Source organism: Pipistrellus kuhlii, unplaced genomic scaffold (assembly GCF_014108245.1).
Source record: "Pipistrellus kuhlii isolate mPipKuh1 unplaced genomic scaffold, mPipKuh1.p scaffold_m20_p_5, whole genome shotgun sequence".
Lineage (NCBI taxonomy): Eukaryota > Metazoa > Chordata > Mammalia > Chiroptera > Vespertilionidae > Pipistrellus > Pipistrellus kuhlii.
Genome location: NW_023425551.1, coordinates 24,668,729 through 24,792,409, shown reverse-complemented (window position 1 = coordinate 24,792,409; position 123,681 = coordinate 24,668,729). Strand labels below are relative to the sequence as shown.

General features: G+C 38.9%; 1 protein-coding gene across 1 annotated transcript; it reads left to right on the top strand.

The window, feature by feature from the left end:
- The first annotated feature begins 3,153 nt into the window (after window positions 1-3,153).
- On the top strand, window positions 3,154-56,931 carry EPM2A (EPM2A glucan phosphatase, laforin). The gene is made up of 4 exons (XM_036414953.2): window positions 3,154-3,526; window positions 19,978-20,152; window positions 47,588-47,829; window positions 54,478-56,931. Exons 1-4 carry the CDS (start codon window positions 3,232-3,234, stop codon window positions 54,753-54,755), a joined length of 990 nt encoding a protein of 329 aa, XP_036270846.1. The 5' UTR covers window positions 3,154-3,231; the 3' UTR covers window positions 54,756-56,931.
- The last annotated feature ends 66,750 nt before the right edge of the window (window positions 56,932-123,681 follow it).

The window sequence follows — 123,681 nt, the reverse complement described above, 5'->3', positions numbered from 1 at the left end:
CCGTATTTTGGACTTGCTCTCCTTTCTGGTTGTATTTTATTTAAAGTACAATGTAGCCATCATGTTTGTACTATATTTAAATCATGTCATAAAAAACGTTGTTACATACTTTGTTTAGGTGCTTAAAAGGGCTACTTCCAACTGTTAGTTACTCAACTGCTTTGTAAGGAGAGAGGACTAATGCCTGTTGAACAAATATATTGTTTTCTATTTTTGTTACTATCTTATATATAGAATGGTGTGAAATAATTTTAAAAAAATGGAACTAGAAGATAAAATGGAAAAATCTCAATTATGTGCCCCCAGGGACACAAAACATAAGGACTCGGAAACTGATTTCCTATGAAATCCTGACTTACAGAAAGCTAATAATATTGGACTTCTCTTAAATGACAGGGAATTGGTCAGTGGTTACCTCATATTAACCTTGGGAAATTTTGCTTATGGTTTCCCAGACATGAAAAGAGATGACCCAGGTCAGGTTGATCTTGTAAAATAAGATGGAGTGTTGTTTGTATGACTGGACTGTATTTGTCTGCTTAGGAAATTTTCAAAGCTGGTCCTTGTTTTTTTATTTTTTATTTTAACAGGTTCAGTCTTACTGAACTCTCCCTTTTCCATTCCCTGCTCAAAAATACAGCAAACCCAAACCCTCAACAGACTTTCCTATAGGTTTTCTTTAATAAACTTCTTTATTTTGCAATTTCTTAATAAACTCGTATTTTTTGACAATTTCAAGCTTGCCTCAGTTTACCTCTTTACGCTGACAATGGACAGTTCTCACTTTGAAAGAGCCCGTGGTAAAATGCCATCTGGAAAGTACACAAGAGACTGCAGTCTTTCTTCAACAAGGAAGTCCTACACTGTCAGCTCCTGGTGTTCCTGCATGGCCAAATGACTCCTAGTTTCCTAAAATTAGTCTAAGAATATTCTGTATTCTGTAAGAGCAATGAATAAACAGACTCACATGCCACTGTGATTTAACGTCTGCTTTGCAAATGAATCAGCCATGTTTGGCCAGCCTTGCTGTCATCACATTTTTCTTTGTGTTTATACTTAAGCTTAGCAACCAACCAAACATTGAGTGGAATACCAATATTGAAGAGTAAAACGTATTATGAATTTACTAATTGTTCTACAGAGAGACTGAGTTTGTATGGTTTACTTTTTTGTACTTTCTCTTGTACTTATGATATTCTGAATGCATGACATTCTGGCTTTCTATTGTTATTCACATGTTTCCAAATACTGGTAAACAATATGTCCTTAGTTCACAGAAAAGACTGTTATTTAAGTGTTTGTGAAAATACAATAGTAAGGACACAAGGACAATTTTATTAAAGGATCAAAAAGTAACAAATATGCCCAGCTCACTGGTTGAGCATTGACCTATGAACAGGAGATCACGGTTCAATTCCGTCATACATGTGTCTGGGTTGCAGGCTCCATCCCCAGTGTGGGGTGTGCAGGAGGCAGCTGGTCAATGATTCTCTCTCAACACTGATGTTTCTCTCTCTCTCTCTCTCTGAAATCAATAAAACTATATTTTAAAAAGTATCAAATATGTTAACAGGACATTTGGTTTACCTTATGGCAATGACAAAAATAAAGCCCAGCCTCACAAATAGTTTTCTTTTTAACCAAATAGCTAAAACCTCTATTTCTTAACATAAAAAGGTTTTAAGTTGAAAAAAAATAGTGCTGATGTTTACTGAAAGGAAGCTTTCAACAAAAGGTTTTATTTTTATGCCATTTAAAAATTATGAATGTCATATATTTATAATCACAGAATGAGTTTTTGTTTTGTTTCCCTTTGGGAAGGTAAAACAAACCCATTTTGCACATATTAAACTAATATAATTAAAAAAATAAAGTGATCGTGTTTTATTCCAGGCATTGAATTGGATTAGGCAAGGGAAAATACTGTTTATGCATCAGCTCTGGGTCTAAATGACACCTCTTCTACCAATGACTGAACCTTTGGGATTGGCAGGGTCTTTCAAGATTATTTTAGACCTGCATTTTGTGGTGGACAGTTAGACGGACATGAGCTAGGACGGTGGGCTAGGTACAACAGAGCACAGGGTGTAAAGCCCCAGGTGTCCAGCAAGGGGCAGTCTATTGTAGGGTGGGACCTCACCCTAGGGTGACTTTTTCCTCCACTAGCATATCGCTGGTCCTGCAGTGTGGACCCCCGGACCTTTCCTCACTAGAGACAACATCTATGGCTCAGTTGTATTTCAGCTCCAGGTCTAGAAAAGTAGCAAAATCAGACCGGAGACCCCCACGCTTGCCCTCAGAGCCAGCTGTATTGAATAATGACCCCTACCCCAGAGTGGGCCAATCAATCAGGGGAGACCACAACCCCGAATAGTCACACTGTGGGGAACTGCTGACTATTCTGTTGGAATCTTCCCCTGGGATCTCCCTAAACTCTGCATCCTTACACCCTTAGGACAGAGGACCAGTGCCCCCCAGTGTGCTCTCCCTCCCAGGAGCACCCCAGCCTTTCTCTGCGCCTCCCAAGGCAGGTTACCATTAGCTTCCTCCACTCCGCAGCTCCAAGCACCCTCCCTTTACTTCTATAACTTCTTTCCTAAGCCCATTTCTTCTGGGAATCACTTCTTCTACCTCTGTGACTTAACAAATAAACGTTCTCTTACAGTTTGGGTCTCGGGTCTGAATTCTTCCCCAGCCGGAACCCAAGTACAGGGGTTGCTGAATCCAGGATTGGTCTGACCCCTCCTAAAGAGCCCCAGGGCCAGGGTGGGGGTGAGTGGCCAGAGTAAGGTCCCCAGTGGCCCAGGATCTGTCCCCCCTCCCCCCCATTCCAGGATCAGGGAGGCTGCTTTCCATGTGCCAACCCCTTTTCCTTTAGGAACCCAGTAAAAATCATTCCCAGGGTTTTGGAAAGATGACTGCAAAACCGCAGGGCGTAAGAGAGGCTTTCCTCCCTTTCCGAACCCCCTCTCCGTTCCCCTTTCTGCCTGTCTCTGCGCGCCCAGCCCGCTTCTCCGGGACCGGGGCAGGGGGGGGGGGGGGGGGAGTGTGGCTCCCTGGGCCTCAGATCGGCCCCCGGGGCCGCGTGATGCCGCCCGAAAAGGCCAGCCTGGCGGTGCTCCCCGGGCCGGGCCTCCCGGGTGCAGCCCCGCGCGCCGCCCAATCGCCGGCCGCTCTGCCTCCGGGGACGCCGGGCCCGGGCCCCGGAGCCCCGCCGCCGCCGCCGCCGCCATGCGGTTCCGGTTCGGGGTGGTGGTGCCGCCCGCGGGCCCGGGCGCCGGGCCGGAGCTGCTGGTGGCGGGGTCGCGGGCTGAGCTGGGGCGCTGGGAGCCGCGCGGGGCGCTGCGCCTGCGGCCGGCGGGGGGCGCGGGGGCGCCGCGGGAGCCGGGCCTGTGGCTCGGGGAGGTGGAGCTGGCGCCCGAGGAGGAGGAGGCGGCGGCGCCGGCCGGGGGGGCGCCGGGCCGCGTGGACCGGTTCTGGTTCAAGTTCCTGAGGAGGGAGCCCGGCGGAGAGCTCTGCTGGGAAGGTACGGGAGCGGGCACCCCGGCGGCCCCCGAGCCCCCGGGGCCGCCCCTCTGGGAGCCCTGCCCGACGCTTGACTTTGGAAGCCGCCCTTCTTGCTGTGTTCTTGTCAGCGCCCCCTCTCTGGGTCTTTAAAAAAAAAAAAAAAATTGTTGACAGTCTTACAGATGCATCCCATTTTCTCTCTTTTTGCGCCCCCCCCCCCCCAAGTCCCCCTCCCCGCCTACCCAGGTCTTCCCCATTCGGCTCTTGTGTCTTTGAGCCTCTGATCTCTTCCCTGCACACCCGGTACCCAGGTCATTTCCAGGTCATTGCCCAGGTCACCCAGCATCACCGGGGCCCGCCTCACCCTCCGGGTCCCCCCTGCGCCCAGTCCCTGGACTGCCAGGGAGCCCCGCTGCTCAAGGGTCCACGCCTTAACTGAGCCTCAATTGTGCTCTCATTTTCTTGCCTTAGTTCACTAAGAATGACCCAACCTGTGACGCCAGCCATTGCACCATCCTGGACTGCAACGTGCCAATTACCATATGATTTTTCCCCCTCCTTGGGTTTGAGTTTTTCCTCTTCTTGGATTATTTTGATTCCATATACATGGCAGTTGAGGCATGTTCTGATTTCTTGAAATATAAAAACAATAATGCTGGTAGTAAAAAAAAAAATAATAAATTCACAGGGTAAAAAAAACTGCTCTTCACATCTTAAACCCACCCACTCATATGTATGTGTGGGTGTATATATTCCTTTTAGGGTTATTCGATATAGATGTGTTTCATTTTTTAAAATATTCTGCATGTACCAATGTGCATTTAAGGTTGTTGTCTCTCCCCACCCCCCACCCCCCCTGATATAAACAGTAATAGCCTAGTAACTAGGCCCTAGTTGAAAATCTGTGTATAGAGTTACCTCTGAGCATTTGGCAAGTGTTTCTGTAGGGGAGATTCTGAGAAATGAAGTGTAGCCCTAGTTTACATTTCAACGAGGACTGCCAAATCCTACCCTGAAAAGGTTTCACCAATGTAGACCTCTGCCAGTGATGTGAATTCACACGGCCCTTTCTTTAAATGAAATGGGTGAGGTGGAGGATTGGAGTGTGTAATACTCAATAGCTGTCTAAAGCCAATGAAATGATGGTCTTTTTAGAAGTTTATTTGACAAAGTTAGGCCATTTAGACCATAATGATGTGGAAACAGACTCAGCAAAGATGAGTATTCTGTAACATGCAATATGTTATCTTGTGTCTCTTTTTGTACCCTACGGGGTTACATGGTCTGGTGGCCCTTACTGTCTTATTGTATTTTCATGTCAGAGGTGAAAGTCTCCCTTTTCAGTTTTTTGCTTTTTTTTTTTTTACAGTACTATTATTATTATAGTACTAATTTTTTTATAATAAAATAAGATCTAATATTTTTAATAAAAATTAAAATGGTAAAAACAAGTCATCTCAGTCCCCCCTCCTTTTCTATTTTTCCTTTTCTATCTTTAACTTTTCTGATATTTCTCCCAAATTTTTGAATAATTTGTTTATACTGCTATTTCTTTGTTTTTAAATTGATTTTTTTAGAAAGAGGGAGAGAGAAAGGGAGAAAGAAAGATCATGTGAGAGTGAAACATTGATTGGCTGCCTCCTGCATGCCCCCTAGAGGGGGTCGTCCACAACTGGGGCATGTGCCCTGACTGGGAATTGGACTGGCAATCTTTCAGTGTGCGGGAGGATGCCCAATCAACTCAGACACAACGACCCGGGAATTCTGCTATTTCTTGATGTAGCAACTTTAACTGTTATGTTTTTAGATTTTTTTTCTGAGTTACCATATAAGATACACACACACACACACACACACACACACACGCGCACACACACACATATATATATTTATTGATTGATTTCAGCGAGGAAGGAAGAGGGAAGAGAGAGATAGAAACATCAATGATGAGAGAGAATCATCGATCGGCTTGCCTCCTGCACACCCCCCACTGGGGATCGAGCCTGCAACCCAGGCATGTGCCCTTGGCTAGAATCAAACCTGGGACCCTTCAGTCCACAGGCCAACATTCTATCCACTGAGCCAAACTGACTAGAGCAAGTTATATATATATTTTAATTAAAATTAGACAATATTTAATGACAGTTGATGTATACCCATATAATCAACCACGATACTTGCTATGAAATATGAGGAATTTAGTTAAGTTCATTATCTCTTTTCCCTGCTGATTTTTATATTATTTTAAATTATATATAAAATCTTATACAAACATATAATATATAACATGTATTTTTAAAGTTTTATGTAATTTAAATTCTGTTTTATAAGTGTCAGTATGGCGTCCTGCTCTGGATTGATAGATTGATTCTAAGCACTGTAAGTGAGAGCATTATGAGGAGGTGTAGGCAGTGTTTAGGTAGGAGCAGGTATTCTGGAACCAGAAGGCTGGGGTTCACTAACTAGTGGGTAACCTTGGGCAAGTCACTTAGGACTAAATTGGCTAATAAATGTCAAGGACTTAGAGTAGTATATATGTTAAGTAAGTATTGTTGTTCTTACTATTATGATTAAGAAATATTGCAGAACCAAGTAGTTCAAATAGACTCATAGTAAAGGAAATATAATTTTGCGACATAGAAGCTGTGCCACAAGAGAAAAAAAAATCTCTCTTTAATATTATAAATCATGCTCAAATTTTACCTAAAATGACACCAGAATTTGTTTTAATTCATATTTGGATGGTAATGTTCTTCAACTTGTTTTAACAATTCTAGTTAATTTTTTTATAATCAGGGGAAGCACACAGATCCTCAAAATTTTCTACCTTGACCGCACTATTTAATCAATGCAAATTGCTTACTTTTTGAGAACATTTTTTTCTAAAAAGATTGGGTAATTCCTCTTCGAAATTTTCACTAATATGTAGCTTTCTGAGCACAGTTATCTGGGACTTTTTTTTTTTTTAATTGAATTACTGCATTATTTGCATTGTTTTGGATTTCATATCTTCCTCTTTCTTGTATGTATGGGTCATTTTGTTGGATTGTGTTTTCAAATAATTTTCAAGAAACAGTAAATGGAAGATAAAATATCTGAGTTCTCAAATACCAGAAAATGTGTTTGTTTTGCTCTCACACTTGATTTATCATTTGGTAGATTTTCTAGTCTAAAAATAATTTTCTGTTTGATGGCTTTGCCTTTATACTTCCTAGTACCCATTATAGTTGATAATTTAAATATCAAAATAAGCCCATTTCCGTGTAGGCAATCTGCATTTTTTTCTTCTTCTTTTGAAGCTTTTAAATTTTTTCTTACATTATTTTTTTCTTTTACTATAGGCCTGTGTTACCAGGATGTATCTGAGGGTGGTTTGTGTGTGTGTGTGTGTGTGTGTGTGTGTGTGTGTGTGTGTGTGTCTTGTTAGCTCATTTATTTTCTACTAGAGGCCCGGTGCACAAAATTCGAGCATGGGGGCAGGTTGTCCCTCAGCTCAGCCTGCACTCTCCAATTTGGGATCCCTCTCACAATCCGGGACTGCTGGCTGCTAACCACTCACTTGCCTGATTGATGCCTAACTGTTCCCCTGCTGGCATGATCGTCACCAACTGCCCTCCCCTGTGAAGCTAAGGGGTTTGGGGGATTCTGGCTGGATGAAGTGGGGCTAAGGGGATTGGGCACCACCATCTTGTGGCTGTGGGCATCGCCATTTTGTGGGGGCATGGCAGTCAATTAGCATATTCCCTCTTTATTGGCTATGGATGCCACCATCTTATGAGGGTATGATGGTCAATTAGCATATTCCCTCTTTATTAGATAAAATTGCTGAGTAATATTACATGGTATGGATGCACCACAGTTTGTTTATCCATTTATCTATCAAAGGACTTGGCTACAGTCATCCAATTATTCCAGTAACATTTATTGAAAATACAATTCTTTCTTTTTTGAATTGCCTTTATAAAAAATGAGTTGACTATGTTTACCTTGCATGGGTCTATTTCTAGGCTTTCTACTGATCACTGTGTCTATTTTTCACCAATAGCATACTGTGTTGATTAGCGTAGCAAGATACTAATCTTGAAATAATGGAAAATGACTTGTTCTCCAGCTTTGTTCTTCTTCATTATTACATTGACTCTTCTTGGTTCTTTGCCTTTTCATAAACATTTTAAAATCAGTTTATGGCTATCTATAAAATAGCTTACTATGATTTTGATTGGGATTGCATTGACTCTATAGATCAAGTGTACAAGAATTGACATCTTATAAATATTGAATCTTTTATTCACTGAACATGGATAATATTTCTTTTTAATTAGGTATTTCATTAGGGTTTTGTACTTTTCCACATGCAGATCCTGTATATGTTTTGTTAGATTTATATATATGTTTTTTAAAAGGTATTTTTTTAATATTTTAGAGAGAGTGGAAAGGAGAGGGAGAGATAGAAACATCGATGAGAAACATCAATCGGCCACTTCCTGCACGCCCCCTACTGGAGATCTAGCTGGAAACCCAGGCATGTGCATTGACCAGTAATCAAAATGGTGACCACCTGGTGCATGGGATGATGCTCAACCCACTGAGAAATACTGGCTAGATTATACATAAGGGTTTGTTTTTTTTTTTATGCTATTTTACATAGTATATATTTTTTAATTTTAGTTTTAAATTTCAATTGTCTATTGCTGGTATACAGGAAATAATTAACTTTTACCCCTATTTATAGTATAGTACCCCCCCCCTCCCCCCAAGCAGTTGTTTGTGGATTTGCCAGAGAGTTAATGGGATCTGAAATGTAAATTTTGCTACTTTTAGATTATTTGTTCATGTCCCCTAGAAGCAGAAGGAGGTTTTAATTTTAGGAAAATTAAAAATATTGTTGCATGATTATACGGTGGGGAGAGAGAAAAGTTACAAAACTCTTTTTTTCCAAAAGGTGGTGGAGCAAGTACAGTCTTAAAAATGTGCCTTGGAGCTTCTATGGAGACAAAATAATAAGGTGGATAAGGCAAACAAGTGTAACATATTCTATGGTGTTGAGGGAAATATAAACACATATGGTAGAAATTTTATGTTTCATTAAATATGTTTCTTTGTGTAATGATAATGCTCATGAGTGTTTGAGATTTGAGAACGAATGAGAAAAAGATTTATAAGCTGGATCTGTAGAAAGCCAGAGAATGGATAACTTAATGAGATAAGGGAAGTCTGAGGAGATTTCAGCTTTCTGCTCAGACAAGTTTGACTAGCCAGAGTTTCTGTTACAGTAAGCTCATTAAGTGTTCTTTTATCCCAACACCATCAAGAAATTGAAACTTCTGTTACCTGGAAAATTTTCTCAGTTTTCTGCTCTGATGGTGGGACCCTGGGACATGCCCAGCTAGCACAGGTCTGCGGAGCAGCCAGTATACACCAGAGTGAAAAGTTTAATATTTCCAATTCCATGAACTTCATGTTTTTAAATGTTAAATCATAATGTCACATTAGCATAGAGCTTTATTCTGAATTTTAGTTAATTAAATCCTAGGGAATCAGAGGAATGGCTACTATAAAATCAGTTTGTTTGTTTTTTCAGTTTAGTTGCAGAAGGATCTCAGCTGTTTCCAAGAGCAAAGAGAATTTTTATTGTCATTTGATCTCTTATTGCCATCATTTCTGCATGTTTTATTTGTAGATCTTATGAACTGTTTGTACCTTTGGAAAAATGTTAATGGAACATATACAGTCATATCTTTTGTCAAAAATAAATTAAGACCTTATTTTTGAAATTTTAGTTTAATTTTTCCTATCACCATTTATACCCTCTATGTCCTCCTCCACCCTCACCTCCACTCTCCCTCCACCCCCCCCTCCCAGTTCTCGCCAATCACCATAGTGTTGTCCGTGTCCATGAATTCTCTCTTTTTCTCATTTTTGTCTTCAGCAGAGCTAGAATCAAAGCCATTGCCCAGAGTTTCTGCTCCAAATGAAAGTCCAGTCCAGCATCTGGCTGGGTTAGTTGTGTTCCCAGCTGATTTAAAGACACCATAGCTTAGTCACTCACGTGTATGGAAAGATAGACTGCCTGGTCATGAGCCCCTGGGCAGATTTTGATAGAACTATTTCATAGTTCTGGGACGGCCAGTGAATAAGAATATTGTAATTTCCCCAGTTGCTTTTCATTTGGGAGACTACTGTAAGAAATTCTGGAGTGGAAATATTGCAGTTTTCCCTACCTTTCCTCTGCCCCCAATCACTCCTTTTTATTTTCATCCTGTTGCTTCTGCGGCAGTTTGGTTTCTTGTCATATCAGTGGACTTCTACATCATCTGACTTTTTTGCGTCCCATGCCTATTCATTCCTTCTTCCACATTCCAACTAGAGTTGGGGTGTGGCATACTATTAAGGTTTATCCATACCCACATCTTCTCTCTAGGGGAGGATTATTCTTTGTTGAAGAAATATATCTTTGTCATGTGGCTAGTTTTTGTCAATAAAATGTGGTGGTAAATAATGTATCTCCTTTCCTGTTGCTTTGCCTCACTCCTTTCTCTCTGCCAATAGATTGTTATTGATATTCAAATAGTGATTGCTTTGTCTGATGGTTGCACTATGAAGATGATGACAATGTCAAAAAGAGCCCTTTGCCAATCTGCAGTAAACTAGCATGGGCGGTAGTAAACCTTTGTTCTTCTGTGCCATGGATAATTTGGGGTTGCTTATTATTACAGCATGTTCCAGGACTTAAAACAATGCCTGGCATTTGGTAGGTATTCATTAAATACTTCATAAATGAAAGAAGTTGGACAATGCACTTTCCAGGTGTCTCAAACTGCAATAATCATACTCTTCATATTCCCATCCTCAATGTGGTCCTGGGCTAGTGAATTTATAGCAGGGGATGATGTACCATTGTCTTAAAACAACAATTTTTTAAAAAGACTTTGGAGGGAAAGAAAACATTTTATAATTAAAATAGACATGCATATAATATGGAACAGAACACAAATCTTACACAAATTTTTCTTTTTATTTTAAAAAATATATTTAATGATTTTTTTTTTTAATAGAGAGAGAGGAAGGGAGAGGGATAGAGAGTTAGAAACATTGATCAGTGGCCTCCTGCACACCTCCTACTGGGGATGTGCCCACAACCAAGGTACATGCCCTTCATCGCAATTGAACCTGGGACCTTTCAGTTTGCAGGTCAACGCTCTATCCACTGAGCCAAACTGGTTAGGGCTTACACAAAATTTTAAAAGGAAAATATACATCTTAAACATTTTCATGACAATAGGTTACTAGTATTGCTTCAAGCCACACTCCCAAGACCCCTTGAGAAGTCTTGATAATCTGAGCCTGGTTTTTCCTCTTTGAAATGCAATGTCTGGATAAGAGCAGAGATGTCAAAGGCTTTAGGAGGGCTGCCTGGTGTGAACAGCAAAGAAGTGGGAGCCAGCAGCCCTGGGCTCCAGCACTTGCTTTGCTGCGAAACATAGAACCCTGTCATTTAAATTATGGGAATGTCGAACTCAGGAGAAGATGTACTCACACTTCTGCTGTCTGTCCCACTAAATTGTTTTTTTTAAGGAATTATATTTTTGAAAATACTTTGAAAGTAATTAAGCTCTATTATTTCAATAGAAAATTCTTGCAATCTTCAAATTTGAAAATTTTATTTATATTGTTATTCCACTGGGTGGCAGTATTTCATTATACTCTACTATAACTTTACAGTTTGTATATAATCCCATGGAAAAAAGTTAATAAACATCACATTCTCTCCTAATCTTACCTTTCCCTTTTCCTATCCCATGCTTTCTCTAGCTCCAAAAACAAATTTGAGAAAGTGTTATCATTAATTTAAAAAGAGTTAATGACTTTTTTTTTTTTTTAAATGACTCAGGGACAGTCTACCTAAGTCTAAGCATTTTTTCAGATTTCTGCTTCACTTGGGAAGAAGTGTTGGATAGCTTAATTTTGCTCAGATGTGAGCACATTACTTTGATGTAGATAATTAAAATGAGTTAAAAATCATCTACAAAAACCTTGCCTTAGAGTTTTTTAGTGAATGCTTGCTAACTTCTGTTGATATTGACGTTTCAATATAAGTGATAGCCTAGTCCATAGTTGGCAAACTGCGGTTTGCAAGCCACATGCAGCTCTTTGGCCCCTTGAGTGGGGCTTGTCCACAAAATACCAGGGCCTGGGCAAGTCTATTTTGAAGAAGTGGCGTTAGAAGTTTAGAAGACCACTGATGCAATTTTAAGCTGCCATGGTCACTACATTCTATACAAGAAGGGGAGGCAGCTGCTTTGAAAAACATGGCTGTTGAAAGGTTGTTTATAAAACTTCATGCATAGAGAAATCTTTATTTTTAAATGGCTGATACTTGATAGAAAATTTTAATTGTTTTGTGCCAAATAAATCTTTGCTGTTTTCAGGGAGGAAAAAAGAAAAAGTTGTATAAAAAATAGATGTCTAAATTTTAATTGGTATGTTAGGGAAAATTTCATATCTTTCTCTTATGATCTTAACTGTGAATCACATTTCCTCTCTTCTAATGTATGGATTGATGATAAAGGTGTATGCACTACGTATATGAGCATTAAATATTTTTTTGGGCGAGTAAGGATGATCTATAGCTTTCCATGGATTCTCAAAAGGGACTAACTAGTGTGACTTGTAAAAAATACAACAACAAAACACCCTAGTATTTCATCATTATTAAATATTTTGAACTAGCTTTAAAATTTGCTTTCAATATTTAACCCAATCAAATATCAACCCTCATTTGTACAAGAGGAAACATCCTACCTAATAAAAGAGTAATATGCAAATTAAACATCACTCCGCTATACCCACAAGCCATGCCCACCAGCCACACCCACCAGCTAATCAGAGCAAGTATGCAAATAAACCCAACCAAGATGGCTATAGCCACAGAGAGCAGGAGGGAGGCTTGGGTTTCCCAGGCAACGGAAGAAGCAAAGCTTTCTGCACATCCTGGCTGGCCTAAGCCTCCACTCAACTCTACAAAGTTTCAATTATAGAAGGTAAACAAATCCAAACAGAAATGGCTGCTGGTTACGGAGCTAGCAGGAGGCTTGGCTCTGCTCCAGGCTACAAAGTTTCAATTGTAGAAGGTAAATAAATTCCAGATACCAGGGCCTCTGCTTGGGTCACCAGGGGGCATGGCCAGCCTGCAAACCACCACAGGCCCCTCCCTCAGGCCGTCCCATGTCCCAAGGGAACCACACCCTGATCCGGGACACCCTTCAGGGCAAACCAGCTGATCCCCACCCATGCACCAGGCTTCTATCCTATCTAATAAAAGAGTAATATGCAGATTGACCATCACACCAACATACAAGATGGCTGCCCCCATGTGGTCAAAGATCCTGCCCCTATGTGAACACAAGATGGCCATCACAAGATGGCCAGCTGGGGAAAGCAGTTGGGTGGCACCAGGCCTGCAAGGGAGGGCAGTTGAGAGCCAGCAGTCCTGGATTGTGAGAGGGATGTCTGACTGTGGTTTAGGCCCGATCCCACTGGGATCGGGTCTAAAGAGCAGTCGGACATCCCAATTGGACATCCCCTGATTGGAGAGGGTGCAGGCTGGGCTGAGGGACACTCCCCAACCCTGTGCACAGATTTTGTGCACCAGGCTTCTAGTGGAGGAATAATGTTATCTTAGTTTCATAAAGGAATTTAGAAAAATCTCTCAATTTCTTTTTGTACAAATTAAAAAGCAGCTGGTCAGCTAATTGATTGATGAGTTAGGTGTGTTCATTGCAAGTTGAACAACTGAACCTAAAGTGCTCTGATTAATAAATCGAAAGACCATGAGGGTGAATGCAAATATCAAGTTGATGGTCTATGTGCTTTCCTGATAGATCTTTTTATTAGTGTTTAGGAGGCTTGCATATCAAATTTGCTGGTAAGAGAAAACTGGTAGAGATAGTTGTTATTTTGTTTCTAAGAAGGAATATGCAAAATATTAAGTCCTCCAAAGATAAGAATAAACTGACAAGAAGAAATTAATAAGTTATCTTGTATTTGCATGAACAAATTATATTATAAAAATAGAGAACTAGAAAAATTATCTTGAGAATAATTCAGAGGGAAAATATTTTGGAGTTCCAATTAGTTTTGGTTTTAGGGAGAAGTTGCAGAGTTTGGGCAGAGATTGGTCAGAATTTGTAGACCAGGTGAATTATTGGAAAAACCAGTGGACTTGTCTTTGGAGCCCATGAACCCATGTGAAGTAACTGTTAGTGTGGTCTTGTCTTGAAACATATAGGTCTGAACAAAGCTATTGTTGAAAACAATTTGACCTCTTTTAGTGGTTTACTTGTTTTGCAAGTCAGCGTGCAGATTTGCAAGCACATTAGAAGGACTGGAAAACATCTAAGAAAATAGTAGCTAGGAGTTGTTAAGTTGTTATTGAAGACCAACCATGTTTAATCCTTTAAATGGATTATCTAAGCGAATTCACTCAGAGCTCTATGAGATAGATAGCAGTATTATGATCCCTTTATCACACATGAGAAAACAGAGACACAGGTTGCTTAAGTGACTCTCACAACTGTTTACAAGCAGTAAATAGTATAGATTAGGATGGAGTTTGAGTCTGAATGTTGAACCCATGCATGTAACCCCTGTAATATAGTGCCTTCCAGGAGAAGAGAATTATGGAACCAATTGAGAAGAGTTTCAACAGGGAGTGGTCACTATCGCTAAATGCTGAAAGCAGGTAAAGGAAGATGGAAAACGAACCTGATGGGACGAGTTCATTTAAAGTTTATTTATTTTTTTTCTCTCCCAGTGGAGTGTTGAAGGCAGATGCCAAATCGCAGTGCAGAATGAAGAGTGAAGTGAGGTTGTTCAGTGAGGACAGAGCCAGTCAGAGGAAAGATAAGGTTATAAGACATGACTGTGGGGCAAGACTGCAGGAAAACTGGAAGAGGAGGGATTTGCAGAGGTTTAAAACTAGAAATAGAAGAAATGCTGTGTTACAGCAAAGACAGTATAGCCAAACATAATCAAGTGCTAGACAAATAACGCCCCTCTCTGGCATTTTTTAATTTTAAAAATATATTAAAATCCTTTTAGTTTTACTGTTGATTTAAACAAGATAATTTACAATGAAAAATTTAGTACATGGGGTACTTTTGAATTAAATCAGGTAGAGACATGTAGTATCTAAAGAAATGTGGTTTATCTTCCAAAATGATTTGCTGGAGAAAGATGATGTGTTCAGATGTATATAGCACAGTTGCCATCAGTGACCTAATTAGCATTTGTTTCTCCCCACTTTCCAGGCTAACAATCCTGATTTGTTTTGGTAGAGGTGAGATGAATCATTTTTGCTCTAACTGGTGTGGTCATCTTACTCCTTGGCTGGCCATTGGACTAAAGATGGCTATGTCACGTAGTTCTGGCTAATGAGCAGTAAGAAGTATTTTGGGTGAGGCTCCCAGGAAAGTTTTCACTTCTCTCGTGAAAAGGAACAGAGACCCTTCACCTTTCTCCATGGGTAGGACTCGTCACCCCCTGAATGTGAGGTGACAGGCGTGACAACAAAGTCAATGTGTGAGGAATGGCAAAGCTGACATTTAGAAAGCACTTGGTATCTCACCAGGTACCAGTGTGCTACCTGGCTTTGCCCCTCTTGTTATATGAGAGTCCTGTTGTTGTTAAGTTGCTGCTAGATTTTCTGTTGCTCACAGCCAGACATAATCCTAAGAGAAGCAAAATCCTTCTTCAGCTCTTTCTTATACATGGCTATGGTAAGTTTTAAGATAATCTCCTTAATTCACCCTATTTTGTTTTTTTACAGGTTATATTGTCTTATTGAAAGGGTTTAAAATTATCTGTCACATCAATTTCTAAACAAAATGTAGTCTTTAAAAATTATATTTGACCACTCTATTCTCTCAATCAGTTGGACATTTCATTTCTTTTCAATAACTAGAGCAGTGCCTACATGCCTATCAGCTGAGTCTCTATTATGTCCATAACATATTTTTGTCATGGAAGAAACCATAGCATAAAGCCATCAGAGATGGATTTCACATCACAACTAGACCAGTTCAAAGGAATATTTCCTTAAACCATTTAGTCCACATTCTAAAAAATCTTAATGGAAGATAGATTTTCATGCCAAAACGTTTACTTACTAGGAAACTGCAAAAATGCCTGTCTGCTGGGCTAGTCAGGGTAGGATGAAGGAAGTTAAGTGTATAATAATCCTCAGTGGCCTTCAGGGTTCCTGGGATGAATAAGATTATTCTGATTTCTTTGCATCTAAATGCTGAACACACAAGATATAGCAACTAGGGAAGGTAGCACCTTCTGCCTCAGCGTTATTTGACTTGAAGTTCACAAAGACGGGTGACATGGGAGTTTTTGTCTTAAGATTCAAAGTATGTCAATGAAGTAGTAAAATCTGGTTAGAGGAATTTATACAGTGAGTCTCATACCAATATAAATACTTCCTCTGTTTTTATAGTGTGACTTGGATTTGTGTTCGGACAATGAAACACAATCAAATTTTTAGTCAATTCTGGGAGTGCTGTGGAGAGAAAAAAAATGACCTGTTAATTTAACAATAATAAAAGTCTAGACACTACTATGAAATTGTTTAAGCGAGAGTAGGATCAACATTAAAATTATTAGAGCAGTTAAATAAAATTTATTGAACACATGAGTATAAACATCTCTCATGGGACACAGCAAGTAAATGTATCCAGCAAATATGTCCAATTATGCAGAGATGGAATATTTTAATATGCTGATCTTCTTGTTAATCTCCTGAATCATGGCATAATTAGCTACCAGAGGATTTGATCATTTCAAATCAGGTGGTCAGATCTTTGGCCTCACTCTCCATTATCACACTGAATGAATTATTAATAATTCAGTCTAGTGCTTTGAGTCGAGCCTATTAAGAACAATTTAAGTTTCAGATTTTCTCTAAAAATGATAAAAGAAGGAGAGCTCTTTTATTCTATTCAATTTTAAATGGAAGCATAATTGCCTGGTAATGCCATTGTTTAGAATGCTTTTAAAGAGAATCTTCAATCTTTGAGATGCTTCCCATGAATCACTAATTAATATAAATCCTCTTCATTAAAAAAAAATCTGACTGCTTAAATCATGGTTAAAGAAGTGGTAATTCTGTTCTCTGCTTTTCCAATTTATGAAATCCATTTATTTTACAGTACTTGAATTAGAATTTGATAAGTTATATGGCTCTCCTATGAGTCCATATTATGTGGTTACGCTACCCAGTGAAATAAACTTTATTTCTTCTTATTATCTATTTCCTGCATTGGATCACATTCATACATTCTATGCCTTTGTTAATGTACCTATCACATACCCTGTTGTCAGTCTCAGCTTGTGACCCAGCCCATTATCTATCACAAACCCTTTCTCAGTAATTCTAACTCATACAGCAACAAGCATCTCCATTTTCAGTCTTCTACATTTGTGTCCACACCACAAATCTATCAGCTCTCTTTCTTAGTGAGGCGATTGCTCCCGTAAATATATCTCAATATACTATTGTACATTTAAAACACCGCTGAGATGAAGCCTATTTGCGATCTTTGAATGATCTGTTAATGTAAAAGTATTTTATCATATAATTTTAAAGTTATGTCATCATTTAGTTTATTGTTGTTTCATTTACTGATTGATTTGTGTAACCTTTGTCTAAACACCAATGGTCCATTCATTGTTGGAATCAGGTTTTACATTTTATTTATCTATCTCAGTTTGCTACAGAACTGGATATAATATTTGGTTATTAACTGGATTAAATTCTAGAATATTTCACATACATGAGGGTATTAACCTGCTTGAGCTGCTATAATGAAATACCATAGACTTGGGAGGAGGGGCGCTTAAATGACAGAAATGTACTTTCTCACAGTTCCTGACCAGAAAGTCCCAGATCAGAGGGCCAGCAGATTTGGTTTCTGGTGAGGACTCTGTTCCTGGCCTTTCTGATGGCTTCACACTCCTGTGTTGTCATGTGGCCTTTCTTCTATAGCTGCATGGAGAGAGATCTCTGAGGTGTCTTCCCATTCTTATAAGGACACTGCTACCTATGGGCCCCCTATTGTGATCTCATTTAACCTTAATTATCTAAGGCCCTATCTCCAAATAGAGTTTTAGAATGCTTTCCTTCTCAATCAATATTGTGTTTCTTTGTGACTCACACTACATCCTTGTTTCCATTGCCATTGTGTTCAGATGCATCATACATTCATTTTCCTAGTTTGGACCTCTAGTCTAAGTGTCAAATCATGGACTCCAACTCTCTACTTCACATTCTCTTTGGGATACCTAAACAGCACTACAAGCCTAGGGTGCCAAGCCAGACCAGTAAGCTTCCCTTCCAACCTCTCCTAGGTGTTGAGTTAAACATATATTGGTTCCCTTCCTCCTTCACCTTCCGTGTCTAATGAATCACCAAGCTGTGTGGTGTTTTCCTCCTGAATCTGCCCATTCTTTTCCCTTTCTACCTCCAGGCTTTCCTCCTCTCCTACCGTGGATTTTCTGCTTCTAGTCCTAGAGTGCTTGAATCAATTTTTTACTCTGAAACCAGAGAGAGTTTTACAAAGTACAAACTTTGTCATGTCACCTGCTTGCTTAAGATATTTTGTTTAATTGCTTTTATGGTAAATACCTAAATCCTTAACATGACTTAGTGCACAGTGCCTGTCATGTAGTTGGCACTCAAATATTTGTGGAAGAATGTGTAAATGAACTTGTGTAGGCTCCAGTATTTGCTATTAAAATAGTATTGCCACATACACATATATCTGTATATATCTTCCTTTTGTTCATATTTTCTTTTAGATATATTTCTAGAAGTGAGATTGCTGGTATAGTTTGGTTTTCATCTATTAAATATCCAGGTTGATAGGGCAGTTGGTATAGTACCTTGCAGCTATCAAGAGCAAAAGAGGCATCTTATCCAGGAAGATCAGTGATGATTTATTAAGGAAGCCATCCTTACCTTCTATCTGATGGAAGGGAATTATATCCTTAAAGAGTAGCCCAATCTCTTAACAATTTTTTTTTGAGATTTTTATGCCAAAAAGCTTTAGATTAAATATTTTATAAGACAGAGCAAGGTACAAATGAGTCAAAATGTTATAGACATAACACATGTGACTTACTCCTATTTTTATTTTGCTTATGTTTTTAATTAATGACAAATTATAGAAATTAGGTAATTTAAGGAAAGGAATGACTTCCAATGGGGTGGTTACATAAAGTGCTAAGAAAAATGTTGTATGATTTATAATTTTCATTGAAGTGATCTGTTTACTAGTGTCCTTGATACTGGGTAGATGGTGTTTCCGGAACATAGTCTTCCTTCTCTGCCTCTTTTGCTCCACTCCCTGGGAGGAGGATGGTGTGTGTGGTGCTTGTGAGGTAGGCAGAAAACAGCATGAAGCTGTCAGGTACTGGGAAGGTGAGACTAGAGGCATCAGGTTACTAATAGCTCTGCATTTACTAGTTCTGTGACCTTGGACAAGCCAGTTAATCTCTGTAAAACTTACTTTCCCCATCTGAAAATGATACCAACTTGGTACGTGCTAGCTAGGTTGGATGTGATAATTTGTTTAATTATTTATTAATGCATTTATTTATTTATTTAAAAATTCTTTATTGTTTAAAGTATTACATATGTCTCTTTTTTCCCCATTGACTTCTTCCCAGCCATTCTCACCCCCCCACCCCCCAGTACATGCCCTTACCCCTTTACTATCTGTGTCCCTGGGTTATGCTTATATGCATGCATACAAGTCCTTTGGTTGTTCTCTCTCACACACACACACACACACACACACACACACACACACACACACACCACCTTCCATCTGAGGTCTGTTCGATGCTTCTGTGTCTCTGAATCTATTTTTGTTCATCAGTTTATGTTGTTCATTATATTCCACAAATAAGTGAGATCATATGATATTTATCTTTCTCTGACTGACCTAGAGTGCATTATCCTAAGCAAAATGATGTATTTATTTTTAGAATTTTTTTTGAGCTGATACTAAAACACTAAATCAGTTATTCTGAGCATGAATTTGTATACCAGAACATTAAAAGCATGTACTACAGAGATGTTAATAGCTTTAAGAACTCTTTTCAGCAGCTTATCAGGCTGCAGAATCATTCATTCCAAGAGGCTCTAATGCAACGAGTGTACCAAGAAATTCTAAAAGAGTTAGTATGCTCAAAGGGAACACAGAACTCTATGGCATTCATCACCAGCTTCTTACAAATTTCTCCTCTTTTCCCTCTTGCTCTAGCGTATGTTTTAATACTGAAATGTGTAGATTATGTAGTAGCTTTATATTTGTTATTACTTATTATTAATTTTATGTCAGCTGCTTTGTGACTGTTTAAGCAGAACTTGGCTGGAATTGTTCTATCTGTTCTTTCTTGTTCCAGGCAATGGGCCACACCACGACCGTTGCTGTACTTATGATGAAAACAACGTGGTGGATGGTGTTTATCATGTTCCAATAGGACACTGGATTGAGGCCACCGGGCACACCAATGAGATGAAGCACACAACAGACTTCTATTTTAATATTGCAGGCCACCAAGCCATGCATTATTCAAGGTAAAAATAGTGCCATGTTTATAAGCATAGAACTAGGGCAAGAGGTAGCATTAGGACAATGGAAGTATTTACAGCATTTGAAACGGCAGCATCTCCCTTCAGAGGGGTACATAGGCCTGCAATTCCTTGAGGGGATGGATTACAGTGAATCACTGTGTGATCTTAAATTTTTCATTAAGTTCATACCCTAGTGCCAACATATTTTGACCAGACAGTAGTTCAGCAGTCTTTGTACTTAGTGGATTAAAAATAAAAACTGGATAAAAATACCCTTGATCAGTATTTATATCTTTTACGCTACCAACCAATAGGGAAACAAAAATGGGAATCTTCTTAAAAATCTTATTTAAATAAACATGGATGAAAATTTAGACATAAAACTAGATTGCATATAATCATTTGATCTATTATTGATTAATATATCCGCTTTTATATTTTTATTATACCTGCAATATATGTCCTATTAAAATTTCAAACACAAGAGGATACTAAATCACAAGTAAGGCTTACAACATTTTTCTTTATTCCCACTTGTCATAAATAGCTATATTTACCCAGTTATGATTAGTTTTGCTGGAGGTTTAAATCCAAGTCTTAAAATAATGTGCATATACTTTATTTGTTAATGTATCAATTTAAAAATTGCTATCCAACTGGCATGGCTCAATTCTGGTGGTGTCCTACGAACTAGGAGGTCATGCTCGGTTATTGGTCAGGGCATATGCCTATGTTGTGGGCTCAATCCTCAGTGTGGGGCATGCAGGAGGCAGCCCATAAATGATTCTCTTTCATCATTGTTTCGATCTCACCTTCTCTCCTCCTCTCTGAAATCAATAAAAATATATTTAAAAATTGCTACTGATTCCCTTTGTGACTTTTGACAAATGTAAATCTTATATACTTGTTTTCTCTTCCCATTCCCAATCCTATCAGACTCATTTAAAAAAAAATTTGTTATTTAAGTTCTTACAAATTCTGTTTCTTGAGCCATAAATTTATGATAGTGCCTCTGGATTTTCTACTGTGTAATATCAGAAATGTATTGCCCCTCTATTTCCCGCCACAGCTACTTTCACCTGTTCAGTTCTTTTTTTTATTACTTTTACATTTTCAAGGTTTTACATTTCATTTAGATAGAATTTACATTTCATTTGGATAATAGAAGTAAGTATGCAATACTTTGATGATTTCAAATTTCAAACCAATATCCAGCATATAAAATACTACATATATATTATTTACAGTAGAACATGGAGTGCTTGTACCATAGACAAAAAGATGCATTCTCATGTTCTTAAAAATTGTATTGCTTTGAGTGAGAGAGAGAATCAATACTAAAAGAGCTATAAGGGATAGGAGGGAGAGGAACATCCTAGTGTTAGGAAATTGATAATCTTGGACACACCTTTCTTGCAAATTTATGCTAGATCTTGGTCTTGCAGATGGATAGAAGGCAAAGTATGAGGAAGTCAGTAGTAAAGCATGACTCATAGCTTTATGGCCTGAGTAACTGGATTAATGGTGTTGCTGTTTCCTGAGATGGGGAACAGTAGGTGAACAATCTAAAATAGGGCTTGAGAGAAAAATTCTATTTTAGGTATATTACCTTTGAAATGTATGTTAGATTGCAGAAAGGAAATCCATTTGATGTGTGAAGCTTTGGGGAGAGGTTAGAAATGGAGAGATAAAAATAAATGACGCTCAAAGTGATGAGACTAGACGAGATCATTTAGCATTTGGGTGTGGAATACAAGAGAAGTAGTGAAAATAGGCCTTTGGGTCTGCACAATTTAGAGATCAAGGAGAAGAGGAGGATCCAGAGAAGATAATGAGAAGGAGCACCTGTGGAAATGTTCAGATTTAATGAGGATGTGTTTATGGTGTGTTTTTCATTTATCCTGAACCACTTTTGCTGAACCCTTTTATCTGAAAAGTCATGTCTTAGGCTCTAGGACAGTGGTCCGCGAGGTCCGAAAGGTTGGCGACTATTGCTCTAGAGATTTTCTTCTATTTAATTATTTTTTCCTTTTATTGTCTTTATTCTGTCAATAAAGACACTCCTGAGGGGATGTTGGATTTTATGGGTTTACATCCCATTATAGAATTTTAAAAAATGATTTTCACTTTCTGGTTTTATTGCTTTACATTTTGGGGTCACTTTTACCCCCCCCACCCCTCAAATTTGTACAAGGAAATATAAAGTTTTGGCTCTTTTTTTCTTTCCCTCCTCCCCTGAACCATGTACATCCCTTGTATTATTCAATCCTCCCAATTTAGTTATGGCACAATTTTGAGAAGATCAGTATTTCACATGTTTATTGGTATTCCTGTGTAAATACTATTTAACACCCTAAACTGTTCACAGATGCCTAAATCTTTTTTTTTTAAATTTATTTTTATTTTTTTAATTTATTTTTTTTAACTCCCATTATTCAGATATTGGAACCCTGGCCTGAGTGTTTTTTTTTTTTTTTTTTTTTTTTTTTTTTAATCCTCACCTGAGGATATTTTTCCATTGATTTTTAGGGAGAGTGGAAGAGAGAGCGAAAGACAGAGAGAAACATCGATGTGAGAGAAACACATCAATTGGTTGCCTCCTGCACAAGCCCTGACCAGGACCTGGGCCGGAGAGGAGCCTGCAATCGAGATTCATGACCTTGACCAGAATCGAACCCGGGACCCTTTGGTTCACAGACAGACACTGTATCCACTGAGCCAAACTGGCTAGGGCTGGCCTGGCCTGGGTGTTTTATATTTTGCATATCTTTGTCTATTTTTTTCTAACAGATTTCTCAACTTTATCATCCAATTCTGCTATTTAGGTGTTTTTTTTGATTTGTTTTTTTCTTTTCTTCCAATAGCATTCTTTATATTCTAAGTGCTCTTTTAATTCTCTTGAGTGTCCCCCCGTCCAGAGACTTGTTTACCCTTCCCCAGAATATAAACCTCTAGTTTTTGTCAGGAATGGAAAGGGAACATTTCCTGGTGGAAGTGAGTGGGAAAATGACTCTGAGAGCTGGCTGCCTCTTAAAAAAACTTTCAACCAGTTCTATTACTTTCACCTTAATCTAAATATTTTTTTTAAAAAAAATATATTTTATTGATTTTTTGCAGAGAGGAAGGGAGAGAGATGGAGAGTTAGAAACATCGATGAGAGAGAGTCATTGATCAACTGCCTCTTGCACACCCCGTACTAGGGATATGCCCGCAACCAAGGTACATGCCCTTGACCAGAATTGAACCCGGGACCCTTCAGTCCCCAAACCGATGCTCTATCCATTGAGCCAAACCAGTTTCGGCTACTTTCACCTTAATCTAGAAGTACCTGATGATACCAGTTTCTGAGCTTGCTGAGAATTCTGTAGTGTAATTCCAGTCCATTGCCAGCTTTCTTTGCTACTGGCCTTAGGATTTGGTTTTTTTTTCTGCTAAATTATTCAGCAATCAACTAATTGCTTTACAGTTTCCACAATTTTAATGTTGTCATCTTTTTTCATGTTCTGTCTTGTGGTTTTATGTGTATAATTTGTTTTTTAAAAAAATCACTCTATTCTCGCTTTAAAGGAATTTAGAGAAGTCAACAGAAGTGTGAAATCAATTTGTCTAAAATAAAAGTGAAATAAAGTATTTAAAGTGCCTAACATAAAACTTGGTCATAGTAGCTCAGTAAATTTAAGTCCATTCTTTATTTCTCATATTTAGCGTCTGTTCTGTTCCTCTGTTACAGGTAGGATTCTACCATGCTAGCATGAGATTTTAAAAATCAAAGTGCACCTCCATATTCAGGCTGGGGAGGGAAAGTTTGTACTTAGTACCAAACTATCTTCCTCTTCAATAGATTTTTCTTTATGTAAAAGAATGAATGTCTGCTTTAAAGACAAAGATAATGAATTAAATGAGACATTAGTGGAAAGGAACTGTAATTTTTGTATCTTGAAAAGACATTACCTATTACGCTCATTTCAAGAGACAAATTAGACTTTATAAACATCACACTTTATACTGTTTACAAATGTGAAAGCTGGAAAATGTCTTATAAAAACATGCTTAAACTTTGCAGCCTCTTTGTCTTATAAAGAAAAGGTATACAGTAGTTTTCAACACTCAAACTCATTTTAAATACCTGAGCAATAATTTTGCACATTTTTAAAATACTGTTTTATTTAGCACTGAAATGAATTAAATTAATCATTTTGGAGAGTGAATGAGGACCTTGGGTACCAGTCCAGCTCTCTCACTTACTGCTGGGTAACCTTGGGACAAGGTTATATCGATAGTTCTAGATTTCACTTTCCTGATTTGCTGGTTGAACTAAATGATTTCTAAAAGGCAGTTCTGGAAATAATCAAGATTAAAATTAATTTGAAAACCGAAGGCTTATGTGATATTTTGCCACTATATTATATATAGGCCTAACAGCAACTGTACTTCATATCAGTGTCTCCTGTTTCAGTTCTAGGGAACAAATGCCTGCTATCTAGTGATGTTTCTAGATGGAACTTACCCTCCTTTTTTTTTGTAGCCCTGAACATACTTTCAGTTCAATTTTACAGAGGCTGTGTTTGGAAATACATATATTATAGCCAAATATACAAATAATCTTTAATGAGTATGTGTGTGTTTCTCATATAATGAGCAATTTTTATATTGCTCACATTTATAAGCAAGTTTTTATAAGAAGTCTCTTTTGGAGTAAATAGAGAATAGCCATAAAATTTTGTGTGCTACTCACCGCATTGCATTTCCTACTAATGTAGATCATAGTGAGGACATTATTGAGCAAAGGAAGAATCTATCGAATACTTTAAAATGGTAATTACATCTGATTGAATGACTGAAGTTTTACTAAACATTAAAACCAAGATTATAATTGTTCATACTCATGTAGGAAAGGAAAACAACACAGTCCTTTTTTGAGTTCTGATTGACAATTTTTATTGAGTATTAACTGAGATTCCTTGAAGTTTCCTTACCTATATAAATAATGCTGTTCATATTTTATAAGATCAAGGTAATTGGTGAATATCCTCTTTTTCTTATGATTAAAATATGTTATATGAAACATTTAAGTATATTAAAATAGAGTCTATATTTCATTTTCTATGAAATTATACTGAGATGATTTATTTTTAACATCATATAAAAATGTTGGTGATAGGTATTAGAATCCTAACAGTAATATGGACTAATTAAAACATCCTTTAATTCTTATTTCTTAGGAGTCATTTAAAACATCTCTCCTAAAGTGCATGGGGAACACAGTTTTAGCTGACAGTGCTGTTGTGGAATCAGTACAGATAAAAAGGGAATAGCTGGCTTCTGAGCTGTCTTGTATATTAACAACAGTAAGAATACAGAGGAGGCTAAGGTCTGTGCAAGATATATAGATTGGGTAACTAATGGGACATAAATATACTGACTCATGAATTTTAATTTTTACAAGACTCTTCCAATTCCAATATTACAGTGGCCATGGCAACCAAAGAAGAGTTATTCTCACACATTAAATGAATACAGAAGACAGACTGAATATTTTTGACAAGCTGAGATAGGCTTTTTCTGCAGTTTTCAGTGTCACTTCTGCAAGAGCATAAGGAAGTCTAAGTAACACGCTAAAATGGAGTCTTAGTAGGTTACAAATTATAGGCCATATTTTTCTAGTCACTATGGCGGAAGGTCCGCTTCAGGAAGATCAGGGGGTCTATTTAGTACAATAGAGTCAGTGGATACATTAGGGAATGCTTCGGTCTGTTTTCAGAGGGTTGGTATATTTATGTCACTTTGTCAGTCATTGATTGAGACCATGTAAATTGGCTTAAAAGAACTCATTTCCTAGAACATAGTCTCATCTTTGGCTGAACTAACTGGAAAGATTATGAAACCCATGGGGGATGGATCAATTAGGAAACAGTAATTAAAATACATATATTTATCACTATACATGAGAATCAAATTTGCTGTTGACTATTTCTATATCATAAAGGCCTTATTTTGACTTTTCACAGAATTGCTTTGGAAAAGCAAGATATTTATTTTCATGCTTTGATGAGTTGTAAAATGCCTTTCCTATTTTTCTTTTTCTAAGTCCTTTTAATTTTTCTCTCTGAATGTCATGTAGACTTTTGTTCCTAAGTGAATCAGTAGATGTGAAAATATTAGCTTAATTGATTAGTATGTGTAAACATTACTCTGAAAAATATTGGTTAAATCAACACAGAGAAACATATACACAGAACACACACACACACACACATATATATATATATATACACACACACAAACATATATATGGATAACATCTACACATACAGTCCCTTCATTTTATAATAAAGGAATTGTATTTCACTCACAGGCCACATAATGTGTTTGACAGAGTGCTAGGGTAAGTCTCTAGGATCTGGGCTAAGGAAAGTAGTAAGTTGATTTTAGATGTTGTACAATGATTATATTGTGTAAGTAGAACCATAATATTGCTTTATAACCTTCAGCCACTTCTGACTATGAGAGAAGAGGAATCTTACATGCACAGAATTCCCTCATATTTTTAGAGAAGCAAAATGGGAAGCAAAACTACCAAGATACTGTCATCCCCAATTCTCCGCATGCCTCTATTTTTCCTCATAAGATAGGCCTCCATTTTCTTATACCACAGACTTTTATCATCAACTTCTGATCAAAACACACATCTGGACACCAATAAATGACAAAAAGAATCCTACTTATTTTTACCAATCAAAGTTTCAAGTTTGTATAGTTTATATAAGTCTAGAGAAGTTCAGTTAATTATAAGAAGAACCAGAAACCTTTTTCCCCCTCTCCTAGCGCTTTCATGCCATTTTTCAAAAAGTGATATTTATTCAGGCTTTTGCCTAGTAGTTTAACGTGCTTTGTTATCCCTCCCATCTCATAATCTTGAACGATAGTATTGACTGCTTGTCTCAGTTCCCCTTTCCCTAGATTGCAGATCCTGTCCAAACATCGCTTTCTTTCAAAAGACTCCCCTGTTTGGCTGTTTTGCTTTTCTGAGATAATTATTATTAATCTTAATTGAGCTGGTGACATTTCCATGGCTACGCCCTCCTCTCAGACTTGCTTATTGCATTTGTCATTATGAACAGGCGTGTTGGTGTTAGAGAAAGGCGTTTTATGAAAGGAACTTTCAATGCAAACCACATTATGTTTCTTCTTCTTCTTTTTTTTTTTTTTTTCTACTGCTGCTCCAGCTTAGCTGTGTCAGGTGTGACTCCTCATTGTGGAAACTTAATGTATAAAGTCCTAAAGCTCAAAGAGACATATTTGCATTAAGTTGGAAGTCACCAAGTAATTTATTTAAATGGTGACTTCCCCAAACATTTGAGGGTTGATTTCAACCTTTTTATTTTTGTTTTTTGGTCTAGTTTTAGGAGGGAAGAGAAACCAAAAGCTGAAATTAATGATCAATCAAGATTGAAAAATATCTCAAAATGAAAAGTTGATGAGAACATGTTCAATTTGCTACACAAATAGTAGGTATATATAAATTAACAGAAACCATTTTATTGTTCACAGTGAAATATGTCTGTATCTATAAAGCTACTTATATGTTTATAGTTGTTGCTTAGTCAGAACCTAGAAAAGGTAGAAAGGAAGGAAAAAGGAGGAAAGACAGAAGAAAGTGGGAAGGATGAAGGAATATAGACTTCTTTTATGGACTTGGCTAGTTTTTGTTTAGCTGTTCTGTGATAGCAGGATTTAACATGGATTTTTAAAAAAATCCTTTTTCCTTTTGAGCCTGCTCTGTCCCTAGAAATTTTCTTCTGAACAATCTTTTGTTTCTGATGTTAGCAGAGATGTGCAATAGGACCTATTGTGTATCTCATTGCTTGTAGGTGATATTTTTATTACATTAGATCTTTTTGAAGGAAACAAAACCCAGGGATGCAGTGAAAGTGAAAGAACCATTCTGAGACCTCAACAATGCATTGGTCAATGGTCCTTAGCCAGAATAATGGCTATTGACAGTTGATGGGGTTTCTAAAGTTATCCTTTAATCCAGGGTATTTAAACTAGATATTGTTACTTTAGTCAAGGTGGAGTTAAAAAGATAATAAAAATGGTATCAGAGATACTGGAAATATGTGTAATTAACTGAATATAGAAATGGGTTTGAACATTAGCACATAAAGCTTCAAAATACCTTTTTCATAAGATCATTTAATATTATTCTCTACTTGAAAAAACAAATTAAGAAACAGAATTTGGAAGTACTGTTAAATTTCTCAACTGAAATAATAATGAACTTATTATTAAAATGTTCTTCACTTTTGAAAGGATTTAGACAAGAAGTGGAAATTTCCAGGATAGAGCTGAGGGGCAGGATCTCTCTTCTGCCTGAGGAATCTTATATAATAAAAGCCTAATATGCTAAGTGTCTGGTTGTCTGGTCATCCATTCAACCAATCAAAGTGTAATATGCTAATGATATGCTCAACTGCTTGCTATGATGTGCACTGACCACCAGGGGGCAGACGCTTGCTGCTGGGGTTTGTCCAATTGGGACTGAGTAAGATGGGCCAGACATGCCCTGGAACCCTCCCTCAGTTCCTCCCTGGCTGGCCAACCTCCTGCATACCTCCCGGCCTGTCCTGTGCCCTCTTGCAATCTGGGTCTTCTCAGATGTTGGTGAGCCCGATCCTGCAGACCAGGCCAAGATACCCCACTAGTGCACAAATTCCTGCACCGGTCCTCTAGTATAATAATAAGATTTGTCCTGACTGCTACCACTATGACAAGGAAAAATTAGAAATAAGAAAAAACAAAAAACAAAAAACAAAAAACAAAAAAACCACCCAAAACTGTGAACAGTAATTAATCAGCTAATTTACATTTCAAAGATGAGTAATGAGAAGTTTAAATCTGGAAATTCATGAACTACAGATGATGCAATGGCATGTATAAAACTTTACCTACAAATGCACCTTTATCAGGTTTTGCTCTTATTCTTTGCCACCTCTCCTTTTTTCCTACTTTTTTCCTATACTTCTAGACTATTTCTCTTGGTGGCCCCCACTCCACTTTGTTTTACTGTTTTCCACTATGCCTCTGTTTCCCTGGCTATCGCTTAAGCTCCCTCTGGCTTTTCCTGTCATCTTTCCCTATCTTAGTGTCCTTCCCCCTTTCTTTATTTTCTGCTTGATACTTTATTAACTGGCTACAATATGAGATTGAAATATAACATATTTTGTACTTTCTCTTCTTAATGTGATAATCAGGTGAATTTGGTCTGTGATAATTCCATTCATTTGATTCATTCCTTCATTAAACTTTTTTATCCTCACCAAGGATATGATTTTATTGATTTATTTTTAGAGAGAGAGGAGAGAGAGAGAGAGAGAGGTAGAGAGAGATTAACGTGAGAGAGAAACATTGATTTGTTGCCTCCCAAATATGCCCCAATGGGGGATCAAACCCACAACCTTTTTTTTTTTTTTTTTTTTTTTTTTGGTGTACAGAAGATGCTCCAATCAACTGAGCCACCTCGCCAGAGCAGATTGTTTTTAATGTCAGTAACTCAGTAGCCAGTTATCAAACTGCCGGTGGCCTGGTAATGGACTCATGCACATTGAAAGGAAATTAATTAGAAGGTGGCCAGAAGGGCAGGACTGGACGAGACACCCTGGAGCCAACCTCCATCGGTCCCTCCCGGACGGCCACACCTGGTAGTTCTACAATATACAGGTAGTTCTGAGATGAGGACAGTAGAGGACTGAAGTTCAGGAAAACCTCCCTGACTTCCTGAAGCCTCCAGGCTGGAGATCCAGGGAAGAGTCAATATCACAGTTCAAGTCTGAAGGCTCTCTACTGGCTAAATTTTCTCTTCTTCCTGGAGTTCAGTCTTTTTGTTTTTTTTAGGCCTTCAACTAATTGGATGAGGCCCATCCACATTAAGGGGTAATATCCTTTACCCAAAGACTTCTGATTTAATATGAACTTCATCTAAAAAATACCTTCACAGAAACATCTAGAAAAATGATTGACTAAATACCTGGGTACTGTGGCCAGCCAAGCTGACACATAAGGCTAACACTCAGATTATCACTCACTGCCTATAGGGGATCTTCTCTTACCTTCACTGTTTAATTTACATATTGCTAATAAAAATGCTTTGCTAATAATTCTCTCTTTCTGGAGAATGCTGACTAATATAATATCAATAATAGTTGAGTCCTATGGCTTCAGTGGAAAACAATCAGCTGGAGGATAGTTGTGCCTCTTACTATCTTTTCCTGCAGTTAACCTGCCTAGATGAGGAGCTCCTGGAGATCCGGAAGATAACATCAAAGGTCTGCTTTGGATAAAGACTTTCAGGGGGAGCATCCTTTAATTCTGATGTTTGAAACTGTCAGAAATTAATATTCAAAACCATAAGCATATCATATGGATTTCTGCTTTCACTGGTTATTAGGAAGGCTTTCAGAGAGAACAGGCAGCACTGTGGAAAGCACATCAGTTGAAATGTCTAGACTTCATTCTTCAAGAGTTGAAGGCCATTGTGCAGTTTCCCCCTTGTCTACATGCTCTGTTTCTGCTTGTAGGGTAAGCAAGAGAACAGAAGTTCATTGCCCCACACAAACAGGCAAAACAAATCTGTGTGATACAAGTCCAGGCAGTGGTTCTCCTTGTAATGACCAGAAAGGGGGAGAAGTTCTGGTTCTGGTTTTGGGTGCTGGCTCTATAGATATGTTCACTTTGTGAAACGTTTACTGAGCAGTATATTTCTATGTGTTTTTTTAAAGTGTGTCATGCTTCAGTAGAAAGGTTTTAAACGTTTCTGTCTTTCAAATACTTTCAAAAATTGATAGGGCTCAAAATTATAATGTGCCACAAAGATAACCCAAATAACTTGTTACGCCATTTCCATTCAATAGAGTCCACAAGAAAATTAGTAAAGGCAAAACAAAAAGAGATGGCAAAGTAGACAAAGGAAAACAAATTTCTTTGCAGTCCATTAACTGACTTTCAGTCGATCCCTAAAATTGCATTTCAGATCTCTGGTACTGTACTTATTTTCCTTGTGATATTCATCTCGAGAAAGCAATGAGCCCAAATAGTTGTATTTGTGAAAATGCTTTTTGAGGTTTGTTAAAACAGGATGGAAAAGCCAAAGTCATAGCAGTATAAAGAAACAAATAAAGCCTCTTACAAGAATGTTTGAAGCTTCCTAAAGTCAGAAAATGGAATTATTTAGTGTTTCAATAAAGCTATAGGACCATCCTCCTTTTGTAAGTGTCATACCAGCCAGCTACTTTTAATATCAGTGAGAAGCAGATGGATAGAATTTTCATGCACACAGTGTGTGGGAAACAATAAAATATACACAACATTTTCTACAGTTCTCTTTTAATCTATTTAATAACATAACAGAATCCCAAATTAAGAGATTAAAAAAATGCATCTGAGAAGCTGAGTGTGTTAAGCATCAGCATAGTTAAGGGCTCACTGCAATCCTCCCTCTTCCCCTTTGGTTATTTTATATTCATGGCCATTCTTCTTCCCTTGTGTGAAAATAAAAATATATGGTTTAATTCTTAATTCTGTTGTCTGGATGGAAAAGGAAATCCTTTAATATATCCCCCAATATTTCAGGTTGTGGAAACGCTGTGCATTGCTCAGCAGCAGCAGAGGAAGGCTGCCTTTACATTGATAGAAACAGGTGTTCTCTTTTAGTTGTCAAGTCAGCTCCCTTCTGAGAATCTCAGATAAGTGGTCCAAATTACATCTAAGAGGAAAATTCGCCAAAGCATAATTACTTTTCATCAGGGTGCCACAAATAATGAAAAGAAAAGAACATTGGATGTATGTTGTAATCTACTTAATCACCATCATTTTAAAAAGCTGATGGAGAATTCCTTACTTCAGGACAAATTGTATCGCTTTGGTGGTAAATTAGGCATATTTTCTAAACACTAAATTATATTTTCTTCTACTTCACACTTGGCTAAGAAAAGCTGACTACACTGGTCTTTGTAGCAATGGAATATAAGAGATAAGGTTTGCAGCTGCCATTTGGAACTGCATTTTTGTCTATTCTTCAACAGCTTCCTGTGTTTCTATTCATATTGAATGAATCCTCTCCTTTTTTTTTCTTGGTAAGATGCATTCAATCAGTGTTACTATCTGTGCAGAATGCAGGCATATTCCTCACATCATCTTGCCTGTCCATCCTCCTTCTCCTCCTCCTTACCCAAGAGCTAAACTTTAGACAGCATTAGATTATTAGTAAGGTAGAAATAGTAAGGCTTCGCTCAGTGATAAACAATGATCTTGCACAGTGCATAAGAAATCTTATCAGGCTGAAACCGGTTTGGCTCAGTGGATATAGCGTTGGCCTGCAGACTGAAAGGTCCCGGTCTCGATTCCGGTCAAGGGCTTGTATCTTGGTTGCGGGCACATCCCCAGTGGGGGTTGTGCAGGAGGCAGCTGATCGATGTCTCTCTCATCGATGTTTCTAGCTCCTATCCCTCTCCCTTCCTCTCTGTAAAAAATCAATTGTATGTGTGTATATATATATATATATATATATATATATATATATATATATATGAAATCTTATCAGAATTTCATGTCCCATTCCTCTGTATTTAAGAGAAGTTCTAGAACTGGAAAATTTCAATAAAGGCACAATGGAAAAATCCAAGATGGGTAAAACTAAGTTTGACTACAAGCTCAGCCATTTGATTAGATATGGGAAGTTGCTTAAACTCTGCCTTGGTTAATTCATCTATAAAATTACCCATCCTGTAAGAATCAAATAGCATAACTAAACAATTTTTCTAGTTTGTATTTGATTAATGATAGTAATTATAAAGGCAACCTAATATTTTGTTGGGGGGGGGGTGTAGATAGATCTATAAGGAGGAGATTGGAAATAGGGCCCATCCTACATAAGGAGGGAGGGTCAAGGCCTTTAGGTCACTTTCTGTTTTCCCAGGTTCTTTCTGTTTCTTCCCCATCAGCAGTTCTTCCTCTGTGATCCTCCCTGTTCATTCTTTCCAGTCCACATCACTGAGACACTTCCACCACCATAGCCACGCTCTTCGCATCCCATGCAGATGACTGTTTCCTTTCTTCCTCCAGCCAACAGGCTCAATGGAATAGAAATGCCCACTCAAAATACAATTTGTCTTCATGATCAAGTTACCATAGGGAGGAGCTATAGGCTTCCCAGTACCTTACACATCGAAAGCAGGGATTGGCAGACTGGTTCTATAAAGGTCAGACAGTATTCACTGTGTGGCCAGATTATTATCTCTGAATACAGTGAATGCACTGTATAGCCTATATAATAAAAGGCTAAATATGCAAATTTTCCCCTTGACCAGGAGTTCGACCAGCAGGCAGGCTCGCCAACTGCCCATGTCCCCTCCCCTGGCCAGGCTGGCTGGACCCCACCCATGCACAAATTCATGCACCGGGCCTTTATACACTGAGTGGCCAGATTATTATGTGTTCAGAGATCATAATAATCTGGCCACTCAGTGTATATTTCAGGCTTTGTGGGCCACTTGCTTTCTGTTGCAGCCCTTCACCCCTTTTGTTATAATGTGAAGGTAGATATTGACCATATGTAAGCAAATGAGGGTGGCAGTGTTTCATGAACACTTTATTTACAAAAAGGGGTGGTGAGCTGCACTTGGCTTATGGGACATAGTTTTCTGAGTCTCTCAGATGTTGAGATGAATTGCATCATACTAGAGTTTAAAGGGACATAGCAATCATGTAGTCCAGTTTTCCCCAGCATGTGCTCTCCTGCAACCAAGAGTTAACTGGTCAAATATATTTTTGAAATGCTATGTGTTGTGTTTCCTTGTTAGAGGTTCACCAACATATTAGCATACTTAAGGCCCTGACTTTTTTTTGAGGGTGTACTATTAGTAATAGAAATAATAACTAATGCTTTAATAGTTTTTACCATGTGCTTGAAAATGTTCTAAATGCTTTTACATATATTATTTTACTTACTCTCACCACTCTATGTGGTAGATAGTATTGTTAATGCCATTTTATATTCAGGTTATTTAATCTGCCCAACATAAGGTGATTAGTAGATCTAGGATTCAAATTTAGGCAGCCCAGCTCCAGGGTCCATGCCCTCAGCCACCATCTACCTTGTTGTAATATCTAGACACATCTGTGAAACAGTGTGAGCTGAGAAAGTGCTTCTTTAATCAAGTTCCCACAGTTTACATATTAGAAGTGAACTCTAGAGAGATTCCAATGACTTTGTAAAGGTTGCAAGCTTAATTAGTAACTGAGATAAGTCTACAAATCAGTTAAATCACTACTTGGTACTTGAAGAAATGTTTCATTCCATCCTTTATAAAGACAGAAAATACTTTAAAAATGAGTAATCACTTCTAATTTCCCCCTTTAATTCAGAGTTTATAACCAGTTTTATTTAATGGGAGTAAATATACAGTTAGATTTTTAAAAGGTAGAATTATTTTCACCTTATTATGAGGTAGTATTATTAGGCAATCCCCTGTCAAGGGAAAGATGACAAATCTTTATCTTCAACTCTGATCTCTCATTTTACATCAGTGATCCTGGGGCCTTAATCTACCTTAAATCAGTTCAGATGCTTGAAAAAAATGATATTGGGCCCCATCCAACTGTCTCAGAATTCTGTTTCATTAGGATCTTGAGTGAATATTCCTAAAGATACCTCTAAGCGATTCTGGTATGTAGCAAAGATTGTGAATCACAGCTCCAGAATCACATTTATTATTGTCTGCTAAATTTGTCCACTTGCAGTAACAGCTAACATTTAAAATATGACATGTCATGAAATGAAACATGGCTATGGTCCATGGGTTATAATTAATGAAAATGTGACCACATTCCAAGCATGACTGGAACTTTATTATTGCAGATGAATTGTACTGGCGGCTATAAATTCTATCAGTTTTATGTGAGTGGAACCTTTGGATTGACATGCATAGCTGTAGAACTGTAGACCAAAGTTCAGGGTGTCTGATAAGTTGCTGCAAGTCTATGTGGCTCCCACAGAACTGGACTCTACCTTTTATGTGACTGGTTATGCCTGGGACCAATCCTCCAAAATACTGGTATTTTGGAGAATTAGATTTTGGCACCATTCTCCACCTACTTGTAAATATTATAATAATTTATAGTAAATTAATTTATAAAAGAAATCATGTGTAGTAGAAGAATTCAGGCTAGAAATAGACCATTTATGAGAATAAATGTGATAGAAATTACTGGGGACTTGAGACAGTCTAATTGCTACTATTGACACCAAATTTATTTTTAAGTTTTCTGGCAGTTAAGGCAAAAAAGAAAACATGCTGAATTACACGATTTATATTATGGCTGAAAACAGCTTTCACATTTGTCTGCAGAGAAAATTGGTATTTTGAGCTAATTTCAACCAGTAATTTAACACATACATCCTTGAGATAACACAGTTGAAAATATCTTCACCACAGTTTTGCAAAAGCTATAGTCCATAGTTGTTCATTCATTCACTCACTCACTCACTCACTCACTCATTTATCTAATTACCTATTTGCCTTTAAGGGCTAACTATATGCTGGATACGATGTTAAATTCTGGGAATATGGCGATCAATAAGACATTCTTCTGCTTGAGTTCACAGCAATGACAAAGAAATGCTCAGGAATACCAACATCTCAGAGTGAGAGAGTCCAGAGTGAATAAATCATTTGTACATATTATTGGGACACAAAGGAGAAGTCTTGGGGGAAAAGGAAAGATTGAGTAGTCTTGACTAGATGGATGAGCAGTGAGAATGCATTCCAAGAGGAAGAACTGCAGGGTGAGAGGTAGGGAAGGGAAAATGCATGGCGCATCAGAAGACTTGCAAATCCCTCCCCTAAATTTTTAAGGTGGAGTTCATATGAGGATTCTGGATTAATGATATATGTAGGGATCAAATTCACAAGGGTCAGATAAAAAATTTGAAGCTTCATAAGAAAGTGATGGGGAATCAGCTCTGTATTTTAGGTAGTGGAGTCACGTGATCAGTTTTGTGTTTTAGAAGGATCACTAAACTGGTGGAAGGGAGACAAGTCACTTAACGAGGTTATTGGTGTAATTCCCTTCTTAAATGTTGAGAGTCTGAGGGGAAACAATGATAATAAGAGAAAGTGGACAGACTTGACAGCTATTTAGGAGACTGACAGTATTAATGACTGCAGGGAAGGAGAAGAGGAAAGAACTAAGGAAAGTCTCCTGGCTTAGGTGGCTGGGTGGCTTGTAGTATATGCAGTTTATGGAGATCAAGAACCATGGAAAAGAACTAGGTGTTTGGGTGAGGAGCAAAGGGTGGAGATGGTGAAGAGGCATTTAACTGACATTTACAGGACATTGAGTGTTGAATTTCAGTAGAGCATTGAGGTCTGAGCTGGAGGCAGTAGATTTGTAACTAATCAGCATGTAGATGGCAGTTACTGATGGCAATGTATATTAGTGAGATAAGAGCATATAAATTGAAGAGAGACCACAGTTTGGAACTCTAAGAAACACTCACACTAAAAAGGCTTGCAGAGGATATGAGCTTATGAAGGAAACAGAAGCATAGTAAGTGTAAACTAGAAGTATCTAGGGTAATAGAAGTGATCCATAAGCTAATGCCTAGTAATAAGATTTGGGACAGAGATAGAAAGTGCACATCAAACTGTCTCTATAAAAGATAAATTGTGTCAGATGGCACTTGGTAGATGCTGAGTCTTTGGCTGCTGGACTGAATTCTCTTACCAGGAGCCTACATATATTATTTGATGGATAAATGATGTAGATACATGACATGTTTCAAAAGTTTGACATTCAAAAATTTCTCCACACACTTAATCCCAGTGGTGAATGCAGAATAACTTTCCTGAAAAATTTTGAAAATATCTAAACACGTGCATAGTGAAAGGTTGAGATGACAATGTCCTGGGCTATCATACATAAAAGAGGAATTTTAGCTTAAACAATTTAAGATGAATTTGTACCAATTAAACACTTCAGTGAATAGAAGCTCAGTGGAATGGACGATCTTAAATAAAACTGTATTGTGAAGGTCTTGCAAGAATGAATTAAGTACATATTAGAGCACTGTATAACTGAATGCAATTTCATGATGATTAGGGTTATTTGATATTTACCTATTTAAAAATGACAGTGATAGTTTGCATATGATTGGTACTTAATTCTTTTTGTGAGTTGTATTGGAATACATGTCCGCCTATTTATTTAAGACTTTTCTAGTTAGAAAGAGATAAGTAGATCAAGTTTTACTGAACCTGTATTGTTTTCCCATATCTATGGGTCCACAGGATCTGTGGTAACTTAAGAAAACAGGCCTTTTTGATTTGCACATGCATCGTAGGGCTTATTGACTATCCTGGCTTCTCTCTGGACATCATAAAATACACTCTAAATGGCCTGACTCCTGGCTGAATGAAACAAGCAAAATTTCCCAGGGATTGTGTAGGTCCCAATATCACAATATTTTCTTCAGTTATGCATCTCTCTTTGTTCCCTACTCACATCTCAAAGGGGAGAGGAGATGTTTATTTTTTGTCTTTCTGGAACCTTATCAAATTTCTGACACTCCTGAATGCAGCATACTAACTGCATCAGAGATCTCAACCATTTAAATTCCTTAGTGTCCCATCAATTTCAAGTCTTGTGTGTATTTTCCCCAGTTTTAGATCCCTATGTAAAATCTCGAACTGCATATTTTAAAATATAACACTAAAGGGAATTTCAAGTTCCTACTGAGAGGCCAATGAGCACTGTAAACAAGGAGAAAAGAGGAATGCTTTAGAACTAAGGAAGGTCATTCTGTGAACACAGCCGTTTGGCTTCCTGCAGATGGGAAATAAAGAAAGAGGGATAAGGGGATTTTAAAGTTTTCTGTCATCAGTAGAATATTTAAAAATAGCAAGCATCCCTGCATGGCTGACATGAGGCCTCTAATAATAGTATCAACAATACAGATCAAATGTTTATTTTTTGTTTGCTCTAACAGGAGGTCTTATTTAGTTACTTCTCAGTGCATCTGAGCATTATGAATTGCATTGAACTATCTTGTATAATCCTATCTAATAAAAGAGTAATATGCAAACTGACCGTCACTCCAACACACAAGATGGCTGCCCCTATGTGGACACAAGATGGCTGACACAAGGTGGCCAGCAGGGGAGTGCAGTTGGGAGGGACCAAGCCTGAAAGGGAGGGCAGCTGGGGGCAAACAGGCTGGCAGGGGAACAGTTAGGCATCCATCAGGCTGGCAGGGGAGTAGTTAGGGGGTGATCAGGATGGCAGGCAGAAGTGGTTAGAGGCAATCAGGAAGGCAGGCAGACAAGCAATTGGGAGCCAGCAGTCCTGGATTGTGAGAGGGATGTCCAACTGCTCATATAGGCCTGATCCTACCCAGGATCGAGCCAAAACAGGCAGTCAGACACCCCTAGAGGCATCCCATATTGGAAAGGGTGCAGACTGGGCTCAGGAACACCCTCCACCCCCATGTACGAATTTTGTGCACCAGTCTTCTAGTAATATAATAATAGTATTTTGATTAAATAGCATTATTAAAGTATTCCTTGCTACTCAAAGTGTGTTCCAAGGGCCAGTAGCCTTGGTGTAGGAGGAACTTGTGAAATTACAGAATCTCAGCTCCAACCTGGATTGACTGAATGACTATACACATCTTAAGATGATCCCCAGATAACTTGTTTGTGCATTAATATTTGAGAAGCACTGGCTTAGATGAGTATAACCATAGGATTATCTAAAATGATGTTTTGGTCAATAAAATTATAATGAAAACAGCTATTGTGGCTCAGAGTATTTAATAGAAACCCCTTTCACACCAGGAATTCCTTGTATTTCAATAAATGAAATGATTGGCAATGATGAAGAATTAAAGTTAAAAAAGAAGAAAATCACGATTTTTTTTTTCATTTTTCAACCGTCTTTCCCCCCTAAATTTGTTTTTATTTTAGAGCTGAAATAAAGTCTCATATGTGAAAACAATACATTAAAAATGTTTAGTAAACCGATTAACTAAATAAACTAATTCCATTGTCTATAGTGGATATTTTATTAATATGAATTAAATCTAATTGATGGGCAACATATCCTGTGTACAAATTCTAGGGTTTTCTAGAAAAACCCTACCTTATTAACATTTACATTATAGAAATAAAGATTTGAGTGCAAAACTGAAAGGAAGTTTGAATAGTTTAATATCAAGACTTAAAGGAAAAAAAAAAGACTTTAAGCATATGGCTGCCATTGGCATGATGGTTAGTAAATAAAATGTAGTTAATCTGAAACTTGTCAAAATATATAGCAAAGAAACCTAGATATTTAAGCTTCATTGAGGGTAGACCTGTTTAACAAATTGTAGATTATGATGCCATATTAGTAAACTTGTGGTCATTTTTTTTATTTTTACATTCCCTCAAACCTTTCATCCAATTCATGTGCAAGTTCTGTTACCCCACTTTTATCTGTGCCAGTAACTGTATTCCAAACTATCGCTATCCCTCTTCCCCTTAACAGCCAGTCATCTTTTAAAAACTCTAAAATAAGCCCATGTTACTACTCTGCTTAAAAATCCTTCATTAGTTTTTAATTGTTTTTATATTATTATACAAATTTCCTAGCACATCAGTAAGTCCTAGCATGGTTTTCTCAATCTGTCTCATGCCACACTCCTTTCTTGTTCACCTCACTTCATGCCTCTATGTGTCTCTTAGTTCCTAAAGTCTAACTCCCCTTAATCTCCCCCATTTTCCTGTCAGGGTTCAGCTTTAATGTTACCTTTATAGAACTTTCTGATTGTTTTATCGGAAGTCTAGCTCCCTTGTGGTTCTTTATTTTAACTTCCCATTTATATCCTTGAGAGCACATTGCAATTTAATTTCATAAATTTTATAGATTTTATGTCTTTCCTTGCTTATTGCCGGTCACCCTCAAAGAATGTCGGTTCAACTGTGGGCATACCGTGACTGTCTCCCTCACCATTGCTTGTTGGGTGCCTGGCATATCACTACATGTTTGTTTAATAGACAAAGTGACTTTAAAACAAATAAAAGTGCATATGTTTAACTTTCATCACTTCCTTGATCTTCTTTGGTTCCTAATTCATTATGCAAGTGATTAATTTTAAACAAATCCTTTTAAGTTTATTATTAGAAAAAAATATTAAACATGAGACTGTACTCTTTCAAGGATGCTTAGCATTGGAAACAAAGTTAGTATGCCAGGATGATATTATATTAGAGTGTTTTGTTGACAGTTGTGTCAAGAAAACCAGTTGGTGCTGCTTTCCTAGCAATTTGTCTCCATCTTTGTGTTACCTTGTGATTGATTTTAAGAAAGTGATGTGTGCTAATTGCCTTATTTACCACTTGAATCTGTCAGTATGGCATAGAAACCATATTTCAGGGCAATAAATGCACAAAATGAGAAGACCAAACTCTATGAGACTAAGAAGTTATGAGTCTGAGAGACTGTGCTCTTACACATTTCAGATAAATCTTCATTGAGGGTCATTCTCTGAAAGCCAAGCAAAGGGACCCAAGATTCTACTCTATTCATCAAAACCAGACACCTTTAGAACTGAGACATCAGATCAGGAAGGAAGCCAGGTGGTCCAGCCAGGCTGGAGGTGCTCAGGTGAGAGTGGGTAGTATTGTAAGAGAACAATTTTGGCATCACACTCAAACATTAGTCATATTCATAGCATTCCAGACATCAGGATGAAAGGTGAAAACTATCTGCTAAAATGTTTTACTTTAAGTATACGTGATGTGGGGTTACCTGAAGAGTCTGGATGATTGAATGTACATATTTTAAGTCTGAATGTTTAGACCTGATATTCATCTCCTGGGGTTGCCATAATAAAGTGCCACAGCTAGGTTGCCTAAATGACAGAAATTTATTGTCTCAAAGTCTGGAGGCTAAAAGTCTATGATCATGTATCTGTAGGGTTGATTTGTCTTGAGGGCTGTAAGGGAAGGACTGTTCCAGGCCTCTTGCTTTGTCTTCCTTTATCTTCTCATTGTCTTCCCTCTTTACATGTCTGTGTCCAACTTTTCCTTCCGATAAAGGCAGCAGTCATATTCAATCAGAGCCTACCCTGAATACCTCATATTAATCTGATTACCTCTGTAGAGACAGATCTCTGAATAAGATCACGTTCTGAGGTGTCACAGTTAGAACTGCCACACAGAAAATTTGGGAAAACACAATTCAACCCATTGAAGACCTTTATAAATAATTTAATTATATGGTATTTTATAATATAGAAAATAAAAGAAGATATGTCAAAAATATTTGCTTCATGTGGCTATAAACTACATAGTATGTCTAAAAAAATTAAAGAAAGTGACTGCATTTTAAAGAGAACAATTTGGTCAGCACAATCCAACATTAGTCATATTTGTAGAATTATAGACCACGGGCTCTATATAAATACAATAGTCTATGATTCTTAAGAAAACCACAATAAAACTCTTTCTTTAAAATGAAGAAGTTAATTAGTATCATTCTCTAAATTGGAATTTGTTTTTGAGCAGTTGTCCAGCCTTCCCTGGAGTCTATGGACAAGCACACTTTTGGGTTAGAAGTTTGGCATTAATTACCTAGAACAACACCAGAGGACACATTTTCTGCAGAAGGAGCTCTATGTGCTAATGAAGCTCAGAGTTCACTGGGAATTGCTTTTAATGTTTCTCTTGCTTTCTCACTAATGAGATCTAAATTGTAGGAATGATAGATGTTTTTTCCCTGACCCATTATTTATTATAAAAGCTGATCACATTTTAATTTCACATCAAATTGCCATAAAATATTAAATAAGGTAAATGTAACACAATTATCCAACTTAGGATATGTGCTAATTATATATTTATATACTCTTAACCAGGTTTTGTGAAGAACCTCTGCAAAGTCCATTTTTTCTATCTCTGAAATGATGCTGCATTTGTATGGCTAAGAAGAGGGCATGATAAGACATTAACAAAAACCTATGTTCATATATCGATCTCATCATTCTTGTGGTTTTCCTAATTTTTTCCCAGATAGACAAAAATAATGCTAATGTTCACCTTCAGGAAAAGGTTATTCTGTCACTTCTCTGGCCTTTAGTGATGAAGCCTGTGATGTGGAGTCCATATAATGGTCTCATTTCCTGATATCTCTTGTTTTTTTCATGCCCCTCCTGCCAATACATCATATTTTGTTTGTTTTTCCCAAAGCGCATGGATGCACATTCTGCCTGATGTGCTCATTATTGCCAGTGAGGCCTCCTTTGACTGACAGCTGAGATGTAGCAAGCTGGCTTGGATTCATATGCTTCAGTAGCCTGACAGGTGGAGCAAATGCTGTAGTACTGTGATCTGACTACCTGGAACCACAAATCCAGGTTTACTCAAATGAATGAAAGTGGTTTTGATTTGCAGTTGAAGATGGTTCCAGAAATGTCAGCCATGCATTTCTTTCCTCTGGTCTTTAGCTACATTGTAATATTTCTAGAACGAATTTTATTTAAGTCCAATCTTGTTGGATCAGAGCGGCATTAGTCAAAGCCTAGGTTAAATAATTTTTTTCCTTCAAAAATACATTCTTAACGGATATAACTATATTAAATATTTGTCATGACTCAGCAGTTGATTTCACTTTTTTAGAAGAAATGACGCATTAAACACATGGGCATACTTTCTCAAAACTGTTCTTTCCTAACAGTTCCCTTTCCTCACTCTCTGTCTAAGAATCAGTTGCAGCCTTGAAACTGTTTTGGCAGAAAGATAAGGACTTAAATTTAGATATACATGTGCTAGAATTGAGCAAATCCACATCCTCTCATTTCCATATTTTGTACTTCTACAGAAAAGGTATTGAGAACTGAATGTAAGCTTCTCTTACATATATATTTTTTTTGGATCTGCTGAGCTGGTAATGTACATCCCCTGGCTAATTTCTAAGGGAAAATAATCCACAGTTTTAGACCTCACTCCAGAGCCATTTTATGAGTACTTTTGGGGTAGAGCCTCGTAATAGCAGTTTTTATAAAAGCACCAGGTTTGGGAGCCTCTGGCCTGAGCTGACTGAGTGTCAGTACCCATTTGGTACCATGGACTTTGACTTTTCCAAATAATCTATAGTGAAGTTGCCAGAAAGCTCTGATAAAAAACTCAATATTAATAGTAAGTTACTCATAAACTAATCCTCTGGAAGTTTTACATGGTAATTGACAATTTAAGCTATATATTTTGTTCCATTTTTTATATCTTTGAAGTTTGGTATGCCTTGCATTCAAACTACATTTACAGAAAAATTTTATTCCCTAAATTCCATACTGCAACAAGTTTCTTTTCACCTTTTAAAAAATTTCCGATTTTTAAAATTGTTTAAAGTATCATGGACTCCAAAAGAAAATGAAAACTAAGATGGAATGCCTAAAACTTGACTTTTGATGGCATCAAATTATTCTCTTTTGAGTGGATAAGTAAGAGTTTAATTATTATTTAGAAAGCAAATCGTGCAGCTTATTACTTTCAATTTTTCTTTTTTTTAAAATATATTTTATTGATTTTTCACAGAGAGGAAGACAGAGGGATAGAGAGTTAGAAACATCAATGAGAGAGAATCATCCATCAGCTGCCTCTTGCACACCCCCTACTGGGGATGCGCCCGCAACCAAGGTACATGCCCTTGACCGGAATTGAACCCGGGACCTTTCAGTCCCCAGGCCGACGCTCTATCCATTTGAGCCAAACTGGTCCTGGCTCAGTTTTTCATATACTAGAAATATATCACCCACTGTTAGAGCCAACAAACTGCACTTTAGCTGTCTGATTAAGCAGCATCCATTGATTTGTGTTTTAACAAGCCCGGTATTTTGTCTAAATGTCTCATATAATGGTTTAGTATTATAAATTTACTTTATATATCTTTCTCTATCCTTCAATACAGTGCTTGTTTTTAGAATTTATCTTTAATTATCTATCTCCTAAGTCCAGAACATCTTGCTTAAAACATCAGGAATTGTTTTATATTCATTTTTAAAATAAGACTGATTTCTGGCATTTCTAGGGGAAGAATTAATTATGTTATAAAAAAGTTGGAAATAATCTGATACAAAACTAGTGTTTATATGTGTGTGAGAATGTGTGTGTGTGTAGTTCAAGGGCTTATTTCCATTATAAAATGGATGTGGGAAATATATCTATTAAGGTAACAAGTTTAGGTCTGTTTACCTTTGACTTATTCTGAATTTCCCAAGGTTCCCAGTTAGTTTAAACATACTTGCAGAGCATGGCTGAATGAAATGATAGAATAATACCTTTCTAAGCAACACACATGATTCTATGCACTGACTCTGGTTTGGGATTCTGATTTCTTATTTTTATAGGCTCAAATGTCCCGATTTACCCATTGTATATCTCTATGAATTATTTTTTGGTCTTTATGCAAATCTTGCATGCTAGCCATTTAATTCTGGCATTTATTTACTAGCTAAATACTAAGTACTATCCTCTCTAATGACAAAATATTCAAGTGAACTCTGGGTAATGTTTGGAATTCAGCTTGCCTGTCATGAATCTATATTTTAATATTTTACCAGTGCACTTCAAGATTTTCCCAACAAAAATCCATTGTGTTCAAAAGGCTATAATTCTTGGTTTTATAACTGAAATGTCCACTTCCCTCTCTTTCAGCTTAGGGTACTTCAGTATTCTCAATTAAACCCAAAAGAGTAAGTATGGCAGCCTAGCACTACTAGCTACTAGGCATCCAGCAGGTTATTGGAGAAGGAATTTTTAAAGGATAATGGAAGGGAGTATGGAACATTTAGATAGAAGTATTGGGTCGGCAAGTAAGTAATTGCGGGTTTCACACATATATGGCTTCAGTTGAATTTTTAGGTTTGCAGACGTAGTACAAATGTAAAACACATTTTGTTATTTGATAGTTGGCTATTCAGCTGTTAATCAGTAAAAAAGTTTTTTGATCTGTTTTTTAGTTTTCGTTTGGTTTTCGTTGAAAAATGGAAAATCAAAAGGAACATTTTCGTCATATTTTGCTTTTTTATTTCCGCAAAGGGAAAAACGCATCGCAAGCTCATAAAAAGTTATGTGCTGTTTATGGTGACGAAGCCTTAAAAGAATGGCAGTGTCAAAATTGGTTTGCCAAATTTCGTTCTGGTGATTTTTCACTCAAAGATGAAAAACGCTCTGGTCGTCCAGTTGAAGTTGATGACGCCCTAATCAAAGCAATAATCAATTTGGACTGTCACAGTACAACACGTGAGATTGCAGAGAAGCTTCATGTATCACATACATGCATTGAAAATCACTTAAAACAACTTGGCTATGTTCAAAAACTCGATACATGGGTTCCTCACGAACTGACAGAATCACAGTTAACGCAACGCATTAGCAGCTGCGATTTGCTAAAGAAACGTAATGAAAATGATCCATTTTTAAAACGACTGATAACTGGCGATGAAAAATGGGTTGTTTACAACAATATCAAGCGGAAAAGATCGTGGAGAAGGTCAGGTGAACCAACACAAACAACATCAAAAGCTGATATTCATCAAAAGAAGGTTTTGTTATCAGTTTGGTGGGATTACAAAGGAATTGTCTACTTTGAACTCTTACCACCCAACCGAATGATCAATTCTGATGTCTACATTGAACAACTAATGAAATTAAACAATGCAGTTGAAGAAAAGCGGCTTGAATTGACAAATCGAAAAGGTGTTATATTCCATCATGACAATGCAAGGCCACACACATCTTTGGTCACTCGGCAAAAATTAATGGAGCTTGGTTGGGATGTTTTGCCACATCCACCATATAGTCCTGACCTTGCACTATCTGATTACTTTTTGTTTCGATCTTTACAAAACTCCTTGAATGGTAAAAATTTCAATAATGATGATGATGTCAAATCGTACCTGATTCAGTTTTTTGCTAATAAAAACCAGAAGTTTTTTGAACGTGGGATTATGATGCTGCCTGAAAGATGGCAAAAGGTCATTGATCAAAATGGGCAATGCATTACAGAATAAAGTTATTTAGTTCCATGAAAAAATTGTCTTTGATTTTCTTTAAAAAATCCGCAATTACATAGCTGCCGACCCAATAGGTTTCTATTCTCACTCATCAGCCAGAGGGAAGGGGCAGTGACCCAGGGGTTATGAAGTTTCCATTCCTGCAAAGACTAATTATTGAGAGAGCAATGTCCTGGTCAAGCACAGCTCTGGGGCATGCTAAAAATGCTAAAAGGGCACCTGTTGATGCACTTTTTCTCAGCCTACTGGGTCCAATGGGATATCTGAGAATCCTGCAGTGAGAATTTAAAGTGAAAAAGCCTTTGGGTCCTATTCCTCAATTCATAGTACCATTAAGTCTTTCCTGGGTTTTTCACTTTTTCTCTTTTTAAAATTGTATTCCCTTTATTTTCCCACACAATCCATAAGGAAATTCCTAATAACCCATTAGACTTAGAACCTAAGCAACAATAAAAAAAATTGGCTTATTATTTCCTGGAGGGTAAGTAGGATGCAAGCTTTAAAAATACAATGCTGGATCTTATATGATATTTAATTGAGGATGGAATGAAAATATCCACAATTTGAGATTAATCATTGTTTTATTACCTTAACATCTACAATAACAATAACAGCCAAAAGGCAAAAAACAAGCTGGATTTCATAAAAAAACAAAAAACAAAAAACCATAGGATGAATATTCTATTCTCTGCAGCATTTAAATGAGGGATACACAAGCAGTGAAAAATTATATTCAAATAGCCATTGAAATACAAAAGAAATTTCCAAAACAAGTAAATTATAATAGCTAGATAAAGTCCACTTACATTTATTGTGCATTCATTAGTGTTGTTAACATCTCCCTTTATTATTATCATTATGTAGTATACTTAAGAGAAAAAACAAACAAGTAAAAAAAGAGGAAAAGATATAATTATTTCTACCCAATGATACATCTAGAAGATTCCTTCTTTTTCTCTCAGAAAATAGAGTGAAGATTTTTTTGATTTGTCCTCAAAAAGCCACCAACAATAAAACTGGAAGAGTGACAAATTAGCTCTAAACACTCACAACACATTCTGGATGGAGTATAAATGGTTAATCATGACTCCCTTTAAAAACACATTTTTATCTGTCTCTTGGATGTTATTTAAGATACTAATGGGTTATATAGTCTTATTCTATCTACATGATTGGAATACATAGAAAAAGTGAAAATAAGAAGAGGGAATGAGATATATTCTTTACCTGTATCCTGAGGTGAATAAACTGCACTTTAATACTAATGTTTTATGCAGCTTTTCAAATCTCAAACCATAATAGTAATAGTTGACTCTGTATGTTCTCATTAGAATTCTACCAAATATCTGGCTGGGTAGCTGCCCTCGCCAAGTGGAACACGTAACCATCAAACTGAAGCATGAATTGGGGATTACAGCAGTAATGAATTTCCAGACTGAATGGGATATTGTACAGAACTCCTCAGGCTGTAATCGCTACCCAGAACCCATGACTCCAGACACTATGATTAAGCTATACAAGGAAGAAGGCTTGGTCTACATCTGGATGCCGACTCCAGATATGAGCACTGAAGGTAAGCAGCGGAATCATGTTGGCTCCTTGTGAAATGTGTTTCAGAGAAGCCCTTGCCTGTCTATTTGTCTGTCTATCTATCTATCTATCTATCTATCTATCTATCATCTATCCATCTGCCAACCTACTTTTCTGTCTATAATAGATTTATCTAAATATGAATAATAGAAATGGAGTAAAGAAAAGGGTTTAGGTTTAACATTTAATATGTATATTTTGATAACTTGGTTGGTACTCTGTTTTGCATGGGTCTTTGATTTGTTTATTCATTAAACATGTATTTATTGCATATCTACTGTGTGTATGGCACTGGTGACCGATAATACAGCAGCAAAGGGAGGCGGGACAACTCCTGCCCTCATAGGGCTTATAATCCTATAAAATGACCACAAATAGAAATTAAAACTGATATTTTTGTTGTTGTTGTTAGGAAGATACATGGATCTAGCTATGAGAGTATGCACAGACAATCAGACTCAGGAAGGGGAGTCAGGAAAGTGATCTGGGGAAGCAGTGTTTGAACTAAGGTCTGAAGAGAGGGCTGGGGTCAGCGGTGAGGCTCCCAGGCAGGGAGAGAAGCTGTCCGAGAATCCCTGTTGCAAAAGAGCATGGAGGGTTGTAGGAACTGAAAATAGGCTTGTGGACTGCAGATCAGAGGGTGAGGGAAATGAGTCTTGCGGGATTTGAGCATAATAAGGACTTCAGACTTTACCCTAAAGTGGTGAGAAGCAGTGAAAGAACTGGCTGGGAGTTGCCCAAGTAATCATTTTCTTTTCCTTTAGAAGTACACTTTGATTGCTAAGTAGAGAATGGATTGGGTGGGCCCAGAGTGAATCCAGGACAGCAGTTAGGCGGTAACTGCAACATTAAAGTGAGAGAGAATGAGAAAGATAACGAAGTTCAGGGAGGGGTTGTGATCATGAGGCTGCATTTATTGCGCAAGTACTGGCTGAGCCTGTCTTTGTGAAGAGACAATTATGATGTGACATGGGTGCTGCTTGGGAAATAGACATGGTTTTGATGTAATGGTAAGGAACAATAAGACATGTTCAAGACTAACTACAGTACAGAAGGAATGCGATGAGAGGTATGAGTGATGTGCTCTAGGAGAGTTATGGTGTGAAGAACAGGCAGGCAGGTGACAAGAGTGTCTTGTCATTTCAGATGGAAGAAAGCATAGGCCAAGGCACAGAGGTATGGGGTTTTAGAAGAATGGTTTATATTTCAGCCTGGTGGGAGAAGAGGGTTCTTGTAGAAAAGGAATGGAGCTATTTGAAGCCAAAACCAAGTTGCACTAGTAACATGAAGTAGACGTCAGCAGGGGGCAGCAGAGGGCTGTGAAAATGGCACAGGCTGAGGGAGCCTGGGGAAAGAAGATCCTGATGCCCAGGGAAGAAACGTTTCTATTATAAGTTCTCTTCCCCCCAAAGTCCATATGTATCAAACACTCTTCTAAGCAATTGAATGCATGAATTCATTTAATTCTCATACCAGAATCAGGACAATTAGTTATCTCTATTTTGCAGAAGAGAAGACTGAGGTACAAAAAACTTAAGTAACCTGGCCAAGGTAAAGAACAGAGACACAGCCTGGATTTCAGAGCTGTCTGACCCACAACATTGCTCCAGACACCATACATGCCCATACGAACCCTTCACACACATTCTGCAGACCGCCACACTTTCAATCTGTCATTTACATCGTTAGGTGGAATTAGGCAGAGGCATGGGTTGCCAGGGAAGCAGCTAAATCTCCCCAGAGTCAATCATCAAGATGTGGGTGGGGACAGAAGACCTCGAGAATCGGGTTTCCTGGCACGGGGCCACATTGGCTCTTTATGAATCTCAGGTGGTCCTGCTGGCTGAGCTGGATCCCTTTGTGGGCCTGTGTGAGAACTGAGCTATCTCTGGAAATGAGGTATAAGTTTGTTCCTTAAGGAGGGGATTTTTTGGTTACTGCTCTTGGCAACGCTGATCCAAAGATGCTTAAGTTAGCCACACAAGCTTTGTCTTTTTAAAAAACAAACAAACAAACAAACAAACCAACAAAAAAACCATTCTAATTTGTATAGAAGAGTGCTGGTTGAATCTAGATCATATTTGTCCTGTTCAGATTTTTTCTCTAGTTGCAAAACAGAAGAAATTGTTAGAGTGTCAATAGCTTCCAGAGAGCGTTTGGATTTTCGCTTCTTTAATTCTGGTTTTATAGCATTTTTATCCCATTGGGATATTATGTGTGATGAGGCTCAGAGAAGTTGAAATAAGTTTCAACTTAAGTCCCAAGTCCTTGAGTTTGTACAATGGATGGTATAGATAATAAGAACCTTATCTATATTACTTTGCAAAGGTGGAAAATAAGGTATACTAGAAGATATACACGCAGCCCAGTGGCTCTTTATGAATCCAACCCATGTTCTGATTACCTGAAGTCCCTGCTGACGGATCGGGGATTTGCATGCTCTTCCCGAAGATCCACTGTAGTTGTATTTAAACCTTTTGGGGGTCTCCCTTTGTGAAGAGAGAATTGTGATGTGACACAGGTGCTGGTGGGAAACAGAGATAGATAAGATCATTCCCCTGTGACTGGGGGTCCCCCTTCCCCACTGACTACACACAAAATGACAGCAAATGAAAGCTCCCCCTTGAAAAAGGCTAAACCCCAAACTACATAGAGTTTGTTTGTTTGTTTTGTTTTATTTTTGGTTCACATAACCCAGGGAGTCACCAAAGTTTAATGATCATTTTGGAGTCCCCAAGGAATTTTTGACCAAAAATTCCAGGTATGTGGCTCAAAGTATTAGCACAGTGTATGTATATATATGTGTGTGTGTATATATATATATATATATATATATATATATATATATATATATATATATATATATGTTAATTCTGCTGAATATTTCTAGAACTTTAGAAAAAAATCCATCTGAAAACGTTTTGAGCTACATAATGCTGTCAGCAAATGCCTGAGAAAGAAGACAGTTTGTTAGGACCGACCTGTTCCAATCAATTGTGCCATCGATCCTTATCTTGTACATTTTGTCATATACAAATGGATTGGTTAGGTTTTCTCTTTCTTTTAAAAAAAATAATTTGATTTGTGTTTTTCACCTAAGAAACAGAAAGCTCCCAAACCTAGTGTCCACCCAGAAAAAACAAGTGTGCTCTTAAGATTCAGTTTTCCTTCAGAGGAAGTGCTTTGCTTGTGTTCTGCCTTCTGTCAGGGCAGTGCTTGGATAACAAATGGTCTGCCTGGCCTCCCACACGAGTTAGTGTGCTGCTGAGTCCTCATCTACTCATTGTCACAGTCTGAGTTCTGGCCTCTGACTCAACTCACTGAATTCAGCTCTGCCATGAGGCAACGACCCTGACCTTGGAGCCACAGGCCCTGTCTCGAGCCTCATCACCGTGCATGGCTGTGTGATATGGGGCTGACTAGTTCCTGCATTTGGAAAATAGGGATGATAATTTCTACTTTACAGGATTATAACCATAGAATAAGATGATGGATATGAACGTGCTATGAAAAATCACTAAGTTGCGGTGTATTCGTCCCAAGTACTTAAATTTGTACCAAAGGATGTTATAGACAGTATGATTCTTTTCTATATTGCATTGCTAAGGTGGAAAAGAAGATATAATAAGATAATAATATGCCAAAACCTATTTGGCTCAGTGGATAGAGTGTCAGCCTGCAGACTAAGGGGTCCTGGGTCTGATTCCAGTTGGGGCATGTAGCTTGGTTGCGGGCACATCCCCAGTGGGGGGTGTGCAGGAGGCAGCTGGTCAATGTTTCTCTCTCATCGATGTTTCTGGCTCTCCATCCCTCCCCCTTCCTCTCTCTGTAAAAAACAAAATCAATAAAATATATTAAATTAAGATAATAATAATAATAATAATAATAACAACAACAACAATAATAATATGTCCAGCCATCGTGTGTGTACATGTGTTGGAAAGGCTGAAAGTTTGTGCCAGGAATGATTGTTGCAGGGCCAGCTTAGGTAAACCTTGGATATCATTAGGCCCTAATGCCTCAGGCTTCCCCAACATTACCTGTCCCCCTTCTCACCACCTTTGCTTGTCATTACATGATTTCAGGAAGCGTTTGGTCATTTCAGAGTTAGATAGCCTGGAAGAGGTGGGGATTGAAGTTAGATTAGCGTGTCAGATCAAGTTAGTGTTATTGGGTTTTGTTTTATTTTGCTTTAATTCATGTATGATACTTACCTAAGGCCTTTTGAGCATCCACTGAGAGCTAAGGCGTACTGTGAGTTCACCAAGAATGTTTCAACTTAGTTGCCAACATTTAAAATTTTGACTATTTTACATTTTAAAAATCTGCATTTCTGTCTTGCCTTTAGGTATAATTATTTTGGAGAATAAGAACTTTTTTTTTTTTTTTTTTTTTTTTTTTTTTTTTTTTTTTTTTTTACCCAATTAAATTCTACATGGAGCCAAAATACACAAAACATAAAAATCAGGGCTCTGGTTGACATTGGGTTTGTTATGGAAGCTTTTATTCCTTGGTGGGTTATGTATTAGCTAAGACTCCTTAGAATGGTATTCAAGAAGAGCAATGTGGGTGGGTGCGTTGGGCACAGCTGGCCCCTCTAGAGGTGGTGGCAGAGGTACTCAATCAACCTCAGGCCAGATGTGACTGTCACACAGGGGTGTAGGCAGAGCATGACCAGGCGGGTGGGGTGCAGGGACTGACTGGGAGTTTGATAGATTGACAGCATGGGGGCAGCAGAAGCTGCTTAGATGGCAGTTCTTTCTACCTTTCTCCTGCTATGTGCTGTTCTAAGCACTGAGAAGGCAGTAGCTCCTTTACAACCACCTCTTAGCAACAATGAGCTTGGGACTATTATTATCCTGTTATATCTGAAAAAACTGAAGCACAAAGGTTTTTCAAAAGATTATTTCATCATGGCCATTCAAACCCAGCCAGCCAGATGCCAGAGCCTCTGGTCTTAAGCCACTGTCCTTCCCTCATCTGCCTCTGGGAGAGTGCCATAAACAACTGTCTGCATGGCAGGCCCACCCAGGTCTAACCTCAGAGCAGAGCAGAGCAGAGCAGAGCAGAGCAGAGAGCAGTACATCAATCAAAACTATGGCTCAGTTTGGACTCTGAGAAATCTTGAGACATGTAGGAGCTGACGTGCCTCCAATTTAAATGCCCTCAGGGACCAGGTAGGCAGCACAAAGAGCAACACACTCCCCCTTGCCCACCCCCCACCCCAGAACAGCAGAGTATACCCTGCCTAAGGGAATTCCAGTTAAAACATCTCCAAACTGCTCTTTAGATCCCCATAGTAAGAGGGATTAGCAGAGCATCAGCAGCAAAATTAGAATATTGTCCTGGTTTCACATAGATTTTTTGTTCCTGTCTCCGAGCTGGAAGCTAAGGTAGGCCCGCTGGATAGAGTGGTATCTGACAGGGCCTTCGGGCCATGACCAGGTCTTTGGAAATGTCTGTTCTTCTCAGGTGCTGATGCCTGATCATAGTGTGTTGTGTTGGACTTTCAAGCCTTGCATTATAAGGGTATAGCTAAGGAGGGAAGTCTGAGTGGCTGTCCTGTGAGAATTCTGGGCCCAGTGAAATCTGCAGGAAAATCATTTGAGGGAGGGGCTTTCCCACCTCTCCGGTCCTCCAGTGGGCTGGCAGTGTGAGACTGTAGCTCTCAGAGGACACCACACGTTGTGTCTCTGTGGTTGAGGACAGAGAGTAACTGGAGAGATCAAACCATAGGCATGAAGTTGTATTTCTATGGTCTCTGTATTTCCTATTTCATCCATTTTTGAAGTAATTTCCACTGATCTTCTTCCACCTGTCCCCCAAATCCATGAAATATCTTTGAGAATCTGTAAGCAGAAGAAACTGCAGCATCCAGGAGTGTGATGATTTTAGGGGGATCTCTTAGAACTGGCCTCGGCAGAGCATACATATCCTCTCTCTGGGCAAAGAAGACATCTAAATCATCTTGTAATAATAAAAAAAAAGTAGTCATGAAGCTGCAATAACTATAATCATAATTGCCCACGAAAGGAAAAACGGAATTAGTTTTAACGCACACTGCAGCACGAGGGAATAAATTGACAATTTATCCAATATCCCAGGTGTATCAATTAATAAGTTAGTCATCTCATTGGACAAATGGAAACTAGCACATGTTGAATGAGTAAGGTTGACTTCTTTAATCTGGATGGACTAATTCTGTTTTACATTTACTTGGAGGATCCCTTTGGATGAAAGGAAATTGAGGTGACAGGACTGTCAGGTCCTCTTTGAAATCGTCCTCTGCTGGATCTATGCTCACGGAAGATGTAAAAACCGCCCTTCTGACCACAGGCAATGGAGAACCTCTCTTTAGGGGAAATGGGTGCGAGTGCAGAAATCTCTCAAAGGAGCAGCCAAATCAAGTGACAGAGCTGCTCATTGCCTCCGCAGGGCTCCTCCACTCCATCATTAGCAGGATGTGATGGTGCCTTACTTTTCCCTCCAAAGCAAAGGAATGCAGCAGGCTGTGCTATCCCTGCCTATCGGGGCAGTGCCCTGTGACGTCACGGGGTGCTGGAGGAGTTACTGATGGCGCTGTTGGAGTTTTATTAATTCACATGTCTGTGCTGTGCTTTCTCCACCCCAGGCCGGGTACAGATGCTGCCCCAGGCGGTCTGTCTCCTGCACGCGCTGCTGGAGAATGGACACACGGTGTACGTTCACTGCAACGCGGGGGTCGGCCGGTCCACGGCGGCCGTGTGCGGCTGGCTCCACTACGTGATGGGCTGGAAGCTGAGGAAGGTGCAGTACTTCCTCGTGGCCAAAAGGCCAGCGGTCTACATCGATGAAGACGCGTTGGCCCGGGCACAAGACGATTTTTTCCAGAAATTTGGGAAGGTGCGTTCTTCCATATGCAGTGAGTAGGTGGCCCATCCACCTCCCCTCTCTCCCGATTTCCTTTGGAAGCTGGAGCGGCAGTGGTACAATGACCTAGGAACAAAGATTCCAGCTGAAGAGACAGGTCGCTGGCTTTTCCCCCAATCCGCCTGCTTTAGTCTGGGGCTGACTTTCTGTTACGCTTTGCTTGAGCTGTATCGCCTTTGAAATATTTTACAAAGGAAGCTGTGACTGACACATGAGAAAAGCTACAAGCGGCTGGGCTGTGCAGTGTTATTCCAGCTGTCAGATAGAAAGGGAATGCGTGCAGTTCCTGCTGCTGGCAACCAGACCAGCCCTTTGCGTGATGGACACTGCATCTGTTGTATTATGAAGTCATGACAACACTGGCTGCCTTGTAACATGGAATTCAGAAGAAAGCTAGGATGTTATGTAGATTTCATCACTTTCATCCTGAGATTATAAAACAAGAGCTGGCGAATTGCCAAAGAAGGACACGAGGGTAGAAGCCTGGACTGTGACAAAGTAAGAGCTCAATGTGACAAAAACTGATGGCTTTCTAGATCTTATTTTGCATCCTGCTTCAAAGTCGGTTCTGTTCCAGGGCATCACCTTCCTTATCTACCCACAACCCTGGGTAATACTCAAAGTAGAGTTATATTTTCTCTACTTGATCGAGACTCAATGAACATAGATAGCTTGCCCAGGGTTTCCTGGCTATTCACAGATGAGCTTGAGTTTATTTGACCCAGTGCTTTTTCAACACAACTTGTTTTACCAGCAAACTGTAGTGAATTCAGCTTCTCTATCTCAAGATAAGGTTGATTTTCTGCAGCAGTTTCTACCGTGAGAAATGAAATAGCATTCTGATCAGTTGCCAAAGAATTTAGGAGAGTACTTATATTTTGAACAACCTATTTTAAAGCATGGTGGACTGTCTGAAAGCAGCCTGAACTGCAGAAGAGGAGCTATACAGAGTAGGGCAAACGAAGTGCATGAAATAGTTTATTCTTGTATTATTATCAATTAATTGTTGTATTATTTTCCATAGGAACAATTGTAAGCCTACTTTTGCCCCACCCTGTATTACCAGAAAAGCCCAAAGAGCCCAAATCCACATGTCATTATGCCCCAGGTTGGGAACGATCCTGGTCCACATTCAGTTGAATACAGTATTCAGTACTGCACCTCCAGAATTTGCCACTCACCACCTTACCCTACATTCTGTAGGAAACACAAAGATGGACAACTCTTTGCCTTCCAAAGCTCACAGCCTGGGAGCAGCCCTGTGTGCAGTCAGCTATGATGCAGGATTGAACTGTGAGTGCCATGCTAGAACAGGGAGAGGGGATGTAACTTTTATTGGGTGCCTCAAGTGCTAGCTGTTTAGCCATCTTATCACTCTTCATCTTCCGAGTACCCTATGAGAGAGGCTTTGTTATCTCCATTATGGAAACCAGGAGGCTAAGGCCCTGAGAGGCTAAATCAACTGTGTATAAGATACATGGTAATTAAATAGAAGAAATAAGATGCAAAACTAGATTTGTCTGACTCAAAGCCTAGACTTCTCTTATTAAACTATGATGCTTATTTACTTTTCTGCTTCTCTTTCCTTTCACAAATATTTATTGACAGACATGAGAGTCTGATTTAGGAAGTATGGGGTATAAGAAGGATATAAGGTGAGCCCCAGTGGAGTTCAGAGGAGAGAAAGATGTCTTATGACTATTAAACTCAGGGGAGATGGCATTTGATTTGGGCAGAGAAGGCTAGACAAGACACATTTCTCCCTCAATTTTATAGTTAGATTTATAAACCAAGATTGAATAATCTGAAGTCCAGCTCCCTTGTTAAAATGAACTAGAGATAGCTATTGTATTAAAGTAACCCCTTTATACAATTAATGTGTTGTATGAAATTTAACCTTAGAAATGAAATATTTCTAACTAATTATGTGTGTGTGTATGTGTGTGTGTGTGTGTGTGTGTGTGTGTGTGTGTGTGTAATATCTACGAAATCAAGTGTTGTAATTTCCACTACAGAAAAACCTTTTTGGGTGGATTCTTTTGCTCTGATAGGCAAAATTATTTTAGGGCTATTAAATAATATTTTGGAATAACCTCTCTCTTGTTTCCAATGAATAGATGTCTAATGTATTTCAAAATCACCTGGAAATTTTGCTAAATAAAAGCATTAAAAATGACCTTTGTGTGCGGGATTTTTTTTTTTGGTAAAAATGTTATTAATTTTGTCTGCAATTCTGAAGAACAGACTATGTTTTCTTATTTGTAATCTGGTTTATTCCTTTATTTTTCAAGGGAACAAACTAAGATCCCGAGACATCACATGGCTCTTGTACAGCAAGGAGTTTCAATTAAGGGTCAGAGGAAAGGGATAAGCTGGGAAGCTCAGTCAGGAGATTTATTTTGGTGTTGAGGAGTCATTGGAGAATTCTTGGGTATAAGAGAAGGCAGTGTAGTTAGTGGAAAGAATTGGTGGGAGGATTAATGAAATCAGAGCAAGCAGAAGAAAAATGGCTAAAATGGAAAAAAAAAAGCAAAGACAAATGAAATTTTCAAAAGAAGAAGAAACAGACATTTTCTTTTATAGAGATACTATAAGAAGGAAGGTGTGACTCTAGACACAGAGGGGGAGAGAGAGTCAAGGTTATGTTCCCAGAACAGAAGGTTGTGCTAAATACTCACTGCAGTAGAAAAGGACAGCTCGATGTAATGAGCTGACTGAATAGGGAGGTGTGCTGTGCATTGATTTATTACCTGCTAGGAAAAAAGAAAGAAAGCTGAGAGGAGATGGAACTAAGAAGAAAGAGGAAAGGACTGATGAAGCTACCTCTCATTAAAACAATCATAATGGCAAGATAAGAAGGCAAAGAGGTGGAACAGCCATAACAATACTTTGTTCTTTCCTTTCCTAACCCATTTCTCCCAAAGTCTTCTCCAATTCAGGTAATGGACACGTACTTCCATACTTCCAGTTGTTCAGTTTCCAAATCTCAGCTTCCAAATGTTTGTTCTTAACTCCTTCCTTTCAGAATTCACATTTACTCCAACAGGAAAATCTATTATCTCTCCTGCCAAAATATGTGGAGTCTATGTCTTACCTGCTCCATAGAACAACCCTGTTAGAGCTTGGTTAAATAATCTCCAGAATGAACTTCAGAAATAGCCTCCTAACTGGTCTCCTTGTTTCTGTCCTTCCCTCTCCCTGTCCCTACCAGGATCATATCTCCTGTTACACACTGGCCAGGAAGAGCCTATAAAAATGCATGGATCATGCCATTCCTGTGCTCCATGTCTCCAGTGACCCGCTACGTCACTCAGGGTGACAGCCAAAGCCCTTCAAGGATCTGCATTTGCTGAAACCAGTTTGGCTCAGTGGATAGAGTGTCGGCCTGTGGACTGAAAGGTCCCAGGTTTGATTCCGGTCAAGGGCATGTACCTTGGGTGTGGGCACATCCCCAGTAGGGGGTGTGCAGGAGGCAGCTGATCGATGTTTCTAACTGTATCCCTCTCTCTTCCCCTCTGTAAAAAATCAATTATATATCTATATATCTATATATCTATATATCTATATATCTATATATAAAGGATCTGCACAACCTGGTCCTCTCTTAGGTCTCTGACTCATCTCCTGCCCTCTGCCTCACTCTGCTCAGCCACACTGGTCTTCCTGCTCATTGAGCACTGTAGGCAGGCTCCTGCTTCAGGGCGCTGGCACTTGCTGTTCTCTCTGCCTGGATGGCTCTTTTCCAGGTGTGCACATGGCTCACCCCCATACCTCACCCATGGATGCCATTCTAGACCGCCTACCAAGAATTGCCATTCCCAGCCTCAGCCCTTCCTTTTTCCATTTTTGGCTTATTTCCTTTCATGGAACTTATTACTGGCCAATATATTGCATCATTTTCTTATTTGTTTTATTGTCTGCATTCTTTCACTATATAGTAAACTTCATAAAGGTAAACGTCTGCATCTGTTTTGTCTGGTGATGTACCTAGAGTGCCTGTCGTGGAGTCTGGCATATGTAGTTCAGTGAGGAAGGTCAAGAATAGCTGGTAACTATTGACAGCAAACACGTTCCATGGGCTGTTCTCTAAGGGCTTTGCTATATCAGCTGATTTAATCTTCCCAACAGTACTAGGAGATAGATTTATTATTATCCCTATTTTACAAATAAGAATACTAGAGGCATAGAAGAACTGTGAACTCATTTTGAGGCAAGCAAGTTTCACTCCTGGTTTGATAGAATAAGCTCTTAATGATTCATCCTGTATATACTCTGGGCATCCTGCATGCATTAGTTTGCTAGGGCAGCTGTAAGAAAATACCACAGTCTAGCTGGCTTAAACAACAGAAATTTATTTTTCACAGTTTTGGAAGCAAGGTCACAGTTTCAGCAGGATTGATTCCTTCTGAGGGAGAATCTGCCCAGGCCTTTCACCTACTTTCCAGTAGTTGGCTGGCAATCTTTGGCATTCCTTGGTTTGTAGATTCTTCCTATGATTTTTTTTTTGTGCGTGTCCAAATTTCCCTTCCATATATTTTGTTGAGCGTATCAACAGCTGCAGGCCTCACAAAGTCATAAATAAAATTCACAACTAAAAGATTAGGCAAACCTACTGACCTGTTACATTTCAGATCTTTGAATAGTGGAATTTTCTGTTCCAGAGAAAAATGAAGACCTTCTAGTCAGTGTTGTTATTACATTAGCAGTATTCCCTTTTGAACTTAACACCAACTTTTTTTTTTTTAAATATATTTTATTGATTTTGTACAGAGAGGAAGGGAGAGAGATAGAGAGTTAGAAACATCGATGAGAGAGAGTCATTGATTAGTTGCCTCTTGCACACCCCCTACTGGGGATATGCCCGCAACCAAGGTACATGCCCTTGACCGGAATCGAACCCGGGTCCCTTCAGTCCCCAAGCCAATGCTCTATCCATTGAGCTAAACCGGTCCCGGCCCAACTTTTAATTTTTCCCTATTTATAGTATATTGTTTTCTCCAAATATAATACACATTTAACTCAGTACTTTAAATGAATCATATTTCTGTACAAAAATTTTTTGAGTATTTTTAACATATTAAGCTGATTATTTTAATAAATTAAGCTTATGATTAGAAAATGGAGGTGACACTTTGAAAGATACTGGATCATTACATATGTAAACCAATTATTAATAGATAGAAGAGCCTTGCATATATCACTGGCAAGCAGTAATTGGAGTCCTTTAAAGAAAATTTTTTATTTTTTGCATTTAAATAGTTCTGGATATGCATGATGAAAAACAATTGATATAAGACAATTCTATTTTGCAGGGTGTTTTTAAAGTGTCTTTTAGCAAATTTCTAGTTTAAATGGAAGCATTAGTCAATATTATTCCTCTAGGAATTACTTTCACAAAAATCTTTGCTATTACTACAGAATATATTTTATCCCTTAGTAGTCTCTTTTCTTTTGAATTAAAGAGAACTGTTTGACCTATGATACTTCGTTTTTTATTTTTATTTTTTATTAGAGGCCTGATGCATGAAATTTGTGTAAGAGTAAGCCTTTCTTCCCCGGCTCTCGGCACCAGCTTCCCTGTGGAACCTGGGACCCGGGCTTCGTCCAAAAGTTCATCTGGTGTAATTAGCATATTATGCTTTTTTATTATAGATTAGTGCCCAGTGCATGAAATTCATGCACAGGGTGAGGTGAGGTGGGAGGCAGGGTATCTCTCAGCCTGGCCTGCACCCTTTCCAGTCTGGGATCCCTCAGGGAATACTCGGCAGTCAGACATCCCTCTCACAATCCAGACTGCTGGCTCCTAACTGCTTGCCTGCTGTCTGATTGTCCCTAACTGCTCCCCTGCTGGCTTGATTGCCCTTAACCACCTCTGCCTCAGCTCCACATTCAGGACCCAGGATTCCCTCCTCCAGCCGACCTAAGGCACCCGGGATCCAGGCTTCCCTTCCTCTGGTCAGCCATAGGTGCCTAGGCTGGCTGCAGCTGCAGGGACGGTGGGCAGATGGCTTCTCCTGGGCTGCAGCTGCAAGTGCTGGCACCTGTGACCACGGGGTGGGCAACTTATCCATCTCATGGGCCACAGCCAGCCACAGGTACTGGTGCAAAGGACTGTGCAGTGGACAGTAGCTTCTCCCCAGGCTAGAGCCAGCCACAGGTGCTGGCACCTGGACAGCAGGCAGGCAGCTTCTCTGTCTTCCTGGGATGCAGTGTGGGTGACTTCTCCCACTGGCTACAGCCTGGGATCTTTGTCTCCCAGGCTGAAGTCAGCCTCAGGCTGAGGCCCAGTTTCTCTGTCTCCCCAGGATGTGGGGCAGGTGGAGGTGAGGCTTCTACTGCTGGCCACGGCCTGGGATCACGGGGCAGGCGACTTCTTTGTCTCCTGGGCTGCAGCCAGCCTCAGGCACTGGCGCCCGACTTCTCAGAACCCCACAGGTTCAGAGCGCTGTGGGGTGGGGCTGCCGCCATGTTTTCAGGTTAATTTGCATACTCTGATTGGCTAGTAGTGTAGCAGGGTGACAGTAATTTGCATATTCTCTTTTATTTTTGTAGATATCTAGAGGATAAAGGAAATAGAGGGTAAAGGAAATTTATATTTTAGCCAGGAGTCTTCCCACAGCTCATAACTGAAATGTTACCAATAAAATAATTTGCAAAAACATAAAATAAAGAGAGGCCGGGTTTAGTAATAGTTCAAGTGAAAACAATCTAGGGTATTTAAACGAGCCAGCCACGTGCTGTTGCTGCTAAAAAGAATAACAAAATGATGGGGTGATTTATTACACACACAGGTCTTGAGCCTACAAAGTATACCAGTAATGTAAAACTTTTGCTCTGAACAATCATCTATTGAAGAATTATATTTATTTCTCTAAATATGTTTGAAGTAGGATATTGACCTTTGTAGATTAGACAGTTTCCCAAAGTGAATATCTATTTTACCCAAAAGTACTAGCGTAAATGGAGAAAAACAAAACCCAGAAAGCTTTTTGTACTAGTAATTTCAAAAAATATATATTTTGATTTTTTACAGAAAGGAAGGGAAAGTGATAGTTAAAAACATCGATGAGAGAGAAACATCGATCAGCTGCCTCCTTCACCCCCCCCATTGGGGATGTACCCACAACCAAGGTACCTGCCCTTGACTGGAATTGAACCTGTGACGCTTCAGTCTGCAGACCGATGCTCTATCCACTGAGCCAAACCGGTTAGGGCAGCAATTTCATCTTTTCAATAATTGTGCAAATGTTTACTATCTTCCAGGTATCATATGGGACTTTCTCTCATTTAGTACTCATAATGGTTTTGTTGAGTGGATGTAATTAGATACATGCTCTTGACCGGAATTGAACCTGGAACCTTCCAGTCCACAGGCTGATGCTCTATCCACTGAGCCAAACCAGTTTCAGCATCACTCTATTTGAAGGACTGACATGAATAAGACGATTACCTTATACATGGTTAGAAGTTACAGGGTGGTAGCATTCATCTTGCTCTACGAAAGAAATTTCCAAATAGAGTTGAAAAATGGTAAAACTCATTTTTTTTTTTTAGATAGTGAGCTTCCTGCCACTAAATGATTTTAAAACAGAAGTTGAAAAAACTCCTCCAAAAATGTTTTAAAGAGGACTAATTACTGGATATAAGATTTGACCTTATAACTTCTAAGGTACCTTCCAAAGTTCTCATAATTAATCATCTATGCTTCTAATTATTGATTCATATTAACTTTCCATTTCTTTTCCTTTGAACATGAAAATACACAAATTAGCATTTTCCAAGGTAGCCAAAGGACATTGAAGGGAGGAACAAAAGTGCTACAGCGCTCAAGGAGAAAACTGAATGCTCAGTTGGCTCTTGCCACTTCTAAGTATTGTTGGAAAAGGTAGGGTAAAGAGATTGCACAGCATAAGTAAAGAAGTGTAAACCTCCGGTAGCTATTCAGCGGTTTTCACATTGTGTGTCAGGAATTCTGGAATAACTTATTGGGGGCCAAATGAGGTGAGCTGTGGATTGCTCTCCAATGAAGGAAGGTCATAGTCTGCAGGGGAGAAGAGGTCACCTTTGCCCAGGAGCCTGCCCCTGAAATCATTTAGAGTTCATGTAACCGTCCTGATTGGGACATTATCTTCTCCATGTACCTTCCATGTAAGATTTTTATTCAGCATTCTCCATGAAGATTTCACTTTAAAACTTGTCTGACAAAAATTTAATCTGATGTCAGTAAAAAAATTTTAATCTGATGTCAGTAAAAAAATTAAATTTGATCATTCTTGGACCCAGTTCTAGATTATTGGCTAACAATTCTCTGGGGCATTTTAGATTAGGTATATTGACTGGTGAAGTCCTGATCACTCATTTATTTTTTAAAATATGTTTTTATTGATTTTTTTTTTAGAGAGAAGAAGGGACAGGGATAGAGAGATGAGAGAAAACATCAATGAGAGAAAACATCGATTGCCTCCTGCACACCATTCACTAGAGGGGTCAAGTCTGAAACCTGGGCACGTGCCCTGACTGGGAATTGAAATAGTGACCTCTTGGGGCATGAGTTGATGCTCAATCACTGAGCCACACTGGGTAGGCTCACTTATTTATTTTTATTTTATTTTATTTTTGACCCAAGCATAGAGGCAGATCAGATTTTTTTTTTATTTTTTTTTATTTTTTATTTTTTATTCAGGGCACTACTAAGGCGAGCACAACAGACATACCAGGATCTTATTAATTACTTAGCCTTCTGCACAAATACCATCCTCTCTCTCCCATTGGAAGAACTTCCTTTTACTGTTTCACAGGACAAGAGTTCTTTGCTGTGAGGATGTCTTAGCCAAGTGTATTAAAGAGGATACTTGTGAATATGATCACATTTCTCCAATCGTCTCCTGACTAGTTTTCTTCCTATTTTCACTGCTGTTTAATTTCTTTCCTTTGACATAATTTGGTGCCCGTTCAGTTAAACAAAGTTAGATATTTGTGTTAATTAGATATCTGTTGTCTACCCTGAAGTGGAGGTACTTAGCTCGTGATGGGAGCTGGCATTGGATGCTCATTCTGAGAGCATCTCTTTGTTTCGCCGTTTTCTCTGTGGTGCACTTGTATCTATTTCTTTAGACTGTGAGTGGCTCTCTGCAAATACATCACACTTAAATGGGCTCTCCAAAAAGCACTTCTTTTGTAGTTCTGCTGTCTCAAAAATGGGTTGATTATGTTGTTTTCTTCTTTAGTACCACGGAGAAGAGAGATCAACTAAAGAGGTAACATGAACATTTCCTTTTATTCACCAAGATCTTGAACTGTTTATGAGGTGATAAGTGGAAGCAAATATAAGAGGTAACACGAGTGCATACAGAAAGCAAGTCATTTTACAAAAGAAACCAACTTGAAAAGGCCAATAATGAAATAGTTCTTAAGTGTAAATTCTGATTCTTCAAGCTTTAGACAGTGTATGTCTGTGCATGCATGCTTCAGTATATATGTATATTTAACTATTTTTGAATTCTGTGTCCTGGCTTCTCATGCACTCAGAAACCATGAGTCCAGTGCCCAGCCACCAGGCAGTGTAGTGACAAATGTTAAGGACAGGAGAAGAGCAGCAAAGGGTTAAGATAGTACTTGTAAGTGTTGGCCCCACATGATAGGGAGCACTTTGCAAAACCAATGTAACTTCCCTTTTGCCTGTTCACCCTCTTGATTTATATGATCTTGAACATAGGACAGGTAGGGATGGGGATCCCATGTCAGCTGAAGGTGCAGGACCAGTGATATGTCTCCCTCCATAGTTCGGCGCTGCCTCCTTGTTAGTCAGAGCAGCTGTGCCATCCTCTCGCTCCCATTACAAGCCACACACTACTGTCATTTCAGTCTTCATTCTGTCCACCCACCTTATTGTTAAACTAACTTCATTTGTTCATGTTTTTCCCTCTTGTCTGTCCCACTTCCCTCTTGCCCCACCCCAGGTTATAGCCAATCCCCAGGTATTTTTTATTTGTATCTTGATCAGCTTCAACCCATAAAACATACAATCTGTCTCTGGTATAATTATAAATTTAATTTTTGCCATTCTCCTGATGTTTGAAGCACTGATTATCCTGCTCCATTTCTTCCTTCCCTTTCCCCACCCCAGTGATGGTAGGGAAGCCTCACTCTGATCCCCCAGGCTTGTCCTACTCAGGTATAAGCCATCTCTTCTCCTGTCCCCAACTATCTGACCTTCCTTCCTACTTGTGACTTACTTTCATGGTTGGACAATGGCTGTATCTAAGTTCTAGAGGCAACATGATTGAATATTAAAAGTTTGGTATATTTAGTGCTCCCCCCAAAATTAGATAACAAAAAAGGGACCTACTTACACACTGCAAAGATCTCCAAAGAGTGAATCTCAAGCAGTGAAATGTCTGATACTATGATGGTCTAGGTGATCTTTAGAGGCCAGTGGTCCTCTGTAGTGTTTGTCAAACTGAGATCCTCTGGCAAGCCATTAACATACTTCTATGGCTTGAAAGGTGTTTGATGTAATATCCTTTATTCTGTTTTTCCAAAAGGAAGTAATGTTGTTCATTAAGGGACATATTTTGCATGAGGTTATGAGAAATAAAACAGCTATTCTCTTTTACTCATTTTTCTCAAATTGCCTTCCCTTTCTTTTATTTTTCTTTGGAACATCTTGAAGAATTATTTGATTTATGAAAATTATTCTCAGGCTCTGGAGCAAATGACACTAAATACTGTACATTTTCAGTAAATTAATGTTCATGAATTATTTACTTTGAAGATGGTAATAAAACTAAATGGGAAAAGTTCTCTGCATGGGACAAATATTATCTCATGTTGAAAAGGATATTTCAAGATATTCTGCTGTGTCTGGGTTACATTTCCCAATAGTTGCACTTTGTGGATTCAATATAAAATTTACATTTATAAAAGCAAGGTGAAAACTAATGCTGAATCATTCAAATATGCATATGTTTTATTCTTCACCAGGAGTGAAATTTGGTAAAAGGGAGTATCCTAAATGGTCCAATATGCCCAAATGGCTATTATATTTTTCAGTCTTATAGTAAATTCCTAAAGGAAATTTTCAAAACTTTGTATACAGTAATATTATCCAGCAGGCATAATAACATTTCTCAAATTCCCAAGAAGTACAAACTACTTTATTTCATAAAACAATAAGTTTAAAAAAATATACACGCATTTTAGGAATTTTTCTTCATGGTCCCAAAAGAGCATAAATTCTTTATGATTATCCAATTTAACTTCTGTCAAACATTTTATTATTTATAATTCTTTTGGATAAAAATAAAATAATTGATGAATTTCCATCCTATTATTTTAATAAAACTTCTCCCCACATCCTGAAGGCCTCCCCCACCTTGAATTGCTTAATAGATATTGTTAGTGGTTTTGAAATATGACAATGTATTTTATATTTAGAGACATATAACTTTTAGCTTTTTAACTGGAAAGGATCCTAAGAGATCATTTCTAGAATAACTTCTTCACTCTACACATAAAAACAATTTTGTATTGCAAAGAAGCTAAGGAAGCCACCTGAAATACATGGCAGAAATACTAATTCCCAGTTCAGGGCCTAGGGCAGTTCAACAAACATTTATTGAATTGTACTGGGGATTTTTAAGTAATTGAGAAGTAATGTCAACCTTCTAGGAGCTCATAATTTAATCGGGTGTGCAAATGTATAAATAGAAAATGTAAATAGAATGTGTTAAACATGGTAATAAAGGTAGGTGCAGGATAAATGTAAAAGGGGGGAATTTATTAATTAATTTGGCACCTACTAAATGCCAGATGATAAGTGTTGGTGAACTAAAATAGTAGTTCCTGATCTCAGGCTTTTTAGTCTTGGGGGATAGGTGTCAATGAATTAATCACATAAAATTGTACTAAAAATTAAAGTGATTTGACTGTAGGTATTGAAATCACATAATAAGAGAACCTGACTGTACTAGGTGTTTAAGAAATAATTTTTTTCTCTCATCAGTCACTGGGACAACTCATAAGTCAAAGGGTCAGCTTCAGTGACTTTAACAGTCAAATAAATAATAAATAAATAAATAAATAAATAAATAAATAAATTTATTGATTTTAGAGAGGAAGAGAGAGGGAGAGAGAGATAGAAATGTCAAAGATGAGAGAGAATCGTTGATCAGTTGCCTCCTGCATGCCCCACATTGGAGATCGAGCCTGCAACCTGGGCACGTGCCATGATTGGGGAATCTAACTGTGACCTCCAGGTTCAGGCATCAGGCTCAACTACTGAACCATGCTGGCCAGCCATTATTATTATTATTTTTTTAATTTATAAATAACAGATGCTCCTATTATAGCTTTGTTTATTCCAAAAAGGAATTCATTAAGGGTATTTGACAGTGTCACAAGCTTGGAGGAGTCACAGCCAGAACCAATGCCTCAGTTGCAGAGATGCTGTTGTCTACATGGCCAAGTGCAGACACCACAGAGAGTCCTGTCAAGAGGGAGTGTGGGTGCCAGCATAAAGACTTCTGTCACTTTGTTTCTTGCTCCATGTCACTGGATGTCTCTGGTCACTCTACTGGACTAAGTTTTAGGAGGAGACTACTTCTTCGTGCTGCTGCCTTCCAAAAATGAAGACTTGGGAGCACAGGCACATCTCTTATAATCCTACTGAAGCTTAAGCTCAGTGCCCCTCTCTTGCATGTCCCTTCCACAACCCAGGGTATGAATGTAGCAACATATTTATTTGGTTCACATATTTTTGCTCCTGTAGGATGCTGGAAGTGTGTGCTTATTGATGTTCTTAAAGACTGTGGGGTTATTATGCTAGATCACAGATGGGTTCAATTTGTAGCTTTCAACATAGTTCCCAAACAAGTCAGCTGACATTGACTTGGCCTTCTTTGGATGAAGACTTTTCAGGTGTCCATTTCCAGACGAGGGGAGCTTTATTCATATTGAATATTTGCTCTGACAAGTAATTTTCCTCCACCATCAGCTTATCTAGAGTTTCCAAAAATTCTTCAACTGCTTTCACATCGTCACTCACAGACTCACCATTCACTTTCATGGTATATATTGAACATCGAGTCTTGCATTGTTTAAACCACCTGGAACTAGCAGTAAAATTCAACATCATAGTTGGGTCTGGCCTTTTCTTGCTCAGTAGGTTTGTTTATACCAGCATTGTCACCAACACGTGAATAATGCGTTATGCTACAATGCTAGGAGGGCTACATTCTCACTATTCAACAGGATTTTTCAGCATCATTATAATCATAGGAGACTACCATTTAATTATGTAGCCCACTGTTGACTGAAATGTCACTATTGGGCACATGACTGTAATCCACTGATTTTTATATTGGAGCCCTGTTGATGTGATATTTAAATGTGAGATTACAGAATATTACCGAAATATTCTGTAATCTCAGGATCAAATCTGAGGTCTTTTAGTGGGCCTGTGCCCTTGGGCTATGAAATTCACAAGTGTTTGTAGTTTTCCCCTCTCTACGTAGAGAACAGAATAAGAGGGCTAGCGGTGTATACGACTCTAGTAAAATCTTTCCCCTTTATTATGAAGAACATTCAGTTCATTGATTACTCTTCCTTCCACTGGAATCATGAGGGACTATTTCTTAACTCTTCACCATAAGAATCCTTTGAGATTCTTAAACCCATAAAGGTGTGAGGGTGTCCCTAAGACTATAGCCCCAAGGAGTTTCTCATTGGCATTCTAGTCCACATTCAGACTCCAGAAATTTGTCAACATGACCATTTATGTGTTTCTGTAGTGCATGGCTGCTGCAGCATCGGTTCTGGATAAATAGATCTTGGCTGTGGTTTCCTGTATTTTTCTGACTCTGTGTTTCAGTGTTCCTGGTACTTCAATTCTCTGAGAGAGGTCATTGATTTTTAGTTTGTTCAGCTATTTATTTATTTATTTATTTATTTATTTATTTATTTATTTATTTATTTTTATTTTATTTTTTTAGAATGGCAGTGACAATATCCAAGCTCTTTTCACATCAGAACTGAAACTGGAAGTTATTTTTTATGTTTTATTTTGCTTGTCTTGTTTCTTTAAAAAAAAAAGTTATGTGTATTGCTTACATAACCCTATATTAGTAGTTTTCTATTAATTCAAGCTGGTTCTCTTTTGGCCTCCCATCAGTCAGTACATGAAACTTGGGCCCTTTACTAGTTTCACATGAAATGCAATTGCACTTACCATTTATCATCATCCTTTTCTTTTTCTTACTTTTGTAGTCCCTACTTAAGATTTATAGAGGCACCAGAAAGGATGACAGTCACACGCGGTGCACCATGCTCCTAGACAAAGCCCCATTAAACACATCTCGGACAAAGTCACTCTGTCCTATTGCTCCTTCGGATATTCTCCTTCCCCATCCCCTGGACACCCTGCATAATCTCCCCAGCCATGATTCTCAGCTTCCATTTCTCCATTAAAACTGGATTCTGTAAATAAAGTACCTCTTATTTTGTGGAGGTAAGCACCTTTGTAAATGAAAAGGGACATAATGAAATGCTCTGGGCAGTTGCACCCTAGACCATACTTTCCTCACCAACAGCTACTTCCAACTATGTAGCTCTAATCCATCCGCACTCTCACAATGCTGGGCTCTGTAAACCGACTCCAGACTTCCCACCCACTCCAGAAACCTGGCTGTTTCCACAGAACAGTGCCGCCCTTTTCTCTGTGCATGTTTACTTGTTGCCAGACAATTTTGGGTTCCTGCCATAGACGTTCCCTTTGTAGAGATCTAGATCTTGGCCTTGGTTGAGAAGTTTCTCTCCAAGTCGTTATTTCCCTTGGTTTCCACTCTTCCTTAGCTTGGGGACAATAACTTTTTTTTTTTTTAAATATATTTTTATTGATTTTTTTTACAGAGAGGAAGGAAGAGGGATAGAGAGTTAGAAACATCGATGAGAGAAACATCGATCAGCTGCCTCTCGCACACCTCCCACTGGGACTGTGCCCGCAACCAAGGTACATGCCCTTGACCGGAATCGAACCTGGGACCTTTCAGTCCATAGACCAACGCTCTATCCACTGAGCCAAACCGGTTTTGGCATGGGGACAATAACTTTTGCATCTGCTTCCACTAGCCCCTTAGAGTTCTCCATTTCTTTTAGTGGTTAAGTACCTTCTAATAATGAATAATTTCTTACAGTTCAAATAATAGTGTGGTTTCTGTCATGATGGAATTGACCAATTTGTCACAGGGCTTTTTTTTCCTAGGTCTTTACCTATCTGGGCAAATAGTTCTTGGCTGTGATTTTCTACATTTTTCTCTCTGATATCACAGGCTTAAGTTTATAGACATAGTCATAGACTACATTTAGCCATCTTTTAACCTTTAGCATCTTCCACTCTTTTAATAAAAGTACAAAAAGAGTTTGGGAAATTAATAGATAATTATGATTATTAAAAAAAAACCACATCAAAATGGGAATGTCTCTCTGCCTTTATGATACAAAAAGGAAAAGTAGCTTATAACAATAAGTGCCAATTAATAATATTTCCTAAACTCTCATTCTTTAAAAGTTTCCTTAACAATTTCTCAAATTTGAATTAACTTTGGGATTAGTAATGAAGACTGGAATAAAGTTTCCTGTAGAACATTTCTCAAAAAATGGCTCAATTCTCCTCTAAGTTAAGCATGTTCCACATGAGAACTTTTTAATTCTGTTCTCTAAGGAATTAATTCATGAAATGCATGATTTATCCAATCTTGTTAAATAAAGCATAAATAGGCTTATAAAGTAAAATCAATTTACTTTTCTTTGGGACTCATGGCTTTTGTTAGGTTCTTCCTAACACTAAAGAATGTTAAACTGTGAGATTATTTCCCCCCCTACAATAAACATGTCAGTAGTATTCTCAATGAAATCTAGCTCTAATATCCAGTATTTGGTAGTTGAGACATATTATTAAGGCATCCCAGTTGAATGTGTAATTCACTTCAGTTCAGCTAAATCTGTAATTTATTTTCCAAACAGAATGCTATCTGATTTGTGTATATATAATTTTTTAATTTAGAAGTTTTATTTATGAGATTTTATCAACATTACATTTTTGTTTTCAAATATCTTAAAGAATTAAAATTTAAAGAATAGGATGGATTTGCTTAAGAAAAATGGCATCTCCTTTAAGATTTTAGATATTTTGTCGATTTATACCTCATCAAAAGTTCTTCAATCAAAATTTTTATTTTTTTCTTCTCTTGGGAATGATTTAAGATTTGGATTAAGTGAGAATGGTGCTTGGTAATGACATTTAGAATGTATGAATTGGGTACTCAAGGTGTGTGGTACATCGCAAGGTCTTATAAATTATGTTGTGGCCCTGGCTTCACCCATTTGAAAAAACAATGAGTCCCTTCTCTCCCCAACTTGCTGTAGTGAGAGAATTCTTATCTACTGAAGTCAAGGAACAGCTGTTTACTAATGGATCACAGCAGGAGAGTAAACACAGCAGTCTGGGCAGAGGATATTTTTCACTCTTGTGCAACTTGTTTCTCAATATTTGGTCCTTTGTTGTAGATTATAAAGTGTGTATGTGAAAGTAAACACCAGGCAATCACTCTCACTCTCCCTCATGAGGAATAACACTTGGAAGCCTATTAGTAATTCATATATTCTGAGCCATGTGCAATGCAGTTCTTTATTGAATAAAATGAGTACAAAATAAACATGGGTTTGGTTTACTTTTCTCATTAATCATAAGAATAACAGATTGAGATGAGCATGTTTCTTTCAAAGGGGGCATCTCTGGTTTGGCTGTTTTGATATTCTGCTAACTTATTACAAATTACTGCATGTCTTCTACAATTACATGGCTATTGTCATACACTAGGTAAGACATTATGAGAGTGAGTCAGAGGAGAAGCAATTGCAATAAGAACATTTTAGGAAGATACAAGTTTTTAAGGGGTTCAAATACTAGAAAGAAGTCATAAATAAAGGGAAATAGAAAATAATAACAGCACAGCAACACTCATTGGATTTGACAATTAAGACGTTTTGGTAATGTTGCAGTTAGTTTGGGAGCCACAGTGCAAGGGATAAAGATTGATTATTGGTTACTCTGATTGGCAGTAAGGACCATCAGAGCTTATTTGGAGGTTTTATTTAGGTAAACAGTAAGCATTTCTTTGGGGAAATATCTGGAACTATTCTGATCATCTTAACTTCTAAAATGTATGGTTGGAGGTTGGGTTAGGATTGTGAAGATGGTTAGGATTGTGAAGGTTATTTATGACCTTAAATAAATAGGTAAGGTCATTTTAGGGGCCACATGGTTGTCTCCATGTTACACAAAGATCTACATAAAGGAATGCTTTTTTGACTGTGTGCCTCATATGTAATTTATCATATCACTTTATGTTCAAAGAGAGTAGCATTCAATGTCCTCTTTTACATTAATGTGGCTTAAAATAATAGATGCCTGGGCTTTAGACTCAATGACATAGAGAGTTAATAATATAATTTCAAAGCATAGACCATTCTGATGAGATATTTTGGTATTTGACAGTACCCTGCTATTACACCCATGTGCTGCTTCCTACTTCCCAAGGGCAAGACTCCATTCTGAGTGTCAAAGTGTAGCTTAGAGAAATAATAAAAGAATAATATTTCTATGCTAAAAAGATTATATAATTTAAAAAGAAGATTGTGAAGATGGTGTAGCAGAAAAAAGATTTACCAGTCCACGTTAAACAAGCAAACCACTAGACAAAATATATGCACAAATGGCTCTTAAGACACTACATATCAGACAGTGAAGGACAATAACCCTAAATGGTGAGAAATAAATGACTTGAGCCCAGTGACTGCCTTAGAAGAGTTTCCAGACTGCCCAGTTTTGGGGGAATCTAGGGAAACCTAGCACACCCCGTTAGCGAGGAGTTGGAACTAGGATTTGGGTTGACCAAAGCAGCTAGAGTTGGCAGAAAGAGTACTGGGGAGGGGAGAACTAGACAAGGAGATGAGTAATAAATATAAAAATTCCAAGCATTCACATGGATTGGGATTTGTGCCCCTTCCTACCAACCAGATTGAAAAACCTAATAATTTATAGAAAACTGGTATAAGCACACAAAAGGGCTTTGCATAGATAGTGAGGCAAAATTAGCCTTTTACTACTGGCTGTACAAGATCCAAAAGGATCAAACTGTTTCCAAGTAATTTATTTGTATGCTAAAACAAAGCTCAAAAAACACTTCTAGATACATATATCATAGTTACATATAAGCTGGCTTATACTATATGAAATATAAAAGGTAGTCTTTTAGACAGAAGAATAATGATATCAGATAGAAATATGGATCTAACCAGAAGAATAAAGGATATCGAAATGGGTAAATTTATAAAAACTTTTTCTTCTTATTTAAATATTTAATAAATATAATTGACTCTTTAAACAAAAAAAAATAACAATGTACTCTGAGGTTTATAGTTATGTGAAGGTACAAAGCTTAAAGACCAAGATGAGAGAAATCAACGTGCAAAGCAGTATAATATAACTTATAAACCTAAAGCACCCACTAAAATAATAATGTAGAAAGTTATAGATAACAATTCAACAAAGTTTTATTGAAAATACAGTCCAATTAACCCAAAAGACAGAAGAAAAAGAGAGACAAGGGAAACAGATGTGACAAGTAAACAAACAGACACATACACACAAAAAAACAACAACAAAAAACAAATAACGAGATGCTAGACTTACATTTAACCATATAAAAAATCACATATAAATGCAAAGGGTCTAAATATCCCATTAAAAGTTAGTGAATGTCAGACCCAATTATATGCTACTTACAAGAAAGGCACTTCAAATAGACACTGCTAATTTCAGTGTCAAAATGCACCCATCATATGGTACAGCCAGTCCACTCCCACGTATTTATCCAAGAGAAAGAAAAGCCATACAAACACTTTTATATAATACATTCATAAAAGCCTTGTTTGTAACAGCTCAAAACCAGAAATTATCCAAATATACAACAGGCAAATGAATAAACTGTGGGATATCCATACAATAGAAAAAATGAACTATTGATATACACATTTATAACAACTCAAAATAAAAAAAGCACATAATGTATGATTTACTTACATAAAACTCTTAAAATGCAAATAAAAAAAACAGATAAAGAGTGGGAGGGAGAGTTTATAAAGGGGGATGAGGAAACTTTGATTATGGTGATGGTTTCATTGAATATATATATATATTCAATGAAATTATATATATAATGTAGAAAGTTATAGATAACAAGTGCCTCTAATTATATATATATTATATATATATATAATTATATATATATATAATGTAGAAATTATATATATATATATAATGTAGAAAGTTATAGATAACAAGTGCCTCTAATACTTTATATATATATATTCTACCAAATTGTATACTTTACATGTGTGCAGCCTATTATATGTTAACTAGTGTCCTGGTGCATGAATTTGTACACAAGACAAAGGGGGCTTTGAAATGATGCATTTGAATATATATGTGCAAATTGGGATGAATGAGACTGCTTTGCTTTCCGAAATGATCAAGAAGCTCTATTAGATTGCAAGAACAGGGGACAGGTCATAGGTGAAAGGCAATCCACTTGCTCCCTGTAACGCATTTGCCATTACCACAGAGGTCATGTGAGTTTTCTGGTCCCATTAGGGGCTTCCTGAAATCTCATGCCTGACTCTTGCTGCATAGCATACTGGGGGTTTATGAGGTCCCCTGAGTTGTTTCTTCTGTAACTGTATTCCACATCATCATGGATTATGCAGATGCTACCATGGAATGATTCTAGTACGAGTGAAAAGTAGCACGCTTGCAAAATTTACAGCTGCTTAAGGAGGTTTATTTTATTTTATTTTTTATACCTGTCTAGGCTGTTATTACGAAAGTAAATGTTGACCACACCAACCTTGCAGGAGTCAGGACAGAGTCTGCTGCTGTTCCATTTGGCCTTTTCTTTCTCAAATTATAAAGCTTTTAAAGGGGTGTACATTTTTCTGGACAGCATTTCAGCAATTCATATACCATTTGGTTTTGAAACCTCCATGCCTGTGGCTGCCTGTTCCCCTTTCAGTTCCATCGTATCAGCAGTGATGACACCTCCAGTGCCAGCTCATTTCGGGTCTGGGCACCAGCTTGAACACCCCACAGGGAAGTAATTATTCCATCAGAGGCCTCTTATTGTCCTCATCCTACCTCTGCTTTCTGCAGATTTAAATATGCATTTGCCACTGCTTGTTATTTGCCTCGTGTTTGCACCACAGGAGCGGTTATCAGAGAGGGCCTGGCGTCTATCTTTCTCCGCCTCGCAGCGTCAGGTTGGTATCTGACACTTGAAAAGAGAAAGCATGAAGGAGATTAGAATCTAGTTCTTGGCCTGCCCTTCACAGAGCACTTTGTACTAGATTTGAAGTCACAGGTCCTGGGCTCTTATTCCCGCTTTCCATTTACAGGTCATGTAACTCAGATAAGTCACTCTGTCTTGTGAGTCTCAGTTTCTCATTGGAGAGTAAGCAGACAAGAGTTTCTCCTGTTGGAGAAGCCTTAGATTTGTTCCCTAGGTGTCATCTCACTCTCAGCCCCTTGGGCATATTTGAAATGCAGAACAGGTAAGTTTATTATAGAGCTATAGTAACAAGTTTAATTAATATGATCTTAATTAACATAAAATAACGTTATGTGGCATCCTCCCTTCATGCTGTCAAATTCTTGATTTCTGAGTTTGGAGGTACAAGTATGAAATGCTTCTATCCAAAACAAGGGTGCATGGCTGGACAGCATGTGCCAGGCCATGGAAACACCCAGCCTGCACTGGGAGAAGTCACCTGCTCTGGGCTCTGCATAGAGACAGAGGAGGACCAGATGCTAGACTCTGCAGGAGTGACCACTGACTCCCTGCATTTTCAGAAAAGCACCAGCTGTTCCTTGGCACAACTGGCTTCAGGATTCAGCATCAGTATGATGAGCAAATCATGGTACCTGCCTCAACTTCCCAGTGTTCTTGGTTCGGGGAAAAAAACAGGATGAGGCAGACACGGTTCTGTGCAGCTAGGTCAGGGCCTTGTGGCTAGTTCTGAGCAGTGAGCTAGGAGCGGATCCATCGGTGCCACTTACAGACTAAGGTGGTTGGAGCCAGTCTGCTGCCACCACATTTCCTTTAACTTGCGTTGTCCACATGTTTCAGGTAGTGTAGCTCCCAGACAGAGCTGGCTCCCAACCTGCCTTGGCCTTTACCTGACCAAAAAAAATAAACCTTTGCTGTTTTTAGTCATCCAAAGTTGAGGGCTTGTCTGTTGCTGTAGTTAGTGTTAATTGACACATACTTAAAACAGGCTAAAAGATATGGGAAAGTGATGACTAGTATTTGAAAGTGATCTAGAAACAACTTCAGTTCTTAATGAAGAGTATTCTAAAAGAACATTTTGAAAATAGTGATCAAGAAAAAAATATTAACCCATCCAATGAGAGGATGAGCTCTGTCTAAATTACCAGTGTTTAAGAAGAGCTTGCTGCCAAAACCGGTTTGGCTCAGTGGATAGAGCGTCGGCCTGCCAACTGAAAGGTTCCAGGTTTGATTCCGGTCAAGGGCATGTACCTTGGTTGTGGGCACGTACCTTGGTTGTGGGCACATCCTCACTGGGGGCTGTGCAGGAGGCAGCTGGTCAATGTTTCTCTTTCATTGATGTTTCTAACTCTCTATCCCTCTCTCTTCCTCTCTGTGAAAAATCAATTAAAAAAATAAAATAAAATAAAAGAGCTGCGTGCAAGAGATGCAGCTATACAGCTGCCAGGATTTTCCGGCTGCACCTCCACCCCTAGGACTGGGAGACTGGCTGAGCTGGCGTCTGTGAAAGTCTACACCCATGCACAACAGTGTTAACTCACAAACGATGGGTTTATGGAAAGTGTACCAAGAATGTTTCACCATTGTGATTTCTGAAGAAGAAAAGACTCTGCGCTTGCTTTCTAGGGTTTTTCACTGTCCCTTGATAGGACTGCTAAACCAAAATGACTTCCATGGGCACCAGACACAATCCCAACACAAGATTTCTTCAGGCCGGAGGTTACTTTTGCCTTTAGTATTGTTGCCAGGCAACACCCTAAAGCTGTTGGTATAAAACACCTCAGAGAAGCTCATCTTTTAAAAGATAAAAGTTTCAGTAGTTTCTTTTGACCCTAGTGAAAAGTAAGAGATTAACTAGCATTTTGAAAGGTGACCTGCCAGACCTTTAGAATGTTCTTTGCTGTTGAGGGTGTTGGGAATGGGCTTTGCTCTCTCCCCCTTGGCCACATAAAAGCAGCTCACCCTCAATAACCTTCTCTGGTTAATGCCTAGGAAAGGTGATCACCGCTCAGCAGACAGTTGAGATTCCAGTTCTTAATTGAACAGGTGCTGGGAGCACTGTGTGGATGAGATCAGGCTGAAAGCTGTGCAAGGAGACAGAGGAAACTCAACAAGTCATGTGCAAACATATACTATTGATATATAATAAAAGCCTAATATGCTAAGTGTCTGGTCATCTGGTGACTGGTCGACTGTTCAACCAATCAAAGCATAATATGCTAATGATATGCTAAGGTTGCTCAACTGCTTGTGGCTGGTGGTGTGGCTGGTGGGTATGGTATCAGGCCTGCCCTTCGGGTCCTGATGTGCACTGATCACCAGGGAGCAGACTCTTCGACTGGTAGGTTAGCTTGATACTGGGGTTCGGCTGATCGGGACTGAGTGAGATGGGCCAGACACACCCTGGACCTCTCCTGCGGTCCCTTCTTGGCCCCCCCCCCCCCCCACCTGACCTGCACTCTCTCACAATCTGGGACCTTTTAGGGGATGTTGGAGAGCTGGTTTCATCCTGATCTTGAAGGCCACTCCCCTCGGGAGGGTGCCAGACACAAGGCTCATGGCTGGTGAGCCTCTCCCTATGGGGACTGATTGGGTGCAAGCCTGCAGCAGGCACAGCGGGCCAGGATGAGTGGAATTGGCAAGTAGGAGCTGCCAGTGTTGTTGGACTGCCATTTTCAGCCTGATCCCCATAGGCCACCCTGAGGGTGTTTGGTCAGGGAAGGAGGAACACATGAGACCAGAATAGTGAGGGATTATGAATTTATTTGATCATCCACACACCATGTGGCTGAGCCTGGATGGCTCCAGCACCTAGTGACGAGAGTCAGCAGCTTTTAAAGGACTTTTGGTGGGCTTTTTCTGGGCAGAGACTTCTTTATGCCCAGAGAGGAGATAATGGAATGTAGTCACAGCAAGTGAAATGTGGTCTCAGCAAAGGGAATATTCATAGTGAAGTGGCCTGAAAAGCCAGTTTCTGGGGGAGGGGTATCGATTCAATTATTTGATCAGACCTAATAGAGGGACCACACACATGCATGAATTTATGCACAAAGCCTCTAGTACCTGAATAAGATAACTGGCCACCAACAACCCAGAAGCTTTCCAGAGGTGTGGTTAATATTTTTATTTTAAACCAAAACAGTTCAGAAGACAATATAATGCAATGTTAGTGATAGAAGAAGCTTAGAGCTTTTAGTTCAAATCCCCCAATTTTCGGGAGTTTGCCTAATGTCATGGAGACTCGAGATTTAGGATTAACACTCAAGTCTCCCAATTTTTAGTCACAGCCTTTGGTATTATTCCACTAATGCATTATTTGGAGATGTATTATGCAGGTAATTTTTTGTAAAACTCAGCCACCTATGGAAAGATGGCCTCATAAGGTATCCAGAGAGCCAACTGTGTTAGTATGAGGATTCAGAGGGCCAACTGTGTTCCAGGAAAAGCAGTGTCCTGGGTCCGTGGGCTTCTGGCAGGCTCAGAGAGCAAATGGCTTTGGGCAGCCTCCCAGCTTGGGAAGGGGCTTGGAGCTGTGAAGGCAGGGGAGCATTCTTTAAGATCACAGCTTTCCAAGAATCTAAAGTTCAGTTGATGTTAGTTTTTTCCTTGTCTAATTACCTCCTCCCCACGGCCTCATAAATAGCCACCTCATCTGAGCCCACAGAGGAGGTACAACTGCATGGGTCCCTCCCTGAGCTCTCGTTTGCATTTAGTGTGCCACATACAGTCACATCGTCAGGAGCACCAGTTGTTAGTGCCATATGTTAGGAATGTGACACTTTGGGGGCAGAACCAACTAGTAGGTAAATTAAAAATCCACAGGATCATATAATAGGCATTCCACTAAGAAGGGTGGCCAGTGAGGATGCCAAATATATATATATATATATATGAGACAGTCCATGAGTCAGATATGCTGGAGAGCTGAGGCTGGAAGATGAGGGTGAGGCAGATGGGGAGCTTGAGAACAAATAGAGAAATCAAAGTTCATACCAGCGGGAGAAGGAGGCTGAGCATGAGTCTTCTGTAAGTTCCCCAGGTGAGGCATTCTAATGCTGCTTCATTGGGGAGCCCTCCCTAAGGCAGACCTGTCCTCTGAGAGAGGACAGGCGAAAGCTGCCCCAGCTCACATTACAGTAGCAGCGGTGGTATCAGGCCTGCCCTCAGCAGAAAAACAGAAACGAGCGCCAGGCAAATGTAAAGGGCTACTGATTAGCCAGTCACCTTCCATGTGTGTGTAAGCCCTGGCTCTGATGTGGTTGCTGACCTCAGTGTCCACTATAAGACTTCCCATCTCCAACCCTCAAATATATACACATATGCCCAAACACACACACACATACCCTGTGTATATGTGTATACACATATGTGTTTATACATGCAAGTGTATATTTGTATGTATTATGTTTTACTTATTATGTATGAGTAATAATATAACATCAGTTATTATTTTATATATTACAGATGAGTAGTAACATATATAACATTAGTCATAGTTATACACACACACACAACACACACAAGTTCTCCAGATCCTTGAGTCTCTTTCAGGCTGACTTCCTCCTTCCCTAGGCTGCCCCTTGTTCACGGTGATCTCTCACCAATATATGAGCCTTGAGCAGGGCCAGATGCTTCATTCAAACCCTTTAAATTCCATCTGTTCCTCAAAACTTACCTGTTCAGTGTCCCATTTCCTAAGTACCCTTTGGTGGGGTTGGTTCTAATCTAATAAGCTGGTTCATTTGGTGGTTGCTGATGACATACTGTGTTATACTATTCAGAGAATGTATTTGCATATGAACCAGGTCCTTCTGACCTTTATCCCAATGGGTTGCCACAGCCTAGAGAAGGGCAAGGTAAATGAGCTGCCCAAGCTACACAATTTAAGGAGGAGCTAGCACAACTCTGCGAGTGAGCAGCTCCTTGGACTTTGTGCCTTGGGAACCCCTCTAACCACACCCCAGTTCACCCCCAACTGCTAGATGGTGGCAATGCAGAGCACTGTGATCAGCAAGAAGAGAGTGACTTCTTGGCCCCTCCCCAACCACATTCCATAATTATCTGCTTGCTCTGAGTATTACCTTGGGACACTGTAGGTCTTACATTTGTTTGCTAAGTCAAAATATAAAATGTCACATAGACATGCCAATTTGTTAAGATATTTCTTAATGAGTAACAGTTTTGAAACATAGCTAAAACAGATTCTTGGTCATAACAACAGAAGAGAGTTGAGCATAAACTGATGCTAATGTAGTGGCACTGACCTAGCTTTATTTTTGTAGAATAGAAATTCTGAAATAGTATGGTATTAAGGATGAATTTAAGATATAAAATGAGACATAATCAGGAAAAATAAAGTTTTTAAGTCAAAGACACAAGTACGTTTTTCAAATAGAGTAGTTGCCATCAAATGCAAAGTTTACAAGATTCCCCTGGGACACACATCAGCATGGTTACTAGTATTTCCAATGCCTGCCCATTTCCAGATAGGAAGGATGACTCTAAAGCTGATATTCAGTTACTTCCTATCACCTTGCCTAAGTCATAGGTGCAAAGTAATGTTGTGATAATAAGGACTAGGCAATGCAATCATTTTGAATGTTCTAAAAGAAATCATTCTGGTCACAAATGTTTTATCCAAATAGGAAGTTAAATGAACAGGAAAATATTACATTATATTCTTATTACAGGAATGGTGGTTGTGAACAATGATTGCTTTTGAAAACAAATGGGTAATTTTTTCAAATCTATCAGTAAAGGCTAACTGTATCAGCCAAAAATAAGAGACTGGGTTTTGAGGCAGGCTTTTCTATTAAAGAAGCAGTGGTACATGGTGTCCTTTAGCAGGTGCATGCTAATGATCTCCCAGCTTCAGAAATGTCCTTTTGACTTCCAGTCATTCTTCTCCAAGGGGCACTTGTGGACAGGAGCTAAGGAATTCAGCCACAGAGGGGGAGGAGATGAAGCACAGATGAAGCAGTACTGAAATCCACTGTACATCTTTCATCAATATTAAAGAAAGGATGGTTTAGCATTTGTTACTTTTCTATGTCACCTATTTTATTTTATTTTATGATTTTAATTTTTTTAGTGAAACAAAGTATTAACACAGATCCATCACCTATTTTAAAATTGATTTTCTTTACTCATGCTTAATTATTTTCAGCACCCATAGAATATTGTGCTCACCATGTTGACGGGAGGGGTGGGGGAATTTTTGCAGAAATTCAAAACCTGTCCTAAACCTTAGGCCAAACCCCTTGGTGCAAGAGGGTTAGGTTTATTTTGGCACACAATATTTAAATGAATCAAATAATGTTAGAGTTGTTCCATTGATTTGTTTTCCCCCCTGTTTCACCATATCCAGATATGTTTTGTCAAGCTTGCAGTAAATGCTTATTTCATTTCCCTATGCTATGAACCTTGAATGATTTCTCATTGCTTTTGCCATGGAATTCACACTCACAGCCATAGCTTAGTGAGGCCCTCATGGCCCGGCCTCTAGTGACCTCTCTAACCCCATCTCCCTTTATTTGCCATGTTCTAAGCCTACTGGTCTCTTTTTGTTTTGCAAATGCTGAAGGCCTTTCACAACTGGAGCTTTTAAATGCATCCCCTCTATCTGAGGTGCTCTTCCTCTAGCTCTTCTGTGGCTCTCGCATCCCTTGGTCTCACCAGAAATATTATCTTTTAATAGAGTCTGAGCCCATTTATGGTGCTTAAAGGTCTGCTCCTCCGGGCAAGCCAGTGAGAAGGCTCCCTTGGCACAGGGACAAGTGAGAAGTTTGAACCACACATGCCGCGATCCATGCACAGAAACTTCACCCCCTAAGCACAAGAATTAACAAAGCCACATTCTCCACCCTTTGCTCAAGCCGTATGAACTGGCTTGGGTATCTGCCTTGCTCTTTCCAAATAGTGCCTGTGTAACTTTATCAGTCTCCACATAAAACCAATTTTGTGTGGTGGGTTTGATCTCATCCTCAGTGGGACAATTCCAAGAGATACCTGCTAAGAGAGGTCTTCTTTAGCACTCATCTTAAGATGGCTCTGCCCATAATCCTTGATTGCATCACATTTCCCATGTCATACTCCTTGAAAAAGTCTTTAATGTTTCTTATTGTCTTCAAAATAATAAAAATAGCAGTAATTTGGTATTCAATGCCTTCTACAACCTGAACTCTGCATCTCCAGACACACCTCTCCCTGCTGTATGAGCTCCCAACTCATTAGTCTTTATAGTTCCTAACTAGGACATGACTAGTCCCTTTCTACCTTCTTACTCATTGCAGTTCCACTTACTTGGGAAGCCCTGCCTCTTCGCTACTTATTTGAGACCTATCCATCCATCCATCAAGTCTCCGATTTAGGACAATTTCTTCCATGAAGCTTGCTTAAGAGCTTCAAAGTTCAGCAATTACTCCCAGCTCTAAACTTCTGCAGAAATGTTTGCTGGCATGATTCACTCTTTTTATTTCATTTTTATTTCATATACTTTTCTCCTTTTTATTTCATTCTAAGTACTCCCTCAGGAATTTGGCCAAGGGAGGAAGTTAGAGAATTCTGAAGACAACAGCTTTTCTTACATTTTGCAAAACAGTTATTTCATTGAGTTGATTATGATAGTACCATGGAGTGACAGGAGAAAGAGGGGGAGGGGGGGAGGTCTCTGAGAGGGAACTGGAGAGTGAAGAGTGTCCTCTGCAATGACACAGGTAAGAGAACTACGAGGCTCGCCAGAGAACAGAGACTAGGCGGCAGTTCCAAGGCAACATCCTAGGGTTGGGGCAAACTCACTGGGGAGAGCTGTGCCAACAAAGACGGCACCCTGCGTGGCAGAACTCAGCCTCTCCCAACACTGTCGAGCCTTAAGCAGACCTTCAAAGTGGCAGAGTGCTTGGTTTTGAAGGGATCATGCAAACTGAAAAATCCTGTCTCACAATAGTTAACATGGACAAGTAGGTGCCTGGTGGCCTTCCCAGACCTGGACACTGCATCAACTCGGGAGGGAAGATCTTGGCATCGAGTCAAGTTGAATTCCCTTTCAATCTAGGTCAGTATTGGGCTGATGTAGGAAAGAAAAATATGGCCATTTCTCACAAAGGAGTTTGCTACTCTCCTGGTTTATTTACCTCATTAAACTAGCATGATGCTTATTACTGATATTTCTTCTTTTGTATTTGTATGGTATCATCCCAGCTCCTGGAGAAACCGTGTAATTTCAGATTCCAATTTGCTGTGTGTAAATAACAGCTAGGTTTCTGTGCACAGAAAAGCTAGGAACACTGTCTGGAATAGAAACTTTAATTAGTCTCTTGGCAATCGTTGCCCTTATAGATGCAGGGAAATCGTTTTGTGAATTCAGTAACGGAACAGTTATTATAGAAATGAGAGAAGATATGGGAGTCCCAGAGTGGGAACATAGCAGACAGGTCAGTTGTTAGGGCTTGCCTGACTCTTGGCTGTCATTTGTAATCAAAGTTACTGTTGTGTGTCCTCACTAGGGCAGGGCTCTGCTGCCATTTCCCTTGCTTTGTTGCAGTGATGTATTTAGTAAAATGAAAATCTCCACATCAAAATCAAATCTACAAAAGTGCTCATAATAAAATAAAGCAGGAGGCAAAATTGAATATAGCATATTACTCTTAAGTTTGTTGTTTGTATGTATATTAGAGAACACATACATATACACCACTCTAGTAGCTCCCTCTGCTGTCCCCCTTCCCCTCATAGCAGGCTTCACTCTGCTCCATACCTGCATATGCAAATTAACCTTCATATTTGTTGGGTTAATTTGCATACTCATTCTGATTGGCAGTGGGCATAGCGGAGTGATGGTTAATTTGCATGTTCCTCTTTTATTAGGTAAGATGGGAAGTTAAAAATTATTTTCTTATTTTTAAAAAAGTCCATTATATGTTAACATAAGTGATATTTTATCAAAATAATTGTATTTTCTCAAACCAAAATTCTAATAAGACAAGTGGCATTGTTTTATATTCTTGCAAATCTCTTTATAGTCTTGCTTATCAGAAGACAGCCAGAATCTAATATCTGCTGTACCTTTAGCCTACTGGAATATCATCTACCCTGCAGCCCCTTGAAAACTTCACTATCCATATATATATAAAAGGCTAAAATGAAAAGTGTTCCCTTGGGAGTTTGACAGGTTTAATCACTTGTGATGACATGTGATGACCACCAGGGAGTGGCACGGAATGAAGGAAGGCCCGGACTGGCAGCCAGCAGCTGGGGAAGGGAGCCCGCAGCCAGCAGCCAAAAGGCCACAGTTGGCCCTGATTAACAGCCAGGCCTAGGGACCTTACCTGTGCATGAATTTTGTGCACCAGGCCTCTAATATACTCATAAGAGAATGAGAATGAAAAGGCAAATGTCTTAGTATTTTTGTGAAAATTTTTTTAACTTTATGGAGACCTTGAAAAGGTTTTGGAAATTCCCAGGAATTCTTAAGTAATACTTGAAGCACAGCAAATTATTATAATATTTATTCCTCCCACTTAATATGATTATTTGTATGCTTCACTGGAGAAATACAATGTTTGATGATAGGGAGCTACCCTAGACTTTTGAAGGATGTGAGAACATATAATACATAGTATGTACAATGTAAACTTGGTAACATATAAAATGTTCCAAATTTTTTAAAACATCTGTCCTAGGTTTTTGGATAAGCAATTATGTACCTTGCATACTTTCTTAAACAAGTCAGTTTCGTGGTGACAAATGAAACTGACAAAAACATCAACACACTCAAATAATAAAGAAAATCTCAGCATAACACATCACCCTTCTTCCCTGAAACCAGGAGATAAATCCCCCAGGGGAAAGACACCTTCCTGTGTCAGAGTTGGTGAATTTCTTATCATCAGACATGGTAAAGTGGGGGCTCTATGGAACTCCTGCCAGGAAGTGGACTAACTGGTTACTTTAAAATTGCATCATTTCTGAATTTAAAGACTCAGTAAAATACTAATGTAATGATATGATGCTTGCATATTTAGAAAATGTGAAAAGATGTAATGAAAATATATATGCATTTTTTTAATATGTAGCGAAATCTGTACAGATCAACTGTTAAACTTGTTATACTATTATTTTCTATTTTCATGTGAATGCAGTGTATCACTGGAAAGAGAATAGATCCTAGGCATATCTGATTTGCTAAGAGTCAAAGGTCTTCTGTCTTGCCTTTTTACATGACTATGTACAATACTTGCAAATATATACTTCCACACTTTCTTGGGTGATTACTACAAACACAAAAATTAAGTAAAAATTATTATAAACACTTCAAATATATCCAAAGGGAGTGAATATCAGATATATAAGCAGTTATGTGATATGATTGCATATATATTTTTCTTTTTTAATTAAATTTATTGAGGTGACATTGGTTAATAAAATTACAGAGGTTTCAAGTATACATTTCTATGATGCATCATCTGCGTATTGCATTGTGTGCCCACCACTCAAATTCAAATCTTTTTCTGTCATCATATATTTGACCTGCTTTACCCTTTACTACATACATCCCTGACCCTTTACCTCAGATAACCATCATACTGTTTTCCGTGTCTATGAGTTTTTGTTTGTTTTTCTTGTTTGTTCATTTGTTGCTCCCATTTTTATATCCCACATATGAGTGAAATCATGTGGTTCTTAATGTTGTTGTCTGACTTGTTTCACTTAGCATATATTTTTAAGGAGAGGAAAAATCAGCTTTCTTCAGCAAACACGTGGCAGCCATTCCAAGGAGAATACTACCTGATAAAATGAGCTGACCCCTTCAAGTTGGCCTACTTCTCAGGTTTTCCAGGAAGCCTTCACAGAGCTCGATGCCAAAGTCAGCCTGGAACCAAATGGGCTGACTCTCATTTCCTGTCATCATTGAATATCATTGTAATGCGCTAGTTATTAATTATAGGAAAGGAACAAGGGGAAGACCGGACATTGTAGGCATGTCATTTGGGCAGCTTCACCAGGAAGCTGCAACTTTGCACCCCTCAGGGAACCACAGGCCTAGTCCCTGCATAGCACGGGGAAAGGGTTCCAACAAAGGGAAGATAGATAAGTGCTCAGTAAAGTTGTAGTGATGTGGGGAAGGTAGTTCTGCCTGTCAGTCACATCTTGGAACAAAGACCAGAATGGGTGAGGCCACTGTAAGGCAGGAAAATTTGAGGATATTCAATCCCTTAAAGTTAAACAAAGGTATTCTCTCTTTTGTTGCTCCCGTGCCCTTGGTTTCTTTGCATTCTCCTGTGATTTCTCCACAGTCATGTGGACCTTTGGATCCCACATGCAATGGACTGATGGACTGCAGTGGGAAACATAAATTAAGCTAGCCTGATGATGCTGGATTTGACTGTGCAGACCTGGGAAGGAAATTCTGGATATTGGCTCTGATTTTAGCCCTTTAAAAGGCAAACTGGGACCTCTTACTTGGCAGGTCTGGGAGGGATGAAACCTTGGAAACTCAGGGATGTAATTCCACACCAAAAAAAAAAAAAAAAAAAAAAAAAGTCACTCATTCTCCCATGGAGACTCAGAAAATTCTTTTTCTTGGGATATCGCAAGAATTCCACTTCCACTAGCAACTGGGACTTCTCTCCTGCAGTCACATCTGACCTTGTATTTTTAAGAGCTTCTCCTCCTCCTCTTGGTACCACATGTCCCAGAGCTCTAAATACTTTCTGCCTTCTAAATGCTCCCTTATTAACCTCAATGCCATGGGGAGGCCAGCAGGAAGATATGGAGATGCTATTCATCTTCTGAGCTCAGAAAATTCTATCATGTCTGGGTCAAGTAAATTTTACAACATCTCTCCTCATCAGAAACAAATTTGAAACTTCTGGTTTTGCACAGGAAATGAGGAAAAATGGAAATACATCAGTAGTAGTAACCCCCTCCCACATCTGAGCAGAGAAATTGGAAGAGAGTGTTCTTTAATTTGTCAGAAAGGTATCTTCACAAGTAAGTGCACCCTTTGAGGCCTGGGACATCTTGGCAGGCTTTTATATGTTCTATTCACAGCAAGCATTGTTTGTTAAAAATATAGCTTTGGGACACAAACGTAATTTGTAAAAATTTAAGTAAAATTTATTTTTAATACAATGATTTTAAGTATAGAACACAAAGTACAAGCAGATGAAAAAAATACTGAAATTTGGAAATAGATGATAATGTGGGTGAATTGCTATGACTGCAAAAACTAAAAGGTCAATGTGTAAACTAATTATTTTTTTCCATTACAGAGCCTCTGGCTTTGCTAGACTGTGCAGTTGTCAGGTTACCACAAGTTTAAGTTGTTTACAGCAGAAAGGTCAAGGAACTACTTGTGGGAAGACAAAAGAATAAATTCAGAAGTTGATAAGAAACAAACAAGATGAGAGAGCAAAACCAAGACTAGTTTAGAGGAGCAGACTGAGGTACTGGCCTGGCATCCCATGTGATACAGAAATATATATACCTATCTATCTATCTATCTATCTATCTATCTATCTATCTATAGTGTGTGTGTGTGTGTGTGTGTGTGTATATATATATATATATATATATATCTATATATCTATAATTACTATTTATCTGTGGGTGTGTTTGGATTAAAAATTTAATTTTACTTTCAATTGTTTTTGGGTGTTAGCATGGTTTTCTTTTTAAACTATACTGATAATAGTACTACACAGTAGCTTAGTTTTTATTAAGCCGAACTATATGGAATTGCTGATTTTTGTATGTCAAATATTTCTGATTTTTCCTGGTTTAGCTTACTGTATTTTATGGGCCACCCTGCATTTGGAGTTAGCTAGTTCATGCACAAAGACACATTTGAGTGTTCTGGCAGAGGAAGCCACATGTGCAAAGCCGGAGGAGAGAAAAGGGGGGCTCCACGGGGACCTGTGGCTGGTAGTTTACAGGGAGAGAAGCAGAGATGAGCTGACCTGGGCGATACTAACATGGCAATTCCTAGGTGCAGGCCTTCTTCCAGATGCTGTGCCAGGCACAACAGACCTCTGTACAACCTCACAGGGGTCCTATGAGTATTATTATTATTATTATTATTATTATTATTATTATTATTACAACCTCAAGGGGTCCTATGAAGCAGGTATTATTATTATCGTTATTATTATTTTATTATTTTGCTGCAAAAAGCTTTATTGTTTCATCTGGCCCAGGGTGGTTAAAGAATGGCTAGTAGTTTTGAGGAGAGGTTCAGTAAAAAGCCAGGCACCAGGGGGATGCAGACAGGATCATGAAAGGCCTGTGGGCCCCGAAGGCTCCTCGTCCTGCTTGAGGGTGAGCCTTGAGAAGAGATACTCACACAGCCCAGCCTGGCCTGGGGGCCGGCAGCCTGCGAAGGTGAGTCATGTGTCTGCCATCTTCTTGATGAGTTTTACCCCCTCACCCCGCAAGTGGTTCTCCAGGAAGCCACAGAGATGAGGGTAGAACTCAGGGTATGGCCACTCCTCTTGGGAGGCTTCAGCACGTCCTGGAAGAGAACGTGGCTACTGCGCTGGTTTTGCATCTTAAGAGATGCTCAGCGCCCTTGGCTTCTTCTCCGTCAACACAGGGAAGAAGTGGCCCATGGCCTCGAAAGCCACATTGTCTTGGTGGAAACAGAAGCCCAGAGAGAGGAAGGTGTTGGGCCCCCAGGTGCAGGCTGGCCAGGCGGGTGACCGCAGCCTCCACCTGGGTGGAATAGTTCTGACGAATTTGGGAGCTCCTGGCTGTTCGGCAATTAGGAGTGAAGCTAGCAAAACAGCCGGTGTGTGAGCTGGTCCAAAGGTGGTTCTGAAGGGGTGACTGGATGAGACACAGGAGTGGGGCTGTAGGCTGGAAGGAGGAGCGTCCTTGGGTCTGTTCTAGGCAAACACTGCTGACGCCGAGGGCAATGCCAGTATCATTTTTTATTATTGTTATTTTACTGATGAAGAAATGGGTCTGTGATGTTTAATTTCATGTGTCAACTGGATGAGGCTATAGTGCTAAATTGATGTGATTACTATATAAACTACCAGACTGTGTAAATCATATTATACCATAGTGTGGATGGGCTTCATCTAATCAACTGAAGGACTTAAAGAGAAAAGTCCCTCAAAGAGTAATGAATTTTATCTATCTATCTATCTATCTATCTATCTATCTATCTATCTATCTACCTACCTACTTACCTACCGGATCTATACCTCCCAATCTATCATCCTCATCTATCTTCTATTGGTTCTGCTTCTCTGGAGATCCCAGACTAATAGAGGACCTTAGTGAGGCAGAAAGCCGATAAATTATAGAACAAAGACAGGAACTCTGGTATTTCTGTTTGCAAAGTTCATATTTTTAACCATTATGTCATTCTACTCAGGTATTTTTCATTATGAAAAGTGTCACCCTGTGCTCTCATAATTTGTTCCTGTGTTGGTTTCCCTACTGTGCTATAGGCTCAAGAGGGAAGAACTTTTGTATCTCTAGCATCCAGCACAGTGCCTATTACATGGAGTTATTCAATAAATATTTATTTTTAATTTATCACAAAAGATTTTTGATAATGTGCTTTGATAACTGTAAAGCACTATATAAATATGAGACCTTACTGTATGTGGCAAACAAGTAATTCTTGTAAATTATTTATAAGAAAATATAGATTGTGTGGACTTAAAAGTCAGGTTATGTGTACCTAAGCCAGTGTGAACTTTTAAAACCAAAATTTTTATTACTTAATGTAATTTTTATCTTTTGCCAGCAGCCAGGGGTGAAGGAGTATATCCAGGACAAAAAAGGAAATTGTATTTATTTCTGTAACAGCTGAAGAAAGACGTAGCAATCAGATCATTTTTCACATAGGATAAAGTCAGCAGCCTTTAAGCTGTGAAAAGCCGGTAGGTTTGATGTCAAATGGAAGCCTTATTGATTGGTGGTGCTGTTAGAGCACTTGAGGAGACTGTGTGATTACAATTGGGCCCTTCAACAGAGAGTGCTATGATCCCAGCCTGGCAAAGGATTGAGAGTGGGTAGCAGGAGTGCCATTTTGTCCCCTGCTCTGGGTTAATCGATATAAGACTAGATTTCAGTGATTTTGAGAGGTAGCTAGGCTTGCTGTTGGGAAAGGTTGGAAGAGGAACAGACTGGGATACTGGCAGAGAAATCAGAAGAGAGCTTTCTGTTGTATTGGACCCTATAATGTGTGAATAAAGGGGAATTCACATTTATTCTGGTTAGAAGGCTCCTGTATTCATTTTGACTCCTATGAGTTTGTACCTGCATGTTATAGGTCATGTCAGGGCAAGTGAAGAGGAATATTAATGTGCTCGGTACATGAGATAGGAGCAGAGAAAAGTAAGGGCATTTGCCTGGGTTTTGTAAAGCTTCCTGGCATTGTTATGCCACACACACACAAACACACACACACACACACACACACACACACACACACTCTTCCTCTGGGCTGGAGGACCCTGTCCTCATATTTCTCTGCTAGGAAGGGCAGGCTGCTCATGATGAGGCACCATCTGGAACAACTTATCCAGGTGCAATTTCCCTACGTTTGGATCTGTTAGCATAATGGATAGACTTCTATCATCTGTTCCTTGGGAATACTTTGTAATATCAGTGTTTACAGTGTTAGGATTTTTATTTTTTTGGTAAGGAACCAAGAAGTTGACAATTTATTGTCAATGAATTTGAAGAATAAAATATTTCTAGCTTGAACTCCTAGCTCAGTTCTGCTCATGAATCCTCTATTCCCATTACTTGAGTCTGTATATAAGTGAAATTCTGACGTGGAGTTATACCACTGCAGATAAAATACTTTCCTTAAATCCTAAAAAAAATTTAAGATTCTAATTCTCCAGAATATTATCATTTTGCTTTATACTATTTTGCAATGACAAGCAGGCTTGCAGATGTTAAACCAAAAATAAGGATAGCATTTGAAATAAAATTAATTTTGTCTTTTTAAAATCTAGTAGATAACATTTAAAGAATTGAGTGTGTGTGTGTGGAGGGGCGGGGGAGCAGGGGCAATCTTAGGGTTATGACCTTCTGTGTAACAGTCTAGAAGTTTCTTAGATTATTTTTGAAGTATTTTCATGACAATAGTAGAATACTAAAAGTAATATTAAGGGAGGTGCCAAATCAAGTAAAGATGTTTCTAGGCCTCAATGTAGCTTATATGGAAAAGTTCTGAATATGATTTTACAGGGTACATTATTCAACCCACTACACCGGGGATTGGAAGAGTGATAATTCTATCCATTCGGATGAATCAAGGTATGCTTCCTGAAGGATGTGGCATTGAAATTGGCCTTTGAAGAATGACTTCTAATGTAGAGAAACTGTATTTTCTCAGCAGTATAATCTGCCTCTAGTTTGATGGAAACTGTGATAATACTCTCTTTTAGGTGAGGATCTGAGACCAGAGATGTACAGGGTTATGCACCAGTTTTTGTTGTTGTTGTTGTTTTTCAAATTTACTGAGTATGGAAAGCAAAGTGAGTATGAACTGAATTTAGCTCTTAGGAAAATATAGAGGATCTTTAAAGGCAGTGGCGGGCAACAAATGAAAGCCGGGTGGGTATCTCCAGAGGGGAGGCTTCTAGGGGAAGAAGACTAGAGATAATGGCCATCACAGTGGGATTTGGGAGGTTGTTGCTACCATGTGAGTCTTCTTCCCCACCTTTTTATAACATATTTGGTAAAATATCCACTTGTTATTGACGCATTCTGGAATTGCCCTGCCAATGTCCTGCTTCAAGGCTGTTATGAGTTCATATAGGGGCTGTTCACAGAAACCTGGTCACTCCTTGGTTCCTAATGGATGTGATGACAGGGAATGGTAATACCTTTCTTATTCACACTCTTAATAGAAGTCAGAGAGCAGATGCTTGCGGCTATATTTTCTCATGAGTGCTTAAAATGAAAATAAACCGAGTTCTTAATTGGGAGTTCATTAAAATATTATAGAGGGCACACAACAGAATAAAGTTAGAATGGCTTTGTGGAAAATGAGGAAGCTCACCCAAGAGACATGGGGATGGAGGGCCATCTCAGCTCCACACGGTGATAGAGAAGAAGAGCCTACGGGGAATATGAAGGAAAGCAGTAAGAGACAAGGCTGGGAAAATAATCTGGAGCCAAAGCATTAAAGACCTTGAAACAAACAAGTCAGAGAATATGTCTTAGGGTGATAATTTGGATTTATAAAATAAGTTTCTCTTAGTGCTTCTAAAAATAATGCATTCATGCCATATTAAACCAAATAATATAGGAAAAGCATAAAAAAGAATACAGACATCTTCTTAATCTTACCACATATGATTTGTAGTATTCTTTCCAGAATTTGTTTTTGTGTACAGACCCAGGCTTTAAAGAGTAAATATGTCGTTGGGATGCACAGACTGCTTTGTCAGCTGCTGCACTGTTCTTACCATTGAAGAGTTTTTATTGGAGACCTACTCTGAGTGAGTGACAGCGGATGCAGTGAGGTGCTGGACTGTGGTGACCAGAGTCTGGATCCTGGCAAAGTCCAGGCGAGGTTTCAGGAGAGGATAAGTCAGATCAGTACAGAGAAACTGGAAAAGACTAGAGAGAGCTGGGACGGGGTGGGAGGACGCTGCACCTTGGGAGAGACTGGGGCAGTGCAAAATGTTTCTAGGTTTTGAACCCAGACCTGCTGAAAAGCTAACAGAATAGAGAATTATGATGAGTTGCTAGTTTTGATAGAAGGTTGATAGGTTTGATTTGAAGTGTGAATGGCTGTCAGCAGGTTGGGTGGAAATGTCCAGCAGAAACTGGAATATTCAGGCATGGAACTAGGTTAGGACTGGAAGAGAGAAGAGAATGAGAGTTTGTTCATGCATGGAACATTTAAAGTCCTCCAAAAGTAGGAGTGATCACCCCCATTTTAGAGATAAGATTCAGCAAGATTAAACAATTAACCCACACAGCCACTAAACGGCAGAGCTGAGATTTAAACAGAAGACCTAAATTCCAAACTCTGTTTTGCTAAGTATAGAAGTTTTGAAGGGGTAGAATGACTAGGGACATCATTAAAGGCAAAAAGTATATGTTGGACTTGGGAGGTCCTGAGGGAGGAGCACTCCTGCCCTGTGTGGGTAGCAAAAATCCTTACCAGGAGAATTCCATAGTTACAACAGCTTGATGGTTCTAACAGTCTCTCTCTGACCCGTCCTTCTCCCCTCTTTAAAAAGAGCTTCCTGCTTCCTGTTTAGCTCCATGCAGATGATTTACTGTGGCTGCACATACTAAATTGCAAACCTTTCTTTTTCACAAATCCTTTGTGGTTTATGGATTGTCAATGTAAGAAATATCCATACCTGTTTAATGAGTGTATTTGAGCCAAACTAACAATCTTCAGGAAGCAAAATCTCAAAGGATTGAGAAAATGCTCCAAAGAATGGTGGTTTTACTGTTTATTTTACACATTGTAATCAAAGGAGGAGACCTAAGGAGAGTTACATGAAATTCGTTGGTGATAAATTAGGGAGAAAGCAAAGCAGGGAAATCTCTGAGAGCGGCTAAAGAGTAAATAAAACGAAGAGAAAATACTTCTTTTACATTGGTGGATATAGGATAGCTAACAATTAACATTTACAGCACATAGAGATGATATTGGGGAATGGAATAAGATAACAATGAGGGGTTATGTGGTCTCTGCTCTGATAGAAGATTGTGTCTTGAGGGGTCTGGAAAAAAAAGGATATTGCGTTGACATTCCAAGGGTACGTTATTGTAGATGCAAAAAGACAATAGACAGGCTCAGTTGAGGTAAAGATTGACCTTTGTAAAGGCAGTTACAGGTTTAGGCATGACCACCTGCCATGGCTTGTCTGTAGTTAGAAAGTTTTAATTTTAGACCATCCTATGCGCTTACTTTTAGTCTCTGAGTTTGCAAAGCCTGCCATGCAGGCATCCCCAGAGTTTGTCAGGTTTACCATGTGCTTCCTTTTTTATCCAAAAATACATAGTCAACTTCTGCTTAAGGTTGACACATACATTTTTTTTTTATATGTGTGTGCTGTGTATGTGTGAATGTGTTTTGAGTGTTTATTGTGACAGAACACTGATGCTAAGAAAATAAATACTCCCTACACTAAACAATGTTTCTACAATCATGTTGCTTACATTTTAGAAATAGAAACAATCATTAAGCTACTTAAGTATCAATTAATTACAATTGGGATAAATGTGAAGAGGGAGAATTTGAAGGAATTAGTATTTAATAAGTAGAACTGACCCAATCTTAATTGGTCAAAAAAATGTCTCTGAAGATGTTACAACTTTCAGATATAAGTTTAAATGAAGGAAAAGGGAGAGAGAGTTATTTTAGGCAGAGTGAATGTGTTGAGCACAACTCTGAGGCAGGAGAGAGGCCAGCATAATGGGAGTTGGGTTTGGTTAGAGCCGTAATCGGCAAACTGCGGCTCACGTGCCACATGTGGCTCTTTGGCCTTTTGAGTGTGGCTCTTCCATGAAATACCACAGCCTGGGCGAGTCTATTTTGAAGAAGTGGCATTAAAAGAAGTTTAAGTTTAAAAAATTTGGCTCTCTAAAGAAATTTCAATCTTTGTACTGTTGATATTTGGCTCTGTTGACTAATGAGTTTGCCGATTAGCACATAGACATGGAGGAGGAAGATGGCCAGAGTGGAGGCTGGAGCAGCAGGCAGGGTTCAGTTCCCAGGATCAAATGGGGCACATTTATTGTAATGGCAACAAAGCCATTAAAGTCTGGGAAGGAGAGTGACAAGTTTATTAAATTTGTTTCCTTAAAAGACCTCTCTGGCCTGATGTGGAGAATAGATGATAAGGATAGATAATGGTAATGTGAATTGCATTATGGTTTCTGATTCCACATTTACCCCATTCCCTGTTGTAGATTAACAGAGCCTGTACTCTGTGACTTTACACCTCTCCTATTTGATTGGGAGGGGGCATTTCCTCACCTGCTTGATGTTGGGCTTGACCATGTGATGTGCTTCAGTCAATGTAAGGTTAGGCTGTGCTAGGAGCAGAGGCTTTCGATGGGCTGGCATGGTCTGGCTTGGCTTCATACCTCAGCATCAGTCATGAGCAGAACATGCATATTCAGCCACTGGTTCCACACCGACAGACAGCCTTAAAGCAGTAAGCCAGCCCACACACCTCAAGTGAGTGAAAATAAATGATTTCTGCGGTAAGCCACTGAGAGTTCATTGCAGCTTTTGCTAACTCATACAGGAAGGTATAATAATGAAAGTTAAGAGACAAATTAGTGGTCTAAGTAAGATATAATGGTGGATTAGACTAAAATAATGATAGTGAAGAGATGATAGGAAAAAAATGGAATAGATTTTAAAGATAGGCTTTAGAATCAGTAATATGGATGACTGACCAAATGCAGAAGTAATAGAAAATGCCCAAGATGATATTTCAACCACAGATTTGTATAGTATTGTTCAACTTTATGATCATAAAGGCAATTGCATATGCCCAGAGCTTTCAAATGATGTATGTCAGTTTATTTGTGACTATAGAGATGGTTATTTTGGTGAAAAGGTTAAGAAATGAAGTTCCCTTGCTGGGAGTCTATGGGGGAAGAACCAGGCTGCTGGGCGTTTACTGTTCTTCCTTTAGGACCAGTTTCCACTGGACTCACCCAAGGGAAAGGGCTTCCTTTTACGGGATTTATACCTAATGTCCTGTGTGGCTTTAGGTTGTCACAGGCATGCCAGCTTCTGATGTTAAGAAGCACTAAATCCATCACTTTTATTAGGAAGCAGAAAAACCCAATTTATTATATTTTTGTGTACAAGATGCTTGCCCGGCCTTCTGCTTAAGGCACACTTTGTGCCTGAACTTTGGTTCACAGCTTTAAACCTGGCCTTTTCTTACACATCTCCCCGCTTTGTGCTGGGTAATTCTAACAGCCACTTTTTTTTTTTTTCTCCCAAGGAAATAATGAACTATTTTCTGCTCAACGTTAGTGAGATGGAAGCATCATAATTTTCATTAACAAAATGAGAAAAAAGTGTTTGGCACTGCAGTTATTGAGAAAATGGGGTTGCAAAAACCAGAAAATTCACCGATCCAGGCGGAGTCTGACTCATTCTGTTACTGATGTCCTCTCCCCAGAGCCGGAGGGGCTATGATATCTGTAATGGTCTGTAAGCAGCAAGCTTGCCGCAGCCTTTCTGTGGGAAGCTGAGGAGTTATAAGCACTTGTGACTCATATATCAGGCTTGTTTGGTCCTCTTTTCTGTGTTCTGCCTGCTGAATTGGTCTCTGCTAGATTTAACTCCAAGCCTAATGGTTTGCCCATCTTCTTTCAGCAGAGGTCAGCCAATATGAGAATTACCAAAAACTTTACTTTTTGACACGAAAATTAGGAAGATTAATTACAGTTCATTCTTAAATAAGTGTCTTGATAATTTGGCAAAGGTGAGTTATACAGTCTCCCATTTGCCAGTTTAATTCACAGGCCCCAGCCACTGAACTTGAGGGTAGAGGAAGAGGTTCATTTCCTTCCCTACACTTGAAATCCACTTACTGCTGGGAGAGGGCCAGCCTCTGCTGAAGCCCTAACTGTGGCCTTTTAAACGGGATAAAGACAGACATCTGTACCGCTGTAGTGGCCAGTGGAATTCAGGCAGGGGAAATGCCATGACCCCAGGTGGAATGTGGCTAGAAGATAATCTTTTACTGTTCCTCATGGTTGGCAGGTGGCCAGAATCTTTAATAACTGCATCCTTATTAAGATGTAGACCTTGACTTCCTGTTTTACTTTCAGTCATATGTTTTAAATTTGTAGTCTAATCACGTTTTTCCACTAATGACACTTTGTTCCACATTTATTTGAAATAACTATTTTACTTAAGAAGCCTTAGCTTTATTTACCACCAAAGATTCTCATGTATAAGACTAAATCTTTAAAGAAAAAAAAAGATGTTTTAAGAGAGTTTAAAACATGATAGTTGGAAATGTACAATATTTTGCCATATCATTTCCCATGTCTTTCAAGGGACAGAAGCCAACAAGAATGTTATTAGGGTGGATTGTTGTGCAGAAGCATTTTCTCTCATATATCACCCAGAGAAATTTATTGGTTAATTGGTCCAGTGCTTACCACTGGAGGATCATCAGCATTTAATGCCCATTCTAAATTTTGATTCATCTATTTATTACAAATGTCTGTTAGCACCTAAAACATGACACATGATGTCAGAACTGACAATACAAAGAGGAAATCCAGAGTTCTTGACTCATTTTTACACCTTTCACTGGTCTGTATTGAGGCTTTTGTTGAAAATTAGGTCAACTACTATAAAGTCTTTAATTTTTACTACTTAAATTGCATAGATTGTGGGCATGCAAATCTGGTCCCAGAAAAAGTTTTAGCTTAATGAATATAACTACCCAGAGTATTTTTATTCATTAAAAGGGCTTATCATTAATGACTGATTTTAATAAAGAACAATAAAAATATATATTTATATATAAAAAAATATTCTTAAATATAGTTACAATTATTTTTAGTTCTTTGCAAAATTATTTTCATACATGTTTATTTTCTTGTTCACAAAGCATCTGCTCACACTTTTAAAATTAGAAAAAACTAGCTGGTGTGCATGTGTGTGTACTTGTGTTAATGACTGTCGCTTACATGCAGTCCCAGAGACTGCTAGCTCTGGCTTTGATATGCCAAAATTTATATTTGAATTGCTTATTTTTATTTTGTAGTGGATCAGAAATAAGAACCGATTCTGCATAATCGTAGTTACTCTAAACTTAAATACATTTTCAAATGAAGATTGAAAATAATTTCTATCATATGCACCTGTCTTCTAAGTTATGCATATTTCCCTGTGATTTTAAGACTCTGGATGAATCATTCACATACACTTTAATCTTAATTTGTATATTTTTAAAGCTTTGGGATGCCCATAAAGAGAATTTCTAACAACCTAAATACCATATTTCTCCTCTTTTTCCCATGTGTGAAGTTTATTTTATACAGTGGGTTCTTATTACCTGAAAGACAAACTTCTCTCTGGGAGAAATATTTTATTCTTTATCTACCACTTAGTTAAGATCAAACTTGACCAGGTATATAAGAATGCAGATTCTTGCTTTGCCTCAGAGCTGAAAATATGCATGTGAAAGCCTCTCCCTACAATACGATTTTCACCTATGCATGAGCATCCCTGATGTCCTGGAAGAATTGTTAAGGGCTCATTTATGGTAAAAGGAGAAGGGAGGAGTGCAATGCTGAGGCAAAGGAACTCACTACAGACTGATTCATTTGCCTCTCAGCATAACCATTATGACTTGTTGCAGTTTAGGTTCTTACAAGGGTATTTCTTGGATCACATGATCTCACACATCTAGAGGAAATAATGAACAACATAAACAGACCCAGAGAAAGAGAACCAATGATCAGACTCTCAAACCTCAGAGGGAAAGTAAGGGAGGATGGGGGTAAGGGAGAGAGATCAACCAAAGGACTTGTGTGCATACATATGGGCCTAGCCAGTGGCCATGGACAACGGGGGTTGGGGAGGGGGCATATCTAGGGAGGGGTTTGGGATGGGAATGGGGGAATAAGGACAATTATGTGAGACCATAATCAATCAATCAATCAATCAATTAATTAATTAAAAAAATTATCTCCCTGAAGCAAGGGTGGGCCTTCCTGCCCCGCAGACACAAAAGCAAATTGGGCTCAACCCCAGTCAGCTATAGTGACTGAGAATTCAGAGCCCTTCTCACCATGTCAGTAACTTCTGACATTTCTTTCTGGTGGTTTCCTCTAAACTTTTCAATTACTGTTTTTAAAATATAGAGTATTAATAGAAATGTTGAGTTACAGTAAGGTCAACAGATCAGAAAATGATTGCCATTGAACAACAGTTATGATGTTCAGGAGGACCAGCACGCCCAGCCACGGGAAGCACAAGTCAGTCCTGAGGCCTTTATTGTGGTTTCTGCAGGAAGAAACAGGTGAGGTCAGGTAAGCACTTAGAATTGGCTAGCTTGAATAATTTCTGGCAGTTCTGGAGTGTAGGAGCTGTCCCTAGCTGTCTGGTAACTAGCTCGGGGTGATTAGAACGGGTGGACAGTGGTGCAGTGTGAGTTCAGAAAAGGAGGTGGCTGGGGGTGTGGGCTCTAGGTTGGCTGGTTTGCATTTGAAAAGCTTGCTCTTACTGTCTCTAGGATTTGGCTCACTCTGGGAGGGTCAGGAAGAACCCAGATCTCAGAGCATTAGAACACAAAAAACCAAAAAGATATGGTTAATAGAACTAGGTTTTACCCACTACCTTGGTTTTTGCCCTTATGGACCTATACCAGAAGTATAACCCCTTCCTCGATTTCCACAAGGATTTTATTAGTCTTAAAGTGTGAGAGGGAAATTATAAGGAGTTATAAACCACTGTGGCATTTCTCTTTTACTGACTTGTTCTAACTCTTTCATCTTCACTGCAACCAACAGTTTCCCTTCCTTGCTTCTGTCAAGTCAAATCCTTACATTGAGGCCTTCCCCTCTTAGCTTCTAATCAACCAGGGGTTTTAAATAAATTTCTGAGCATTGGTGGGTCTCTCCTCCTTATGATAAATGCTTCTGTCAACTGCTAAGAAAATAAAAAGTCCCTAGTTGATAATCTCATGCTGATCACATCATAAATACATATAAACATCATACTGATAAGATGGCTAGAGGAGAAGTGAAAATAACAACAGCAAAAAGTGATTTTAAATTAATCATAAAGTTGAAGTGACTGTGGGCCATGTGGCATTCCTGAATCCTAAGGGATTGTTTGGGCAGCACATTGATAAACACACCATGACTTTGCTCCCTGAGGCAGGATGTGATCTGTGAGCTTATGTAGAAGGAATTTATTGTACGTGCTTATATTATCATGATGCAATTTGTGTTACCATTTGGGGGTGGGAGGTGCAAGAACGGTTTGCTAGATAACATGGGAAAGGGATGCTGGGTGTACAAACCCTACCTGGTTTACAGCTGTCTCTGTAACTCTGTACTGCATGTGCCTTTGGATATTCTAGGCCAAGTAAAAACAAAAAAACAAAAAACAGAAATAGCCTATGAGTATCTTTGTCTGCCTTCATAGGACATGAGCGATAGTTCATTTAATGGGTCTTGACTGGGCTGTAGGATATCCAGATAGCTATTCTGATATGTGGGTGTGTCCCTGAGGATATTTCTAAAAGAGATTCAGCATTTGATTAGACTGAGTACAGATCACTTTCACCGTATAAATAGGCATCATCCACTCCTTGGAGAGACTGGAGAAATCCAAAAGGCAGGGGAAGGGCGAATTGGCTCTCTGAACCTGGACGTTCATCCTCTTCTGCCTACGACCGACATCAGTGCTCCTGGTTCATGGGTCTTTTTTTTTTTTTTTAATATATTTTATTGATTTTGTACAGAGAGGAAGGGAGAGAGATAGAGAGTTAGAAACATCGATGAGAGAGAGTCATCGATCAGCTGCCTCTTGCACACCCCCTACTGGGGATATGCCCGCAACCAAGGTACATGCCCTTGACCAGATTCGAACTGGGACTCTTCAGTCCTCAAGCTGACGCTTTATTCATTGAGCCAAACCGGTCCCGGCTGGTTCATGGGTCTTTGGACCCATATTGAATGACTCCACCAGCTTTCCTGGGTCCCTGATGGTTCTGTTTCTCTGGAGAACCCTGAGTAGTACAGCATGAGTAACTGGGAGCAAGGATTTCTGGAATACGGAACAAAAGTTGTGTAATTTGTTTGCTGTGTCCCCTTGTGCCTGCTTCATAACCTTTTCATCTGTGAAATGGGTAATGTTTGTATCCATGATGGTGTGACTTATTCCAAAGAATGTATTTAAAAGTATTTAGCCCAAGTTTAGTACTGTTGGTGGTTATCATTCTCCAGCTAAATTGAACATAAGTACAATTTTAACCTAAATTTCAACATAATAAAAATTAATATATGTCTGAAACTATTTGATTGGCTCGAGATTTGTTACAATATTCAGACATTCTAAAAACAAAGGAAATTGGGCAGAGATTTATATTTCAAAATTTTATTGGCCTGTGTCCTTGTCAGCTACAACTTTTGAGTTGAACTGGAAGGTAATCAAATCATAAGAGATGAGCTACTCTTCCTGATGTAGCCAGAGCTGAGTGTTGTCCAGGTCTCATCACCATCTGATTAATGCCTGCTTCAAGAAGCCGGAGGTGGGAGGGGTGGGGGTGGAGAGAATGCAGAGTGGGGCCATTAAGAGCTCTTGAGGAATTGCTACCAGAGTACTGTCTGATTTGCATTCAGAGAAATCAGTAATTTACTGCTCAGGCATCTTGATTTTGCCATAGCTACTTTCTACTTATTTCTAACTTATTATTAAACATGTGTTAAGCTCCTGCAGTGTACTGCACAAAGCAAATAAAGAAAGGCCTGTCAGAAGACAGCAACTACTTTCAGACTTTTCTTTATCTTTTAAGCCAAAGACTAGGCTTACCCAGAAAAATAATATCATAATAAAAATGTACATAAGAGGATGCTTCTGGACCTTTCCTAGTTATCCTGCAATATAAAAATAAGGAACTAGAAGCACCAAACAGAAAGAATATATGTACCCTATGTTCTTAGCAGCACAATTTACAATAGCCAAGATTTGGAAACAGCTAGGTACCCATCAGCAGATGAGTGTATTAGAAAACTATGGTACAGCTACACAATGGAATACTATACTGCTGTAAAAAAGAAGGAATTCCTGCCATTTGACTCAGCATGGGTGGAACTGGAAAGCATTATGCTAAGTGAAATAAGTCAGTCAGTGAAAGAAAAATACCACGTGATCTCACTCATTTATTGATAATAAAGAACATTATAACCTGATGAACAAAGATAGATACAGAGGCAGAGGAGAGTTAAACAGACTGTCAAATTACAACGGGAAAGCTGGGGGGTGGGTAAGAGATCAACCAAAGGACTTGTATGCCTGCATATAAGCATAACCAATGAATGCAAGACGCTGGGGGGTGAGGGCATATATAGGAATGGGGTGGGGGGGGCAATGGGGAGATATGGATACATATGTAATACCTTAATCAATAAGAAAATTGGAAAAAAATAAGTTACGCTAACAAGTAAAATTATTAGTGTGTTTGTGGCTCATCACTGCAGTCAGGAGGTAGGACAGGCTGGGAAGCAGAGGATAGAATAGCCCCATAACCCTTGGTTTGGAGAGACTGAATATAAAAATGAACAATGGCCAGACCACATATAAAAATAAACTTTGACCTGCAACCTGCAACAACTTGCCCAGGAAACCAACCCCTTATCTGCAGTGAACAGTCCAGGAACCTAAGCAGTAACTTCTGCAGTAATTGGCCCCAGATGCCCAGGGCCTGATTAATAACGGACAACCTCCCTAGTTTTTGCTCCTATGTGCAAGTTAGGATCAGTCAAGTATGCACCCCTAACCAATCACAGAGCACTTCTAGTTAGCCTACCTACAACTTCCCTTGGACCAGCAGCCTCCATCTAGGGCTCACCAGAAACCTTCTCTTCTTTGCACTATAAACCATCCCCACTCCTGTTCCTGAATTTGAGTCTACCACAGCACAAGTGGTGATGGCTGACTCCCTTGCTATGGCAAGGTCAGAATAAATATCCTTTGTTTTCCTCATGTGGTTTGGTTATTCCCACAGTTCTAAGAAGGATAAGATGGCTCAGTGTGAATGACTCCATACAAATCCTGCCCCACCACCAGGGGAGGGTGAAATAACTGCCAATGGCATCTGCGTCATGAGTGGGCAGCCCAGTGGGTTTGTGTGTGAGTGGGTGTACATAGAGATCTGAGTGTGTGGGGGCAACTAAACTTTATATATTAGCAAAGAACTCAGGGACTGGGTGTAAAAATGGCAAAAACAATAGCACAGCCCTCCCAGGACTCAGGGGAATTAAGATGAAAAACCAATAGGTTCAAAGCATCACAAAACACAAACGGAAGAGTACTTTCAACTGTTCAATGTGCACTGTGAGATTTTAAAACATTACTGACTTTAGCAATTTTATGACAATATTTTTCTACCATTTAAACTGCTTTTGGCATAGCTTTGAAATTTGTTTAAAAGGATTTTCCCTCTGCCTTAAACACATCAAAGCGGGTCTTCAGGCAGAGGAATAACTCAAGGAGTTTCACTCCTATGAAACTCAGTTGGGAAAAGGTAAACTCCCAAAGGGAATTGAAGTTACCAAGCACAGCCAATGCTCTACTCATGACAGAGCATTTTCACTCAATTTCACTTGCAAAAAGTAATTGTACAATGACACAGTCATGATTGAGAATTAACAATAAGATAGATCTTTTTAACTTTATTGATTGTCAGTGTTAATTGGGCTGTATTTATTCACTTACTCTATTGTTCTTTATTTGGAAGCTGTTAGCTACAAAGGTCATTGCTGAAATGCTAGGAGCCTTCATTGGGTCTTTATGAAACTGGAGGCTCCTACTTATCCACTTAGACTGGTGGTTTTTAGTTATGTCAGGTCATTAGAACCATCTCACTTCGGACCAGTTAAATCATAATCTCTGTGTATTTCTAAAAATAGCTCCCCAGGTGATTCTAACGAGCATAGAATGTTGAAAAAAACAAAACAAAACAAACAAAAAAAACACTCTCCTCGAAGAAGAAGGTTTTTGTGGACAATAAGTGTCACCTTGAATTGCATTCACTTTGTTTTAGGGTTGTGAAAATTTAGTAAAACCACTTTACCCTTGTCCATTGTAAAGCAAAGGTAATGCCCATGTTACAGATGGGCTCTCTGGAGCTTGTCTGACCTGCTCAGTGCTGTGTATCTCAGGATGCAAGGGCAGTGGTTTGGAGAGGGCACCAGACCTGGAGTAATGAGACAATGGAAGACAGATTCATCTATTCCTTCTGTGGTTTCTATCTTCAATTTGAAAATTATTTGGGAGAGGAGGCCAAGCTATGGAGAGTGAGCACATGCTAAGTTGGTTGTGTGAATGGCCAATGATGATGCAGTATCACTTGCCTGCTCTGTTAGAAAGCACAACATATTTTCACCATTGCCAGTGACCACCCAAAGGACACAGGACCTAGAGGAGTGGTGAAACCTTCGTGTTAATGAATTGGAGAAATCTTTAGGAAACTGATTTAGAGGCATGGAATCTGTATTTTTGCACCTCTCCATCTCAGATTTCGATGCAGAAATTTCGCCAAGGGACTCAATAGGAGGGACTTAGGTTTTTAGAATTTACGCCATCACAAATGAAGTACCATCTCTTTCAGAACAGAGCAAATCAGAATTGTGTAATTAGGTTGTTAAAACCTTCAGTGCCTGGGCAGTGAGGGAGGAAAGCCAGAGCGCTGGCTCCTTCACCAGGCGTCTCCTGCAGCAGAAGAAGGTCTGGCCTCCAGGCTTCTGTTGACAGGAACTTCCCCTGTGCAGGTGCACCTGGAAACAGAGCGTGAGACCTCCCAACGAGTGTGTAACTTGGGAAAGGGCTGTGTGTACCTGGTTTGCTTTGAGTATGTTTTTGCAGAAATGACTGTTTTTGATTATTAATTTCTCCCACCCCTTTTAGCTGGCCAAGCTACTTTTTCTGTTAGATGGGTATGGCTTTCTTTAGCATTCGAAAAGATATAAAATAGTCTCATTGTTCTTAGACTTCTAATTGATATAGAGGAAAATGTTTCAGATGAATAGCCCTCTTACTCTCCCTTAAGGTAAATAAGTTTCCTAAAGATATTATTTTGATGTGATTCCTTGAGAGCTGGAGAAGGTTCCCCAGAAGCCTGAACTGTGCTCTTATTGCTTACCATTACTGATGATTATTCTTGCAAGAGCACAAAGATTGCGAGTAAAATTCCTCTAGCATTACCACTGCTCTCATCATTCAGCAGATTCTCAATTACATTTCCTAGTGGGATATGGACATAGATAAATGAAACCATAAAGAATATTATGGTTAATATTTTAAAAGTCTTTACATTTTAGGGCAGTTTGAAGTTTACAGCAAAATTGAGTGGAAGGTGCACATTTCTCATATACCTCTGCCTTCACACATGCCTTATCAGCATCCTGTACCAGAGTGGTGCATTTGTTATAATTGATGAACCCACATGGGCACATCACTTTAACCACTTTGTGAAGACTAGAAGAGTTGTGGAGATTTTATAGAGAGAGTAGTGAGGCAAATTGGAAGGTGCAAGATGGCTTGGACAATGGTGGTTATAGTGGAGACAGAGGGAAATGAACAAAGAGGTAGAGTCAATTGGACTTGATAATTGATCAGAAACAGGGGCTGAATGGACAGCGGAAATCAAAGGTGACATTTACAAGACAAGGAAGAGTAAGAACTGAAACAGTAATTTATGTTTGGTTTGTGTTATGGAGAAAATTTGGTGGAATCAATAGCTGTGTTACACCTGTTAAGCTTGGCAAGTCAATTAATGTTGTCATGTCCAATCAGCAGTTGGATGTACCTGTTTGGTCCTAAGAGGGAGGTTGAGACTGAAGACTTAAAGCTTGGAGTCATCAGAAAAGAATTGGATGTAAAGTTAAGAGGTTAGATGATATCATCTAAAAGGGAGAATATAGGAAGGGAAGATGAGGGCCTGCTCTGGGCTCTGGCAGAGGAGGAGGGGACAGGTTAAAGCCAGAGAAGAGTGGCCAGTATGTAAGCAACTAGTCATTGCAGTGGAAAGGATATGGGTCAGACCAGAGTGGGTTGAAAATTAAAAAGGAGGTGAAGGCGGCAAACATTTCCATAAGTTTTGCTATGAAGGGGAGAGAGAAATGAGCAATTAACTGGTGGGGTCTGAGGTCAAGGGAAAGTGTATTAATTAATCTATATAATAGAGTTACCAGAGCATGTTTATTTATGGTTATGCAGGTGAATTGGTCAATGTTAGTGTCAAACAGCAAATAAGGTGTGCTTAATAATATTTATAGCATTTTACTATGATAAATTATGTAAATTTCTATGTCTGGGTGAATTGCAAACTCCTTGGAAGAAAAGATATCCTTCATTAATTGTCAACTATGTCAAGCCCTTTATTAGGTGTGATCTCTTTTGCTCTTCACAAGGCCCTTTATGGGAGACATAATCGTCTCTATTTAATAGACGGAGGGATTTAGGCTCAAAAAGGTTGAGTAAGCGACATTCAATAATTCCAGTGGCGAGTTGGAGGCAGAGTTAAGATTCAGGCTCAGATCTGTCTGCCTCTGGGCCACACACTTGCTTTTGCTACAGTTTTTTTTTCTCTGTTTTCTGCTATGAATCCCAGTGCCTGCTCCATACAGTTCCATATTAGGCACAAAGTAACCTGAAACTTAATAATGATAAAGTAAGTAAAACAATGCTATAGTAATAAACCCGAAAAGCCTGTAGTTTGCTTGCTCTCGCATTCTATTTGTGATAATATATTCCATTTGTTGATGTAGAGGAAATGTTCCAGAGAAGCTAATGAGGTGAAGGCTGAAGGTGTCTGTTGAGTATTGGGATTCAGAGGTCATTGCTTACCCAGGTGGAGACAGCAGGCAGATGCAGCAGATTGAAATGTGAGAGGGGAAGAGAGTGGAGAGGAAATACAGATAGCATTGCAAGACATTTGATTATGAAACAAATGAATTAGGATGACATAGTTAAAGAAGCTGCTTTGTTGTGCAAGATATTTGATCATGTTTATGTGCTGGAGGCAAGGAATTTTAAAGAGTAAGAGATGTGGAATTTCAGAGTTGGAGAGATTAATGTGGTTTGGAGAAGGGAAATTAATCTTAAAGGATAGGTAGAATTTGGCTATGCTAGGATTCAATCTCACAATTTGAGGGGGAAAAATTATATTATACCGATTGAGATAATGTCCAGAGTAGTTAGAATTGGTATTGTAATTCAGCTCAGCAATTTAGATGTGTGATATTGGGAATGATTCTGGGTCTAAATTTCCTCAGTTTCAGAAGGCATCTAGCAATAGAACCTTCTTCATAGAGATATGAAGATTGAATATGATGGCTTCATTACCTAGGTGTCAATCTGAGGTGCCTTTGCCTCCTTTGCCTCAATAACTAGGGAAAAGTGGCTTAAAGCTTTGCTAGTGTCTCAGTCTGTGAAAGTCTCATGGCTTTCTGCAAACCTCTGTGGTCTCCTGGTACTCACATTTTGGCTTCACTTGGCTCTCCTTTTCTTTGTGCTACTTAGCCTTCTCTACCCTGCACTCAACTACTTTGGATGAGGACCTCTCTTCTTTCTAAGGCTTCTTCAAAAAAACTTAAAAAAAGTAAAATACAGTTAAAAATAATAATTTAATGACATTATGGAGAATTGGTAGGGAGAAGAGGGAAGTAGAGAGGGGATTAGATCAGCAATTTCAACAATCCTAGAAGGAATAATCAGTTCTTATACTGTTCTCTTCTGTGTTTCACCATGTCTGAGTCTCTCCTCATGTTGCTACTTCTCACTTCCCCTTATCCCTTCTCTCTACCATTTACTTTTAGGAGTCAAATCTCCATGGTAGATCACACAGAGAAACTTCCTCTCTTCTCTGAGCCAGGAAGACATGCAAAAAACAAAGCCCTAGTAGGTCCTTCTATGAGAAATTCAGGAGCCAACTATTAAAATGTTCTGACATTTGTAAGGTACTTGAGTAAGCAAATCTAACTACTGTTAAAAGGAACATGAGTATTCAGTTCCCATCCAAGTCTGCCTCTGGTAGAAGTGTGTGGAAGATTTGGAGTACTTTTTTATCCCAAATTTTCCATGTTTGGACACTCAGCCCTTAATCTTTCTCCCACCCTCCAGCCCTATCTTTTCAGCTGCCAGTTTAGTCTTACTTCTGGATGTTTGGTTGGCATCTTATAGCTATATCACTTATGTTTCAATAGCATGGGCCATTCTCTATGCTATCCTATGTTGGAATTCTGGATTGTTACTCTGGAATCATAGCATAAGCTAATACAGTGGTTGATGACAAGAGGGAAAAACGAGAAGAGGAATGACTCATTTCTCTCATCTCATGTAGATATGTGGCATTCGTAATATCTTCTATTCAGAGATAACTGTTAGCCAATTCCAGTCACAAAATGTGATTAGGGACTTACTATGTCATAACCTTTATTTTTGTGAGTTTCACACAATCTGGATCTGATCCCTGGGTAAATGTCATTCTGATTCCATTAAGGTTAAATTTCAAACAGACAGTAAAGGGCAAAGCAAGAGCTGAAAGTAATTACAGAGAAGAGCACACATCTGCTCCTCCAGAGTGTCCATCTTGCTGCTGATGCCGAAATGGGTTAGTCCTTTTCTCAGAATTGGTTGAGCAGCTTGAACAGTAGGATGTTATTAAATGACAAGATGAGTCTATTTTGGGATGAAAGATAAAAATTAAGGTGCCAAAAATAAATCACCCCAATAAAAAATACATTTCTTCACTTCTCTGGAATCAGCTGATGTTTTCTTGCTCAGAACACAGACACTGATCTTTATTTTAAGGGGAAAAAAACACACAAAACTTCAAATGGATGTTACTGGGATATTGAAAAAATAATATATGGTTCATTATATGTAGAACTGTAATCACATTCACCTTCATGCTTAGGTAACTCTCTAGAAGATGTGAGTTTCCGGCAATTTACCAAATCCTTCAAGCTTTGGAGAAACATTGAGTTACTGTGATGGTTTAAGAGCTTCCTGTTTATATGATGATAACAGGAGGCATATATTTTCAGTGGTTTATCAAATGAGTGGCCTTAAGGATCTCTCTACTAAAGACTAAAATGACTTTTTCTCTAAATCAGGTGTTCAGAGTTTTATGTGTCTTGTAGATTTAGAGATAGAGTCTAACCATGGTAGTATGAACATGATACTATTGGAGATACCACCTAACTGAGCTTATGACAATCCATCATTACCTTAGAAGACCCAATTTTTGTCATCCAGATTCTCTCCTTTGGCAGCCCTCAGTTTGTTCTCTGTATCTATGAGTCTGTTTCTGTTTTGTTTGTTTATTTTGTTTTTTAGTTTCCACATATAAGTGAAATCAAATGGTATTTGTCTTTCTCTGACTTATTTTACTTAGCATTAATATCCTCTAAGTCCATCTATACTGTCTCAAATAGTAAGATTTCATTCTTTTTTATGGAAAAGTAATATTCCATTGTATATATGTACCATAGTTTCTTTATCTAATCATCTATTGATGGTAACTTGGATTGCTACCATATGCTAGCTCTTGTAAATAACACTACAATGAACATAGGAGTGGATATATCTTTTACAATTAATTTTTTTTATTTCTTTGGAATTGCTGGGTCATTAGGTAGTTCTATATTTAATTTTTTGAAGGAAATGCCATACTGTTTTCCACAGTGGATGCACCAATTTGCATTCTCACCAACAGTGCAAGAAGGTTCCCTTTTCTCCCTTTTGTTGACACTTGTTGTTTGTGAATTTATTGATAGACATTCTGATAGATATGAGATGATATCTCACTGTGGTTTTAATTTACGTTTCTCTGATTATTAGTGACCATAAACATGTTTATTGGCCACCTATATGTCCTCTTTGGAGGAATGTCTGGGACCTGAATTTTTTTAAGGGCATCTTTAAGTGCCTGCCTTCCTCCTGGGGATAAAACACATTTACTTAGTGCTTCATTGTCTCACATCCACAAATTAAAGATATTGCTTACCAATCATATAAATTAGGTAGTTTTTTTTTCAATGACATAAATAATTTGTCGATTGCCATTTGGGTAGTTCTTTATGCCATTTGAAGGTCTTCTGCATGCGATAATGGGTTGTTTGAAAATAATTAAGTTCTTTAGGAAAGTCACATTTAAGCAATTCTATTTGTAATAATATGAGATGCTTCCTGGAACCCCCGCCCCCCCCTCTCTTCTCCCCCAAGCACAGTGTTCCCTAATATAGGTATACATTGTCACTTGCCTGAGGCAACCTTTTTTACTTCTTTGCCTGGGGGCCTAAGGTTATCTGAAGTTCAGGCCTTTGGGATCCAAGGTCAATTGCCTATTTTCTCTTCTCTGACCACACCTTTTCTTAACTAAGTGATAGAAGGTAGAAATTAGTTTCTTCTGCTTTATAAAAGTAATTGGGACAACTGATGAACTATAAAGTCTGAAGACTCAATAATAGTATTGAATGATATTGTGTTACTATCCTGATTTTGGTAATTATGGTGGTTACATAAGGGTTAAGGGAGCATCACTGCTGTAACTGACTAATATGGGTTAGAAAAACAATAATTTGTACATATAAAATATTTATGTGTATATACTGTATGTACGTATTTATATGTACAGATACATAAATATTAACTGTGAGATAAAGTACATATTGTAAAATTTTAACAGTTGGAGAATCTGCGTGCAGGCTATACAGGGCTTTTCTTGTATGATTCTTGCACATTTCTATAAATGTAAAATTATTTCAAAATAAAAATGACAAAAGCAAGTAATAAATGGATCAGAAAAATAAAACCTCTCTTATGTGAAAGTTTTCTTCCACTCACTCTTTTGTATAATTTTGATACCAAGATTTATTTAATACTTTTAATAGAAAGCACAGAAGATAGTTTGAGATTAGGGTTTTTAAATTATAAATTATGTGGTATCATGGTTCTGAGAGCATCAGTACAAAAACATTTAAATGGGATGTGGCAATGCTAAAGCTAAAATTAATTGTCCTTTCATTTAGCACCAGTGCTTCACAAACTAATTGTGCATTCACTATCATTTTAATGAATATTTTGTAATGAATATTACCATGAATCTCCATTAAAATCATTGTTAATTTAATATAATGATTATTCAATGGAAGCCTGAAAGTCCCAAGTGTTAATTTTCTTATTGATTTGCACATTCAATTTGTATCAGACATATATATTAATAGCCATGGTTTATGTGGGGTTTGTTGACTTTTATTAAGCACTTCCCATCTGCTAAGTGCTATAGACATGACAGGAGACGGTCACTGTTTCTTTTCAAGGTGCTTTCCCAAGACTGGCTAATAAAGACAGCTTCATCAAGGCTGGCACCCCTCTCCTCTTCCTTCCAGATGGGGAGGAGAGGGTGGGTAACATGCACTGCTTGGGGATGTAGGAAGAGAGCCCAGGTGAGCAACTGTGTACCTCTTTCCTTAAGCGACTTCTTCAGCTGTCATATCTTCTCCAGGAAAGTCATTTATGTGGGGCTGTGCAGTCATTTAGAGGACATTTTTCTGTGGTTCACCTCAGGATGACTTTGTAAAAACAAGTCTGGAAAGGATGTAGGCTGAGTTTGGCCTTGGCTGGGGCTGTATGGCAGATGGCAGCCATGGGAGGTAAGAGGTGTAGCTGTGCTCAGCTTGACTGGCAACTCTGGGCAAGATGCTCAGACATCAGAGGAACCCCCTTTCTCTCTCATGGCCACCCTTATCCTGCTGGACACTTACTTACTCCAAAGGATTTCCCCTGAATAACCTTAATTCACAACTGCCTTTCCTTTCACTAATTTCCGAAGGCTTAGCTAGGTGCTTTATACCAGTTTCAAACTCTACATGTACCTGTATTCATACCTTTGTCTTGCTTGAGGGTTCTCCCTCAGTATTCAGTAAGGTGACATCTTCCTCTTTCTCCTGCTATTCAAGGGCAAAAGCTTTAGAGTTCAGCGTTTCAGGATTCAATTCCAGACTTTTTCTTCTATCCAGCTCTAAAATATCTTGGACAAGTATTTAAACTCTTTTAGCCCCCAGCTCTAAAATCTTGGACAAGTATTTAAACTTTTAGCCCATGCCTTCATATATCTAAAATAAGAATAACAACAACGATTACTTCTACCTCTACCTATTCTCTTTAAGACCTTGCTCTTGGAATTCAGATTACTTAAAAGAAACTAAGATATACCCTGCTGGTTTGGCTCCGTGGGTAGAAAATCAGCCCATGGAGGGTATCAGGTTCGATTCCAGTCAAAGGCATGTACCTCGGTTGCAGGCTCAATGGATGTTTCTCTCTCTCTCGTTCTCTCCCTCCTGTCCACTCTCTAAAATCAATGGGAAAATATTCTCTGGTGAGGATTAGCAAAACAAAGAAACTAAGATACTAACAATTGGGAGATTTCCCCTATAGATAATGCCTGATCTAAATTCATACAGAGAAGAAAACTTATAGATGCATTTCTACCTGATAAATCTTTTTCACACTCTTCCCCCCGCTCCCCACTACCCACTATGTACTAATAGTCATTCTCTAAATTAGGGGTGTCGAACTCAATCAGAGAAGGGGCCAAAATCTAAAATCCAGCCTAAATCGCGGGCCGAATGGTTTACTGAACAGTCATAAACTGTCCAGTAAACCATTTGATGGAAATGCAGCGGAGTGCAGTGATGACAGCACAGTGCGGGCCACATTGCAAGGCCTGGAGGGACGGATTTGGCCCGCGGGCCTTGTGTTTGACACATGTGCTCTAAATAATTGCAGTGACATGGGAAGTTATTCCTGCAGTTTCTGGAGTGAAGTTGAGTTTTGTGTTTGGGTCAGATGGGTCGACCAGCTACCTCAATAGGACCAGAGGCAATAGTACTGAGTTCTACCACATGGCCACAAAATACTACAGACAGGAAAGATTTAGGGAATAGAATAATTAATTGAGACAACAAAAAGTATAAGAGTATGGAAAACACTGAAGGCTACTGTCAAGAAATTCAGGGCTACAGAAGTTGTATATTCCACAATCTTTTATTGCATCCTTGGGAATATTTCCAGATGCATAATTGGAATAAAAAGGAATTAATTGTCAAAGCTTTTTCTGTGTATTAGTTTTGTTCAAAACTCATTTGACTTTTGCGGTTACTATAATACATCAGTAGTAGTAACAGAAGTCTGAATCTTTTCATCATCTGCTTTTTAACTTAAGTAACAAATACATTATGAGTGTTCAGAAAATGTTAGTTTTTATTATTAAAGATGCCATACACAGATTGAATACTGCCACATAAGAAATATGGCCCTTCTAAATGCTTGATGAACCTATTCAAATTACTCTAGCACCCTTATTTATAAAATTACAAATAAGTTGAAAATATATATCTAACCTACTTGACATTTCCTGAAAACTAAATCTGTCCCAGTGCCAATCATCAATAGTGGTCCACCAATCTTGGGCTACGTAGAAATCTGACAGTGCCAAGTGATAATTTCATACCAGTGGTCGGCAAACTCATGTGGCAACAGAGCCAAATATCAACAATACAATGATTGAAATTTCTTTTGAGAGCCAAATTTTAAAAACTTAAACTTCTTCTAATGACACTTCTTCAAAATAGGCTCACTCAGGCCATGGTGTTTTGTAGAAGAGCCACACTCAAGGGGCCAAAGAGCCACATGTGGCTCGGAGATGCAGTTTGCCAATCACGGCAATAGTATAGAATCTATACTATTAGTGCTTTCAGTAAAGCTAGGGTACTGTTTCTTCTGTTTCTTCTGTTGATTTTACAAAATGATGGAGGGGTGGGTATGGACACTTTCTGTGTTTCTAAGCCTAATTAGAGTTGAGGACACCTACTAAAAGGATGAGAGCAAGATAAACCATGTGAGCAAGTAATTTCCATATCTACACTTGACTCAATTATAGTTTAAGGTCATATTCTCCCATGCCAGACTGAAATTTATGAAGTCTGTTCAGCCTTGGAATGTAAGAACGTGAGCCTGTAGGAGCCAAGGGAGAGTTTGATATATAGATAAAATATAGAAAGTTGTGGATCTCAGCAGCCAAATGTCTACATTAGCAAATTTGAAGTGGCATCCACAAGAACTAACAAAAACAGCTGTACTCTCTTCATTTCCTTTATGTCTCCCAGCTAGTTGATAACTGCTACTGTGCCTGGGGTAGACCAGGACAGGGGTTTGATAGTAACCTCTGTGTCCTTGCTGGTGGATGACTGTACCACTTATCTGGAGTGGCTGAAGGCAGTTATTAGATATTCAGATAGATCATTAGCCACCTGTCTGCTCAGATTGTATAGCTAGAGGCATAACTTCTAAGTGGCTTCCTCCATCTTGCTGGAATTTTAACATTAAAATGCAAGCCACAGAAAATCAGAGTGAAATTTACATGTTCTGATATTAAGACTCTGTGGCTATTGTTTTATATACTTCACTCAAAGGGCTTTAATGAGGGATGTTTTGATGACTCTTTCTAAACAGTTGGAACTTCCATATAAGTGATAGTTCTACTGCTTTAAAGGGAATTCTGTCAGACCAGCTCCCAAGTTCTTTTACCCAACTCTAATTACACGAATTGTTATATAAACAGATGTCTATTACACCAAAATCTACTTCACTTGGGAATTCAAATTTTTCTCAGTTTGTATGCCAGTGGCTGGAAAAAACCCCCACATCTTTTGATGTTGCTAAGGAACATGTTATGCTGTCAGGATGTGAGCAGCAAGGCAGTCATCAATCAGATTCCTTTGCCTTCATGTGCCAAAGAACAGAGAAAAAAGACCCAGAAGGGAGAGTACATCACAAGCCTTGGCTCATCCCCCTAACATATCTCTGTATCTTGGTTAAATTAATTCCTTTTCCCAATATACACACTTCTATCTGCATCTCCTCCACAACTGTGATAAAACAATAGTATATAAAACGATTTTCCACTGCAGAGTTTTGTCTGATCTTCAAAACACAGTCATGAAAGAGCTAAAAGAGAAACTATAGTCTTCCATTCTCATCTCTCAAAGCCACTGAGCTAACATTCATTTCTTCATTTACCCATTCATTCATCCATGCATGCATACACGAAACAACTCTTTCTGGTTATCTGTGCAAGACACTGTGTTTGTGCTTTTACAGAATGATGACTAAAAACATACCTGAACATTGCCCTCAACAACTCATAGTCTAATTGAGCAGACAGACATTAATTAATAAGAAAGTTGATAATTACAAGCCATGGTAAACTTATGACTTGAATAGAAATTAAAGAACATGTAGAAATATTATGAAGAATCCCTTCAAGAGATGAATTTTGGGATGAGTCTGAATAATGCATATGGTTTACTAGGGTAGAGCAAGTAAAGAAAATATGTGAGCTGGGAGAAAACACGTTAAACTTTGTGATCCTGAGAAAGACCAACTTGGCAGGAACTCAGAGAGGGAAGAGGTGTGAGGATTGATGAGGAAGGAGACAGAGGCAAGGTGTCAGGTTGAGAACAGCTTTGCATGTCATGTTCATTTTCTTCCTTCACGCTAAGAGCAAAGTGAGAATATTCCATACTTTATGTGAAAAGACACATAATCGTATTTGTATTTATAAAAATGTCTGGCTATAGGCTGAACAATCAGCAGGACAGGTCAAAAGTGGATGACAGAGAACAGTTAGCAGGCATTCTGCCGTCAGTTGTCTGTGGAAGGGGAGACTAGGGTTTGAATGAGGTTTTGTCAGTGGAATAGAGAGAAGTGTTCAGATTTTACAGAAATTTAGAGGATCAGGTTTAGAGGTGAGTATCCTTAGCATCTTCCACTTCAAATACCTGGGTAGAGTTCTCTTTGGGGACACCTCCTGCCCCGCCTGCTAGAACTGTCAGTCCAGCTTTGTCTCTGGGGCAACCCCTTCGTAACCCTCTGTTTAGAAACCCAAGCACCTGCTCTGGGGACTGCCCTGCTCCACGTACTAGTAGACACTTAGAAACTCTGAAACCACCCTCGGCTCATAAGCATGAGGTTTTCTTGGCTTCTTGGCCCCCAAACTGCGAACTTTTTTGTTTCTGAGAGTCCCACCCCTTTTCTCACGTCAGAAGCCAAAACATCCCTTTACTTTCTGGGGTTCTGTGCTCTGAATCTCCTCCCTGTTCCTGTTCTCTAGGACCAACAGTATACTCTCATCTTCTATCTACTTTTTCTCCTCAGCGTGCTTCCTTCCGAGGGGTTTATAATCCACTCATTCCTCTTTCTGAAATGTCCCCTGGCCACTGCCCTATCCCTTCCTTCCTGACCGCCAACGCCAGGAGCCCATACTTTTTCTCTTCACTCTCTTGCTTCCCTCTAGAAAAGGCATTTAGTCCATTCAACAGCTATTCCTGTAGTACTCTGTGTAAAGTGTGTCTCCAATAAAACTACCAAGTATTATGAAAATGTGTACATTCATAACTTCTATGCATTACAAATTTTATTTCTTAGAAATGTCCTAGAAGAAATATTGAACATACATGCCAAAAGACATGTGCAGTCACATCTAAAACATTAGTAGTAGTAATGCAAAAAACTAGGAACAACCCAGAATCTTTAAAATGAAAGTAAATTGTTGAATATTTACATAATAGAATATTAAACAGCAGTATACATAAATAAACCACAACAATATGCAACTACACAGATGAATCTTATAAGCTACAATAACTAGAATGGCAACTAAATACAACATGAATTTGTGTATGTAAATCTCAGAACATAGAAGCTCCTAAGTTGAATATGGTTTCATAGTAATTTTGTTATGATTAATATTTCTATATCTGTTACATATATCTACCAGTGTAATATAAAATATTATTATATGAAACAAAACATAACAGATGTTTATGCCAGAATTATATTATTATAATAATTTCAGTTGGTAAGTTTAAAAATTTATTTAAAATACCATGCTTTAGCCGTGGTGGCTATTTTGGGAAACAATGTGCAACAACAGAAATGATTTGAAATATGTTGATTATGCACAGTATTATATTTTGTGGTTATTTTTGCAGCTATAGAATGTAAATGTTCCCTGAATAAAACAGGTGACGGGAAACTTGAAGCTTTGGAACATTATGTCTTATTTATTTGTGAATGACCATTATGAGATCAGAAAAAACATGATAGTATCTCTTCTCAATATTTCTATTCAAAATTTTATAAAAACTAATATAAACAGGACACACACATTTGTGCACATTAGTTAGAGAATAAAACTATCATTTTGTACACAAAATAATTCTCTTCCTGGATGAACAAGGTTGCTTGTATAATAGTCCCCTTATCCATGGGAAATGTGTTCTAAGACCCTCAGTGGAAACCATGAATAGTGCCAAACCATATATATATATATGCAATATATATATATATTGCAATATATATATACATATATATATATATATTGCAATATATATATATTGGTTTTTTTTCTATGCAAACATAAGATAAAGTTTAATTTATAAATTAGGCATGGGTAAGAGACTAACAACAACTAATAATAAAATAGAACAATTATGCCAATATACTTTCATCAATTTTCTATTTTAAATATACTTTTTATATAAATTTATATAAAAACGTGTTTCTGAATCTGTGTAACCCTCTAATCCTCCCTTACTTGCAGTAAATGCCTTGGTGTCACTGTTCCCAGTGATCCCTTGCTGAAGTCTTCATTTAGGTTCAGTGCTTTCTGGTGCCACATGTTGCTTTCAATCAGAACATGTTTTCTGCTCATGCCTTCCACATACAAATGTAATGCCTTCTCCATCTTACCTAGGGACTTGTCACACACCATACCTATAACTTCTGTAGTTTGAGGTGTGATAGCAAAACTAACATGAGTTTCTTCTTCTTTCTTTCACAATTTTACTGATAGATTTGTTCTTACCATATATCTTAGCAAGCTCAGCATTTTCTTTCCTTATTAATTAAGAGAACTTTTACCTTCTTAGTAAGGAAGCCTTTATGGCTTCTTAGCATGTTCAAATTGTCAGCATCACTACTCCTGTGCTTTGGGGCCACTATTCAGTAAATAAGGGAGACCTGAATACAACTGTTGAAGATATTGCAACAGTTGATCTGATAACGGGTTGCTAAGTGACTAATGGGCAGGTAGCTTACACAGCATGGAGATGCTGGACAAAGGGATGCTTGTCCTAGGCAGCATGGTGACAGATTTCATCATGCTACTCAGAAGGATGTGCAATTTAAAATTTATAAATTGTTTACTTCTGGAATTTTCTGTTTAATATTTTTGGATCATGGGTCATTGAAACTGTGGGAAGTGAAACCAAGAAGAATGGGTGACAACTAAACATAATAAATTTTGCATATAGGACAATAACAAAATTAGGACACATCATAGAAAAAAATTCCAAATCACCACACCAACAGAAACCAAAACACAGTGTGAATTAAATCTAACAAGAGATTCAGAGACCATTATGAAAAATAATTTAACACTTCCCAAAGGATATATAAACCCAGCTCAATAAATGCAGGGGCATGTCATGTTCCCGGAAGAGAATAGTTAACATTTGAAAGATGTCAGTTCTTCCCAAATTAATCTGTAAACTTAATGTAATCCCATCTAAAATCCTAAAAGAACTATTTGGGAGCTTGACCAGTTTAGTTTAAATTTAATTGAAGATAAAAATATAAGAGCCCCCAAATCAGAATGTGATATTTGCTCAATCGTGTTAAAAATACATAGTGTAAACCTATGTAGGTATTTGTTCAGAAATAGACAATTTGGTTGCACAGACAAGTAGAGTGCAAAATCAGATCCAGCAACCTAGGGACATTAATATGTGACAAAGGCAATGCCATACCTTGTGAGGAAATTAGTCAGGAAGAAATGGGCTATTTAAAAGTCATAGAACAATTAGCTGACAATTTAGAAAAACAATAAAAATTTGCCCTACTTCACCCTCACAAAATTGTTTTGAAAGCTATCAAATAATTATACATAATTAATAGCATTATGTTGAGAAAACAAAGAGACTTTTTATTTATAATTTAGGGTGTTAAGGGATTTCCTGAGAAAGTTGTCTCATATACTTACATAAGAATTACAAACTTTAAAATGATGAAGTTGCTAGAGGCTAAAACCAGCAGTAGTCATCATTAATGCAAAAAGACCCATTGGAAGGCCAACGGACTTTCATATTCAGCAGAGCTGAAAATCAGCACAATATTGCCCCACTTAGGGCTCAGTGGCTGAAGGCAATTCCCTAACCTGATAATCCTTTTACTGTTTATCAAACTTTACCTTTGATATGCCTGTATGCATTCCTGCTGGCAAATGAGTATTTAAGTGAATAAAAGCTTACCAGGCCAAGGTTTCAGAGAGCTTCTCCACTAGAGAGAGGTTTCCCCCTGGCTCCCCATGCCTTCTAAATTCATGTTTCTTGTCTAGTGTTTTCATTTGTGCGTGGCCCCTTCTTCAAATCCTGAACTCTCACTGCAAAAGGTTGTGGCAGAAAGTCATCATAAATAAAAGATAAATAACAAATGTTTTTTTTTTTTTTTTTTTTTTTCCTAGAGAATAACTCCCATTTGCACAAAGATGCAAATATAAGGATTTTATGGCAAAGGAAAACTGGAATCAGTCTACCCATTCATTGGTAGTGGACTGGTTGAACTCAAGTACGTTCACATAGTTCTATGCAATCCTATCTAATAAAGAGGAAATATGCTAATTGACCACCACTCCATCACAAAGATGGTTGCACCCACAGCTGAGGCCAAGTTCCCATAAGGAGCAATCAGCAGGACCTGAGGCTATGCCCTCCACACCCCCTTGGGGCTTGACAGGGGACTTCAGGCCATGACCCCAGCCCTGGTGTCAGGCTGGGGAACCTCAGGCCACACCCCCCATCCCAGTGCCAGGCCAGGGGACTTGAGGCCATGCCCCCACCTGGCGGGTGTTAATGAGGGACCTCAAGATGAACTTCCTGTCTTGGTGCTGGGCTAGGGGACCTCAGGCTGCTCCCCCCACTCCAGGCCAAGGGACCTCAGGCTGTGCTCCCCACCAGGTTGGGCTTGACAGGGAACTTCAGGCCATGCTCCCCATCCCGGCACCAGGCCAGGGGACCTGAGGCTAGGCCCCTTGCCTGGTGGGGCTTGACAAGGGCTGGACTGGCCAGGTCTGAATCTAGCCCAATGAGGGGGTGGCTGGATCTGGATATCACATGATTTTGAGGTGTATCTGGGTGGGTGGGGACTTGACTCTGAATCTTACTTTTAATGTGCATGAATTTCATGTTAGGCCATTAATTATTACATAATTCTGTATACCAACATGGAAAGATTCCAGTACATATTAGGAAGTGGAAAAAAGTTTATTGCTGATATTACATATAGGATTGTGTCATTTAGGCAGTGAATTGTTTAAAAACAAAATTATTGTATATGCACATGTATGTGTGTACATATACATACATATGTATCTTATGTATTGCACAAAAAGTAATTTGGGGAAAAAACAACCTTCAGTTAACCCTGATTACATAAGAGGGGGATGAGATTTATTTCTGTGGACAGGAAGTAAAAGTGGATATTTGTTCTGACAGTGCAGTACTTCTGTGCTTGAATTTTTTTTTTTTTAATGTTTTCTTATGTGATTAAAAAATAAACCAAAACAGATGTAAAGAAAAAGTAACTCCTCTAGCTGGTTTACTAAGTGGTTAGAGCACTGGTCCACACACCAAAGGGTGGCTGCTTTGATTCTTGGTCAAGGGCATGTACCTGGGTTGCAGGTTTGATCCCCAGCTCTCGTCCAGGCATTTGTGGGAGGCAACCAATCGATGTATCTCTCTCACATCAATGTCTCTCTCTCTCTCTCTTTCTCTCTCACCTCCTTGTCTCCCTCCCTCCCACTCTCTTTTAAAAAAAAATCAGTGAGCCCTGACTGGTTTGGCTCAGTGGATAGAGCATCGGCCTGCAGGCTGAATGGTCCCAGGTTCGATTCCAGTCAAGGGCATGTACCTTGGTTGCAGGCACATCCCCAGTGGGGAGTGTGCAGGAGGCAACTGATCAATGTTTCTCTCTCATCAATGTTTCTAACTTTCTATCCCTCTCCTTTTCTCTCTGAAAAAAAAAAAAATCAATAAAATGTATTTTTTAAAAATCAATGAAAAAAATCATTGGGTGAGGATTTAAAAAGAAAGAGTAACTGAAAATATAAGTAAGAGAATGTGACATAATAATATCTGGATAGAAATTTTGGCATTGAATTAACCAGAGCATAACTCAATTTACCTGCCAGATTTGTATTTGAAGCAAAAGCAGGATTACTCTTAACTGAAGTTAAAAAGTGTTGAATGAGTTGAAGATGGTAGTAAACTCATGAGTAAAGATATTTCTTGCCCTGGGCTTTAGAGAGATGGACTGATGTTGTGTACATGCTTGTGGAGTAGCCAATATAAGGCAGTCTCCATGCACAGAGTTACTGAGTTCTGACTGTACTGACAGTCAATCCCACATCAGTAAATATTCCAGCAGACATCTGCAGGGTCAGAGCTGAGCAGAACATCAAGCTATATTTAAAGTTATGAGTAACATTAATTGTTTTTAACTAGTTGCTAAAGGTAGGTGTGTGATAAATATTTTATAAAAATGCTTTTGTATGAGTAAGCTAGACTAACTAATCTTTTGAGAACTGATGAAATTTAAATTCTTCTCCTAGGAAAAATATACTTAAGTATAAATTAAAAAAAATATATATTTTATTGATTTTTTACAGAGAGGAAGAGAGAGGGATAAAGAGTTAGAAACATTGATGAGAGAGAATCATGGATTAGCTGCCTCTTGCACACCCCCTACTGGGGATGTGCCTGCAACCAAGGTACATACCCTTGACTGGAATTGAACCCAGGACCTTTCAATTCGTAGGCTGACGCTCTATCCACTGAGCCAAACCGGTTTCAGCTTAAGTATAAATTTTTTAAGCAATGACTTTATGCAAATAGGGAATGACATATTTATATTAGTTGCTCAGGGATCAATCCCCTACTTCCCACATCTATCCACATACAATCACATAAATTTCCCAGGGTAGTTCAAGTATAACACAACCTGGAATATTCTCCTTTCTCCTATTTGACTTTTCTGGAAATGTTCAAAAATATAAGATAAGAGTTCTTGCAGTGTGGTCATATTTTATCTATAGTAATAAAAGAGTAATATGCTAATTAGACCAGGAGACCTTCCAGAGACCTTCTGGACAAAGCTGGGGGTTGGCTGGCCTGCAAACTGTCCCCAAATGGCCCTCAGCCCCTCGTCCAAGCTGGCCATGTCTCCCCAGTGGGGACCCTCACCATGATGCGGGCATGGCCAGCCTGCAAACTGCCTCAGCCCCCTTGCCTAGGCTAGCACCGCCCCAGTGGGGACCCCACCCAAATAGGGGTATTGCTGGCCTTCAAACTGCCCCATGCTCCTCACCCAGGCCAGCCCTACCCCCCAAGGGGATTCCCACCCTGATCTGGGATCCACTTCAGGGCAGACCAGCTGGCCCCCACCTATGCACCAGGCCTCTATCTTTGCTATCTATACTAATAGGGTAATATGCTAATTGGCCTAGGAGACCTTCTGAAAGACCTTCAGGGTGTCCTACCATACAAAGCCATTGTGGCAGGGCTGAGGCAGAGGCAGTTAAGGACAATTAGACCAGGAGGGGAGGGCAGTTAGGGGTGATCAGGCCAGTGGGGGGGGGGGCAGTTGGGGGTGAGCAGGCCAGCAGGGGAACAGTTGGGGGCAATCAGGCCAGGAAAGGGGGGATGGGCAGTTGGGAATGAGAAGGCTGGCAGGCAGACTGGCTAGGGGTGATCAGGCAGGTAGGTAGGCAGGTGAGTGGTTAGGAGCCAGTGGTCCTAGATTGGGAGAAGGTTGTCTGACTGCCAGTTTAGGCCCGATCCCTTTGGGCCTAAACATTCCCCAAGGGGTCTCAGATTTGAGATGGTGCAGGCCAGGCTAAGGGACAACCCCACTCCCCCCCTGTGCATAAATTTTGTGCACTTGGCCATTAGTTAATAATATAATTACTTATTAAATAATAAAACAATATGTTTGTTGATAACTTAATAATAGTTAACATATGCTTGGTACATACTAGTGCCAGGCACTCTTCAAGAGGAAATGTTAATGAATTAAAGGGGTCCATTTGCCTGTGCACATCAAAGCCCAATAAGATAGGAGCAGGAGTTTGCAGCAGAGAAAGTCAGGGTTAGTTAATAGATGAAGTGGTACCACAGCCAGAGTAAAAGGTGAGCTTTGGCTCAAAGACCTGTCTCCCCAATGGCTTCTAGAGGATGGGTTATATAGGGAACTAAGGGACTTAGAGTTTTGGTCAGGGTTGTGGTCTCTATTGATTGTTTGGTCAGGGTAGTAGTCTCTACTGACTGGCTGGCACTAAGGTAGTGAGTAGTTGACCATTGCATCTGGTCCTGACATCAGCCATAGTGTCACTTTATCTGGTCTCACAGGGATGACTTCTAGATGGTATCTAGACGGACTTCTATCAATAGATGTTATCTGTAGTTCCAACAAAACTTTGTCTCTGTGGTCAATAGACCTGAGGAGGCTTTGTTTCTAAGATCATTTGATGCTGATCAGAGCCTCATTGTTCTGAGGACTTAATGATTAAGAGAGCAGATGTGCAAGGGAGAAGGAGGCAGGTGAGTCAGGGTTCTGGATAAAGTGAGCTTGGATCAAAAGGAAAGAAAGGAGGAAAGGTCATATTGAAGAAATAAAGTTTCTGTAG

Coding starts and splice junctions, on each gene's coding strand:
- EPM2A (XM_036414953.2), top strand. CDS start 3,232: ATGCGGTTCCGGTTCGGGGTGGTGGTGCCGCCCGCGGGCCCGGGCGCC. Junction 3,527..19,977: donor CGGAGAGCTCTGCTGGGAAG/GTACGGGAGCGG, acceptor TTCTTGTTCCAG/GCAATGGGCCACACCACGAC. Junction 20,153..47,587: donor CAAGCCATGCATTATTCAAG/GTAAAAATAGTG, acceptor TGTTCTCATTAG/AATTCTACCAAATATCTGGC.